Consider the following 144,179-nt stretch of genomic DNA (forward strand, 5'->3'; position numbering starts at 1 on the left):
GGTTCATCATGTTTCCGGCAGTTGTAAATATTTTCCCCTCTGGCTTCACTCCCTGACACTGCATTTTTGGGCCGTGACTCACCCTACGTTGTCCCACAGCTGGGGCTTGAATCCAGCCTTTTTTTTCCTTCAATCTAATATCCTTCTAACTGACCCCAGGTCCCCACCAAACCCAGGCCAGAAAACAGGAGACTATAAAATATGGTATCCAATGGAAAGGTCATGAGCAAATAGGGCAGCTGGCTGGAGCTCTCACCCACCCTCAGCTCAGCAGGTACTGGAGGTCTTGCTTCCAGGAGGAGAGATGCATGCCCTGGAACGGGCACATTTCTCCCTTCAGGCTTTCTGGTAACCCGGGCACTTCCAAAGACAGCTGACTGACAACACCATCGGGAGCAGGGGACAGGACAAAGCCTGCCCCCTCCCCCAAGAGGCAGACAGAGCCCTGAACTTAGCCCTGTGCCAAGCCCACACCCCAAACCACCTTCAAAGCCATCTGGCCCACAGACAACATGCGTTCATCCTCTGGGGTTTCATCTCCAGCCCCACACCAGAAGTTTCTAGAGAATTTCCCTCTTGCGCACACATATATGCATGCAATACACACTCTTTTTTTTTTTTTTTTTTTAAATAAAGAACTCAAAATGCTTCCAAGTCCCCAGAAAGAAATCTCCATTTTTGGAAAAGAAAAGAAAACAAAAAGGCAAGTTTTTTTGGCACACTTTGGGATAGCTATGTTGACCTTTGTTTTCTAAATAAAAATCTGGGTTTGACAATGATTTTAGTGCCTCTTTCAGGTGTGAGAGTCAGTCTCAGAAGCCAAATTTGTAATTTGGGGAACAACTCTATGACGACTAAGACGGAGTCTTCTCAGAACAAGGGATTCCATGATCCTCCCCATGGGGGCACTGCATAATATACCCCTTCATAAGGGCTCAGAAAAGTCCTGCAGTAGGAAAACATTTAACCATGAAAACCAAGTGCTTCAGCACTTATTCTTTTAAAAAAAGATTTACTTTTTACTGTTGTGAAACATAATATTTATCGTTTTGAGCATTTTTAAGTTCACAGTTCAGTGGCATGAAACATATTGCACAATGTTGTATAAGCATCACCACCATCTACACCCCCAACAAAAACCCTTTCCACCTCCCCCCGGCCCCTACTAGCCTCTATTCTCTATGACTTTGCCTATTCTAGGTACCTTGTGTAAGTGAAATGGTACAATATTTATCCTTCTCTATTGGGCTTATTTCACTAAGCATATTGTTTTCAAGATCTGTCCGTGTTGCAGCACATTTCAGAACTTTATTCCCTTTTATGGCTGAAGGATATTCTATTGTTTGTATATACTACATTTTGTTTATTCATTCTTCCAATGATGGCATGCTTAATCTTTACCTCATACCCCCCTCTCTCTCGTGGGACACTAAGGGGGTTCCTTGGAACACAGTTTGGAGACTGCCGGTGTAGGGATCCACTAGAAGGTTTGGATTTGGGCTGGGCCAGGATCTTCTTACCCATGTGGTTGCCCCAGGCACTGGAGGGCTCTGGTGAGCTCAGTCTCCAAACTCAAGGTAGAACCAAGGCCCTGAGAGAGGTGAGGCCATCTGGGAAGTATCTGGGAGGGGTGGTCAGTGGTCCATGCTTGGGGAAATGAGGGAGAGCCTGGCCCTCTACCCCATACAGGACACATGGCCCTGCTGTGCCGTGGGGACCCACTAGGATGACTGACAACTTAGTGTTGGTGACATCTGTCAGTGCTGCTTTCCCTGGCTTTGATGATAGGACTGGACAGGAGCCAAGCTTGAGGGGAGCAGTTGCCTGAGAGGCCCCGGCCCCCTCTTGGCAGCCTCACAGGTATGCCCTGTCCTGTTCCTGCAGGGAGCTGGACGAACTGTTCTGAGCCACCGCCCCTCCCTGCCCTTCCCTGCCAGCACTTCGGAGACCTCTTCCCAGCCGGCAGATATGCTGGGCTCCCTCCCCACTTCGCAGGGTCTCCCCAGGAACACGGCTGGGAAAGGCAAGTGAGGCAGTAGCCAGGGTGGAGCGTCTGTGCCTGCGGGGAGAACAGAGGCCTCTCCAGGAGCCTGGGGTCCTGGAGTCCAGCTTGGCGGGAGCTTCAACTCCAGGAGCCGGCTCTCTTGAGTCCAAGTAGCCAGTGGCTCTGTGGCATCCTGGGTCCCTCACGGAGATGTCCAGCCTGGCTCCCAAGCCTAATCGGTTCTGGCTGCATGCTGGAGATCAGGGCTCAGATTACAACTCCCCACACAGCATCAGCCACCACCGTGAGGAGCTGGGAGTCCTGCCTTGTCCGTGCTACAAACAGCTATATTTCTCCTCCTGAGGGATTATCTTTTAAACCAGAGATTTATTTGAAGGAGCAAAGACCTTCCAGAGCTGTGACACAGAACCAAAAAGCAACAGCATCCCTAGAGAAATTACAAATAAATGAGCGTTCATCCTCCTACTTGGGGCACTCCTCCACAGCCCCCAGACCAGCCTCCTCAAATGAAGGTCATTTACCCTTTATCCAAACTCCATATGACTTGGGCCTCCCAGGAAGCCTCTTCTCCCCTCACGACACTGTTACATGCCTCTCCCTCCGTCTTCCTGACTCGGTGGTGAGGTCCAGGAGGGCAGGGAGCAGGTCCAGCTGTCCCCTCGGTGCAGGATAGCCCTCAGGAACTGAGGCCTTGATGTAAAGCACTGCTGCTCTGAGATGGGTGGGCTCCTTGGGATTCTTTGCCCTGATGAGGGGCTGCAGGGTGAGCCCAAAGGGTCCTGCCCATCCCACTCCAGCCTGCTGATTGTCCTGCAGGGCCCTGTAGAGGTTCAGCAGAGGGAGAAAAGTATCAGGTAAAATGAGTGTTCCCAGGGGTGTGAGATGAATCAGAGGCCCGAGCCAGTGGGAGGCACAGTGAGGGGAATGGGTGACTGTTGAGCTTCTCTGGCCCAAAGCTCTTCAGAGGATTGGAGTGAACTGGCCTCACCTACAGGACCAGCCAGGGATGTATGCGCGTCCTTACCAGGGCCTGCGTACACCTGCCTCCCAGGTCCCGAGCCCACCTTGGGACCTGCCTTCTCACTGAGCTCGTCTCCCTCTCCCACTGGGTCAGTCTGTTCTCAGGGTGTCCTCTTCTCTGCTCACAGAGCCCAGCCCTGCCAGAAGAGGCCTGCCTCTCTCCCTTCTCTGTCCTCTCTGGGAGCCCATTCTGTCTCTCCTGGCTTCTGCTTGCCCCTCCCCAGCCTGCTTTCCCCTGGTATGGGTTCAGCGGCAGCTTCAACTCTCCGAGTTCCCTCTCTTGAGTACAAGTAGCCTCGGGCTCTGTGGCCTCCAAGGTCCCTTGTGGGCCCCCAGGTACCCCTTGGCATGCAGGTCGCCACAAGTGCCAGGAGCCCTGACTCTGGTGCTCAGCCCTGCTGCTCACGCCTGTGACCCAGGGCAAATTGTTCCCCTCTCTGAGCCTCAGTTTCTATCCATAAAATATGTGGTCGGAGAACATGATGACTAAAGCTTTTTCCAGGGACATCTGGGTGCCTCAACGGTTGAGCGTCTGCCTTTGGCTCAGGGCCTGATCCCAGATTCCCGGGATCAAGTCCCACATCGGGCTTCCTGCGAGGACCCTCTGCCTGTGTCTCTGCCTCTTTTTCTGTGTCTTGCATGAATAAATAAAGAAAATCTTTAAAAATAAATAAATAAATAAAGCTTCTTCCAGCTACACAAGTCTATGGCCCTAGAAGATATCAGACAACACCAGGTTGACTTAAAAATCTACTTAAATAAAAAAAGAAAAAAATCCACTTAGGTTCTATTCTAAATTCACCATTTTAAGCCTGCCTGCTGCACCAGGCATCACCCACCGAAGGAAGGAAGAGGCATTTCATTCCATCTGCTTTTCTCACTGAGGACAGGCCTTGGCTGGCCCGTCCTCTTCCCTGGCCCTCTGGGCCCCTCCCAGGGCTGTGGCCTTCCTCTGGCCCTGGGCCTCAGGCCTCAGTCAGGGCTTCCTCTCTTGGGCCTGAGCACTTTCCCAAGGAGTCCGTGCCTGTCCCTGCTGCCGGGGCGCTTCCTCAGAAACAGGGCGTGGATCAGCCTGGCAGGCACCGACCTGCTCTGGAGGAGGTTTCACTCCCCAGGGATCTGCTTTCTCCTGGCCCCAGGTGCTCCAGGACACAGCGCTGGGGGCCACTGCGTGTGGAGAAGCCCCGCTGCCACAGCCTTGTCCTCGGGGTGCTTTTTGCTTCCCTCCCTGAGGAGCTCAGACGAGGAAGTGCTCACCCTCCATGACCGAAATTTCTCTCCAGGCCCATACCTTCCAGCCATTCTCCCTCAGGATGTTCACAATGCCAAAGCCAGAGTGGATCCGTAGTCCGCACCAGAACCCTCCTGTCCACATGTTTGATGCCGCCTGTCCCCTGTTCCTGAAGTCATGTCAGGTCCCTCTTGACTGCCATCTACCTCTCCAGCTGCTCCTTTTCAGCCTCTTTTGCTTCTTGGCTGCCCTGTGGCTTGCAGCTCAGATCTGTCTTTTTCTCTTCTCCCTCCCTCAGGGAGCATGCCCTTTGCAGGCCACTGACTTCCAAACTCATAACTGTGTCCCGGAGACAGCTACATCCCACTTGGAGTGCAGCCGGGTTCTTACAGAGGCCCCCAAGGCCTGGACCACCTGCCCCGGTTACTTCCCTGACCTCATGGGCCACTCCTCTTCTCCCTGTGGTTCTTGGACAAATCAGACCAGCCTGCCTCCGGGCCTTTGCATCAGTGGTCCCCCAACCTGGAATGCTCTACTCCAGATATCCCCCCTGACTTGTATACTCACCCTCTTCAATTTTCTGATTGGATGCCACTTACTCAGTGAGGCCTTCCCTGATTACTCTATTTTATTTTTAAAAAGATTTTATTTATTTATTCATGAGAGACACACAGAGAAAGGTAGAGACACAGGCAGAGGGAGAAGCAGGCTCCCTGCAGGGAGCCCGATGTGGGACTCGATCCTGGAACTCTGGGATCACGCCCTGAGCGGAAGGCAAAGGACACTGAGCCACCCAGGCATCCCTGATTAGTCTATTTTAATTTTTTTTATTTATTTATGATAGTCACACACAGAGAGAGAGAGAGAGGCAGAGACATAGGCAGAGGGAGAAGCAGGCTCCATGCACCGGGAGCCCGACGTGGGATTCGATCCCGGGTCTCCAGGATCGCGCCCTGAGCCAAAGGCAGGCGCCAAACCGCTGCGCCACCCAGGGATCCCTGATTAGTCTATTTTAAATTGTAACCTACCCCCCACTGCACTTCCCTGGACATTCTCTGTCTTCTTTCCTCTTTTATTTTTCTACCCAGTACTCTTCACTGACTGACATGCTATGTCTTATGAATGTATCTGTTTGCTCATTGATTATTTTCTTCCCTCTGGAAGGTAAACTCCATGGGATCTGGGGTTTTTGTTTGTTTTACTCATTGTATTCCTAGTGTCTAGAACAATGCCTGGCACATAGTAGTAGAACAATAAATACTTGTTGAGCAAATCCCTGGGGGCTTTAGCAGATGTCCTTGTACATGTACCCTCATGTTCTGCAGAGTAAATCCTGGAAGTGAAGTTGTTATGTCAAATGCGCATAGTGTAGAGTACTTTTAACTTTAAAAAACAACTTTAGATCATATTCTCAAGGGGTTGTAGCGAGTCATGCCCATTTCCCTGCCTGTGAGCTGGGTGTTATATCACACTTGAGTTCTTGCCAATGTGCTAGCAGGGGGGAAGGCATCTCATTGTTTTAATTTTCATTTTCCTGACTAATTAGAGGAGTATGTGTTTCTCATTTATTGATTACTTGAATTTTTTTTCTTATTTCTGTTGTCTTGTTCATAGCCTTTGCCCATGTTTTGGTTTTGGTTTTGGTGAGGAAGGTGGTGGTGGGGGAAAGGCTTACTTTTTTTTTTTAAAGATTTTATTTATTTATTCATGAGAGACACAGAGAAATAGAAGCAGAGACACAGGCAGAGGGAGAAGCAGGCTCCCCTCAGGGAGTCCGATGTGGGACTTGATCCCTGAACTCCAAGATCACGCCCTCAGCTGAAAGCAGAGCTTAACCACTGAGCCATCCAGGTGTCTCAAGGCTTACCTTTTCTAATGAGTTTTTAGAGCGAATCTTCACTTCTAAAAAAACAAAATCCCAGATAATTCTGATACTTATGAAGCTTCTGGAGCTGTTGCTGTAGAGTGAGTATCCTCCTGGCTTGCCACAGGGGTCCCCTGGGGGTTTTAGAATTAAAGACGTTTTAAAGTTTTTTTCTCTTTTGTTCTCCATATTCTCTACAATGTACTGTTGTTAGTTCAAAAAAGATTAAAAACAATCATAGGAAAGTCCTTGTGCTGTCATGCCAAGTTGAAAAAGTATTTACAATTAGGATGTACTTTTTGATGACAGTTACATAAAAAGGTTCTCCATATATAGAAATTCTAGCAGTGAATCAGCTGAAATGAAAAGGATGGGGGATTGTGGGTAATTTTTCCCCTGATGGGAGGCAGGAGAGCAAGGCAGGGAAGAAGTGATGGTGAATCTTTAGTGGAAAAGGATGAGCTGCTGGAATGATGGCACTCAGCCTACAGCACGCTATGCTGTGCCTGGGCAGACATCACCAATCAATCACTTCAGTGGTTTTCACTGAAGTCCAGACTCAGCCTTAGAATCTTTCTCAATTGGATAGGCCAGGGAGCTACCAGTCACAGATCAGAGGTCTCAGGCAAGATTAAATCCATTCACACATTCTCGCCTGGGCAGGAGGCAGTGCAGCCAGAGGCCTCTTGCTGGGACAGCGGCATGCTCGCCAGTGGCCTCATAGTTGCACTGGGACTGTGGTCCAGTTGGCTGCTCCTTCCCAGAAGGGCCACCTACGGTTTTTCAACCTGCCCTGGTTCCCATCACTAATACCTAGTATCCCTTTTTGGAATCCCTTTTCCTCTGGACCCTCAGAATTGTTGGAACTGGGAACACTGTCCTCATGGTCATGCTTGGACCATGACTTGCCCAGACTGTGGCACATTCCCTTGGGCACCACACCTTGGTTGCTTCCATTGTTGGCCTGCCCCTTCAGTCTCTGACTTCTGTTCTCATGATTCCTGGCCTGGTCCCGACCCTACCCCATGGTCTCAGCTGTGATTTAACACCCTGTGTTCACTGGCACATCCTGACTATCTAACCAGGCTCTCGGCCCTGCCTGTCTCTCCTTCCTGCTCTGCACTTGACTTGCTTCAGAGCTGATAGGATTCACCAAGACTCACTGCAGGATGCCCAGAATCCTTCACTGACCTTCCTTCTCTAGACCTGGTAGGTTGATTAGAAAGGATAGGAAGAAATATGTTTTACGGCTTTTACTGTTTTGGGAAACAGTAAATGATCTAGAAAAATGACATAGAAATGTATGCAAAAAGTTGGCAGTCATTTAACTACCTGGACATAACCATGGCTATTGAGTTGGCAAACACCCTTCCCAGTCACCTCTCTACATCCACACCCGTTGAGATATGTGTATATAAATCATCTTAAATGGGATCATGCTGTTATTCAAACTGTGTTTTTCACATATCCACATGTCATGAACTTCATAAAGGATACCATTGATGAAAAATATGGTTTCCTTCTCCTAGAATGTAAATTATATTCCACTGTATTTTTTTTTTTACTTGGCATACTTGCGTATTTGCTCCTTTTGAGGCAGAAACTTCATTTATGCCCCGTTTCTTTCTCGTAGTAATAGAGCACCAATTTTTAGTTGAGTGTACAGCCACTACAATAAAGACAATACATCCCAGCTCCCCCTGACTATGTGTGGTCATGTGACTGAGTTCTAGCCAGTGGGGTATGAGCAGAAGTATACACAAACTTCCCAGATGTGTCCTGTGGGACACATATGCCCACAAATTCTCTGATGCTCCTTCTTCACCTTAAGGTGAAGACTAATTCTCCTTCCCTTATGTGTATGCTTTACCTTGTGACTTGCTTCTAATGAAGAGCATATGACAGAAGACATTGCGTGTGACCTGCAAGATGAGGAAAGAAGACACAGCTTCTTCCTTGCTCTATCTTGTAATAATTATGCAGGAGAAGCCAACTGCTGGTCAGGAGGACAATCAAGAAGCCCTATGGAGGGGCCCATGTGACAAGGAACTGAGGCTTCCTGCCAACAACCACATGAGTGAGACATTTTGGAAATATATCCTGAAGCTTCAGTTGAGCTCTCAGATGCCTGCTGTCCTGGTTGACATCTTAACTGCAACATCTGAATTACTGACTCATGGACACTGAGATGATAACTATTGTTTTAAGCAACTAAGTTTGGGAGGAATTTGCTATGCAGCAGTAAACTCCCAATATATACCCTTAAGAGGATGAATAGGTCTTCTCTTCCTCTTTATCCTCTCTCTGGATGGAGGGTGGATGTGTGGAGTGCCATCTTTGATCTTGCAAATGAGGGCAACATGCTGGGGATGGAAGAGCAACAACAGGGATGGGGTCTGGGTCCTTGATGATTTCATAGAGCAGAATCAGCATAACAACTCACTTGTCTGAGAGGTAGATCAGTAGCTATAGGTCTTCTCTTCCTCTTTACCCTCTCTCTGGATGGAGGGTGGATGTGTGGAGTGCCATCTTGGATCTTGCAAACGAGGGCAACATGCTGGGGACGGGAGAGCAACATGGATGGGGTCTGGGACCTTGATGGTTTTGTAGAGCAGAATCAGCATAACAACTCACTTGTCTGAGAGGTAGATCAGTAGCTATAGTAATAAAGCCACAGCTTCCCAGTGTTGGGCTTCCTGGTGTGTGCAAATGGGTTCCAAGCATGTGACACCTCTGTCCTTCCACCAGTGGCCTCTGCACACAAGCAACCTTGTACTTTTATGCCACTGAGCTATAGAATTATTATTGTTTTCTCTGTGTGCCATAATGGAAATAAAATTTGGGAAGCTTTGGATCTCTGTCACAACAGCCCAATTTTATCCTAACAGAGACATTCTGCAAAGTGAGATGTCACTTAGTATGTTTAACATGCATTCTCCTTAATAAGGCCCCTGGGAAGTCATGCCCTGAAGGAATCTGTCACATGTTGGCAGGTGAGGCTGGTGAGTGTTGCGGGTGGTCAGGCTTTTCCCAGGTCCAAGAGGCCCACTGCATTGGCAGTTGCTCACCCTGTCTGGGCAGAGGGCCAACTCTGCAAACAAAGGAATGAGCTCTCTTTGACAACCTCAGAGAATCACCTTCAAGCTGCCTTTGATTCTAGCTCTCCTCCCTCTGACCACATCCTTTCCCCAAGATCCCCTTTCTTCTTGGGCTCTGCCCACCTCAGGAACAGGGGTGGTGACAGATCTGAGGTGGACACACTCCTTCTTCTCATAAACTGTTTAATGTCATTTCTCTCTGATGATGGTCATGGGTCATGTGTCCAGACAGAATCAGCCTCATTTGGACATAATTCTTTTTTAAGATTTTGTTTATTTGTTTTAGAGAGTGAGGGGGTTGGGAGGGACAGAGGGAGAGGGAGAGGGAGAGAATTCCAAGCAGACTCTGCACTGAGTGTGGAGCCTGACATGGAGCTCCATCCCAGGACTCTGAGATCATGACCTGAGCTGAAATCAAGAGTCAGATGCTTAACCAACTGAGCCACCCAGGTGCCTCAATTCAGTCAGAATTCTATTAAGAAGGAGGGGACTTGGGCTTTCCTGATTTCACCTACTCAGAACAGCAGAATCTCAATTTTAGTAACTAGGTAAGTTTCACCTGAGCCAGGTAACCAGCTGAAGGGCCCTCCCCTATGTTTAAACTAAGGACTATATGAAGTCAACAAAAGGATCTGTTTTAGTGTGAATGACCTCATGTTGTGACACAAAAACCATATACTCGTTATGGTATTGCTTATGTAAACATAAACTGAAACCTACGTGACTATGAACATTCTCCAGTGGCATTCTGGGGTCACTGCCCAGCGGGTCCTCACTAATAACTGGTGGGAATTCTGAGCAGTGTGGCCAGGAAATGGTGCTGGTTTGGCCCTTGTGAGCTCCTCCTTGGCCAAGCCCTGCTGTTCCCTGGGCCATTTACACCCGCTATCTCTACTACTGCTCTTGGGACCGGGTCTTTTCTTGTTTCAGGGCCCCTATTTTCTAATTAGTTTCAGGATCTGCTAAGGTGATTGCATAGTTTGCTTCAGGCAATAAAGTGAATTTTTTCCCCCTTATCTTTTGGGGAGCTTTTTTTATTGTGGTAAAATACATATAACATAAAATTCACATCAATCATTTTTAGTTGTACAGTCCAGGGTATTAAGTATCCTCATAGTGCTGTATAGCCATCACCACTGTCCGTCTCCAGAAATTTTTATCCCTTCAAATTGAAACTCAGAACCCGTTCAACACTAACTCCCCATCGCCCCTTCCCCACACCCCTGGTAACTCTATTTTACTTTCTGCTTCTATGAATTGCCTATTCTAGGTACCTCATATAAGAAGAATCATACAGTATTTGTCCTTTTGTGTCTGACTGATGTCGCTCAGTGTAATGACTTCCATGTTGTAGCACGTGTCAAAGATCCATTCCTTCTGATGGTTGAGGATTAAGTTTTTTAATAAACGGGTTTTCACCCAGGTTTGCTGAAGAATCCCAATACATTCTGCAAAATTCCCACAGACATTTATTAAACCTGGAATTGGCTTATCTCTTTCCTGCATCTTTGTTCACTTTATTCTCTACATGGTGTCTGACATCTGATAGTGTCTGGCCAAGGTGTTTCATTTGGTTCTCTTGGATGAGAAGAGGTGCTCCCGGGTTGTAAGTCTATGCTGGGAACAGATGCCCGGTGCACAAATGGTACACATGAAAAGCCTCTCTCTTTGGTGACAGCTCAGGAACACTGGCCGTCACATACCGCACCCATGTTCTGTAAGGCTGCAAACCATCAAGTTTTGGTGTGTTCCATGTGGCTAAAGAAATATAAATATTTCTTACTTGATGTAATCCAAATGCCATGATGTAGGCTGGGTGTCAGCAACCTCTTTTGACTCCAAGGAGACTAAGGCCCAGGGAGGTGATGGTTCTTGCCTCCCCAGGAGGTCAGTGGCTTCCTTGAGACTGAATGAGGGCACTCAAGTTCAGGAATTCTATTACCTCACGGGGCATCTCGAAGGCAGCCAAGGCTTCAGCCTCCCTTTCTCTGGCATGATCCTTCCTCCTCCTGCCTTGAGGAGTTTGGATGGAGTGATAGGGTTTGGAAAGCATGGAAAAATAAGGAAGAATAAACACTGACCCTTTCCATTCATTCCTCAGCTTGTGGCAAACGCAGCTTTCTTTTGAGCTATTGTTAAGGCTGAGCCTCAGGAGGCAAGGGTGGGACGGTAGCACATGGGGGTGGGTCACCTCCTGGGGACTCAGGGCTAGAACCACAGGACTGGGAGTCCACTCCTGTGGACTTCCTACAGAAAGGGCCAGTAACTGCAGACGATGTGAGAATAAATGATTCATGCAGTGAATGTGACGAGAAGCAAAGGGAATTCTGTGAAAAATCTTTCCCCTGTCACCAGCACCCAGTTCCTTCCTTAGGGGCATCAGTGTTTTCTACTTTTCTATATCTTTCCTGAAAAATGTTATATATACATGTGAATACATGTATACACATATGCACACATATCAACATATGCATGGATATGTGTGTGCATATGTATATATACATATTCTCGTTTGCTTCCTTTTTCCCCCCCAATGAATAGTAGCATATCGTACATACGGCTCTGTGCCTTGCTCCTCCCTCATTTAATATATAATAGTGAAAGCAATAAACATATATTAAGTGCTTACCAACCACTGAGGACTGTTCTGAGAATTTGATATGTACTAATTGTCTTAATTCATTTAATTCTCACAGCAACCCCATGATGTAACATTATTTTTTCAACACTGCTCATAATAAAAACCATGCAAATTAAAACAACACTGAGATACTGCTTTTCATCTATCGTGCTGTTAAAGATCAAAAAGCTTGCTAACACACCATGTGGGAAAGTGGGGAAACTGACAGTCCAGATTGTTGGCAAACAATTTAGCAGTATCTATCAAAATTATAAAGGTACCTAATTTTGAGCCTTCAATTCCACTTCTAGAAATTTTCCCAGCAGGTACACCTCATGGATGCTGAATGACTTTGACACAAATTACTCATGCAACATTGTAATAGCAAAAGTTTGGGAAAAACTTAAATGCAGATCAGTAGAGACTGGCTAAATAATTATGGTATATTAACATCTGTTCGTTGGAATATTAGGCAGTTATTTTTTAAAACGATCCAACTTTTTATGCACGGAAGTGGGATACTCTCCAAGATGGAGACTGTCTTAGTCCATTTGGGTTGTTATAACAAGATACCATAAACTGGCTAGCTTATAAACAACAGAAATCTATTTCTCACAGTTCTAGAGGCTGGAAGTTCAAGATAAAGATGCTGGAAGATACACTGTCGAGTGAGAGACTGCTTACTGGTTTATAGATGGCCATCCTTTCCCTAAGTTCTCACATGGCAGAGGGGTGAGACATCTCTCTGAGATCTCTTTCAGAAGGTCAGTGATTCCATTCCCTAGGGCTCCACCCTCATGATTTAATCACCTCACAAAGGCCCCCACCTCTGGATACCATTACATTGGCCATTAGGTTTCAACATACGAAGTTTGAGGGAACACAGACATGCAGTGTATAGCAGAAAGGTATAATGGTTAAGAATCCAGACTGAAGCCAAGCCCCCTTGCTTTTTATTCTGGCTCTGCTCCTTGTCAACTGTGCAAACTTGGAGTATTGCTTTACCTCTCTATACCCCTGATTTCCTCATCTGAAAGATGGGTCTTCTAATAACATCTGTAATACTCTCCACCAACCCAAAGACAAGTGAGAAATAAACGCTCATGTGTATACACCATTGGGGGTTTGTGGATATTTGTTACACAGCATATAGTTAACTGATACAAGCACATAGTAGGTACTCAATAAATATTTCTTAAAAGGAAACTGAACAAGCCCTTTCTTTATAATAAGGAACTTCACAAGTTGCCTGAACAGTGGCTTCAAATAGAGTCCAAAGAGGAAGCTCAAGGTTAGTACTCAAAGTATAACCAAAGCACTGGGGTTTTATTTATCAAACAGGCTGTTTTTGGAGTCCTAAGTATGCTTGAAGCTGGGTCTTGTCCTCAGAGCTCACCATCTTGGGAAGGAAAGATTTGTAAACAAGCAATTACAAGGCAAAGCACCACTTGCTGTAACTAAGGTGTACAGAAAGAATGCAGAGGAGGGAGCCGCCGTACCAGCCCATGGTGGATGTGGTGTGACAGAGCCAGGCTAGAAGGTGGGGATGGTGCCTGGTGAGAAAGACGGGGATTTAAAGCTACAAAGGTAAGCTGGGCCCAAGGTAGGGAGGGCCTTGAGGGCCTGGGAAAGGATCTGAATGCCATTGTTAGGGTCTGAGGGAAGTGAATAGAAATTTGAGCAGAAGACTGCCATGTTCCGGTTTGTCCAGATAACTCTGGAGTTGATGTAGAAGATACAAAAGGTTCCTGCTGCAGAGCCCACATATGGGGCTGCTCAAGTTGTCCCTCCTGCTGCAGGTCAGAATTGATCTAAGGACAGCTTCTGGGGACAGAATTGATCCGGGGGCCCCACAATCCCAGGTGAGGAAAGAGGACAAGTACAGAGGTTGATAACCAGAAAAAGTCATCTGCCCCAGCTCCCTGCTAGAAATTATACCAGTTAGGAAGGCATTGGGCTACAAGTAGCTGGAAACCTGGTTATAGAGGTTTAAACACACAGAGGTATCTTTTTCTCATGACAAGGAATCAGGAAGTGGTGGCTGTAACATTGCTATTTTAACTCAACAGCTCTGAGATTCTTTTGGCCTTTTTCTGGTGGTTGGCACAACTCAAGATATCATGCCCACATTCAAGAGAAAATAGACACACAGAGATGGACAAAGAGGGGACAGGCCAGTAGAATCTGTCTCTTTTTATTGGGAAAGCAGAAGCTTTACTTGATGTGTACACGCACACACACACACACACACACACACGTGCGCAGGCATGCAGACCACCACCTATATTTTCTGGTCCAATCCTGGTTGCAAGGGGACTGGGACCAGAGTAGCAGGCCTGTCATGCCTGCTTTACACCGGCCACAGATTCTGTGCTTGGGGCTAGGTGCCTTTCTTTCTTTCTTTCTTTCTTTCTTTCTTTCTTTCTTTCTTTCTTTCTTTCTTTCTTTCTTTCTTCTCTTTCTTTCTTCTTTCTTTCTTTCCTTCCTTCCTTCCTTTTAAGATTTTATTTATTTGAGAGATGTGGTGGGCGGTGCAAAGGGAGAGGGAGAAGCAGACTCCTCCCTGAGCAGGGAGCCTGATATGGAGCTGGATTCCACGTCCCCGAGATCATAACCTGAGTCGAAGGCAGATGTTTAACCGACTGAGTCTTCCAGGTGTCCCTAGGTCCATTTCTATTGCAAACAAATTTAATTTGTTAGCAAGGAAGAAGGAAACATGGATGTTGGTAAACAAAGGGAGAGTCTGCTACAGGGACTCAGGCATATCCTCGAGACATAGATTGAAATGATGTTTTCTTTGTTTTGTTCCTTTTTTTTTTTTTTTTTTTTCTAAAACAGACCTTTTAGCAGGTGACATGGCAAGGGTTCAGAACCCCTACCTCCTGGACTTGGTGCCATGAAGCCCTCTGTGTCCTCTGCTCCCATTCCAAGCCCTCACCTCACTGGGTCTCAGTTTGTCCTTATCACCCTTCGAAGCAGATCTAGCCCCTGTGTTGGGGGGAGTGACCAGTGCTAGGCAGGGTAGGGAGGGCTCCGTGGGTCACTGGAGGCACCATTGCTGAGATTCCTGAGGGCCTTTCCCAAGCTGAACTGGTACAGGTGCTGGAGTCTGATGTTTCAGTCGCAGAGAGGGCTCCTAGGGAGCCATGAGCTCTCTTGCTGGTTTTCCCTCATAACAAGCACATAGTACACTCAATCTGGAGTGAGGGGGACCTGGATTCTTCCAAAATCCAACTTGGTGGCTTCATCGGCCAGGAAAGGCTGAGTCGTGCTGTGGTAACCAACAGGCTTAATTAAAGTGTAATGGCTTAAACACAAAGTTTTTATCTTGTTAATTCTAAATATCCACATGAATCCATTGGGGGCTTTAGTCTATTTCTCTCCACTCTGGGATGCAGGCTGATGGAGTGGCCACCATTTTGAACTTAATGGTTGTTGGGACAGAGGGAAAGAATAGATCTGGAGGGTCTCAGCAGCATTTAATTCTCTCTCCCAACTTGGGAGAGACTCCTATAATTTCTATTGACATTTCACTGGTGAGGACCAGTCACATGGCCCCACCCAACCACAGAGGGGCCCAGAGGTGTGATGCTGTCATGTGCCTAGAAGAGGGACAGCAGGAAATGTTTAGTAAGCAGCATTCATGAGGACTACAGTAATTTTGGAAAAGTTGTCTAATTTCTTCAGGTCTCATTTATATCATCTAAAAGTAGTGTTTCTAAGGCGAAAACTAGGTATGGTCAAAATAGCTCTTACAACCCCTTTAGCCATTGGATATTTATAGGCAAAAACAAACAAACAGGGGATCCCTGGGTGGCTCAGCAGTTTAGCGCCACCTTCAGCCCAGGGTGTGATCCTGGAGACCCGAGATCGAGTGTCGCGTTGGGCTCCCGGCATGGAGCCTGCTTCTCCCTCTGCCTGTGTCTCTGCCTCTCTCTCTCTCTATGTCTATCATGAATAAAAAAGTAAAATCTTTTAAAACAAACAACAACAACCTCAACACATACCTCATAAAAAAATTAACTAAAAAATGGATCATAGACTTAACTGGGCTTGAACACAAACTAATAAAACTTGAAAAACAGAGGATCTAGGGCTAAGCATGATCCACAAAAGGAAAAATTGATAAACTGGATCTCATTAAAATGAAAAACTCTTGCTCTTCCGAAGACCTCATTGAGAATGTCGAAGACAATTTACACAAAGCTACACATGTGGTCAGGTCACAAAGAGCCACACACACAGATAAATACAGGCATATCTGGTAAAAATCTGAGTACATTCCAAAGATCGTACCACTCTAGGTTTCCTGGGTTTGGTATCATCCTATGGTAATGTCTGACCTTCACCATGGGGCAAGCTGGGCTAAGGGTGCATGGCACCTCCCCAACATCTCTTTCCACCTTCCTGAGGATCTGTAATAACTTCAAAATAAGACTTAAAAAAAACCTCTTCAGCCACCCACAAAGAAATGTGCTTCAGAAGTCATATTATCCATAAGAATCCATGTATTTAAACACCAAAGCCATTCTTTCATCTACAAGATGCTCCCAATATGATGGCTTCTGGGATGGGGATGTCATTACTTGGAACTCCTGGCAGAGCCACCTCAATCATTGCTACTACCATTTCTTTCTCACTGCCTCTTTGTTTTATGGCTTTCACTGGTCCATAGCTTTTTATGTGAAACCCTCAGGGCCAGGAAGTTTTTAAGGTTATTTTTGAGGGGGGTGAGAGAAGTAATATAACGCTATGGCCTTTACTATGTAGCTCCCTCCCTACCAGCAGGGCCGGGGGGCCTCCCTTTATCAAGTGCACTTATATTAATACTCATTAATGCAATATATGAACATTCCCAGAAAGTGGGATAAACACAGACTGTAATTGTGAAGTGTCAGTTCAAGGCACCAAACGAGTCTGTTCAGGTCCAAGTTAGCCCCAAGCATTACATACCCGAGAGGGCACACAGGTTTGGCCGGGACTTTTGGACTTGGGACTTAGAGCAGCAGTTGTGGAGGGCAGGAAGAGTGTGGCTGCCCTAACTTGCGTGGAGGGCAGCCACGTGGAGCCCTTCGTGACCTGGATTGTGTGGAGCCCTTCGTGACCTGGATTGTGTCCACAGAGGCCACTGTGCTAGTGGGAAGTCCATGACCTTCTCTGGAAGGTCATGACCAGTCATCAAGGGTCCCATGGCGGGGGGGGGGGGGGGGTGCCCTCAGGAGTCTCTTCCTGGCCCTCAGACACAGCCTAGTCCTTACAGACTGGTGGTGCAAGTCACAGCCACGGGAGAGAGGGCACCTTGCCTGCTGCCCAGGCTGCTCACCGTCTCCTCAAGCCGCTGGAGTTGGAGCTGGAGCTGGCAGGGGTCTGAGAGGGAGCCCCACCAGTGCCTTTTTACAGATGAGGGAATGGAGGCCCAGAGAGGGTGTCTGAGTTGTGGACACCCACACAGCTAGCCAGGGGACAGAGACGGGGGCATTTCAGACAGGGCCAGAGGTGCTGGAGGCAGGTTTAAAAGCTGGGACCAGACAAGCCTCCCACTCCGGCTACAGACCTCAGGGAAAAGGCCCAGACCAGCCCACCAGCAAGGGGAGCGCACCCACCCCAATGACGTTTGAGGGGTGCCCCCAACCCTTTCTCCTTCCAGGCGCGGAGCAGGGGAGGGGAGCACAGAAGGTCACACCCTGGCGCCCCCCCTTAGTGACCCAGTCCCCAGGGGTGCGGGCTGGTGCTGGCAGCCCGGGCAGGGCGGCCTGGCCATGGGTGGGCCCCCGCGGCCCCGTCCCCAAGTCCCTGTGTGGGCCGCCTTGACTCCTTGCCGGAGCCGAGCCGAGGCAAACCACGCCGCACTGGACGCCGTTCAAGCTTTTACAGGCCCTCAAATTGGGGCTGGAGCCGGAGAGGAAATACTAAAATCCTGTGTACACAACTTCTGTCTGTGCGCCCGGCTCCGGGAGGATCAGGCGCACGGGGGACACATCTGCACTGTTTAAGGGCTCCGCCGCCTTCCCGCTCCGCTGCGAAGGGCCCGCCGGCTGCCCATGGTACCCCCTACCCCCCCCCCCCGCCCCCCCGTGAGCACAGGATCCCGTGACCCTTCAGCCCAGGCCCTGGCCCCTCGTGCCCAGCAGAGAGCTGCTGCTTAGACGGCCTTGGAGCCTGGCCTTTGGAATCCGGCAGGCCTGGCGGGAGGCTGGCTCACCACTTTGCAACCCCCCGGCAGACTGGCAAGGGCCTCCCTTTCTGCATCCGGAGAATGGGCGCATTAGTGGCAAGCTACCCCGGGGTTCCCGTGAAGATTAAAGAGATGATGGTGATAGGGAAATAGTCCAGAGTCTGGTACATCATAGGTGCTCACTAAATGGTAACCACTGGGGCAGCCCAGGTGGCTTAGCGGTTTCCCGCCGCCTTCAGCCCAGGGCATGATCCTGGAGACCAGGGCATGATCCTGGGGACCTGGGATCGAGTCCCACGTCAGGCTCCCTGCAAGGAGCCTGCTTCTCCCTCTGCCTCTGTGTGTGTGTGTGTGTGTGTTTCTCATGAATAAATGAATAAAATATTATAAATAAATAAATAAATGGTAACCATTGTTATCATTTGTGTGAAGTAATAGTAATAGCACCATTATGATCCAGGCGCAAGCTAGTGCTACGTACAGTTTACATTGGACGGGGGAGAACTGAATGATTAGAACCCCAAGGAATTGAATGACTTACCTAAGGTTACACAGTCAGTGATGGGCTGGGTCAGGATGTGAACCCAGGCAGTCTCAGAGTCTTAGGTGCTTTGCTGCCACTCCGCACTGCTGGTCAGCTATATGTACCTACCGTGTCCTCTGCCTGGCATGGAGCTCCCCGCACTTGGGCCTGGGCCCACCCTCCCAGTTTCATCCCTACCAAGTGCTCTCAAGCACCCCTCATGCAGCTGGCCAGTCCTCCCCGGGGTTCTGAACCAGTGCTCCCCCTCCCAGCCCTCAGCCCAGGCTCAGCCCTTTCTAAGGCAAAGCTCTGTCTGCCGTCTGTGCCCTGTGTGTCCTAGGTCCTCCCTGGCCACCCCCTCCAGAGAAATCTACTCCCTCTCCGAGCTGCCCCAACACTATCCTCATAGGGGTCTGAGCTCCTTCTGGCTGGGCTCCCCGCCAACAAGCAGCCCACAAAGGGCATCTGTTCTGCGGCCTGCCCTCAGCTTGAGCTGAGCTGGCCTGCACCTGCACAGTGGGTCTTCTGGACCTCTGCTCGTGCCCCCAACCTTCTTCCCCCAAACAGCCTGGACCCTCAGGGTCCAAACTCAGGAGGTTTGCTGATGTTGTGGAAATCACATGGCTTTGGCATCTGGAGCCTGGGTTTCAGTTCCAGCACTGTGGTTCCACGAAGTCTTGGGCAAGTCATTTAATCTCTCCTGAGTCCCAGTTTCCCCGTGGGAGTGATAGCGTCTGTCTCAGTTCCTTGATATTAAGTGGCATGAGAGGTATGAGAGGGCCTGGCACAGTGTAGGAGCAGAAGTGTGGCTTGTTTAAGTAGGAGTCATGCCAGGGTGACCTGGCCCCTCCAGGTGGTCTGGGAACCGAGCCTGATAGGATGACCTGTGACCTGGCCCCCCACTGTGAGAAGGCAGGAGTTGGTCATGGGGAGACCAGTGGCCCCTGCGGGACTCATAGCTGAGTCCTCCACAGAGGGGGGGCGGTGTTTCTGCCCTGAGTACCTCTCAGCTTTGACCTCTAGGGATGATGCCCACGTACAGGTGGAAGCTGCTGCAAGTCTGTGGTGCCATGGGTGCCATGTGGGACACCACCCCACCCACAGAGGGCTAGCAGCAGAGCTGCAGTGGTGCCCTGTGGGCGCAGACTGGTGTGTGACCACACATGAGCCACCCCAAGGGCTTCCAGATGGGGTACAGTGCTGACGGGCTGAGGATCTGTGGGATCTGTCACCTTCTGCCTACACGCTGGTGAGACCTGAGGGTCCAGGCATCTGGACCACTCGCCTGGAAGTGGGTTGGATACTGGATGCCTCATGCGTCTCCCTATAGCCCTGATTGCCTTGCCGGCCGCGGGCTCCCCAGGCCGGGCGCAGTCTGCGTGGCGCGGCGGTGCCCTCTGCTGGCTGTGCTGGGCTGCTGCGGGCCCCGCCAGGCCCACCGGGGCTGCTTTCTCCCGCTCCAGCCTGAATCTTCCTGCGTGAACATAACAGAACTCAGGCATGCTGGCAAGACCACTCTTTATTCATTAATGTTTCTTTAAAATCAAAGTATTTATTATTATTATTATTTGTTTCATTAAAATCAAATTAGATCTGACTCCACCCCTGCCAGGACTGCAGAAAAACGCATTTGTTTGTCCTTGCTTTGGAAAATAAAAGTGGGGCTCCCCCTCCCTAGGCCTGTACAAGAAGCCAGAGCATGACATGATGTGAGACATGGGAGGAGGGTGGGGAGGTTTAAACTCTCGGTGTGTCAGGCCCCTGTGGAAGCTTCATATCGAAGCCTCAGGGAGGCTCTGTCCCTTCCCTGCCAAGGTTGGCAGCCCTGGAGGTGGGGCCCATGCTCACTCCCTCCGGGGCCCCCCCAGGCAGCCAGCCCTGCCACCTAAGGTCCTCTCCTCTATATGGGGGGGGGGGGGCGGGGGGGGCGCACTGATACTTCTGGCCACTGAGTTTTCCCAAACCACCTCTTTCTCCTGTTCCCCAACTCCCACCCAATCCCCTTTAATTGCTCAAGATTCTGAAAATAAAAGCAGGAAAGGTAGGCTGGATAGAGGGAAGAAAATCTATCAAGGACAAATAGCAAATGATTATGTCAGGAAAAGTGCCTGCTTCTCTAAAATCAGCTGGGTAGCAAAGCATATGCCTGTAGGAAAATGCTCTGTCCTTGGAGTGATCTTCATGCTGCAGCTGAAGCCAACACAATATGACTTGGACAGTGAGTAGGTTGGTTGAATCTAGTCAAAGAATCCTGGGGAAGAGGATTGGTCATGGGGAATGGAGCATGCCGACTCCTCAACTAAACCAATAAAAGTTAAAAAAGAGTTTATGGAAAAGTGGGTGAACACATAAATGCCTAGGGAGCCTGGGTTGCAAAACTAACACTGTCTGAAAGAAATAAACATGGGGCCCCCTGTTGTCGTCTCATGTATACATTGGGCCTGGCAGGTCGGACTGTGGCCCTCTGGACTCTGTGGTGCCCAGATCCACAATCCTCAGTCTTGACTCTGACCCAGAAATATTCAACATCTTGGCCATAAACTGCCAGCCTGGTGTCACCGTTGCTCTCAGGGTGGCGTCCTCGGCCTTCTGGAGATGGTGCATCTGCTTCTTCCAGGGCCCTTTCCTAACCTGGGGAAGTTGAGGTTTAAATAAGATGAGGACATAAAATCTTTAGAAAATAATAATAAATAAAATAAATAGGATGAGGAAGCAAATGAAGTTTTTCGAATCAAACTGTCATGTTAAGCTTAGGAGTTAACTTGTGCCTAGTTGCTTCTTTAAAATACTGTAATAGTTACGAGAATCAAGCCTATTAAAGACTGACTTGTTAGCCTGATACTTCCAGTTTTAGATGTGTGATAAATATAGACTTGTGATTTTAAGTTGGAAGGGGAAAGAAAATTTGACTTTATTTTTTGTGAATACTAATGGGATCTGAAAGAAAATTGGTGTTTCCCTATGTTAATGCATTTTAATTTTTCTTTCTTTTCTTTCACTACGTTAATACATTCTCTTTGTTAGGCATATAAGAATTCATTACTTGTTAGAGTCGCTAGTTTGCTTTGTTAGGCAACTGCAGGACTTATAGAGGAAATGTAATATATTAAATTTATAAATGCAGTTCAGAATGTTTAGAGGAATTTAATTATGTTTACAGATGATTTCTAAAAGGAGCTTAGGATCTTCAAGTTGAGCTAATAGGTCATTAATCAAAGAAAATTGAAGGGCACTGTTCTTATCTTGCCATTTTTATAAACAGACTAACAAGATTTATAAAATGAACATAACAGCTTAAGGATAACTAGGTTATTTCTATTTTAATGAAAGGAACATTAATTTAAATCCTAAGTAACTCTAAGTAGCCCTTTCTGGACTGCCCTCCAACATAAAAAAAATAATTCACAGTGACAGCTTTTAATACTAATAGATAACATTTATGGAGTGCTTTACACTGATTGTCTCATCTAATCTTCCATTCCAGATGGGAGACACTGAGAGGGCAGGAATTTGCTCAAGGACACGCATCTAGGAAGTAGTACAAGATGATCGTGAGTTGGCCCCTTTGACTCCAGAGACTACACGATTAGCCACAGTGTCAGATGGTCTTTGGAGCCTGGGTTTCTAGGATTTGCACTGAGCTCCCTGGAGAATGGGCTCACTCTTCGTAACTTCTATCAGTGAATGCTATCTTGTCGGCACTCCCACCTGCCCAGCCACTTCAATGCTCAACAGAAATGGGGTGCCTGGATTTGAACCCCAAAGTACCATTTGTAGAACTGCCACATATTCGTGTCCTACAAACACAGAGATTCTGATACCAGCCAAGGCCTGGTGACCAGTTACAAGTATGGGAGCTTGCATATTTTCTTCCTCGTTGTGTACATTCAACGTTTTCCCTTGGTGCCTATAGAAGAACTGTGGTGATGTTTCACCCTACAGTACGGTTTCCAAGTAACAAAGTTCAGGTGGGATGAGTGAATGAATTAGAAGGGGAATTAACGCTGCCCAGAGACGGAGGCCCTGTCGAGTGGGACTTGGTGTCTAATTTCTTGTGGACAGAGTGAGCATGCCCTCATCTGTATGAGTGCGTAATGGTTGCATCCTTTATAGGTTTACCATAAAGATTAGGGATAATGTTTGCGAAGCACCCAGCACAGTACTCAGTAGAGATTTTTATGGCTGGTAGGCAGTTTCAATACTATTCTGTTTGTCTGATCTTAGAAACCACCGAAATGTCCTGGAAATTCTCACTCGTTGGTATTTCTTTTAGGTTCCTGGACCCAATTCCAACATTGTGGGGTGGGGGTGGGGGTCCCCCACACATAACATGAAGCAATTCCCAGACCCCAGGAATACAGCTCAATTCCAACATGACCTACCTGGGGACTGCATCTGATTCCACAGATTAAGGGCTCAGTTCTAGAAGACTGCCTTCCACCCCCGCACTTCAGAGACCAGTCACAAGCCCCCAGTTGTTACCAGTACTTCTGACCAAATTGCTACAGACAGGGGGTTCCAAAAACCTCCTCCTTAGGCTCTTTTAATTCACTACAGTGGCTCACAGAACTCAGGGAAACACATTTACCAGTTTACTAAAGGATATTTTAGAGGGCACAAATCAACAGCCAGATAAAGGGATGCATAGGGTGAGGTACACGCAGAGCCTCCCTGTCCTGCCGGGACAGCCAACAGCCCCATTCTCCACCTGTTCACCAACTCAGAAACTCCCCGAACCCTGTGTCTGGCATCTGAATTATCAGATATATATTTTCTATAAATCATTGTATTGCAGCATCCTACGTGCCCACTGGAAATAAGGGCCCCCAGAGCCCCCTCGTGCTATGCCCCAGGATCTGTCTGAGGTTGTAAACCCTCTTTAAAAAGGCCATGTGTGAACATCAAGGCTGTTGTCTGTCCCTGGTACTGGGGCCACAGACCCAGGATCCCCTCAGAAACTTCTTCTTCCTTTTCTGTCTCTATTTCTAGCCCATCGTTATTTTCCATACTCCAAGGGCAACCTTCCTGCTCTCCATCCTACATGGATGAAGACATTTTATCTACAAATGTTCCCAAGAACAGCCGGGAAGGAGCTATGTTTGCCCACTTATTTAACTCTTTCTGGCTCAGAAATGCAAATCCAGGGACCTCTGTTTCAGGTCCAACATGTAAAGAGCCTGGAAGTTGTCATTCCCATCCTGAGACAAGAAAAGCTGAACAAACCGACAGATTGAGGAGGCAGACAGTGAATACGTAGTTGAACTGAGCAGCACTATCAGTTGTCTGGCTCTTTGACACTTAGAGAATATTTCACCCAACATGAGCAGAATGCACATTCTACTCAGGCTCACACAGAACATTCACTGAGTGTTTGTGTCACCCCCTCCCTGAAATTCACATAGGGAAGCCCTAATCCCCAGTGTGGCAAATTTGGAGGTGGGGTCTCTGAGGGAGTAATTCAGGTTGATAAGATAATAATGGTGAGACCCTGATCTGATACAATTGGTGTTCTTAAGCCAGGAGACGTCATGCAAGCATGCAGCAAGAAGGCAGACATCCGCAGCCCGAGAGGAGAGCCCACACCAGGCGCCTACCCTCCTGGCACTTTGATCTTGGATTTCCAGTCTCCAGAGATGTGATAGAAGAGATTTCTGTTGTTGAGGCCACTCAGTCTATGGTATTTTGTTACAGCAGCCCAAGCCGACTAAGACACCGAGGTAGATCAAGGTCTGGGCAATAAATACACATTAAAAAATACTAAAAAATAGACAAAGTATGGCTTCAGACTACAGTGAAATTAGAAAGAACCAGTACAGGTGAGGGCCATAGACCCTAAGTTCTGCTGACTTAAGGTAAATCTCCTTCTGATGGTGACCCCATTGTAGGCCAGCCAGGTCAGCCTCCCTGTGCATGGCTGTCCTTTGCAAACCTCTCTCTCTCATTCTCAGTGTGTGTGTGTGTGTGTGTGTGTGTGTGTGTGTGTGTGTGCATGCGCGCACACATGTGACTATGCTCTGGGACATGTGAAGGACATTCTGTAGCTATGAGGATCTGATGAGGCAGCTGATTCAGGCATCAGAGTCCAGCCAGATCTGCTGTTCGATTTGGTGTCTGGGTAACAGAAAATTTCTGCAGCCAGGAAAAAAATGGAAGTGGAGATAGGCTCATGGGATAGTCTTGGAAAGATATTAGAGTCTTTCCTGAAGCCTCATGCAGACAGGTGTGTGGGGTCCTTCCTCGGGTAGAGGACACAATGCAACCTCCACTGAGGTGAGTGTCCACTTTTGCAGGTGAGCATCCACTCAGCCTCAGAATGAGCAAGATTCCCAACATCTTCTGGTGGCAGCTGCAGGATTAGCTATATGTAATCTTTGAGATTCCAGAATTCTTTTTGGAAGTGGTTTTTGTTTGTTTGTTTGTTTGTTTGTTTGTTTGTTTTTTATCAGGGAGACAAACCAGTTTGGACTACTTCTCTTCACCTCTGGAGAGTGGAGTCCATACAGAGGATTTGGGAACTGGAGTTACATAAAGACAGAGATGTTAAAAGGATCCATGGCAGTGGGGTTAACACTCTTGCCATTGAACCTGTTGAAGCAATATAGTAAGTTTAATACACATACAATCATTTTTTTCCAAAGTGATATGCAGTAAAAGCTTGCTCTCAGATTACGTATGTAAAGGTTCATCAATAGTAAAATTTCTAATTGTAGCATTTTAAAGCTAACATACTAATTCAAATAAGTGTAGAACATCAAACCTTTAAAAAAGAAAGTGGGGTCTGGTCCAGGCAGCAGAAGGGACAGCTGAACTCATCCTTGGGGGTGAGGTGGGGTGTGAGGCTGCAAAATTGGCTACATCTGGATGCAAAGGTAGCTGAGTATGTCTGATGCTTGACCTGCAGCCCCTGAATCAGCACAGAGGGATGTCCTGGGTTCTGAGGAGGCTACTGAGCCACCGGCCTTAGTGTCTTCAGAAGGATAAAGAAAATATGAACAATACTGTTTAAAGACCTTATTGAGGTATAATTCACAGGCCATATTATTCATCTATTTGAAGTGTACAATTCAGGGCTGTTTAGTATATTCATAGAATTGTGTATTCATTCATTACCATAATTAATAATAGAACATTTTCATCACTCAAAACATAAAACCTAACACCCTTTAGCTATCACTTCCCAATCCCCCTCTATTGTCCCAACTACAGGGAACCATTAGTCTAATTTTTGTCTCTATAGATTTGCCTTCTACACATTTTATATAAAATGTGTCATATAATACATGGTCCTTTTAGACAGGCTTCTCTTACTTAGCATAATGTTTTCAAGGTCCCCACATGTTGTATCACTACTTCATGCCTCCTCATTCCTTTTTGTGGTTAAATAATATTCCAACATATGGATATGCCACACGTTATTTATCTACTCATCTGTTGATAGAATCTGGGTTGTTTCCATGTTTTGGCTAATATGAATAATACTGCTATGAACATTCATGTACAAGTTTTTGTGTGGACCTGTGTTTTCACTTCTCTTGGGTATGCACTTGGAATGACATTGCTGGGTTATATGATAACTCTCTGTTTGACCATTTGAGGAACTGCCAGACTGTTTTCCAGAGTGGCTGCAACATTTTATCTTTACACCAGCCATGTAGGAAGGCTCCGATTTATCTGCATCCTTGCTAGTATTCCTTATTATCTTTGTAATAATAATAATAATAATTTTAAATTTAATAAAATAAGATAATTATTATTATTATTACAGTCATCCTAGTGGGTGTGAAGAGGCATCTCATTGTGGTTTTGCCTTGCATTTTTCTGAAGGGTAATGCTATTGATATGCTCTTTGACCATTTGGAGAAATGTCTATTCAGATCTTTGCCCATTTTTTAAATTGGGCAATTTGTCTTTGTTTTAAAGATTTTATTTATTCATTTACGAGAGACAGAGAGAGAGGCAGAGACATAGGCAGAGGGAGAAGCAGGTTCCCTGCAGGGAGCCTGATGCGGGACTCGATCCTAGGACCCCGGGATCACACCCTGAACTGAAGGAGAAGCTCAACCACTGAGCCACCTAAGCACCCCCAATTTGTCTTTTTATTAGTATATTCTTTACATATTCTAGATATGTCAATTACTGAATATATGATTTATAAAAAAATTGTCTCTCATCCTGTGGGTTGTCTTCTCACTTTCTTGATAGTGTCCTTTGAAACACAAGTTAATTATGATGATATCCAGTTTATCAATTTTTTTCTCTTTCATGCTTTTGATGTCTTATCTAAGAAGCCAATGCCAAATCCAGTGTCAAAAGATTTACCCTCACGTTTTCTTCTAAAAGTTTTATTGTTTTAGCTTTTATATTTAGGCCATTGATCCATTTTGAGTGAGCTCTGTATACAGTGTGAGGTAGGGCTCCAACATCATTTTTCTGCATATGGAAATCTGGTTGTCTATCTTCTGCCCAGCTGATCTATCCAAGGTAGAAAGTGGGGTCTGGAAGTCTATTATTGCTGAATTATCAATTTCTCCCCTCAATTCTGTCAGTCTACCATGAAAACTTATCATGGAATAGGTGAGGTGAGGTGAGGATGATTGAGGCTCCAGTCTCGGCCTGTCATGCCAAGGGCACAGCCTTCATCATATAGTTAGGGGCTGGGTAGAAAAAAGGAATCTTCAACCTCTTGGCCACACTCACCTCTTTAGAGTTGAAGGGGAAGAGATATCCTGATAGCCTGTCCCTACTAGTGAGATAAAATAGCTCCTAGTCAGCTGCTGAGGGGAGAAAAGCCTAACTTTTTGGCCACACCACCTGAGATGGAGCTTCCATCAAGCTGTGATGGTTGGGAGTGGGGAGAGAGAGAGGAAGGAAATGGTGGCTCAAATACTCTTGCTGTTCTTAATGAGTTTAAGTAGATTTTCTTGAAAAAAAAAATCTTTCTTCATTTGCTATATGTTCTTAGGATAATTTCCAGACACTTAAACTTTTTAAAAACAGTTTTAGCAGCTTTGCTTCTGTCATTGGGGAGATGACAGCTCTGTGTAGCTCCTCATGCTTTCAGCTTGGAAGTGGAACCGAACCTTTTTAAAACATATAGAGTTCTTGTGAAATTATTAGAAAAAAATGAACATTTCCCACAGAAATATGTGTGAAGAGCAATAGGAAATTGACTTTAGAAAAAAAATACAAGTGGCCAATTAACAGAAAAATAGTTAGCCTCTCTAGCAAAGATATTCAATTCGAAATAACACATTGTTTTTTTATCATATTGTCAAAAAAGAGAACTATACTCAGGATTATCAAGGCCATGTGTAAACAGACACTTCTGTGTCTGTTTCAACACGCACCAAGATTTTCTTTTAAACATGTGTCCTTTTGACTTAGTGATCCTATTCCTAGGAACTGTCCCTAGGAAATTACCTAACAAGAATTAAAATATATATTATTTATAATATTAAGGTTAAAACAACTTAATTGTCCTTTCTTGAGGGGTTAATAAATTATGGTGTATTCAAACATAGCCCCATAAAAAGGATGAGGTATATCTATATGAATTAACATTATGAAAAGTGGGAGAGATTCTTACAGAAAAGTATGGCTTATATGATTCCATCTATAAAATCTAATCTATCTATTATCACCTATGTGCATGCACATGCATAGAAAAAAATACCCTGGAGAATATATCTTAAACAGTATGTACCTCTGGATAGGAACATGGTTGATTTTAATTTTTGTGTTTCTGTGAGTATGTATGTTAAAATGGATCTCTAGTGGACATGTAATATTTGTACCATAAGGAAAAAACCCAGGTTGTGCTTTTTACTGGTGGCAGGTGGAGGAGTCAGGGGCTGTGGGTAGGCAGAGACCAGCAGATCAGGGAAGTGTCAAGGCAATGTGGGCTCTTCCAAAATCATCCATTTAACAAGCGGCAAACTTGGATGTAAGAGACGCCAGCAGTTGGACGGGACTGACTCATGGCTCCTGGGAGATCACACCTAGCAGAAAGCAAGTTGGTCAGTGAAAGAGCTTCAGTGTGAGGCACAGCATTTTCAGCCCAGTTTCCAGGCTAGCCCAGTAGCCAGGGAGGAGGTAATATCCTGAAGAAGGTGGACATACTGGCCTGGAATTCTGGAGCCTTGATAGTGAGGTCCCACTGCAGACCTGGGAATGAAATAAAAAGAGGTAGCATCAAATCCATGGGAGTGGATGATCTCACAGGAAGAGATCACAGTCAGAAGGGGAGAGAAGAGAGAGGATGAAGAGCAGAAGCATGGGAGGAGGAAGAGGAGCCTAAGAAGTGGTGAGAGAATGCAGGAAGAGGGGAAGGGCCACAGCAGCAGCTAACGGGGCAGAGGAGCCAGCAGGCCTCAGAATACTGGGCTCTACTCATTGCCCTTGGGGGCCACGCGGAAGCCCAGCGCCGAGAGCTTTGCACACACCTCATGGACAGTAGGTGGCGCTGTGGCCCACACTAATGGCCACACCTTTCAGGGTTGGCAGTTTAATTTTTATTAAAGAGAAATTAATGTGTGCTGGAGCCCTGCCAATGCCCTGTGTAACAGATGAGAAGCCCAGAGGGGGGCTATGACTTGCCTCAAGGCATTTGTTTCTGCAGGAAGTTATGACATCTGACAAGTAGAAACAAGGTGGTCTTTGTTTCTTGCTCCTGGCCAGAATTTTATTGATGGTCAGCTCAATTTTTGCTGTCTTCCTGAAAAGGAAGATTCTGGACCTTTGTTCTCTTTTCCATCTTGCAAGATGGCAGGCGAAAAAGCAGAGAAGCCAGATACTAAGGAGAAGAAACCTGAAGCCAAGAAGGCTGATGCTGGTGGCAAGGCAAAGATGGGTAACCTCAAGGCCCCCTCTGCAGCTGAAACCCTGTCCTAGTCAGAGGAATTGGTAGATATTCCTGATCAGCTATGTATTCCAGAAAAGCCACGTACAAGAGGAAGTATTCAGCAGCTAAATCTAGGGTTGAAAAGAAAAAGAAGGAGAAGGTTCTTGCTACTGTTACAAGACCAGTTGGTGGTGACAAGAATGGTGGTACCTGAGTGGTTAAACTTCGCAAAATGCCTAGGTATTATCCTACTGAAGATGTGCCTCGAAAGCTGTTGGGCCATGGCAAAAAACTTTCCAGTCAGCATGTGCAAGCTAGCATCACTCCTGGGCACCACATCCTCACTGGGCACCACAGAGGCAAGAGGTTAGTTTTCCTGAAGCAACTGAGCAGTGGCTTGCTACTTGTGACTGGACCTCTGGCTCTCAACCGAGTTCTTCTGAGTAGAACACACTAGAAATTTGTCATTGCCACTTCCACCAAAATTGGTATCAGCAGAGTGAAAATCCCCAAACATCTCACTGACGCTTATTTCAAGAGGAAGCAGCTGCGTAAACCCAGACACCGGGAAGGGGAGATCTTTGACACAGAGAAGGAGAAATACGAGATTACAGAGCAGCGCAAGGTTGATCAGAAAGCTGTGGACTCGCAAACTCTGCCAAAAATCAAAGCTGTTCTCAGCTTCAGGGCTACCTCCGCTCTGTGTTTTCTCTCACAAATGGAGTTTTCCCTCACAAATTGGTGTTCTAAATTTCTTACAAAGAACCTAATTAAACTGATCCATTAAAAAAAAAAAAGAAAGAAAAGGGAAGATTCTTTCTAGTTGGAGGAAGACTAAATCATTGTTCAATACAGGACATAAGCAGGGGGTAGGGATGGATAGAGAGAAGGGAGTGAAGAAGATCTGGACTAGCCTTTTATGGAGAGAAGACTGGGGAAAATTCTGGAGAGACTGATGTAGCTGCAGGCCGAGACAGAAGTGGTCAGAAGTCACCCCTTCTAAAAGTGACCCCAAACATCCCAAGATGTTAAATACTTTAAGAAACACAAAATAGTCTCTAGGAATAAGTATATAAAGCAGTAAGTTATGATGATTATATTGTCCAAAGTAAAAATCGGGACATTTGACCTGCTAATTGAACAGGATAGCTGGAAGTGAGACTTCCTACCCCCTACAGATGAGGGGTGCCGGGTCAATGTGCATGAACCCTAAAAGAGATGCCTGCCTATGAAGCCAGGGGTTGTACTAGATGTTTCTTCATTCCCTGTCAGTCTTCCGTGTGACGAGTGGTAGCTGTGTGGGGAGAGTAGGTGAGGTTAGCAAGAAGATGGAGGCCTGTCCCTTCTGACCTCTCTTCAGCTCCTCTCCCCCAGGGTTTGCAGTGCACTCATGTTCTTAAATTTACGTTAAGTTTGTAGAGAAAAGTGACATAGATGGGCCACAGGCAAAAGATGGAGAGGGAAAAAGCCACACCTGTGACATTCCACTCAATCTCCTTTTTTTTTTAAGATTATTTATTTATTCATAAGAGACACACAGAGAGAGGCAGAGACATAGGCAGAGGGAGAAGCAGGCTCCCCGCAGGGAGCCCAATGTGGGTCTTAATCCCAGGACCCTGAGATCACGACCTGAGCTGAAGGCAGACCCTCAACCACTGAGCCACCAGGTGCCCCTCCACTCAATCTTTCATTTTAGGAAAAGACTCTTAGTTTAGACTCGAATCTAATTTTGTGTGCTTGGGGTGTGTGTGTTTTGAATCTCACTCATTCCTCTTACTAAACATCACATTGGAAGAGCATGCCACTCCAGCACAAAGTCTCAGTCAGAAGGCCTTTTGTCCACTATTATTTTAAAGACAGGGCGCATAACTCAAAATGATCAGATCTTTAGTAATTATGTCTTTTAAAAGTAGTCCTTATCCAGTAAATGATATATAGCAAAAAAAGGGGGGGGGCAGACAAATATGTACATACACACAATAGAGGTATATCATCTTGGTTTCCAAATTCCATATAATAAACTCACTACGACTGGCTTGACTACAAAGCGTAGAACCTTTGACCAGGACCTTCCTTATTATAGTCTGAAACACCAACCCCTACGTATACACTTATACTTTGATACACTTTGGCAAGTCTTTGCTGTCCTGAGCACCCAAATTCAATGTGTGTTGAGGAAGGGGGTTCCCCACACCTCCAACAAGCAAAGCTTCAATACTGGCCGGGTGTGTGAGAATTCAAACCAAGTGTGACACTATCCACCCACATAGTCTCTGATCCCACAGGTTGCGGGTTTAGTCCTACAGGTGCCCTCCTAGACCCAAGCTCAGATTGTTAGCCAGGCTTCTGCCTAACTGGCTACAAACTGGAGGTTCCAGTGAACTCCTCCAACTCAGGATGCAAATCACCAAGCCCTGGTTGTTACTTGTACTTCTGACCAAGCAGCTAATAAATCAGATTCCCAAGGGCCCCTCCTCAGGTGGACTAGTTTGCTAGAGTGCTTCATAGAACTCAGATAAACATTTAACTTACTAGATGACTGGTTTGTTACAAAAGGATAGAATTCAGGAAGAGCCAGATGAAAGAGATGCATAGGGCAGGGCATGAAGACAGGGCTCGGGGCTTCCATGTCTTCCCTAGGTGTGTCACTCTCCCCAATCTCATGTGTTTGCCAGCTCAGAAGCTCTCTGAACCCCATCCTTTTGGAGTTTTGTGGAAGCTTCATTACATAGACATGGTTGATTAAATCTTTTGCCACTGGCAAATGATTTAACCTTCAGCCCCTCTCTCTTCCCCAGAGGTCAGGCAACGGGACCAAAATCATTCTCGCCGGTTCTTCTGAGGACTCCATCCCTCAGGTGTTTTCCAAGTCATTTCACTAACATAACACAGAACATCTTTATCATTCTCAACACTTAGGAAATTCCAAGGGTCTGGGGTGCTCTGTGCCAGAAATGGAGGGAAAGATCTCCATATGCTTATCAGAAGTCACAACAGCACAGCAGGTCTTTGAAAAGATAAGGTATACATCTATTTCAGAAGCTTCAGCAATAAGGGGGTTTCCCACAATGTATGGGTGTGTATATAGCCACTAAAGAGGGCTATTCACCTTCTGGCATATTCTTTTGAGATTCATTTAAGTCACTAAGACAATTACATATAGAAAAAGTGATTGTGTTCATTTACTGCTTTAGTTACCTGTATTCTATAATAGGCGAGGCCTTGTTACAGGGGCTGTCGATGGAATAAAGTACAAAATTCTGTCACTAGAGAGTTCATCCCTTAATTACAAAGGTCCTCTTGAATTCTCATTGCTTTAGGGCCGATGTCAGTTTCTTCCCACACCAAAGGAGCCAGCCTGATAGGAGATCTTGATATGTTATGGGGAACTGTCCATTCAAAACGACTTTTGCATCTGACTACTGTACTGTCCTTAATCACCCTCCCCTGGCCCCTGCTGCCCACGCTCTGTCCTCAGTCATGTCACATTTATGTTATTGCCTGGTAGTTTAGTGCAGTCTTTTCTGAAAGATTGATTGATTTATAAAGATTTTTTTTTAATATTTTATTTATTTATTCATGATAGTCACAGAGAGAGAGAGAGGGGCAGAGACACAGGCAGAGGGAGAAGCAGGCTCCATGCACCGGGAGCCCGACGTGGGATTCGATCCCGGGTCTCCAGGATCGCGCCCTGGGCCAAAGGCAGGCGCCAAACCGCTGCGCCACCCAGGGATCCCATTTATAAAGATTTTATTTATTTATGAGAGACACAGAGGCAGAGACACAGGCAGACGGAGAAGCAGGCTCCCTGCAGGGAACCTGATGTGGGACTTGATCCCAGGACTCGGGGATCATGACCTGAACCAAAGGTAGGTGCCTAACCAACTGAGCCACCCAGGCGCCTCTAGTGTGGTCTTTCCTATTAAGGACCTAACCGTTTTAAATGAACTCATCGTTTTAAATTAATTTTTCTTGGAACTGATTTTCTTCAGTAAGTCAAAAAATTAAGTCAGGTAACAGGAGAGTGAAAATACGTTGCTGTTAGTAGTTACAAATTTCTGGTATATAATCCATTATTAGCATTGCTTCTATGAGTTATCTAGTGAATATTACATTTCTTTAATAATGTTTGCATTTTCTGAAAATTCACTTCACTACATTTCTAGGCACACAAAAGCTGGAAAGGCTACACCTTGGATGGCAGCCTGACTCCAACTCAAAATCTGACATCTTGCTCCTTCCCATAGAGGAAATTTGTAAACTTGTCTCCCTTTCTATGTTTTGTTGACACAGCTCACTGGAGAAACCTGTTTTTAAAAAAGTTAGAGCCAAATTTCATAGCATGTTATTTACTTTCAGGTCTGCCATAGTCCTCTAAAGATGGATGCTTTTCTTCTCTGATCAACGGGTTGAAATTTAATATTGGGAATTGGGCAAATCTAAGCATTTCGATAATGAAAGTTGAACTACCAAGGCTGCAATTTCCTTTGTGGGGGGACATGAATTTCTAGCCAATAAAATGTGTGTCCATGTAACGATGAGTTCCCCTGCCCAATTTACTTTGGTCTTATACTGAGTGTTGGTTGTAGATAAATACAGATAAACACCATGTTTTGAGAACACAAATCCATGCTGCCTACAATGACCTTGGGAAGTGGGGAAGGACAGAATAAAGGTTGAGGCGGGGCCAGGGTGTCCTGACCCCCAGGGAAAGGGCAGGGACAGCTGTGTGTTCTGGTGTGCTCTGTGTACTGGGATCCACTTCCCCTTGTTCTTTGTGCTACAGTCTGAGAACCAAGTGTGTGGTCATCTGGGCGCACCCTCACAGAGGGTCAGTGCCTGGAGAGAGGGCATTGGTCCCTCAGCAGCAAACACAGGGTCCTTTGTTCAAGAGAAGCATTTTGTTACCATGTGTAAATGGAAGGAAGACCGGGTGTCACAGGGTTCCTGCTGGCTATGCAAGCTTACTAAAAGCTCACTGCATTCCAAGGGCAATTGTGCTAACCCACAGGAACTACTCATTTTCTTCCTTCTCAGTGGACTTTACTGAAGTGTCCTGAAGAAAAGATGAAAAGGATGCTGTAAACTTGCCAAGGAGGAGAGTAAGTCACCATTTCTTAATCTTCCTACAATGCTGTTCTAAAAGTTTCTCCTGAGACAGTAACAAGGCAAATCAACAATCCCTTTGATATCAAGTCCCAAAGTGCTGGGGTTGGACTACAGCTACAACAAAGTGGTCCTTGGTTCTAGAAATCTTTAATAACCTGAGGAGACATGACCACTTTTATTCTTTTACTACTAAGCCTCTGTCTGCCACGAAAACCACACTGAGTGTTGATGGCTAAAAGGTCATCACGTTCAGACACAAGCAGAGTCAAACCTGGTCTGACAACTTATTTTAACCAATGGACCCAACAAATGATGACAATCCCCAAAGCTGTGAAAACAGACATTGCCAATGCTTTATCGACATACTCTAGGGAAAGGAAAAACCCAGTGCAACACAAAAGGAGCCATGAAGGAAAGGGGACACCTAGAATACATGAAGTTGTGTAGATGATCCAGTTTAGCTTTGCCTGAAAACATGACACACACTCATCCAGTCCCCAAGCATTTTCCTAAGGTGGGCCTAGGTTCTGCTCTCTGTAGGAGACAAAACAAATAAATAAAAACAAACCATACAACTCACTGAAATTTTCTGTGGTCCAAAGTTCTGGTAAGATGTATGTTAAGATACAGAACATATATACATTGTCCTCAGTTACCTCAAAAGCAAGGACTCCTGCCCCATACGAGGGATGCGAGTGCACCTACAAAGCTCTACAAAGTCAGAGGGGTGGCGTGAAGCCTGTTACTGGCGATCCACCTGTGACATCCTGAAGCACCTAGAAGTCTGTTCCCCAAAGAGCGAGTATGTGTGGGGTGGGGTGAGGGAAGAATAAGTCCGAAGCCAAGAAGCCACTTCTAATAAATAGCTGCCAACCTGCTAAAAGTTCTTGATCAACTCCGACTGGCTGGTGGGCTCCATAAAAGGTCTTTGAAAAAATTATGTGTTTTACTCATTTATTTAAGGCCACGGAGCACTTACTCTCTGCAAGTGAGAGGTGAGAGGCCTGGGAAAAGCAATGGAAGGAGGCACAAACGGCCATACAGAGGAGAGGTGGTGAGGGGGCCAGGCCTGACATTGGCTGAAAGCTGCTAGGTGCTGGGCACGGAACTACACACCTCCCAGCGGCCCTGCAGGGCAGTGGCACATGAGGCCATGTAGCCCATGGGGGAGGTGCTCACAAACACCAGGAAAGTCGTCTAAGGAAGTTCCAAACCCTGGCTTTTGTCAAACTGTTTAAATTAAAAAAAAAAAAATCAGGTTTCAAGTTGCCCCTGAAGGGCAAGGGGCTGGAGGTGGATGGTGCAGGGCTGGCCTTACCGAGTCACAGGACAGCTGTGGACCACCTTCCTGAGTCTCAATTCTCAACATTAAGTCATTTAGCTGGCGAAAATTTCCAAGCATTTTCTCTTAAACAGTATTTAGTAAAAAAAAGAGCAAAATCTGCAGAAAATGTTAAGTCACTAATGCAGAGAAATCCTATTTTGCCAGGCTGGCGACTCTGAACTTGACCCTGGGGCCCTGGATATCAGGGCCCCCGTGTGAACACTGTGACTGGCTCCCCCGCCCTGCATGTGCTGAGGAGGGGACAGACATCGAGGCATGGGAGCAGGCTGGGAGTCAGAGCTACAGCGGGACTGGAAGGCAGAGGCAGAGAGCAGAGATGCGAACCTACCCTCGATGGGGCAGGGAGGGAGCAAAGTAGCTGCCAACCCTCTGATGACAAAGACTGGAGCAATTAAGAGTCAGAAGCTGGAACAAGCCTGTTCTCTGGGAGGAAGCCAGACACTTGAGCATCCAGAGCTACAGGGAGGCAGCCCTGGCAGGAGGAGGCACCCTCTGCTCTGTCACTCACTGCGGCATCCCCCACCGAGGTCTCCACCTAGCAGCAGCCAAGGACATTTCAGGGAGATTATGAACTTTTTTTTTAAGTGCTCAAATGAAGTAGACTGTGAGAGCTCCTCAAAAGCTTTTGTTCCTTTTTGGTTTGTTCATTTGACCAGCACATTGTCTGGTACACCACTGCCAGGTAGGCATTAAAAAAAAAAGTTTTTTTTTTTAAATAGGCAATTTATAACACCAGGAAGATTTTATTTCAGTGTTTCAGAAAATGTGACTATGCTTGGAAAGGGTTTACTTTGCTACAACTCTGGTAACAAAGATTGTGTCCTAATTTTTATAAGCCACCTCAGGCAGGCAGTGGAACACTTCAGATTAACATTTATGTGCTTTTGGAAGGGCAGTAAAAAAACACTCAAGAAATTCAAGAGTTGTCACAATTTCAGGGAAGACAGTGGCTTCTGCAGCCCAAGCTGGCTTTGTATACTCAGAGGACACAGAAAATGTCTTCTGTGCCCCTTCCCAAACAGGGACACCCGGGACAGCTCCCCCCTTGTTGATTGTTGCAAGTCTTCTGGCAGAAGACAGACCCACAGAGAGGGGCCGTGAACTTCTCCGATCAGCCCAGGCCTCGCGCAGCAGCACGGCTAAATCAGTACCCGTGGTTTAGCTCCTGAGCACGTCATCCTGGAAGTGCCCCCGGCATGTGTCCCACCAAACAGTCACAAGGAATCAGAATCAGGCATTCAGGGCTCTCATCAAAGGAGTGACCTCCATTCTCCTTCCACTTAATTACCTGATATTCTATGTGCAGTAGACGTGGACAGAGTTTTTACAAATTAAATAATCTTCTTAAAATACAATAAAACATCATTACATAGAAGTCTCTTGGAAAAGTCTTTCCAATTCAATTCTCAAAATTACCTTACAAAATTTTGTGCAAAAACACCAACCTCAAATAAATAGGGGGGGACAAAGTGGGAAGAGCGAAACTGTTGTTTTTTAAATTAAAAGTTAAAAACCCCAGCTGCACCTCTAAGTATTTTGCAGGATGCGCTGCATCGAGAAGGCTACGAAAAACAGCCTTCAGAGTCAGAGTTGCATTGTCACATGAGGTTTCCCTGTGTTCAAAATTCACAATGGATGCCTCCGCTGAGATCCTTCACCACGCCCTCTTTGACCAGCTTGAGGAGGAACCTGGTCTCCGTTGTCACATTATGCATGGTTTGAAAGTTCATGGCAGCCATGCAGAGATTGTCAAAGTAGTGCAAAGGTGTTTTGGGTTGATTGAGGTCATATCCAAAGCCTGCCAAGCTGACTTCATCACACAGATGTGTGGCTAAGACAACGGCAATGACACCAATGGTGGGCACGTTCTGAAAAAAGAAAAGACAAAACAAAGCTTAGCACAATTCACCGTTTTCCAAGTGGTATACATGCCTTGCAAAGTCACAGTGGCTTCACTATGGGCTTCGATTTATACAGCATGTGGTTTTATAGATCCTAGAATCCTAGAGTCTGACTTTCCACCCAAGTCAGCAATCTAGACTCTAAAACATGATCTGTGATGTAAATACCTCTGAACACACCACCAAGAGGCAGCCTGGAAGCTCTTCTTGTACCAGACTTAAAGTTCTTCGTAAAACTTCTACCTACTGGTCCTACAGGTGATGACCAGAACTGCAAAACAAGTCCATTTCCTTTCTTACATGATAAAGATCTACAAGGTCTGCTCTAGAATCGGTGGTCACAGGACCTCCCAAAATCCTTCTTGGGACCCATTTCTAGAGGTGGCCCTTCTTTGCTGGCCCCTGTGGACAATCTCTGCCTGAGACTGTCCACAGAGCAGCCTCCCTTCCTGCCAGTGAAGGCTATGTTCACTTCTTACCTGAAGCTATGTCCCACCTAAGGCCCTTGTTTGCTTTTCTGGCAAATAACACTTACAGGCCATTTTCACATGCACAGCTGCTAAGCCAGTTTCTGTTCACCCTTTATTTGGGCAATTTTTAGGCCCAAATTAGGGATTTCCACATTTGTTCCTTCTAAAATGTCTCCTACTGACTGTGGCCTAATGTACCAAATGTCTGAATCATTCTGGATTCTCATTATATCATCACTCCTGCACGTCTGCTATCTTGCCACTTGCAAATGTGGAATCATGCTTTCTGGATCTCTGTCTCTTGCCACTTGCAAATGTGGAATCATGCTTTCTGGATCCCTCTCTCAGCCTTGGGCAAAAACAGTACCCAGGGTAGAGAGAACAGAAAGTTCCACAGTGGTCCGAGTACTCCCCAAAAGGTGACAGCTGATCTACTAATGGAATTCTGTTGTACAGTTTTTCATGTGTAAATGTACCTACTTTGTTCATCCCGAGTCTGTGGCTTCCAGAAACAACTCTCCATTTCTATAACCTGGAACAACAGTGAGCCCTTCAGAGTTCATAGTTTAAGTGGGGTTAAGAACATCAACTGAGCTCATCATTTGTTAGGCCACCTCCTGCTCCTTCATGTGTTGCATCTGTGTCACTTGTTAAAAAGAAACTCAAGAGTCACTGAATACAAAAGAAGTTAACCCAAAGGAAGATTTCTTCCTTTGGTTCAGCCACAGGACCATAAAGTAGTGACCTGTCTTACCTGTGGCCAGCTCTGTACCTAGCGTATCGGGAATACTCAACCAGTATTTGCAGAAGGACTGTGTGAAACCAGCTGCTCATAGGGGCAATGTATGGAGAGAAACTCAGAAGCCATCGAAAACCACTCAGAGATGCTATCTCCAGAACATATCCCCTAAGATCCCATCTCATAACCCACCAGACTTCCCTCTCTTCTGGAAGGGCTTGCATACCAGAAGTTCCTGACAACACCATCCCAGTTTGGTGTTTATTTCTGGGCTTTTCCATATGCATCTCTATACATACATTTTTATTTTCATTTATTTTTTTAAAGATTTTATTTATTTATTCATGAGTGACAGAGGGGGAGAGAGAGGCAGAGACACAGGCCGAGGGAGAATCAGGCTCCATGCAGGGAGCCTGATGTGGGACTCGATCCCGGGTCTCTGGGATCACGCCCTGGGCTGAAGGCGGCGCTAAACCATTGAGACACCCGGGCTGAGCCCCATTTTTATTTTTAAACAAAAATAGGATGGTATAAATGTTCTGGAACTGGATTTTCTTGTTTAATACATTATGGAGGGGTCTTTACATCCCTTAATTTTCCTTCATCCTTAAGAGTCACACAATATTGCATTCATTACACATAATATGTTTAAACAATCGCTTAATGAGAAATGTTTAGATTGGTTTTAGTCCTTTGCTGTTAACATTATGGTGAACATCCTAGAATAGCCACCTTTGCAGATTTCTCTTCTTTTTTTTAAAGATTTTATTTTTAAGAAATCTCTATACTCACTCAATGTGGGGCTCAAACTCACAGCCCTGAGAGCAAGAGTCACATGCTCCACTGACTGAGCCAGCCAGATGCGCCTCTGATTTTCTTATAATAAAATTTTTAGAGTAAAATTGCTGGGAAAAGACTATTCACATTTAAAGCTGATATATTTTGCCAAACTACCCTCCAGAAAAGTACCAACTTATAATTCTACCTGTATTCCTGCCAAGCAAAGACATTATCAAGCATTTAAACCTTTGCTAAAAAAAAACAGGGGGAAATGTCATTGTGGCTCTAACTTACTTTTATTTCATTATTGGTGAACATTTTATCATGCATTCCTTGGCTGTATTAATTTCTTCTTTTGTGTAATGTTTGTTCATATCTTTTCCCCATTTTTTTATTGGCCCTCTTTTCTGTTTTATCTAATAAGATCTTATACTTTAGAAGTATTTACTATCATATATATGATAAAATTTCCCCTGCTTATTTTGTGTTGATATTTTTTGCTGTTCATTTCGTATTTTATGTAATTGTATCTGCTAATTTTTTAAAGATTACTTTTTTCTTTAAGATTTTATTTATTTATTTGAGAGAGAGACAGCATGAGTAGAAGGAGAGGCAGAGAGAGAGGGAGAAGCAGACTCCTCATTGAGCAGGGAGACTGACATGGACTCAATCCCAGGACCCTAGGATCATGACCTGAGCTGAAGGCAGATGCTTAACTGACTGAGCCACCCAGGTGCCCCTAAAGGTTACTTTTAAAGTAAAAATCTACCTACAAACCATAGATGAACATTTCCCTATGTTTAAAAAATACTATGGGATTTCATAAAGACACAGGGCAGTTGAGAAGATACAGAAACCCATGGATAGTGAAACTTCTTTATAACTTAATCTTGTCAAAGTTTGTTTTAAGTCTTTTTTTTTTAACTGTTTTGTTAAAATTGATGCTAAATTGATGCTAAAATTGATGCTAATTGATGTCAAAGTCTGTTTTAAGTCTTTTTTTTTTTTTTTAGTTGTTTTGTTAAAATTGATGCTTAAAAGTTTTAAGTCCATGTTCTGGAGGATCCTATGTGTTCTCACATGGGGAAGAGCAGCTAAAGCAACCTATAATATAACAAGTCCAATCAGAGACCCAACAGCTGCTGCTGAGGGGCAGAGGAGCCACTCTCCTCAGAGAGGGAAACAGGTACCACAGGCTGACCAGAAAAACTGGTCCCAGACATGCTCCTGCTGTGGGCACAAAATACATGGCCCTGGTGGCCTCCCCATGGATGGAGAGGCAGGAAAGCCTCTTGGGGAGGGCAGAGCACTGGAGAAAAACGGTGGCCTGCTAAGGGAAGAGCTTCAGCTGTGTTCACAGAAAGCTGGGTATTCAAACCTGAGGCTGGGGCCAGTGTTGGAGTTCGCTGTTACCGATCATAGTAAAGAACTAGGTTTTTGTTTTAAGGAGCCTATTTAAGGGGATCCCTGGGTGGCGCAGCGGTTTGGCGCCTGCCTTTGGCCCGGGGCGTGATCCTGGAGACCCGGGATCGAATCCCACGTCGGGCTCCCGGTGCATGGAGCCTGCTTCTCTCTCTGCCTATGTCTCTGCCTCTCTCTCTCTCTCTCTGTGACTATCATAAATAAATAAAAAAATTTTTAAAAAAAGGAGCCTATTTAAGTATTTGGTTTTCCTAGGAAACACAGAATTCTTCCTTTAAAATTTACACAGGAGTTTAAAGAACATTTTTAATTAGAATTTGACTCATAGGGGAGGGGTGACTGGGTAGCTCAATGGGTTAAGCATCTGCCTTCGGCTCAGGTCATGATCCCAGAATCCTGGGATCCAGCCCCTAATCAGGCTTCCTGCCCAGTGGGGAGCCTGCTTCTCCCTTTCCCTCTGCCCCTCTCTGCTCGTGCTCTCATTCTCTCTCTCTCTCAAATAAATAAAATTTGATTCATGGGGCAAATAGAAGAATCTGCTAATCTGCCTACTGGTTGACTACATCTAAGAGTCTAACTCATTGTTTGGAAACTGTAACCTTGAAGAGCCTCAGGTATCTGCTAGACAATATCTCAGGACTCCAGTGTGAGCAGTACCCCTGCCTTTTCCAAATTCCTTGCTTTCCTTTATATATGGAGATTTTGCTTAAAAGTTTGTTTAAGAATGGGGGCTCCTGGGTGGCTCAGTCTGTTTAGGTTTAGCATTGGACTCCTGATTTCAGCTCAGATCTGGATCTCAGGGTCATGAGTTCAGCCTCCTCATTAAAAAAAAAAAAGGATGATTTCCACCGCTTTTTTAAAATTTATTTAATCATGAGAGACACAGAGAAAGAAAGAGGCAGAGACAGAGGCAGAAGCAGGCTCCATGCAGGGAACCCGACACGGGACACGATCCTGGGACTCCGGGATCACGCCCTGGGCCAAAGGCAGACACCCAACCACTGTGCCACCCAGGCACCCCTCCACCGCTTTTTAAAAAGTTATTCTAAAGACACAGGCTTAGCTATTTGGGTCATAAGGAAACCGACAATAAAGGCAAGCCACCCTCCCAATGGCAGCACAGGCCAACCGAAGGTAAAGAATTTCTATTGCAGTGAGCAATCTATAGATAGCACAAAGGTTCTCAAATAAGGCTGCAAAATAAAATCACCCAGAGGACTTTGAAAATCCCAATGTATAGACCACAGCATAAAACAAATAGGAAGTTTGGGATGGGACCCAAGCATCAACTGAAAAGCACTCTCTAGGGGGTAAATTTTATTTACTATTACCTATAAAGTGATGATAAATGTCAATTCTTACCTAAGCAGCCCCCAGAGTTAAAAATGTAAAGAACTTTCAGACCACCAAAGTGCCTTTCAGTGACCTACCATTAGTGATCAGAGTCCCAGAGTTAGAATACCTTAAATAATATCTTAGTGACATAAATTTCAACATATGGACTATACAAAAGAGATGAGTCACCAGGGGAAAAACCAAGTAAACAATGAGGAGCCCTAAAGTCAGGATGCAGATCGGCAAACACACACAGAGCATCTCATCAGTGACTGCATTTCTACACTGGGAGACGCTTCTGGGTATACAACTGAGCGTAAGTGAAATCTGTACAGAGGTCTCCCTTCCAACACAGAGAAGAAGAGTTAACTTTCAATTGCAACAAAAAAATACCTTATCTCGGCCCCAGAACCTTGACTGGGGCTCTGAGTATTGAAGGATGTCAAAGGCGGTCTCTTTGATAATAACTGGATTCAAAATCCTGAAATGTTTTGGCTGTAGTGGGATTTTTTCCGCCACCTGCTTCCAAAAGAAGAGCCGCACCCAAAATGGCTACGGAAAGAAAGCAAGCAATCATTAGGGGTACTTAATCAAGTGATCCTACCATCAGAAGGTGAGAATGCATCCCTGTTAACCAGCACAAAGCTGTGGGTGTGACCCCAAGTGGGCTTGTGTGCTGCATTCTGCAGCACAGTCATGGAGATCTATGCCAATTCGATACCGCAGTCGGAGTAGCAACCCAAAGGACCTGTTCTACGACGGTGGCATTTGACAAGAAGAGAAAGTGTAGAACCAGCTCTGGTTTGTTTGGGGAAGAAATTCCCCAGGTTGTGATCTGAGATAGTAAGGCTTTTTAGGACCTAAAGGCATTTTTGTCCCAGGGAAGACCAGGTGAGCAGATCCAGATTAAGGGTATTAAGTGCTGTGAGTGCCCCACTCTGATCAGGCCCTCCCCCTGCATCCTCTCCACTGACTTGCCCTAAGTCATAGCCCTATGAAGTCTCCTGGTAACCGACTGTAAGGCATTTCCTCCTATGTGCTTCATCTTCCAACTAGACCAACTTCTATTCAATAGAAAAATCTAGAAGATCATGATAAACTCTACAGAATCTGGCTTTGCAGATAGAAATTCTCCATCAGATGGAGCTTATGTGAAAAGTCTACTATATCCTATTAATTTTGCAGAGAGCTAGTTTTTGGGTGTGTCTACAAATGTTAGATTTGACCTCTGAAATTTATTTCAGCACAATGGATGCGGCTATAAGGTAATATGATTAATTATTATAACAAACAAAAGGGGATATGACCAAGCTCATGTTGAGTCCATTCCCTCAACACCTGGCCCTCTGGAATTCTGAGAATTTCCTCCAACAAAAGGACTGCCTATCAGAGCATTTTTAGACAATCTCTTGGGGAATATTCCTCAGAGGTTTCATATATATACTCTTTTGAAAAAACCTCAATAATGGTTTATATTCATCCAAGCAAATCTAATTTCTAGATTATCCAAGATATATGTAAATTCAAGTCTGGTGAGTAAGGTAATAATAATTTTGGTCCAAAACTTGATATTTCCATTAAGTAATGATCACAATTTCCATGTGATCAGAATTTAATCTTAAATTCTGAAAGTAATTCCCAACAAGGACTGCTGATGGCTTTCTACAAAGGCAGTAGTTATCTGAAAGACAACAAAAAGTATAACTGACCCTTAAATGATGTGGTAGGGGAGGGGCACCACCATCCCCTCCTCAAGAAGTTGAAATCCACAGATAACTTCTGACTCTCCAAAAACTTAACTACTAATAGCCTACTGCTGACCAGGAGCCTTGCCAATAACATAAAGAGTTAATACGTATTTTCAATGTTATATGTATTATATATTGTATGTAATCTTAAAATAAAGCAAGCTAGAGAAAGGAAAATGTTATTCAGAAAATCATAAGGAAGAGAAAGTGCATTTATAATACTGCACTGTATTTATCGAAAACAACCTACATATAAGTGGACCCAGGCAATTCAAACCCATGTTGTTCTGCGGTCAACTGTATGCATTCCACTGTGTTTGTTTAAAAATAAAAGTCTGGAATTACAATAAGAGATCCCTCCACTTTTTACGAAGGAACACTGGATAGCTGAATTTCTAGTGCTTACCAGGGTTTCATTTTTTACCATTGCTTGAAGCCAGTTGAAGTCAACACTCTTGAATAAAACAGCAACAAACAAGTCATTGGAATAATATTCAAGGTCAGACAGTGGCGCGCCCTCTGGATAAGTCATCCTTATAGTAGTTTTATTACCAACATGCTCAGAATATCCCTCAACTGGTGCACTGTTTAACCTAAATTTAAAAAAAGGACAAAAGTAGATTGACAAAGCAAGCCATCAACTATCTTGTCATATCATGCAAGACATATGCAAGATCCCTGCGTTGTGTTCCCCACATGTTTTTAGAACTGAGAGTGAGCTGTGGGTCGGAAGTAAGGCCTCTTTCCCAGCAGCCTCAAGTCCCTGAGGGATGCCCACATCTCCTCTCTGAATGTCAAGCAATTCCATCCAATCCTGCCATTTTAAGCCAACCCAAACATTATACTTTGGGCTTTCTCTGGGCATCAGTAATGTTTCCTTGAAAGCTTCCCGTTGTGCTCAGATATTAGATGTTCTTGCCAGAATTTCAAAAAGGTAATCAGAAAGGAAACCTAGAAACCAGGGCCAGGCACAATTATATGGACAGAGTTGGGACCAAGGAGGGCACTGGGCCCAGGTACATCCTTTATTTACTTATTTTTTTAACATTTTATTTATTTATTCATGAGAGACACAGAGAGGAAGAGGCAGAGACACAGGCAGAGGGAGAAACAGGCTCCATGAAGGGAGCCTGACGTGGGACTCGATCCTGGGACCCCAGGATCACACCCTGGGCCAAAGGCAGATGCTCAATCACGGAGCCACCCAGGTGTCCCCCAGGTACATCCTTTAAAGCAAGGATGTGGGACACTTAACACCTGTTAGATCAACCAAGGCTCTTACCAGGCATTAGGTTTTGGGGCAAATTCTAAGAATTCTTCTGAAAGCACTAACACTCACCCAAAGAGTTTTGTAATCTCAAAGTCTACTGGGCTCTTCTCCTGCATCATACACCTCTATTGTCACACTTGTATCTCAGCATTCTTCTCTATTATATTGCCATTTCTTCTAGATTTGATACCTACCTCTGGATTATCAAAGGATATTATTACACATGAGGACCAAATGCAAGGCATGCCCCTGAGGCAGTTATTTTTCTCCCCTTTCTTTTCTTTTTTAGAATGAAGGACATTATCAGGGTTGCTGGTGAAATCTGGATAAGGATGTAGATAGGACTTGTATTTTCTCAGTGTTAATTTCCTAATTCTGAATGCTGTTCTGTGGTTCTGCAGTTCTATGATAGTCCTCGTTCTTGGGAAACCCTCACTGACTTATTTAGGGGTAAAGGGGCTTGATATTTGCAACTAACTATCAAAGAGTTCCAAAAAGAATAATAAAATATATGGGGAGAAAATCATGAAGTAACATGATGAAGTCGTTACCAGCTGGATAATCTGGGGGAGGAAGCATGAATGGGAAGTTCTTTGTACTATTTTTGCAACTCTTCTGTTAAATTTGAAATTATTTTACACCTAAAAGTTTCCCGCAAAAAAATTCCTTTTATTTTTTAAAAGATTTTATATATTTATTTGAGAGTGAGAGAGTGAGAGAGCGTATGCATGAGTGGGGGTGAAGGGCAGAGGCAGGGGAGAAGCAGACCCCTCCCTCCACTGAGCAAAGAACTCACTTGATGTGGAGCTTGATCCCAGAACCCTGGCATCATGACCTGAGCAGAAGGCAGATGCTTAACTGACTGAGCCCCTCAGATGCCCCATCCCCCAAAAGCTTCTTAACTGATATTCTCCCTCCTAATCAGGGTAAGCCACCCTTCCTCTGTCCCCAGCACTCAGTGGCCTCCCAGAGGCCATGCATGAAGTCCATGCTCCCCAATGTGGTGATCTGTGGGCCACCATTAGGCATCAGGCCACCTTCGAGCCCCTTTCCCAATATCCTGGTCCATCTTCCTTAAAGAGAATAAAATGGAGTCTCTCATTGTCAAGCAGGGGACTGTGTCAAGCAATGATGCAAGCAGGTAAAGGTCCTGCAGCTAGGATATACTGCTGGGACCAGCATCAGCTGACAGCCCAGAAATGATAATGAACAGACCAGAGGCGGTCTGCAGGGGCCCAAGACCCTTTAAAAAGGGGAGGATTCTAGCAGCAAACTGTCAGACTCCTCAGACATGACTCTTCTACGTCCGACCACTTAAAAAAGACAACTGCACTGAAGGATCTGCCTGATGGATCTCCAAGCAAAACCGAGATCCTTCACTGCTTGAATATAAGCAGCATGAAGTGCCAAGAGCTGACCCACACCACACTGAGGCCTTATCTCAACTGTGCACCCACAGACTGATTTCACATTCGGTTTGTTAACTTCATACACCCCCCGTTTTTTTTGTTTTTTTTATTTGAGAGAGAGACAGAGAGACTGAAATGGACAGATAGGAAGAGGCAAAGGGAGAGAGCAAGAGTGTAGGGAGGAGCAGAGGGAGAGGGACAGACACTGTGCTGAGCCTGGAGCCAGAGGTGGAGCTTGATCCCAGGACCCTGAGATCGTGACCGGAGCCGAAACCAAGAGTCAGATGTTCAACTGACTGAGCCACCCAGGGGCCCCCTTACCCTCTTCTGTCATCTCGTCTGTTGTGTGGCTTGTCTTATGGTCTGCTCTGTTAGGCTGTGTAAGAAGCCAGGTTGAAGCACATGGTGAAATGTCATGGAGTTTGGAATCCTGAACCTCCTTCCTAATCATGATTAACTTTGCTTTAAGACTGAATAAAGCTGACATTGTGGAAAGCCAACTCGTGTGTGTGCCTTCATAGTGTGCTCATGACATTCCTCCTGCCAGGGCGGGGCTCCACACCCTAGATCTCCCTGCCCGCCTCCTCCCTGAAGAGCCAAATGGCACTGTTCTGCCAAGGCCAGCTCAGGGCTACCCTTCCCTCCCACCATTCCTCTCCTCTGGCCCAGAGTGTGCAGTGCACTGTTGGCACCCCTGGCTTCTCTCCTCTTCTCTTCCTATATTAGTCATGCACCATTAAATGGGCACGAGGCCCTGTCTGCCTGCACACACATCTTTCAACTGTTTGCATGGGGCCAGGAATTAGCTTCTGAAAGCCTCATACCCTGCATTTGGACTGCTGGCATCTGGCCTAGACTCTGGCCCTCAAAGTCTTCATTGGTGACAGTAACAATGATGGCTTCATGGAGGAATGAGAACATCTAACGCACGTTACACAGTGTCTGGCACAAAGAAAACATCCAGTGAGGGGCACCTGGGTGGCTCAGTGGTTGAGCATCTGCCTTTGGCTCAGGTTGTGATCCTGGGGTCCTGGGATCAAGTCCTGAATCGGATTCCCCACAGGGGGCCTGCTTCTCCCTCTGACTATGTCTCTGCCTCTCTGTGTCTCTCATGAATAAATAAATAAAATCTTTAAAAAAAGAAAAGCAAGCAAGCAAGCATCCAGTGAAAGGCAGTGGTTATAGCCTCCTTCACCCCAACCATTACCATCCTCAAAGCCTAACGCCACTCCTACTCCCTCATCTCACACCATTCCTGCTCTCTGGCCATTGAGGACTACAGCACCCCTTTTGCCTTTAAACTAGGTTCTTATCTGTTTCTTTTCATTTATCTGTTTATTTCCATGTATCCCAAGCCCAATGTTAAATGCTTAGCACTAAGTTCTAAGTGCTGTACATTTGTGAACTTGTTTTGTCTTCACAGTAAGCCCATAACATGTGTACTGTTACTGCCTCCAGATGAGGAAACAGGAGCACAGGACAGTTAGGAATCTTGCTCAAGATCACAGCTATTGGGAACAAAGGTACTATATGAATACATCACTTTCACGCTCAAAATATCTGAAATGGATCTTGTCATCCTCTCTCACTAACCAGACATTTTCCCCAACTACTCCAATTTCTGACAGCAGTTCCACTAACATGTGAGACCCCAGACTGGAAAGCCTGATGTCCCCTGGCATTAACTGTCAAGCTGTTGGGAAGTCCTATAATGGACTTGGAAATGGACCTCTTGGAAATGGATCAGTCTCCATTTTCACTTTCTCTGCCTCACACCAGGCCCACACATTCATGCACTGACCACAACCTTGACACCCAATCCGCAGCCCGGGGCTCTCCTGCCTTGGGACAAACGCACACGCTCCTGCTGAACAGATCTGATGAGACCCAGAGTACATTGTACTTCTGGTTCTGCATATCCTTCAGGTAGGGAGAATTTATTCAAATGTATCCAAATGTATCAAAAGCCTTAAAAGCATTCCAATATCTTTAAGCCAACAATTCTAAGAATTCTTAGAATTATTTCCAGGGAAATAATCAGAGATAAGGACAATAAGTATGAGATATGCAGGGCATTTTCACAGTAACAAAGAATCTGAAAAATTCAAAATATCCAGCACTAGAAGAACAGCTGAATAACTTATGATACTCTCATTTAAAGGAATACTAAGCACTTGGAAGAGTTAATTTTCCAAGAAATATTTAATGACCTCAGAAACTGTTCATAATGTTGCTAAAAAAAAAAAAGCAAACCACTTTATAAGAATACAGATGCACTCATTAGTAGTGTATAGAACAAAAGTGGAACACAGCTGATGGATAGCGGTTGGTTATTTGGGCTACGAGGGGTTATTTTTCTTCCTTGCATTTTTCTATATTTTTTTAATTTTCAAGAATGAACCTATTTAGCTTTTATAAGGAAAACAATTTTTAGCCAGCTGAACCAAAAAGAATCTAGGATGAGTGGAGTTCAGATTGTGTGCTTCCTTTGTCCCCACCAGCACTGTCTCATGGGGTGCACCCACACCGAGCCCCATTCCCAGAAGCCAGGCATCCCCCATACTTACTCCCCAACACTGTGCCCTCTCTTGGTCCTGCATAGCTCAGGCTTCCTCCTGAATCTCTACCCAACCTTCCAAACCTCACCTCTTCTGACAAGATTCTGCCAAATCTGGGTCAGTATGGCACAGTTTGGGGCATCTAATCATTTCATATTTTTGTTTCATTATCTTAAGCAGTAAGTCCCTAGCAGGCAGGGATTTGGCAGTACTTTCTGCATCCCTGTTGCTGGTATGGCACTGACCAACAGCAGTAAAGTGAAGTCTAGAGGTGAACCCATGTACCTTATCACCACATCGAACTGGTTGAGGGCCTGGCCCAGTGCTAGTCCGTGGAGTATGCCACCGCTTCCGATGACCACACAACGCCTACAGCTCTTTGCTCTCAAGTGTTCGGGCATGTCATGCTCGGGCAGTATTTCCAACAGGGTCTGGACTTCACTGGAGAACTTTCGGAATCCAAAAGGAGGATCATACTTGTACTCGGCTTCATTCATTTTGGGGGTCTCCTTCACGAAAGGTGGCAAGTCCGTGCTGTACCTGTGCTCGAACAACTGCGCCATCGACTTCTTCGCAAACTTGGGTCGGCACTCCTTTTGCAAGACTTGCTGAGCATATTTCTGAGCTCTCTGGAATGAAATCACAGCGATCTGAGTTTGAATAACTCTTAGGCATTAGAAATATCATCTTACAGATGACACTGTGTCCTGCGATGTCTGATAGAGCTGCCTGTCGATTACTCTTTCAGCACAAAACAGTTGCTTTTTTTTTTTTTTTTTCAGTTGCTTTTTTTTTAAGAGTTAACTGATGCTCAGAAACTTAAAGAAATAAACTGGGAGAATCACAGGACAGGGAGATAAACACAGCAAGTATATTTACTTCATTGTATAAGGAAAGCATGTCCTTGTACCCCCACCTCCTGCCCCTGGCCTAACCTTGTTCCTCAAATAAATTTGGGGTGAAATACACACTTTGAAGTATTTCATGTCTTATAAGATCCTGTCACATGCTACAACATGGATGGACCCCGAGAACGTTATACTAAGTGAAATAAAGAAGTCACAAAAGGACTGTTACAGCACACTTATAAGGTCTCTCAAGTATTAAAACTGGTCAAAACAGAAAGTAGAATGGTGGTTATCAAGGACTGGGGGGCCGGGGCAAATGGAGAGATGCTGTTTAATGGGTCTGGAATTTCGGTTTTGCAAGATATAAAAGTGATAGAAATCTGTTTCACAGCAACATGAATATACTTAACAGGGCCGAACTGCACATTTAAAAATGGTTGAGATGGTAAGTTTTATGTGTTGGGTTTTTTTTTTTAACCACAATTTAATGCAATTTCATATTTTGGGTTCTTATCCTTCAAGATGAGAAAGATGCTTATTTATCAGTTGGGGCAAAGAGCTTCATACAGTCTGGAATGTAAGTTATTCTAAATGTAATCAGGGATCAGTGTCATGTCAACATAGAAGTAGTTTTGTATACGATCTTCCTGCACTGTGAATGCCTCGCCTCAACAAGGAAAGGCTGCCGAATGCCAAGTACAGTAGCCCAGCTGAAAGAAAAACTCACCAGAGGGATGTGGTACAAAGGCCCAAGCACCCCAGTCTTCCTCCTGGCTCAGTCTGGCCAAATGCTGCCTCAGAACTGCCTGGCGGAAGTTTCCCTCATCCTTGTGCTTCCTGTCCTCATCTCCACCTTCAGCAGCCTTGGCCCCGCCTTACCCCTCCTCCCACCAAGCTCTCCTCACACACACACACACACACACACACACACACACACACACACACATGTATGCATGTATGAAGTCCTAGATTTTCTGGGATATTTATTTTTAGGATTGAATATGTCTTTTTTTAAACTCTGTTCATCCTATTATGAGGATTATTATGGTTGCATATAGTTTTATTTTTTTAAAGATTTTATTTATTTACTCATGAGAAATACAGAGAAAGAGAGAGAGAGAGAGGCAGAGACACAGGCAGAGGGAGAAGCAGGCTCCATGCAGGAGCCTCGATCCCGGATCTCCAGGATCATGCCCTGGGCTAAAGGTGGCACTAAACCGCTGAGCCACCCGGGCTGCCCGGTTGCATATAGTTTTAAATGTCTGCCCCAAATATGGTTTTCCTCCAAGTTTTACAATTTTTATTGTCTGGTTTCTGTATAATACATTTAGTTGTAGGAAAACACCTATCTTATTATAGCAGAACCCCCCCCCCCCCACACACACACACACTCCTCCCATTTTAAGATACAGCTTCAAAAAGTTCTTAGTACCTGCACAGAACACACCTCTACATCTGGAGGATGTGGCCTCGCTTTTTAAAAGGGGAACTCATACTCTCTGAAGCAGAAATGATGCTACAGACACTATGCACAGACATGATCTTGGTCTACTGGCACCGACACTCCCACACATCACAAAATGATTGTTCGTATCTTCACTTTGTAGGCTCAAGGTGACATGACCAGTGGGGGAGGCCGAGCTGGTGTGCTCACCTGTTCTCATTACTTCCCAAATGCCTAAAACCACAGCCCCTGTCTACACAGAGCAGCATACAGACACCACCGTGGAGACCGAGAGTTTAAATATGAACTGGCATCTTCATGAGGAACCAATGGTAAAGCAAAGCAAGGGCCAACCATGAGCCCGAGTGGCACCAGAACGGAAGGCCTGCCAAGCCTATGGCACGTGGCACCCAGCAGAGACTTAACGCCCCATCAGCGGAGGGACCACACACTCCACACACAGTTTGTCTTTAGACCCAAGGCCTGAAGGTTAGGAACAGCAAGCTTTAGAGAAGAGATGGAATCCTTCACTAAGGAACAACATGTTAAGCATCTGGTGTTGCAGGTCTCCTAGGAGAAGTGCAACCTGAACGTCTGAGAAGTGCCTGGAGAAACCCAGAGCAGCTTAGTGATCCACGCGTGACTGGAAGAAGTAGGTGATTGAGCCAGAAACGTGGGCTCGGCTCTTCTGGGCTGCCAAATTTCCTCTTTAGAAGTTTCATTTGGAAGGAGGGAAATTTCACTCCATTTCCATTCTGGCAAAGAGTTCCATTTCAGGCTTCAAACTTAATTTTCTAGACTGGGAGCAGAGCACAAGGCTTAGTAATCACCCTCTGACCATGACTGTGCTGGTGCCTCGCTCACTGCAGGGTACAATAAATCAATCCCCAGGGAAATGTATGTTCTAGATGCCACTGGAAACATCTACCGCGACAGCAACTCCTTTTATCCCTCTGTTTCACCTCATTTAGAGATGTGTGTGTAATAAGCCCTGAAGCCCCTGGGATCGCTTCTTCTAGCCAGAAGCTGCTTTTTAGTACAGAGTCAGGTGGCAAATGGCCACCTCATGTGAGACCTCACTGAAGGGTATTTAAAAAAAAAAAAAAAAATCAAATAATTTTCCTTCGCCAAAGTCTCCACTTTCATTTCTGCTGCATAATTTTTAGGATAACACTTCTTAGAAACAGAAGTCAGTGGCATAATTCTTAGCAAAAGGCAATGTTCTCTTTCCTTTCTTTAACTCCAGGACAGGGCATGGCACTGAGGTGGAAGGTGAGTTTTGGGGTTGGGGCTGACCAAACTCAGGTAGGAGCCCAATTCAACAACAGACCACGCGAATGGAGGGCAGGAGTCACCTAGTGAGAACTTGCAGTTCCTGGCTGGAGAAGGCCAGCACTGCTCTATCCTCACAGGGCTGCTCTGAGGCTCACAGCTTCATGCACTGTGCCCGAGCCAGGTGGAACTTGAGCCCATCACAGAAGAACAGCGACCATAGGCCAAGCTATTGCCACTCTTACCGCACATTCAAGGTAGCTGTCTGTATGTCCACCTGGCTACAAGCAGTACAAGCGGGGCCAAATCTGAATAACTAAGTCACAGAAAGAACACCAGGGTAAAAACTCCAGCTGTCAGTGGCCGCCCAGGACTGGTGATGGACAGAATGTTCTAAGATTAGGACTGGGGTGCTGGTGGTGGTACTATGTGAATGCACACACACTATCACACTGCATGCTTCAGAGGAGAAACTGTGTCACGGCAGACTGTTAAGAAAAAGCAGTCAGAAGATCTGGACACTAGGTCCAGTCTAGATCTATTAGCCAGAGTGTGACTTTGCTAAAGCATCTAGCCCTAGGCCAAGGCTTCAGTTCCCTCATCTCTGATATCTGAGGATGGGTTGGGGGGGGATGGGCAGAACCGAAGAAAAGAATCAGTCTAGAGCTTCTGGCACCTTGACTGATAACTCAGCCCAGGTTACTCTGCATAACTTAGCTACATGAGTGTGTAGATCTGCAGAGTCAGGGAGAAGTAAATTTGGCCATAATTAACTACACAGCATGAAATGCAGTCCCCTGAGTGGGATGTGGTTTTTAGCTCTCTGAGAAGAGAGAGGGCCTAGTTCAAACTGTTGCTACCATGTGGCCCAAACCTACACTTACAGGACTGTGTCCTCATCTCTCCTCAAACATCTTTCATGTGCAATTTCACATCTGAAATGTACTTTCAAGGTGTCCATATTCTGGCAGAGACCACTGTTAGTCTTTTTAAAGAAATGGCACATTAAGGGGCATCTTTAAATAGAAAAGACAAAATCTACAACTACCATGGCCACATGTCTGCTGCTGTATTAACACAGGCCAGGTCCAGCATAACCAGACAATGCTCAGACTCCAGCAGGGTCAGCAGGGTCCCACTGAAACACTGCAAGCTGCTGAATATCCTCAACAGAGCTAACAAGGCCTCATGGCTTTGAGATCATCTTAGGCTAACATACAGCCACAATAATTCAAATTTGTTTAAATACTCTTGGTGGAAAGGACAACCTCCAACAACAGCCTGGAGACAGGGTTTTCTTTGTGGAGAGCTCATACTGAATACCACCTTGCAGCCAGCCATTCAGAACATCGGACCACACCAGCCAGCTTCCGTGGCCATTTCCTCTATTCTGGGGACTTGAGAGAGGGTTTCTGATTTTGCTTCAATGAAACATGACCAGCTATCAAATTTGGGATCTGCTCAGTGTGGCATTCAAGGCCTTTCCCTCTTTGGTTCTGGCTCATTTTCAGCCTTCTATCCTGCTATGCCTTACCCCAAATCCTCAGTGATAGCTAACTCTTGCTGTACGTCTAATTTGCAAAGCCCTCGGGGGCATATGCTTTTTGCATACACTGCTCCCTCTGCCTGGAATGCAGCAGGACAACCTGTCAGGACCACTGTGAAAAGTGGAGCATTCTGACAGCATCAACAATGTGAAAAAGCTATTAAAAAGTCTCAAGTAATAAAATAAATTAAAAACACCCCTAATTCCACAGTGGTTATAGCAAGCTTTCACTTTTCTATTTTATTAATTTCTGAACTGACGAATGCTTTCACAGACACATTTGACTATATAACTACCCCCTGATTCTTCCCAATTTCTCCACAAACTATAGGGGACTTTCTACTTTATTCATTTTGGTATTATTTGAATTTCTGGTGTTATGTTTATAATTGGAAAAAATAATGATCTTTTAGACACCTTTTAAAACTGGGTGGATGTGGTGGTCACTGTGGGCTGCCTACTGGGTATCTATTTCCCATTCCTTCTTAGGGAACCTTAATTTTGTGCAGGATGCTAACACTCCTTCTCCAGGCAGTCAGTGGGGCTTGGGAGGCTGACCTTGCCCATCAGATACTCCCATCCCCCTTGCTAGGGATTGGTCAAGAATGCTTACTGGAGCCCAATCAGGGCAGGGCACTAGCAGCAGTAAACGTTAAGTTTTAAAACTGGAATCATCAGCCTAAATGGAGGACTCAGATTCCATGGTTTGGGGGAAGGGGATGGTGAGATTTTTTTTTTTCCTGTCTACTATCCACTGGTGGATATGAGGAGTTGAACAGGAACTGTCTGACCTATTCCTTAAAGGGATATTAGACTTAATGTACATTACTGAAAATACTCAAAGAACTGCCTGTTATTTACCTGTGGATTTTCAATACAATCTGGAGTTCAGAGATAAGACACCACACCATAGTCTCAGTAATATCTCCCCTCCCTCTCTAGTTTAATATACCTATGTATATATTAATTAATACAAAATGTTAGCACACAATCCCCATCTTCCAAGGGCTTGCTTAAAGGACAAATGAGAAAGACATTAAAATAGTACAGTGTTAAGTGTTAGGATTAAGGTATCAAGGGGGTTTCTAGAAGACAGAGAAAGATAATCAGAGAAGGCTTCTTAGGAAAGGTAACTCCTGAGCTGAAACTTTATGTGAAAGATGATGAGCAAAGAGGCAAAGGGAAGGGCTCCAGACAGAGAAGTCAGAAAGAATGCAGCAAACATAGGGGAAAGTCTTTTCAACAAATGGTGCTGGGAAAACTGGATGTCCCCATGCAAAGGAAAAAAGGTTGGACCCCAACCTCACACCATTTACAGAAATTCACTCAAAATAAAATAAAGACCTACAATTAAGAGCTAAAAGTATAAAACTCTCAGAAGAAAACATAAGCTTAGGCAATTATTTCTTAGATATGAAATCAAAAGCATAAGGAACAAAAGGAAAAATAGATAAACTGGACTTCATCAAAATTAGAAACTTTTATGCTGAAAATGACACTATCAAGAAAGTGAAAAGATAATTTGCAAAATGGGAGAAAATACATGTAAGTCATATATCTGATTAAGGGACTGGTAGCCAGAATATACACAGAATTCTTACAACTCAATAATATAAAGACGAATAACCCAATGAAAAATTGGGACAAAGAACTTGAATAGACATTTCTCCTTAGAAGACATGCAGATGGACAATGAGCACACAAGAAAGATGCTCATCATTAGTTCACAGGGAAATGCAAATCAAAATCATAGTGGGGCATACCTGGATACAGAAAGGCGGGTAAGGAGACATGGAACTGGGGCAAAGGGTGAGAGCAGAGGATGCTAAAAGGCAACTGGAGCATTATTCCTGTCCCTGTAATCCCAGAAATGGTGTATTTTTAGAAACACCATCCTTGTTCTCAGGTAACTTATATTTTAGATGAGACAACAAAATGCTTAAGTAAATGACTGTATCAGATGGAGTCTGGTAAGTTTCAGAGGCGTTTCCAAGTACCCCTCAGGTTCAGTTGAAAGTCACTGAGTTGGGTACTGCTGGTGCTCAGTATTCAGATCAGGGAATAAACCAGCCTATACTTTCCAGCCAGGGTACTGATACAACTACAGAAAACCACGGAGTCATAGGGATCAGAAAAGTCCTTGATCAACTGTCTGATGCCTAAAGTCTACCCACAGGACCAAACAGTTACCCTGGCTTTGCTTTAAACAGCTCCAGAGATTCGCCACGAAGGTGGTCCATTAATCCCATCTTCAGATGCCTCAGACCATCAAATCCTTCTCCTTTCAGCTTGACTACCATCCCGATTTGTCCGTCTGCCGTTAAGGCTACCTGGGCACAGCTGACCCTCCCAGAGGCCAGGCCTCTGGCTTGTTGACAGTAGCTGCCACATGACCTGTACCAGGTCTTCTCTCCTTCAGGTTATGTTAAGGTTCCCATCCCTTCAAAGGTTCCTCAGGGACATGGTCTTGAGTCTCATCTCTGGTCATCATCAGAAGTCACTAGGACTCCTTGGGGAACCTTACAGAGTAATAGCCATAATGATCAGAGTACTTGTCTGAGCTCTGCAGGGACAAGCAGACCATCCCTGGTCTATGAATGTAGTTTAAGGGAAACAGCTGTAGGCAGCCACAGTACAGGCCTATGCAGATGGTGCAGGCCAGGCACTAAAATGCAAAGTGGATATTACCCCAGGTGTTACTAAAACACATCCTCCCCATCTTGTACTTATGAAATGGTATGTGGGACCCCTGCACGCAAGAGCTCCCATCTCTCTTCAATTAACACAGACTCGAGAGTGATTATCTTTGCAGGTGGTCAGATGGCCAATAGCATGATTAATTAAATGGACAGGAGAAAGAGGCCACAAAGAGAATGTGGACAAGCATAGCATAGAAGCAAAGAGAAGAGTTCACAGCTATCAGGACGTGTGCAAGGCCAGCTGGAGAGGGAAGCAGAAGGCCCAAGCAGAGACATCAGATGCATCCTGCTCCACCAAAACAGATGTACTGATGCTGGTGAAATGAACAGTCAGCAAACCTCTGGGGATGGAGCCAGCACAGAAGGAAGGCTCTGGGAGACACGACGGTTCTGCAGAGGCCACGCTGCACATTTATTAATTGTACTCTTTTCATTTCCTTGTTTACATCTGCCTGTCTCACAGAGCATGTGAGACACTTCCAAGAACATACAGATGGAAGTAAAAACAGGTTAGAACCCAGACTAGATGGGATCCCTGGGTGGCACAGCGGTTTGGTGCCTGCCTTTGGCCCAGGGCGCGATCCTGGAGACCCGGGATCGAATCCCACGTCGGGCTCCGGTGCATGGAGCCTGCTTCTCCCTCTGCCTATGTCTCTCTGCCTCCTCTCTCTCTCTCTCTGTGACTATCATAAATAAATAAAAAATAAATAAAAAATAAAGTTCTAAAAAAAAAAAGAACCCAGACTAGAAAAGGAGCTCCATGTACATTATCTTATTCAACTTTAAGGGCTGCCCTGTCACACAGTTGCTGTTGTCTACATTTCAGCGCTGAGAAAAGTGAACTCAAAACAGTTAAGTCACTTGCCTGAGGTCTCATCTTTGACTCAGTGGCATTTAGACTTGAACCTAGGTTAGAAATTTAAACTTCCTCCTCTCTGCATTACCCTGCCTAGAACTTCTGGCTCCTTCTGTGGGTACCCCCTAACCAGGCAGACAGCAGGCAGCAGGAGCTCGGACTCTGCAACCAGGCTGCTGAGTCCAAGTCCCAACCCCACCACTGATGAGTGAAGGTCATCTGAAACAGGCTACTTATTCTCCTGCCTGCCATCACCTCAGCTGTGAGGTAAGGACAGCTCCCATCATGAGGGTTAAATGAGTTGATATTGCTAACGTACTTTTAGAACAGCTACACAGTATACAGAAAACTAGATTAACCGAACTGGTTAACCAGATGTGAACTTGGGCAAGCGGCTTAACCTCCCAGCCATCATCTGTCAGAGGTACAAATACTAAAATATCTCCCCATTGAGACAATTATAAAGCGTCCACACATGTTGGTCACTGTTGCTATGCTACTGGACTTCAAATCATCTCTTCCTTCACCCAGGACTGAACATTATTGGATTGTTTAACCACTCAAATAATCCGTGAAATTAGCATTTAATAGGTCAATTGATTCAGATAAATATAAATTGAAGGAAAAAAGCTTGAAATACAGTTTAAAATCATTAAAATGAAAAATAACCCCCAGAAATGATGTGATGCTAAAAGAACTTGATCCTGTTCTAAGTACGTGTACGCTGCCAATATCACAGCATGGTGCCCCCATGCCAGGTGCCCTAGAATGGGTCACATGCAACTCACCTCCCTCAAAGACTTCAGTAAATGAAGAATACTGTGGGGTGGGTGGGTGGGTGAGTTGGTTATTTGGTTTTTTGCAGGGCAGTGGGGAAAGGCTGTCTCTGATTTTGGAGTACTAAGATAGTGTTTTCCCTGTTTAAAACTTTCACGAGTACTTATTTAGAACCCTTTAGAAATGACATTTCTGTTTAAGTATAAGCTTGGAAATGTTTTAATTTAAACCACACCAATGGCATATCTAACCTTTACACGGTCTGGGTCCACATAATGCATTTTTTTCATGTCACATTCTTCAGTAGTATAATTTAACTTGAGAATATAAAGGATCCACACTCCAAACACAAGCAATGTACACCTGGAAAAAAAATCAATTAGGTATAATGAGGCAGTTATGGGATAATCAAGAGAAATCATATGAAGTAAGTGAAAACCTACCCCCAGACTGAGTTTGCCTGCCATGTAACATCAAAGGACAATCTTTAAGGCATAATAAGCATAAGACATGAATCACAATGCAGACCACTGGACTTTATAAAACCAAGTAATAGCTTCTGAGTAACAGAATCTCAGCCTCCATTTTTTGCCACTCTAAAATACTGCCGGTCTATCAAATACTGTATGATTCCACTTATATGAAGCACATTGTCAAAAGTTGCAGAGACAAAAAGTAGAACAGTGGCTGCTAGGGGCCAAGGGGAGGGGAGGGATTTAGTGTTTAATGGGTAGAGAGTGTCGGTTTTATAAGATGCAAAGAGTTCTGGAGGTGGATAGTGTGATGGCTGCATAACAATGTGAATGCATTTACTATCACTGAACTGTATACTTAGAAATGGTTAAGATGGTAAATATTATGTTCTGGGTATTTTACCACAATAAAAAAAAAAACAGGGGAAAATACTGGGAGCCCTTAGAAAAATAAGAAGACAAACATTCTACTCATTATTTTTCTAAAGATTCTACCCAGAAATGAGGCTTAACTGACGTGAGAGAGAACCACCAGTCACCCTTAAGACCATCTACAAAAACTGCTTTTAGAGATCTGACAAATTCCTATCATTATATAGCTTAAAATAAACACACACACACACACACACACACACACACAGGATTAGGAGAAAAGAAATGAGCCTAGTCCTGGTTCTTGAAACCTCATTTTATTTTGTTTTGTTTAAAATTATTTATTATTTAGAAAGAACAAGCACAAGGGGGGGGGGGCGGGGCATGCAGGGGCAGAGAGAGAATCTCAAGCAGACTCTTCGCTGAGCACGAAGCCTGACTGGGGGCTTGACCCCACAACCCATCAGATTATGACCTGAGTTGTACCCAAGAACCTCTAAAAACCTCATTAAAAAAAAATTTAATTAATTCATTTGAGAAAGAGAGGGAGAAAGAAAGAGAGTAAACACGGGCCAAGGGAGAGGGGCAGAGGTAGAGGGAGAAGTAGGCTTCCCAATGAGCAGGGAGCCCAGTGGGACTCAATCCTAGGACCCTGGGATCATGACCTGAGCTAAAGGCAGATACTTAACTGACTAGGCCACCCAAGCACCCCTAGAAACCTCATTTTTTAAATAAGCTTCCCAAGTGATACTGACAAACTAAAAGTAAAAATAAATAAATGGAAGTTTAAGAACCATTTCTTTAAATAATGTCACAAAATAAAGTAAAGGAATAACCTGAATAAGAAAATGATCTCTTTTCTCTCTTTTTTATAAAGATTTTATTTATTTATTCATGAGAGATATATAGAGAGAGGCAGGGACATGGGCAGAGGGAGAAGCAGACTCCTCACTGAGCAGGGAGCCCTATGCGGGACTCGATCCCAGGACTCCGGGATCATGGCCTGAGCTGGAAGGAGATGCTCAACCACAGCTACCCACAGCCACAGGTGTCCAATGATCTCTTTTCTAAAGAAAGGGGTAGTTTTATTTTATTTTATTTTTTATTGGTGTTCAATTTACTAACATACAGAATAACCCCCAGTGCCCGTCACCCATTCACTCCCACCCCCCGCCCTCCTCCCCTTCTACCACCCCTAGTTCGTTTCCCAGAGTTAGCAGTCTTTACGTTCTGTCTCCTTTTCTGATATTTCCCACACATTTCTTCTCCCTTCTCTTATATTCAAGAAAGGGGTAGTTTTAAAAATACAGCATCTAGCACAATTTACTATATACAATAGATGCTAAATATTTCTTACTATTTGAGGAGGATGATGTAGGAAAGTATTGCTAGGAAGTGTTTTCCAGACTTCTTGATTCTTCTTTCAACAGGCTCTCCCATGAAAACCTGGACAAGCATCCTAATTTTTCCCTGGGATTGAGTACACCGCTAAATGAATAGGATGCTACCAGCTGTGTAAAAGTCAGGGGTGGGTAACATATACATGCACACGCGCACACACACACACACACACACACAATTTCTAATTACACAAGATTGGTAACATTGGTTATCTTTAAGTGGGAGGCAAGAATGAGGGTGTATTTTACTGAGTACTTTGAATACCTTTGAATTTTAAATCTTGTGAATGTAGTATCACTTGCTCCTCTCCCTAGCCCCCCAAAAAGGTATCACATTTGGTGCATATAATAATTCCCTTATCTTGATTACAAATGAACAAACAAACAAGGCAGGAAAGAAGGACAGCACTGAGGACACTGTACTAGAATGCCTGGTTGTGAGTCTTTCAACCCCACACTGTAGCTAACATGAACCCAGGTCGACCTCATTTGCTGCCATGGGCCAGCACCTAACACAGCGCCAAGCATGTCAGGCCTCATTAAATACTGAGTGATGATAAAAGGAGATGGAAAATATTAATGCACACTTCTTTTTCCTATCTTCCTTCTCCTACACCTACTACATAAGGGGTATTTTCAAAAGGGTGATTTTTTTTAAGATTTTATTTATTTGAAAAAGAGAGTGTGTGCACAAGTGAGGGGTAGGTACAGAGGGAGAGGGAGAGAGAGAAGTAGACTGCCTACTGAGTAGGGAGCTCGAGGTGGGGCTCAATCCCAGGACTCTGGGATCATGACCTGAGCTGAAAGCTTAACCAACTGAGCCACCCAGGTGCCCTAAAGGGGTGATTTTCAACCTGATTTGGCTGCTAATCAGCCAAATGTAACCACCAAGTCCCTCCCTTAACAATTATAACACTCATTAGGATATAAGGGTGACCTGGTTGAAACACCTGTCATCTTTCTGGGTTTAATATTTAAGGCTCTTCAAAAGCCTGTAAGGGGACTTTAATTAACCATATTTTTAGATTAACTTAAAATAGCTAAGGGGAGGGATCCCTGGGTGGCGCAGCGGTTTGGCGCCTGCCTTTGGCCCAGGGCGCGATCCTGGAGATTCAGGATCAAGTCCCACATCGGGCTCCCGGTGCATGGAGCCTGCTTCTCCCTCTGCCTCTCTCTCTCTCTCTCTCTCTCTCTCTCTCTGTGACTATCATAAATAAATAAAAAAAATTTAAAAAAAATAGCTAAGGGGAAAAGCCCTCATTTGTTATGTAAGGGCAGGAAGGGTACACGTAAGAGCCACTCTCTCTAAGGCAGTGAGGCCTGGGGACAGGGCCTGGGAGCTTCCTGGCTGGCGCTGCCCTCTCACAAAGTATAAACCCAGACATCTGTGTACCAAACCTTCACTTGAATGTCCCTTTATATGACGTTCTGACCAAGTATGAGAGCTATCCCCTTTGGGTCCCACTACAATCTTCTCCCAGTTTCCCACAGCTGACCCAGCCAGGGGGATCGGAAGACCCGAGGGCTCATACTTACTTAAGGATGTCTTTTAACAACAAGTTGGGTCTTCTCATCTTGTTTTGAGCTCGGGTGTACCATTGCAGAGAGGGTCTTGAGCGATCGCTTCTCAGTTTTACATAGTTATACTCACTGGGCATTGCTGTGAAGAGAAGGAAAGCCAAAGGGAAGGAAAGGAGGGAGGTGATGTTTATAAAAAGACTTTAGGGGGGCATATCCATGGCATAGAATACTACTCAGCAATAAAAAAAAATAAACTAGTGATATACCCAACAACCTGAATGAATGAATGAATGAATCTAAGGTAACTATGCTGAGCCATGTAAACTAACAGTTTACATACTGTATGATTCTATGTATATAACATTCTTGAAATGTCAAAATTACAGAAATGGAGAACAGATTAGTAGTTGTCAGGAGTTATAGAAGGGTAAGCTGAGGGTGGCAGGATCCTTGTGATGATGGAAATACTGTGTTTTGACTGTATCATCAATATTCTAGCTGTGATATTATACTATGGCTTTGCAAGATGCTGCCAGTGGGGGAAACTGAGCAAGGGGTACAAGGGATCTCTCTGTATTATTTTTTATAACTGCACATGAACCTAGTTATCACCAAATAAAAAGTCTAATGTTTTTCAAGAGCCTTTAGCTTTTAGAGGTGCATACAGAACTATTTACAGATAAACAGGAGAAATGAGGTCTGCTTCCAAAAAGTCAGGGAGGGAATAAGAGTGGACATGGGGGAAGAGATAAGACAACATTAGCTTTACACTGCTTAAGTGTAAAAGCTGGGCATGGGGTACATGGGGCTCATTATACAATATTCTCATGCTTTTGTACATTTGAAGTTCTCTATAATAAAAAAAAGTTTAAAGAGGAAGTGTTATATTAAAAACAGAAGTATTACACTAAGAAAAAAAATGGCAATTTTCAAAGACATTTTTCTCTTAAAAATTATATGTTGAGTATACCTGTCTACTTATTCTTTTGAATTAACTGTGTTTTCAAATTTTCAATTTCTAAATAATATTCGAACGGGTACTGTAATAGAAATCAGTATGTCTACCCCTGTATAAGTTTCCCCCTTCCTGACACCTGGGTGGCTCAGTGGTTGAGCGCCTGCCTTCAGCCCAGGGCATGATCCTGGAGTCCCAGAATCGAGTCTCACATGGGGCTCCAGGCATGGAGCCTGCTTCTCCCTCTGCCCATGTCTCTGCCTCTCTATCTCTCTATGTCTCTCATGAATAGATGAATAAAATCTTTAAAAGAAAAAAAAAGTTTTTTTCCCTTTCCCCTCAACTGGGTTAAACGCTGGATTTTTTAGCTGGGTGCGTGGCCTCCTAGCATAAAGACTACATTTCCTAGCCTCCCTTGGAAATAGGTGTGGCCTCACGACTAAGTTCTAGCCAATGGGATACGAGCAAAAGTGACTTGTACAACTTCTAAGGTGTCTTCCCTGGCATACACCTTTCCCCTTTTTCCTGCTGGCTGAAATACTGACCCAGGATGAGCCACTGTGGACCCTACCTAGAGCTCACCAGCAAGGGCTAGTGGGGTAGTGACAGAGAAGGGGCCTGGGTCCCTGTACAACCCTAAGGACAGAGATGCTATTCCACCTTGGATTGCCTGCCTCTGGGCTGTTATAAGATGGAGAAATAAACTTCTGTCTTGCTTCAGCAATTGTTAATTAAAAGTGAAACCATAGCTTACTAATATAGGCGTTTATCATATTATGCTATTATGATATAAACTTACATGTTAAGCAATAATATCTTTACTATAGATTTCCAGTCAAGAGGCAGTAATATGTTAGTAGACACTTTATTTCCATTAAAGTTGTGTCATTTCCTTTGAAAAAAATCTTTTATCAAATCAACCTTCAAGTATTGTTTTTGCTACTGGAAACAATCTCTCCCTCAACTCCAACTCTCACTGTTACCGCTACTCCAGATTAAGAATTTTTGTAGATATGTATCCTCCTGAATAGTTTCAAAAAACAGTGCCAAGGACCTCACTAGTAAACCCCTGCTGAAGAACAAGTGAGACCCGGAAGGTTTTTTCAGACACAACATCACGGTTACTTAAATGCATGGCCAGTCAAGTGATGGGAACCTGCAGGCTATCTGTAACCAGTACATACAGAAAACAGACATTTCTAAGCTGTCCGGGTTTTTACAACCAGAATGACCCACAATTCACAGTGAGGTGGACCTCCAGCCAACACAGTGACTGCGGTGTCAGAGAGAAATGGTTTCCACCTCTTCCTATTGCTGGTGCCCTGGACAGCGCTGTCCTGCAGGCCACACGCCCATGAACTTCCCTTCCCACACTGGCCAGCTGGCTTCCCGCTGAGTTGTGATTGTGGGACATGCAGGTAGAAAACTGGAAGACAGCACGAAGAGGCAACCTTCCCGGTCCCCTTATTCAGCACGGCCTCTGGCAGGGGCAGTGACAGTCACAGGCAAGAGAGGGTGACTCCACATGACTCTAGCAGCACTGGTGGCATCCAGTATCCTCAATTTCTCCTGGAGAAAAGCGATGGCACTTCCAGCAGCTTTATTATGAGTACAAGCCTCAGCCCAGAGTGACAGAAGACTCCTGACCTAACACTTCTACATCTCTCTCTCTCTCTCGATGTTATTTATTTATTTGAGAGAGGGAGAGCACGAGTAGGGTGAGGTGGAAAGGGAGAGAGAATCTCAAGCAGACTCCAAGCCAAGTGCAGAGCCCGAAACAGGGCTCAATCTTACAGTGCTGAGATCATGACATGTACCTGCTGGTTGTTGCTACTATTATCACACAGAAAGGGAACCTATAGACACCCAGTCTCATTTGACAGGATTTATCTGTTGGGGCTTTAAGGCTCTTGTGTCTTTTGATCACCCTTACTTCTAGCTGTAAGTTTGGCCCTAGCTCTATTATGGAGTTCTCTCTTCCATCCATTCCCTTTCCCTTTCTGGTGTTTCTGGAGAAGCAACACCCTCCTGGAGCTCCTCACACACTCCCCCAGGGTCAGGTCCTACCCAGCATCCTCTCTCCCCTCTCACCCCTTTCTCACCCTGCAGAACCTCTAAATGCTCAGTGTTCACTGGCCCCTGTCACTGTTCCCATCCTATCTATCTTCCTTCACTCCATCTGCACACGTCTGGGATATCTTGCAACCGTACTTCCTCTAAAACCTCTTGAACCTTCCCTTAAACCCCCCTATGCACATCTTCTAACTCCAAGGTCCCGGTCTCCACCCCCAGCACAGCCTTTTCCTTGTCCCACAAATACTTACTGCAAGGCTTCACCACCTGCCTTTCACTCACCTCCTCAAGAGAGAGATTCCCAGACCCTTGTCTCTGTGCAGACCTCTCACCTAAGCTCAGACTATACGTCCAATAACCTGCCTGCTATCTTCACCTCAGACAACATTACAGAGGAGAACCTGGTATTTTCCCCTATTCCTTATATCATTTGGAAGCTGTGCTATCCAAGCTAAAAATCTCCATGACAGACATTTTCAACTCAGGCTTCTAACTTTCATTCCCAGCCTCAACCAATCTCCAGGGCCTCTCGATCATACCTTCCTGAACTTCTCATGCCCATTGACATTCCCCAGCGTTCAAGTCCCTGGACTCTCTCTGTCTTGATTCTGTCCCCTCAAAGCCATCTCTCTAAAATATATATCTGTTTAATGGTTTCTAGCTCATCTCAGGTTTTATGACTCCAGGGACAAACCTGTCACAGTCTGGCCCCTGTTAGAAGCCCGGATGTGCCAGATTGCTACCGCAGTGCCTTTGTACATGATGTTACCTTCAGTCTGGAATTCCAGTGGGAACCCCCAACAATCTGCTTGGTGAATCACTTTTCATCCTTAAAACCTTCTCCTCTGTGAAGATCATTTTTCAACATCATGGCTGTCCCTGGACACTTCCCCATCTTTGCTTACTGCAATGAGCTGACACTGTCTGTGTATATTTAAGGTCTCCTCTACCACTTTGCAAGCACTTGGAGAATGAGCTGCAGGGCCAGAACTTTGTTCATCTTTGTATCCCCAACACTTAGGATAGAACTTGGCACACAGCAGATCCTTAGGGAACATTTCGCATTGAATGGAATGTGTGTTGCATGCCTGTGACCTGTCATCAAACAACATAAGCATCCCCCTAAAAACGTATTTTCCCCAAATGCCTACAATAAAAACTGAAACTGAACGCTAACAAATTATAATAGCAAAGAATGAAGCATAAGCTCTACTGAAACATCTAAAATGTTCAAAACCAGGAAATCTGTTGGTAAATTATCACTGCAAGTCATCACTGCAGAATCTGTGGAATCTATGACCACAGCCTCAGCATCACCTGGGGGCAAGTGTGAAATGCAGAGTCTCAGGCCCCCCAGATCTGCTAAATCAGGGAATTCATATGAATATTAAAGTTTGAGAAGCACTAGCTTGTAGTATCTGATATGTACACTTATTGACACAGATACTGTAAGAAAAAAAGGAATTTTATAAAAATGTATAGAAATATACATAGAAATCATGTTCCATTCATGGATGTTTCCATTCAAGGTAAGAGAATCTGACTGCCCACTGAGTTTCATCAAGTCATCCTACTTGATCTTGGAAGGTATTCTTCAGATTTACAAGAGACTATGCAGATTCCATGCTCTTCAACATCACAAAAGGTTGGGTCATCTTCACAAATATACAACTGTCATACAGCTAGCTAGGTGGCCTTGAGATGCTCCCTCAGAGAACCTGGGATTTACCAGTTTATAGTCTTTTTTAGTTCTGCAACATCCACAGTTCATTTATTTCTTTCAAATGTAATGTTCTATTTGGTGGAGGAGGGGTTGCTTAATGTTATACAAACATTAAGCCATGGGCATGTTTTGTTAATTATTGCATAACTGTACCATTAATCCCAAAAGTAATTATACTTTAAGCTAACAAAACGATCCAAATGCAGGAGAAGACTGTTTACATATTCCATAGGTGTATATAGGCATAAAGGTATTTAGAAGGAGACATACTTACAGGTTATCGACAATTATGGGTTAGTTCATTTTTAATTTTGCATTCTTTTTATATTACCTGAATTCTGTGCATTACTACTTTTATTTTTGAAAGCTTATAAAGATATTTTCATGGGAGGAGGCTCCTTACCCTATGATGAAAAGAAATTTGAAAACCACTCCAACAAAAAAATATTCCTAGGAACCCTAAAAGCATCTCTTTAGTGTGTTAGTGACAGTATCTCATAAAGTATTTAAAGGCAAAAAGTAGAAACTAAGTTACTATTTTGGGGGGAAGTCTGCTGAGCTAGAAAAAACATATATTTGAGAGAAGCAAAATGAAGAACATTGACACTCAGCAAGTCCAGTCTGTCTGAGGAGCAGAGACTGAGCTCCCCCTGCCATTCTATGGAAGTCTCATGCCCAACTCTATTTGAGCACCAGGGGGTTTCAAAACACTGGTGAGTGAAATTAGTGGATAAACGAAGGATGAGAGAGGCCCTCCTAGAGCTTCAGCGGGCTCCGGCTCACCTGCTCTAGCCCGGCACTGTGGCATCTGCTGGAGAAGCAGGGTGTGATAAACATTTCTGCACACTAAAGCCACCCCTGCCCAACTTGTGCATGCACACACACACACACACACACACACACACACACACACACATAGACTGTATTTGCTTTGGAGATCTGGACCCTCTCTGCTCCATTCATTTATCTAATGTGAAGAATGCTTAGTTTAGAATAATAAAACCACTACAGATACACCCTACTTACCCAAACTGCCTCTATGGAGATTCCTACATGCATGCTTCATTTTGTTTTTATAATACTATCAGCAGACATGTTATTTATAATTTTTTTCTTTTTAATACACATTTGTCCCTGTCTCCCCAGCAAGAATATAGATTGCATAGCAGCAGGGGTCTTCACCTCACTCACCACTGAATTCACAGTGCCTAGGATGTTAAGCGGCACATAATGGGCATCTAGTACATATTTATTGAATAAATATTCAGTTTCTTATGAGAGCTTCAGAGGTGATGGTGGTTTCAGGCATTCCTCCAAGGACTTTTGTTGGCAGGCCATCACCAACAGCTTGCCTATCTTCTTCTGTCCCATGGCACCCTCTTGTCCTTCTTCCCCATCTCCTTCATGGGTAGCTCTTCTCCTACCATCGAGAAGGGTCCCAGGGCTCATAAGTCCTAGGGTCCCAGGGCTCATAAGTTTAATCCTCTTCTCACTCAGGCTCCAGGGATGAGCCTTCACATAACAGCTTTGCTAACCATCTTTATGCAGAAAAGCCTTGGCTTTCAAAATTACGTATTTCTATTCACACACAAAAACATAACATATCCTTCTTAAACGCTTATACGCCTGATGAAGAAATAATTCTTATTAATGCCCTGATGGACAAGAGCACGGCCTACACTTTCCATTTGAGGAAATCAAACTAACATTTTCAAAATTAAGAACCGTTCAAGACAAGAGTAGAATAGATACCACAAAGCAGGACATGATAAACTGCCAAATTACCTATACAGACAATTATTGGTACAAGAGTGGACAGGGCATTAATATTTATTGGGAGTAAAGCCTACTATGTACTTAACCTGCCGAAGGTCATGCATGGAGAAGTAAAGGGCTGAGAATTCTAACCCACATCTATTCACCTCCAAGTGCATTGCATGCCCTTCTACCTGGAAGAGCTTCGGAAGGCTAGATATGCATATATGTGAAGGGTCTTTTGTTTCTAATAATGAAGGCTTGACAAGGCACAGATCACTATAAACAAAAATCTGAACTTGAGAAAGCAGGGAGTAAGCCAACACGGCTGGAGTGGGCTGCCTAGGAAGGTGAATAGGTATAGCTCAGATGTGAATATGGCAGCTGAAAGAACATGCCTTTTAAGGTGGGAGGACTTCACGGCAGGAGAGAAGGAACACCAGTCTGCTGCTTGCTAGGCTGCCCGCCCAGGGACAGCAAGGGAGGGTCCTGGATGCTCGCTGCTGCCCAGATGAAAGGGGAGCCTGAGGCCCATCTGGTGAGGAGCAGGAAGAAGGGACAGGACAGGGACCGGACGGGGAGCTACTGAAAAATGATGAAAGGAAGAGTATTAGCGACAAGAAGTGTACAAACGGAAAGCTGCATCCCAGTTACAGAAAGACAGGGATGGAAGTCCGTTTTTGTAGTTTTGTGATGATGTGATTAATATGAGATGATAAATAACCAGATAGAGATGCCCAGGAGACAGTTGGAAATATAGCTTGATGCAAGAGAACATCCAGCCCACCAGCCCTTCCCACCAGGTCCAAGAGAGCTAAGCCCTAAATAAGGCATCCATGGTATGGAACAAATTAACTTTTCCTTTAATCAGACTGGTATGAGTTATGTATCATCCACGGAAAGTTGAGAAAATGATCACTCAAATCATGTTTGGGGTTTTGTGTTTTAGATGAAGACTTCTACTTGATAAAGGAGAACAAGAGAAGGCAGGAAGCCTGTGCTTCAGGAGAAGACAGCTTTGGGGTGCGCAGAGACTCAGTATGTCATGGTGTCCAGGAGAATGCGCGCAGCATGAGCAGAGGGCATAGCAAAGAGCAGCTGGGTAGGGAGGGAAGAGGCATGCTGTGAGCAGAAGGAATGGAATGAGCAACATCCAGAGGCCTGGCTAATATAGGGAAGAGCAAATGACTGCATATAGCTGAGAAAGTGTGGCATGGGGGTGGCGGTGGGGGGTCGGGGTGCAGGCAGGAGTTAAGGCAATATTATGGTCCTGTTGGATGTGCCAAGGACCAGTGCCAAAAGCACATCTGCCCCACTCTGCAGATTTGCCCTACCGCTGACTAAGGAGGTACAAAAGACTAGCCCTCTGGCCTCTAGGTGGGATCACCTTGGGAGAACAATTCAAGCTCCAGTGCTCCCTGAGAGATCAGCTGGGACCACAGCTCTGCTCAGCTCCTTTCCCTGCCTCCCTCCCCCCAACCTCAACCTCTCCCTCTTTCTCCTGGAAGCCCCCTCAATGAACCAGGGGTCCCCAAAGTCTTGTTTCAGGCTCTGCTTTTATGGAACCCAACCTAAGACAGGCCATTAGGTCAACATATGGAAGACCACAGAAGGTCACAAGAAGCCCTTGAGGATTTTATTCAAAGGGAGGTCAAGAGAAATGGAAGAAAACCACTGGGGAAGCAGCAGGGCCCGTGAAGGAAGGGGTGGAGAGCCTAAGACAAGAGGGGTGTCTGGTGGGGAGCCAACATAGGGTTCTCAGCTACAGATCCTGGGTGCGTCAGCAAAGATGGCAGCAGCCTGGGGGCAGGGCGGGGGAGGAGAGGGCGGATACGCTTGGGCTGCAGCACCCACAGGCTTTGCATAGAGCAGACGTGCAGTTCATGTGGCAGGGAAGATGGGGGAGCGCTCTATAGAGAGAGGTCACAAGGCTGGTGGCTGTGGAATCACTGAGATCTGCTTGGCCTTGCTGAGTTCCAAATGCCTGTAGGCCATCAGGCTGCTAAATTCTGTGGACAGCTGAAAACCCAGGCCTGGGGCCCTTGAGAGGGATCTCACTTAGAGTATCAGTCAGGGGGTGCCCTGGGCTACATGAAGTAGGAACCTGGGTATCATGGCTTTTAGCCAAGTGTGGGTTTCTTTTTCTCACAGAACAGGAAGTCTAGCAAGCAGGCTAGTCTTGCAAGCAGTCTAGCAGGGCTAGTGCAGTGGCTCTGGTATGTCACAGATGTCCCCAGCTCCTGTCAGCCTCTGTTCTTCTAGCCTTGGTACATGGGCAACCTCCACCCCACAGTCCAGGTAGGAAGGAGAAGAGAGAGGAGATGGAAACAAGGAGAAACACTTGTATCAGGAGAGGGAAAACTTCCCCGGAAACGGACAGGCTTCCATTTATATCTCTTTGGGCAGAACTATATCACATGGCTGCCCCCAGCTGCAAAGTCAGCCAGGAACTTTTTACAAGCCGGGCTGGCTGCTTCCCCAAACAAAATTTGGGTTCAGTTGGTAAGGAAGGGAAGGGGGGATCTGTAATAGTCAATAGTAGGATGTGCCACACCTGAAATAAGGTCCTGGGGTATCTGGATAAAAGGTTAGTAGTTGAGACTGCTCTAAAGAGATAAGATCCCCAAGGGGAAGAACAAAATGCAGAGCTGTCTTAACCCCAGGCAGCCCATCTTCAAGGGGTTGGAGAGGAAAGGAAGAAACACACGAGATAGCTTTGGAAATCAGAAAAGGAAATATTAGGCAAAATCAGAACTGTGATGTGACAATTCCAAGTCTGGGTTCAAACAACCTGAAACTCCCAATTATTTAAGAGAGGGAGCACACTAGTTCCTTTTTTTTTTTTTTTAAGATTTTATTTATTTATTCATCAGAGTCACAGAGAGAGAGGCAGAGACATAGGCAGAGGAAGAAGCAGACTCCCTGCAGAAAGCCTGATGTGGGACTTGATCCCAGGACCCCGGGATCACGACCTGAGCCAAAGGAAAACGCTCAATCACTGAGCCACCCAGGCGTCCCGCAAAATGCATTTTAAATTGCTTTACCCTAAACAAGTAATATGGGTGCCCACACCAAAAAGGGCAATGTCTCAAAGTTCATTTCATCAATTCTGTGAGAATGCAGAGATGAGCTGATAGACTGAGTCTAGAATGAGCCCCTACTTTCCAGATACCCAAAGTCGAGGGAGGTGAGAACAGGAATATATTCACAGCAGTGGGGGTGGGAGGGAGCGTGGGAGCAAGAAGACTGTTCAGAAGTGCAGCACCTGCCACCCAGCATACACACAGACACAGTTTAGTCACAGAGTTGACCCCCGCCCCCTCCAGGCCAGCTTGCTAAAGCTCATCCATGGGCACAGGACAAGAGGAGGAGGGCTGGGGCCCAGGAGCTGTGGAACAGTGGGGATGAGTGAAGTCTACACTCAACTTCCTCCTGCCCTCGGCCCACAGGGAGAAGCAGTGGGGTAAGGTGGGGGAGGGGTGGGGGAGACAGCATTGTAGCCAGAAAAGCTCAAGAGGACACCAGGCCAGGGCCTCACCTGTGGCTTCCAGAGCTCTGGGTGACAGGTTACTCCTCTCCTACTGATCCCAGAAGCCAACCTGTCCTCCCCGTCCAACCAGGCAGACAATCTAGGTGGCTCATTCTAAACCAGTTTTAGCCATGGAACTTTGTATGAAAGCTCACTTAAAATCCCAAGACCTGGGGTACCTGGGTGGCTCAGTTGGTAAAGCGGCTGCCTTCAGCTCAGGTCATGTTCCTGGGGTCCTGGAATTGAGCCCCACGTCAAGCTCCCTACTCAGTGGGTAGTCTGCTTTTCCCTCTCCCTCTCCCTCTGCCCCTCCACCTCTCTCATGCTCTTTCTCTCTCTCCTCTCAAAACAAAACAAAACCATAATACAGATAAGAGGTATACAATTAGGTGAGTCTGGGTAGTCAGTCATTGAACATCTGACTCTTGGTTTCAGCTCAGGTCATGATCTTAAGGTTGTGGGATCGAGCCCTGCATCAGGCTCTGCACTCAGCAGAGAGTCAGCTTGAGATTATGTCTCTCCCACTTTCCTTCCCTCACATGCTCTCAATCTCCCTCTCTCTCAAACAAGTAAATAAATCTTTAAAAACCCTGCATGCAATTGATCTTTTGCAGGGTTTCTCCACTTTAGCACTACTGACACTGGGGCTGGGTAATTCTTTGTTGTAGGAAGCTGTCTCAGGTAGGGTGTTTAGTAGCATCCCTGGCCTCCACTCACTAGATGCCAATAGCATCTCCGGTCTCCTGCCTCTGCCAGCTGTGACAACCAATTTTAGTATATGTGCTACCGAAGTGAGCACCAGCTGTAACAACCAAAACTGTCTCCAGACACTATCAGATGTTCCCTGGGGGGACAAAACTGCCCCCAACTTTACCTACTGGAACAAAATCATTGTCTCTATTAAAATTCCAAACACTATCATATTTTTTAAGTACTGAGGGTTATCAAACTCATTACAAAAAATGAAAATCAGAGTAGACTAAAAATTGAAGACCCTTGGAGTTTCAGTATCTAATCTTGTTAATGTCTGGTTTGGGTTGCTTGATCTCAAGAAACTGGATTCATCAAGGTAAATGGTCGTGTTCTCACCTGTAAAATGTGTCAGCCAACAGACAGGCACAAGCCTGCATTCACACAGCAGCCAGGGCCGAGCACCAGACTGCAGAGGAGGGTTCTTAGATGTGCATGGGGATGGAAGGAGCACACTCCTTTCTGGATCTAAGTGTCTCATGCAAAGCACCTTTAACCACCCCATTCCATTTCCACCACCAAAGCGGGAAAAACTCTCTCTACACAATCCTTTCCTGTTTCTACTGCATGGGCAGGGTCTTCCTTCTCCTTTAGGAATATGAAATTTCACCCGTGATACCAAAATCCACAAAGGAAGTGCTGGTTTGAGCTCTGCTGCTGAGACCATACTCAATCATCTCCTGTCTTCTAGGATTTGTTCAATTGAACTTATCAGTGCCTGCCACCAGGTGAGGACACAGAGAGATGGTTCTCCTGGAACCAGGAAGAGGCTCTCGCCAGACACAGGATCTCTAATGTCTTGATCTTGGGCTTCCCAACCTCCAGAACTGTGAGAAATGAATGCCTATTATTTAAGTAAATAATAAATAAATAAATAATGCCTCCACCACTGCCCTGGCCAGTGGTTCTGCAACTTGACCAGGCACAAGAACCACTCAGAGGCTGTGAAGTATGCAGATTCCCAGACCTCATCCCCAGAACTTCCCACCCGGCAGGACCAAGTAAGGATGCAAATGTGTATTCTAAGCAAGTTCTACAGAGTTACGTGCGTATGGCACTTTGAGAAACCAAGGCTACATCTTTAGCCTAAAGATTTTCAGATCCTCCTACAAACTGTGCAGTTACAAGGACCTGTCTTCTGAAATGAAAAATGTGTTGCTCCATTAATGCAGTCCACACTCTATTAATTTTGATCACCAATCAAAATGTAAACATGGCAATGAATCTGAGGTCTGTCTGCCTATTAATCTGCTAGTCAACGGGTATTCCTCTAAGGTTGAGAATGCATCATTACTAGCATTCAATTGCTGGCTTTTCATATGTTTAAAAGTGCTGGGCAGCCCAGGTGGCTCAGCGGTTTAGCGCTGCCTTCAGCCCAGGGTGCAATCCTGGAGACCCTGGATCTATAGAGCCTGCTTCTCCCTCTGCCTGTGTCTCTGTCTCTGTCTGTCTCTCTCTCTCTGTCTCTCATGAATAAATAAATAAAATCTTTTAAAAAAAGTGCTAAAGCAGGGGCACCTGGGTGGCTCAGTCAGTTAAGCATCTGCCTTCAGCTCAGGTCATGATCCTGGGGTCCTGGGATTGAGCTCCACAGAATTGGGATCCCTGCTCACAGTGGGGAGTCTGCTTCTCCCTCTCCCTCTGCCTCTTCCTTCTGCTTGTGCTCTCTTTCTGTCAAATAAATAAATGAAATCTTTAGGAAAAAAAAGCGCTAAGGCAATTAATCCTGAATCCTTGGAATACATAAACATTCTCCAAAACTAGAACACGTCCAGGAGCTACACATGGTATTTCTCCAAGATTTCACTAAAGTGACAAAGTTGTTGACAGTGCAGCACCTCTTAAAAATCCAGAGCCTTAAAAAAAAAAAAAATCCAGAGCCTTCTCCCCATCCCCACTCTCTCTGACACTCCTCTCCCCCTCATTCCCCTTCATCCTAGGGCCTCCTGCTCCCACCCTCACCCCACCTCAGGGTCCTCTGCCTCTGCTGGTCCTCCAAGTGGCTCTCTCCTTCACCCTCTTTATTCTAGTCTTTGTTCCCAAGTCACCCTCCTGGTAAAACAGCATTCCCACCCCTGAGCCTTGTTATTCACTCCTGCTACTGCACAGCACTCATTACTACTCACACATATTTGCCTGTTGTCTGTTCTCTGCACTAAATACAAGCTTCCTAGAAAAAAGGCTCTGGCAATTCAGTTTATGGTTATAACCTCAGGACCTACAGCAAGGCTCTAAATACTTGCAAAGGATGGACTCATCCAAGTCTCTGCAGGATAGCCAACCCAAAGTTGACAAGAGGCAGACATGAAAACCAGATCCTTGCCCGTGTCCAGATACCACAATCACTGGGCATTTGTGAAGTGTCCAGAGCATGCCTGACACTCAGAGAACAGGGATGGGGATCCTTTATAAACAAAGTCAAATGACTGTCCCACCCACCATCATGGGAAATAAAAGGAGCAGCTGGATCTGTTTTGTTTTGTTTTTTTTAAAAGGAGAGGAAAGAGATAAAACAGTCAACAGTGCCGCTGTTTGATAATGGCCAAGTCAGCTCTTTCAGGATGTTTGCTAATATGTAAAAAGCAGGGTTGGATGAGAACATTTCTAACTGCCTCTTCTTCCACTAAAATTTATGAGTCTCACCTGCTTTTCAAAGTAAGAACAGGAAACATAAAACTTAGCTGATTCAATGGATGCTCATACATTACAGCTATTTAGGAGAGAGAAATAGGAAGCTGGAATAAGTGGAGGGAAATGGACTTAAAAATAATAATAAAAGGGGAAAGAGAGAGTAGGATGGAGAAGACAGAGTGGAGGAAATGGAGTGGGGGGGGGCTAGGGGACAGGAAATTATGGGAGAGAAGAGCTGGAAGGGAGAAACAGATAGGAAGGAGGAAGAGAAGCTTCAGTGTTCTCATATTCTGTTCCCTGGAGCTGGACAGTCTCCCAGGAACCCCTCTCTGCAAATTCTAATATGCAGCCCCAACCACACACCCACCTCAGGCCCTAACTCAGAGCTCCCCTTCTGAATCCAAGAACTGCCCCTGCCACGCCCGCCCCTCTAGAGACTCCCCTAGATGACATAAAATGCAGTGGTGGCTGGTAAAGGACCCCCTCCTCACACAGAACATAGTAAATGCAGGATTTCTACCAAAACATACAACCTGACAGTCTGTCAAGGCAGGAGAGAGGACTATCTTTAATGGGCTCATGCCCAGGCTCTGGGCAAAGTGCACTCTCCAAGAGCTCTGTGTCTTATTTGCTGGCAAGCGCTTGACCAAAGTGTCTTAGTGAAGTGCACTGATCTCACGCATCAACACTCTCCACTGTGTTTAAATATATTTTCGAAGTTACATTCTGCCGGGGAAGCCTCTTGTACAGGACAATTGGGGGTGGGAGCAGGAGTGAAGTCTAAACCAAGTCTACTACACCAAGTAAACATGTGAGTCAGAGCTGGTGGTTCAGCTGCCTGAGGACAGCCAGCAGGAGGGAAGTCTGAGGAACAGCAGCATTAGAAAGAAACCTTCCTGTTAGGTGAAGCTGCACTATTAATGCTCTTCCACTGTCTTTTGCCAATGCCAGGGGGAGCCAAGCCAATGATGAAGAGAGCTCAATGTTGTGGGAAATGACTTCATTAGTGACCACAGAAAGGGGAGACCCTGAAAAGCCCTATGTGCCTTCTGATGCTAGACTGTCCACAGCACCACGACTTGCAGGCTTCTGATTTTCAAACTTGATTTTCTGACATAATCTCAAACTTATGGAAGGATTACAAGAATAGTACAAAAAAATTCCCATATATCTTTCACCTGGACTCCTCAACTGTTAACAATATACCATATTTGCTCTCTGTCATTCTATATAACACAATATACCGTGCATATTACTTTTTTAAAAAAAGATTTTATTTATTTATTCATGAGAGATACAGAGAGAGAGACAGAGACATAGGCAGAGGGAGAGGCAGGCTTCCTATGGGGAGCCTGATGCGGGACTCGATCCCAGGAGCCCGGGATCACGACCTGAGCCAAAGGCAGATGCTCAACCACTGAGCCACCCAGGCATCCCAGCATTTACCTTTTTGACCATTTGAAAGTAGTTGAAAATATGACATTCCCACCTACCCTGGGAAAATATTTCAGTATTTCCTGAATACAAGGATATTCCCTTACACAACCACAATATAATGATAAAAATCAGGAAACTATCGTTGCTTCAATACCATCTAATCTAAAGACCAGACAAAAAGTTCTTTATTAGTTCCAATAATAGCCCTAGAGCAAAAAGGATCACATGTGGTGTTCAGTTACCACATATTTTGAACCTCCTTTAACCTGAAACAGTTGCTTTATCTTTCATGATCTTTGCGTTTTTGAAAAGTACAGGCCAGTTATTTTGTAGGATGTCCCTCAATTGAGATTTGTCTACTTCTTCATGATTGGATTTAAGTTATACATTTTTGCAGAAATATCACAGACTAATGCTGGGCTCTTCTCAATGCATTTTCTTAGGAGGTACCTGATGTTGGATTTGTCCCACTGCTGGTGATATTAAATTTGATCAACTGGTTAAAGTGGTGGAAGGCAGGTTTCTCCACTGTCAAATTACTATTTTTCCTTCATAATTAATAAGTAACTTCGTAATTTCCTTCGTAATTAATAAGTAACTTGATGGTCAATACTTAGAGACTAAGCAAATATCCTCTTCCTTATCAAATACTTATTTCGGCACCCATTGGTGGATTCTTGCTGGAATAAGGGTAAAATCCAGTGTGAGGACACACAAGGTCAAACTTCAAGGAAAAAAAATGTGGGCTTGTTGAAACAGTATTTCATGAACAAGAATTAGCATGTGAGACTTAATTCAAATAACCCTGGGTTATGTTCACTCTGAGTAATTAAGGAGAAGAAAAAAAAGAACACCTCTAGATTTACTTCTGAGAATATGCATTAGTTTCCTTAGCATGCTAATTTCTCTCATGGCAAGCCATGCTTGCTGGAAACTCAGCCCTGCAATTTGCAAGGTGTCCGGTGGCAGCAAAGAGAGACACCCACGTCCAGAGAGCTGACAGCTAGAGTCATCCTCGCCCAGAGGCTCGATTCTCCAGCGGCCAACGTTGAGGCACTCAGCTTGGTGATTCCTGGTGTGCTGTGGAGTGGCACAGGGAGGTATATTTGAAAACAAAACCCCCAACTATCTACTGCCTTAGATGAGCCACAGTCAGGTTTAGGAACTCTTGACTTGGCTCATTTGAGAAGTATTTTTTTAAAGCTCTATTATCACAAAGTTAGAAACTTCAGAAATTATTTAACAGCGGAAAGAACATTCTGAAATCACATACTGGTTGTCATACTACAACCTACTGATATCCACTGTTAACATTCTGGTCTGTCTTCAGTCCTTGCATACATATATTTTATCAGGATTGGAATCAAAGTGTCTATACCGGCCTTCTCCAAGCTGGGTTCTACTGGAGAATTAGGCCCAACAGAAAAGGATCTGAATACCTATTTTTCTCAATTCTCCCAATGATGGTCTATAACTAGAATCATTCCTGAAGCACAGAAGAGAAGTTAATTCGTTACATACCATGGTTGCCTTAGAGTAGTAGGGCTTAATTCTCCTGCAGGCCCCCACTGCAGAGGTCTGGCCCATATTGTTGGATAATTTGCTTCATTTCCCTAATAATCCATTTAATAAGCACCTTCCATACACCAGGCACTGGGAATATAAAGATAAATAAGACACAGCCCCTTTCTTCTTTAAATGAATAATCCAGCCAGTAAAGGTGAAAATATCTTAAAACCCCAAACACCAAATAATGCCCTGACAGAGGGACAGAAGTACACCTGGAGCAGCCAGGAACCATCACCTCCATCACAGGATAGCAGGGAGGCTTCCCTGAGAAGATGATGCAGAAATGAGTCCCTAAAGGATGGGCAAGACTTCAGAGAAAGACAGAAGAGAGAACAGGCATTCCAGATGGAAGGAAGGCCATGCCAAAATGCCCAGAGAGACAGGCTCAGGCCTGATCAGAGTACCTGGTGAAAGTGGCAGAAGATGTGGCTGAGCAGGAACCAGGCCCTCCAAACGCACCCCAAAGGAGGATGCACCAGGTGGCTGTAAGTGGTTCCAGAGCGAGGATGGCCAGCTCAGGCTGAAATGAAGAAGGCCAGGGGAGAGGAGATCAAGGGAGAGGTCACGGAGTTTGCTACAGCTGAGGGCGATAGGGGAGCCAAACCAGAGTGGGCGCAGTGATTAGGGAGCCGATCAGGGGACATGGAGGTAGATGCCACACAGAACTTGGTAACCGAGCTGGCAGTGCCTGTTCTAGGGGCCTGCCAGCTGAGATCTGGCCCACATAACTCAGGCCAGTAATGGGAAGAAGAAAAAAAAGAAGAAAAAAAAAAAAGCAAAGTCCATGTAAGAGGGCACTATACAGCTCCATCATTCCAATGTTCTCTGAGATGATGTAATGGCGAAGGTGGTGGTACCCATCAGAGAAGGAGGCCAGAGGGAATGACAGGTGACCCTGGAGTAAACTGAGGAGAAGTGCTCAGAGAACTGCCCCTCCTCTTTGAGTCCCTTCAAGCTCTAACAGCTCTCCAGTGGGGGTTCTCTGTGACAGCCACCATCCAGGTGGGTAGGGAAGGGAAGGAGAAGGATTCACTAGGCACTTTACGGTTTACGTAGTAACAGGATTGAATAAGCCTCGATGTCCTAGAAGAAGCAGACTAGTTATGTCAAACTCAAATCAGAAATCAGTAATGACCCTGGGAAAGGAAATGAAGGGACAACAACTGGAACCAGAAGTTCGACAGGCCCTCGCAGTTTTTGAGACTAAAGGGGTGGAAACGATCCTATAGAAGAAAAAAGCGAGTTTTGTTTGGGCCATTTCGAGCTCAGGACAAGTTAAATATGCCTGAACTCTTAAAACCAACAATATGTATTTAGGTCTGTCAAGAAACAGGGCTAAAATAGAGAATTTCCTTTTACGCCCCAATTACACATCCCTTTTACTCTTTTGCTCCAAATATTTCGGCAAGCCCCTAAAGAGGCACACTGCCACTCACATAACCAGTTTTTTGGGGTTTTTAAAATTTTATTTATTTATTCATGAGAGACGCAGAGAGAGAGGCAGAGACATAGGCAAAAGGAGAAGCAGGCTGTCTGTGGGGAGCCTGATGCAGGATTTGATCCCAGGATGCCGGGATCAAGACCTGAGCTGAATTCAAGCAGATGCTCAACCACTGAGCCACCCAGGTGCACCTCACATAACCAGTTTTAATCAAGCATGGAGGTGGAGTATGGGCCTGGGACTACAGCACTAGTAACTCAAGACAGGCTCTTCTTCCAGAGGCTCTCATTACCATACTTTAAAAGTCAAACAAGTAGATCTACCACCAGTGTAATAATATTCATAGTATTTCTTTCAAATTTATTCTATGTTGGACATGAGGGGTATGTTACAAGATGCTTTCGATTTGGGGGTGGGGGAAGGTAGGTGTCTGGGAAGGGGTTAGGAAAGGTCCTCCCAGGAAGGCAGGAATGGGAATTGGTGGATGTGGGCAGGCAGGTGCCACCTGAGCAGGCACAGAGGGAAAAACTTCACATGGAGTGTCTGAAGATCCAGCCTGGAAGGGAATAATGTGCCAAGAGAAGCTGGAAAAAGAAGCAGGTCATGCTGTGGCAGGCTGGAATTTTATCCTGAGGTAAAAGAAAAAGGGTGAGCATAGGGGACAGGGAGTTAACTGGAATTGGATTTTGGAGACCTCTCTTGAGGTCAGACTGGAGATGCGGAAGTCCTCTTGTACCCTGAGGCCAGTTAGGAAGCTGCTGTAGAGACTCAGAGGAGTGGTGATGGTGTGGCAGGGAACACACCAACCTGGAGAGGGAACAGAGCTGTCTCAGCCACCTCAGGTAACCTTCTCAAGAATTTCCACAGGAGCCATTCTGAGGCATGGGAGGGCTGTATTTGCCTCCAGGTCAGACTGCCTGAGTCAGAATGTCCCCTGGATGTTTCCCCTGGGTTCTCTCCCCTATGGTTCTTAGTTAGCCTCTCTGAGCCTCAAAATTCTCGTTTGTAAAAAGAGGATAATAATGACACCAAACTCATATGGCTTTTGTGAAAATTGAGTTGACATTATAAATAAACAAAATGACACATATATGAAAAAACATGACATACATATATTAAACATGAGGATAAACAGATGAGAATAAGGTGAGGCAGTACAGCATTTGTCTTTTTTCCTGTCCTATCTCTGTGTTGTAGCATGTAGGTTTGTTGGGAGGGGGGTGAATTTAATAAGAAGATTTTTCACAAAGAGCTCACTCCCTCTTCACCAACCAAAAAACACTGCTAGATTCCTATGATCCTAGATTTGCTTGGCAGGAACTGAACCCCACCACCAGAGTTAGCTCTGACTGTCCCTGCCCCCAGCTCAATGTTTACAGGCTAAGATGCAGAACTGCGTTGTCCAATACAGTTGCCACTAGCTACATGTGGCTGTTAAGTACGTCAAACATGGCCAAAACAAATTGAGATGTGCTGTATACAGTAAGTAAGAGATACACCAAGCTTTGAAGACTTAGTATGAACAGATCAATGTAAAATAGCTCTTTAACAATTATTATATTGATTTTGTAAAATATTGAACATATTGGGTTAACTGAAACATATTGTTAAAATTAACTTCACAGGGTGCCTGGGTGGCTCAGTTGGTTAAGGGTCTGACTCTTGATCTTTGGTCTAGTCTCAGGGTCATGAGTTCAAGCCTTGCACTGGGCTCCACACTAAGTGTGCAGCCTACTTTAAAAAAAATTGGGTTGCCTGGGTGGCTCAGTTAGTTAAGTGTCTGTCTTTGGCTCAAGTCATAATCCCAGGGTCCTGGGATCAAGCCCCACATCGGGCTCCCTGCTCAGTAGGGAGCCTGCTTCTCCCACTCCCCACTGCTCATGCTGTTTCTCACTCTCTTGCTCTCAAATAAATAAATAAATAAATAAATAAAATATTTTTAAAAATTAATTTCCCCTGTGTTTTTTAAAGTTTCCTTTCTTCTAATTCATTGGCTCTGTTTTAATTGCTATGTTCCCAACTTCTTAATTTAGCTAATTAAATCATTGCCATTTTTGTTAATAAGCAATTAAGACTGTACATTTCCCCCTTAAATACCAAGTTAGTTGCACCTCACAAGTTTTTTGAGTATACAACTCATCCTACAAGTTTTGACATATATGTTTACCATTATCAATTATCTTTCAAATTTAAATTTTCAAATATATTCTTTCAAAGTATCTTTTAATACGGATATAATTTAGTTGCACTGTGTTCAGAGAACTTAAATCTGTATGATACTGATTATTCTAAATATGTTAGGACTTCTTTCACAACCAGGTATACACTCAATTTTTATAGAAGTACAATCTTCACTTGCTGGGACCATGTTTTCTATATAATCAGTTTGATCAAGCTTATTGTTTGCTGGAATAATTCCTTATTCATTTTCACTCAGCTTGTCCTATCAGTTATTGAAAGATGTATGTTAAATCTCCCACTATGATGGCAAATTTGTCAACTTGCTTATCCTTCAGTTACTTTTTATATAGGTTGAAGCTGTGTTATTAGGTGCATAAGAGTTTAGAAGTTCTCATATTACTCAGAAATTGAAACTTTGATGCAGCTGTTTGGTTTTTGTTAAGATTTATTATTTATTTATTCACCAGAGACACACAGAGAGAGAGAGAGAGAGAGGCAGAGACACAGGCAGAGGGAGAAGCAGGCTTCATGCACCGGGAGCCCGATGTGGGATTCGATCCCGGGTCTCCAGGATCGCGCCCTGGGCCAAAGGCAGGCGCCAAACCGCTGCGCCACTATTCAGGATACTGATGAGAGAGGCCACAGTGAGGCACTTTCCAAAATATAATTCAAAAAAGTGCTGAATGAGAGACTCCTAACTCTGGGAAATGAACAAGGGGTGGTGGAAAGGGAGGTGGGCGGGGGGTGGGGGTGACTGGGTGACGGGCACTGAGGGCAGCACTTGATGGGATGAGCACTGGGTGTTATGCTATATGTTGGCAAATTGAACTCCAATTAAAAAAATGTAGCTACTAGAAAATTTTAAGTTATATGTGGCTTGGGTTATTTTTCCACGGACAGCACTGGTCTAGAGAGAGGATAAGCAAAGAGTCTGCACCAACCACCAAGCCCTGGAAGACTAAGGACTTGACTGCAAAAAATAACAAGCAAAGAGGGGAGAGTCTTGGCAGCTCTGTTAAATAAAGCACCATACTCTGTCTTCCTCTCTTGCTGCTAGAGTGTAGATAGGAAATGAGACCAAGATGTTTCTGAAAAGCAGAAAGGAAGTGAAGAACAAGACAGAAGCAGAGAAAAAAGCAGAAGCTGAGAAAACACAGTCAGGGAAGAAGGAACCCTACACATATAATAGAACAACTACTTCTCTTCTGAACTCAATACGTTTAAGCCTTTAATTATGAAAATGACACTTAATATTAAAAACAGCCTAACTGTTCAAAAGGCAGAACATTAAAATAGATCCATTAAAATAGACCTTTTTTGTTATTTTTATCATTTCTCTCTGAATTAATCATATCATATGATACTTAGCTATTATGATTCCAGATAATAAAAACTTGAAGGGAAAACGGAAAGAATTTATACATTATAGGAGTTGGTGAACCATCCGATAACCTAATCCTGGATATTTTTTCCATGCTGGAAGAAGAGAATAAAAATATCTTATATGGCCTCAAAAGACCAAGAAATGGGCTTTTCCTCTAGGACATGGGGGAATTCCTAGCAGAAGTCCAGAAATACAGAGAAGGCAGATCAGAGAAACAGAAACAAGTATAGAAAGTACAATATTAATGGAACCAGAGGGAGAAGAGGTTCCCAGAAGTGTCTGCAGCAAGAAGGCTGGGATCTGAGATAAGGTAAAGCAGTTTGGCCAGAGAAACTCTTTCCTGACAACATTGCTCTTGGGTTCCCCACAGCTCAGCCTGTCCTGCTGCCTGACTCTGGGGTGACTGGGTCATGGAGGTGACTCCACTTGCCAAGAGCATGTGGGACATAGGGCGATGCCAGGTAGAAACTGATCACAACTCCCGGCAGGACTCCTGACTGTCACCTTAGTGCATTCATCAGCTAGAAGAAGGATGTATTAACACTATACCAATAAAAATTAACCACTAATTACCATTTAATAACCATATTGATAATTATACTAATAACAAGGTTATTATTCAAAAACTGGAATAAAATAGCTTTGCCTGCATCTCCCAAAGCTGAGTATACACAGACCCATGACCGAGCAATCACACACCAACTATAACCCCCATCAGAAATGCATATGTATGTATACCAAAGACAGGTACGAGAATAGTCACAACAGCATTATATGAGATAGCCAAATGCTGGAAACTGCCCAAATGTCCATCAACGGTGCACAGATAAATATGTGATATATTATTCACCCAATGGCCAAAATCAGCAACAAGAGTGAGCACACTACAATGAGAGGCAGTGTCATGACTGAGTATCGGAAACCCAGCTCATAAGGAAAGATGGCAGAATCACAGACATTTATACAAACGTGGACAGTCAGGCGTAGGTTATCCTCGGGGATGTACGGTCTGGAAGGGAGCACATGAGGAGCTCCTGCTTCTTGATCTGAGTGCATGGGTGTGTTCAGTTTGGAAAACTGGTGAACAGTACACTTATAGTATGTCTACTTTTCTATTAAAAAGAAAGAAAAAAAGAAAAAGCTCTCCAGGTAAGATAAGCCTGGTAGTGTCCTTGTACCCCTCTAACCTCATTTGTCTCTTATTCCCTTACACAACTTCCTTACTCCCCCCTCTGCATGTGTGCTTAAGCTTGGGTCTCTCTCCCTGGGGAACCCACATGTCACCATCCATATTTATGGCTTCTTCCCACACGAGGCTGGTGATTTGAACCCCGCTCCCCCATTTTGGATGCCTTTGCTAACTTACACCATTCACAGGGATCCAGTCCTAGCTTCTCCTTTTTCAGCAGTTAGGAAGTTTGTACCATCATTATGTATCTTCCCAGCTGTTTTATTTCTGCTCAGCTAGACTAAAGACATGAAGCACGCCCTCTGGGAATGATCTCAACCCTCCGCAAGCCATTCAGATTAAATCGTTCCTCAGGAGCTAGAAGGGTATGGAAGGGGAGTCTTGATCCTTCTCCCAGGAATGGCTGGCTCCAAGACACACCCCTCTGCCCCCCAGCACCTGGATGGACTCCCACAGAGAACTCTGAGCCTCTTTTTATGGTCTGTTCACCTCCCAAGGGATAAATTCCCCTCACTGCTGCCAAACAGCATGGGGCTAACTTGGCAGCTTGTACCAAAATCATAAGCATTTTCAAAATAGGTAGTCAAAAACATGAGCTTTTAGAATTTACGCCTGTCAGCCCTTTCACTCTTCCATTAACCCCCTCACGCCTTCCCAGCTCACTCATTTCTTTTCTGGCCTAAAGAAAGAAATGGCTACTGATCATAACTAAGGTTTATTCCATCTTACAAAAACAGCAGCACTCGCATAATGAACAGCCACAAAAAAGGACTCAGGACATCCTGGTTATAGTGTCCTGGCAGTTCATAGCAGTCTCTCCCATCCAAGAAATTTAGGTGATCCTGGCTCTAACACTAGAAATGTAAGACATTCTTCCAAGCTGTCAAGCTTTCCAGATTACACAAGTGAAACCACAACCCATCATGTTTTTGAGTTGGTGCCCCTTCTCTCAACAGACATGGATTCCTCTTCCAGTTTCAAGATATGCATCTCACTATGGAAGAGCATTAGCAGTTATAAACCAAGAGGAGAGTGAGGCTAAACACCAGAGGGCAGGAGATGAGTCTCCTTCATCTTTGTACCAGGGCACCTAGCTCCCTGCTTGGCACAAGCAGGCAAGCCAAGGGCGCCAGATGAAACGCAGCACATAAAACTATTTTCTCTTTTAGAAGAACGATACCTAATTAAGCAAAGGCCACATATGCGAATTAAGACAAGAGGACGTAAAATTCATTTTTCGAGCCATCTATTGATTTGCAGGTCCCTCTTCACTGGTAAACACCTTCTTCGGTCAGAACCACTGAACCGGAGGCCCGGAAGGAAGCACAACCATCAGCAGCTCAAGCCTCCCACTAGAGACGAGGAGACAGAGAGCCCCACAGGGGGACCGGTGTCAGCCAAGGTCACCCAGCTGGTGTGGGGTGGGGACAAGACCCCGCCTCTCCCTCTTAGCCCAGATCCTCTGAGAGATGCTCTCCGAAAACCTTGCGTTACTTACTACCAGCGTATAACGAATGCATGCCCACGTCAAGGCACTGCTTACAATTCAAAGGGAAGCAAAAGGTCACCAAAATGTGTCTCTTCCGTTGGGCTGGCTGCAGAGAGGCGGCAAGGAAGGTCTATGGAGAATTTCTACCTGCAGACGCCACATACCGCGCCTTCCCGAAGGATGCAATGGGCAGCTGGGGAAGCTGCTAGTTACCCTACAAAGGGTTCCCCAATCCCGTCCCAGGGTAATGAGTGAACTCGGCTCCGATGGCTGGACGCTTCCACCAATGAATTAAACCCCGAGCCGCCGCGGAAAGCCCGGGGAGAAAGGGCGACTGGGGCTCGACCCGACACCCCGGCAGTTCCCCCCCTGCGCCTCCGCCGCGTCCACAGCGGCGCGGCGTCCCCCGCCTAGTCAGTCCACGCGGCGGGAGGCCACGACTCTCAGCCCGCGCCCCCGCGAGGCGCGTCTAGGGGCGCCGAGCCCGGGGCGCTCCCCGCGGGGCCCGGGTGGAGCCGCGGGGCCCAGCCAGGCAGGGGCAGGGGCTGATCGCTGCCGCCGCCCCCAGCCCGCGGGCCCCGCTACGCCGAGAAGGGGCCGCGCCACTTACCTCGGCCGGCAGGTGCCGCCGCCGCCGCCGCCGCCTCGGTTCGCAGCTGCAAGGGACGCCGCTCCGCGCCGCCCGCAGCCTTCGTCCGCATGCTAGGGAGGGGGCGCTGGCCGGCCTCCAGCCCCGGGCCCCGCGCCCCCGCCCGTCCCCGGCGCCGCGCTCGCGCCCATTCAGCACCGGACCGTCCGCTCCCCCGCGCGGATGCGGAGGAGGGACGCGGGGCGGGGACGGCAGTCACGTGGACAGGAGCGACCAATCGGAGCTCGCGAGGGCGTCCCGCGGAGGCCCCGCCCCCAGGACGCGCAACCCCTCCACCCGGAGCGGTAGGGAGAGCGGGGCGCCCCCAGCTGGACGTGGCGGGCTGGGCTGGTGGCCTGGGAGAAGCCGGGGCGTCGGGCGCTCGGCGTTCTCCAAGTCTGCGTGTGGTTAGCTGGTGGAGGGAAATAAGGGGGCATCTGGGCTGGTTATAGGCTTTTGCGCAGAGAATTGTTACATGTGGATCGCGTGGACGAAGGGGCTTTACATAGTCACGTGCTTCACTTCCCGGCTCAAGCCCCTGGGCCCATCATGGTTCAGGGACCCGACACCCTTGAGAACCGCACTAGGGCAGCCTGGCCGAGTGTCTGGGGACTTGCAGAACATCTCACGCCGTTCCACGTGTCTGAGAAAAGGGAAATAGTGCTGCTTACCCACTTGGTATCATAGATGGGTAATTGAGGCCCGGAAAGTAGAAGTCACTGGGGCATTTGGTGGCAGACCAAGGATCAGAACCTGCACTTAGAGTGCCCGTTTCCATTCCTCAGGAAACTTCCTTGGTTCTGGAAAGGAAATGTCATATATTTTTAGGCACAAGTATTAGTGAACCTCCAAATTCAAGAATTAAAAGGAGTTTAAAGCATTGATATGTTACTTCTTTAACGCAGCCGAATGTGTATAATGCGCCCGCAACATTTCTGTGCCTTAGGACTTGTTGACTCTTCGGTGAACTCAGTGAAATTGGTCTGCTTTCAGAATCTCCTTTCAGGTTAATGGATACAGAGCATCGCCGTCATGTGCCTGTGATACTGATTCCAGTTTAAAAAGGAGGATCCTAGACACGGAGCCAAATATATTTGCATGAACTGAGAGTTTTGTCGCTCCTTTAAAAAAAAATTTTTTTTTTTTTAATTTATTCACGGGAGACAACAGAGAGAATGGCAGAGACAGGCAGAGGGAGAAGCAGGCTCCCAATCGGGAGCCCAATGCGGGACTCGATCCCAACACCCCAGGATCAGGACCTGAGCCAAAGGCGTCTGGACACCCAACCGCTGAGCCACCCAGTTCCTTTTTTGCAACAGTTTGCTCAGGGTTCGTACAGCTCCATAGGGGGTTTGGAAATGTTTGTGTTCTTCCCTGGTGGGGGCAGGGGTGCAGAAAAAATGTGCTATCTGGGTAACAAAAATCAGGAGGGAAATCTTGGAAAGGAAGGAGAGGGGAGGACTCTGCCGTCATACTTTCCAAAGGGATGTTGCCATAAAAATGTTTCCAGGTTAATCTAAGGTGAGGACACAGGAGCATTTTGAAAATATCGGAGGAAAAGCTATCATTGGGAGATCTAAATCCAGTGGATCAGCCAAGGCTGGCCAGGCAGAGCAGCTGCGAGAGGTCAGTGACAGCTGCAGGGAGAATGCTGAGCACCTCACCACTTCTCTCTTGGAGACCAGCCCAAGCCCAGCCTGCTTGATCAGATACTCTACCTCTCTTTGCCTCAGCTGCTCTTCCCCTTTCTCCCAGATACTCCTTGTTGGTAAAATGCCACAAAAGCAATATGGCTGATATAAGAATCAGAATACTGTGCCTTGGAAAAGTGGGTGTAAGGTGGAGAAAGGGAGAAAGAAAGGGAAAAAAAAAAAGGGAGCTTGAAACTGCCTCCTGTCCCAGCCTGACAGGACAGATGTTACACTTACCCTGCACCCCCTACTACCTCATTCACCTCATTCACATTTGGTGGCAAGAGAAACTGACTTGTGCAACAAAACAAGCCCTACCTTAAAACAGCCCTTTTACTAGCTGCAGAGCCATCCTCAGCCACTGTTCTGAATTGAGACAGAGATCCTTAAATCATAAATTAGGATTAGCCACTAGATCTCAAATCTTTACCTGGAATCTCAGAAAAGCTCAGGATGGCTTTTCCTGTGGTGAAGGAAACTGTTAGCAAAGTGGCTAAAGTATTTGTAAATCCGGGACAGCCACCATGATTTTGTAATTCTTTTGTTCCTTATGTTCATGACTTAGGTCATTCTGATCACAGGCATTGTGGTTGCCCCCAACCTCCACCCAACTGTGAGGCAACATATGGTTTAGGTAAGTTTGCCCCACTTTTAACTCTATGAGTCAGCTCTGATTGTTCTAGGTCAGAGGTTCTCAAAGTATGGTCCATGGACCCCTAGGGGTCCCTGAAGACATTTCAGGGAATCTCTGAAGTCAAAATTCATGATTACCTAAGACATAATTTATCTTTCTCATTGACGGTGCAAGGGTAAAGGTGTGCAAAACTACTGGGGCCTTCACAAATCAAAGTGGTGGCACTGAACTGTACTAACATCTTTCACTACCACACTCATGGTTAAAAATTTTTTTTTAATTAAAAAAAATGCAGTCTCACTTAATATTCTTGATGGAGCAATAAATATTACTAAATTAAAATCTCAACCGTCGAGCACATAATTTTTTTAATATTTTATATGACAAAATGGAAAATGCACATAAAACCCTTCTGCCACAAACTAAAGCATGGTAGTTGTCTGAGGGAAAACACTTGCACAGCCGTAAGCTGAACTAGCTGTTTTGAGGTTTTTTCATGAAACGCCATTTTTGCTTGAGGAAGCAACTGACAAATCATGGTTATTTGGTAGATATTTCTACCAAAATCAATCAATTAAGTGAGCCTGTCTCTTCAGGGAAAACAATGGACTATTTGTTGCCAATGATGAAAAATCCCAGCTTTCAAAAGAAATTTAGAATTTTGGAAGAGTTATATCACAATGAGACAGCTTCTCAATATTTAAGGACTTTTCTGATGGGACTGACGGTGATGTTAATAAATATGATTTGGGGATAATGGATCATGTATGATATGCCAACTGCAGGAAGACCTGCATTTACTCCATGAATCAAGGTTTTCCAGATGGCTAATGCATGATGTTACAAAATCACACATGAGTTAAAGGTGAATTTTAAATGTGAGGCAGACAATGGATTTTAATTTAACAGTATGAAAAATTTATAGATAAGGTTTCAGATTCTACTGTGCAACAAGCCTTTAAGAAATGACCTCTTGTAGAGTTTTGGTATAGTACCAAAAAAGAATATCCACAATTATCTTTAAAAGCTGTTACACTACTCCTCCCTTTTCCAATTACATATGGATGTAAAGCATATTTTTTCCTGTACTTTAACCAAAACGATTTGCAGCAGATTGAATACAGAAGCAGATATGAAAATCCAGCTGTCTTCTATTAAACCAGATTTAAAGAGACTTGCAAATTAAAAAAATAAAGGGAAAAAAAGCCATTCTTCTCACCATCTTTTTGTTCTGGAAAACATAGTTATACTGGGGGGGGGCGTGTTAATACCTTTTAAAACATAGTTATTTTTCAATTACTTGTTATAACATGTAATTTTATTATTTTTATAAATTATTTTATTAATCTTAATAAATTTAACTTTTAATTTGGCAAAAAGCAATAGATGAAACCTCCATTAAAAAGATACTTTGGAAAAAAAACATACTTTGGGATCTTCAGTAATTTTTAAGAGTGTAAAGGGCCCTAAGACCAGAGCTTGAGACCTGCTGGTCTAAGACACCCAGAGTCATCCCATCTTCCTTGCCACTAGGATTGATTCATGAGCAGCCGTAGGAACCAGACTGATCTGGTCAGAGGAAATCTCAGATTTATGGAATGGTGAGAGAGAGATGCTCTCATCTCCAGCTACACGGGAGTCAGGCAGTAAGTAGCCTCAGAAGTTGCTGAAGAGGCAGTCACTTTAGACTACAAGAACTTACTTTAGAAGAGAATAAGGCTGAGTGAAGCAGAGAGAAAAGTTAGAAAGAAACCATTCCCTTTATGACATTTTTGAGCCACTAGATCACACCAGCCCTGCAGCTCATCCTACCTCTATAAACTCCAGTTTTCTGAGCCAATGAGGTCTACTGTGGGTTAAACTAGCCAACTTCAGGTGCTCCCTTGACATTCTGTGTATATTTTTTTGTTTGTGAATATTTTTACATACATAGGGGCTGAAGGCCTCAGGATAGTATACTTTCTAGGGTTTATTCATTTAGTTTTTTTCATCGTATCATGGACACAAGTTAGCCTCTGAAGTGAAGCTGGAAGGCATAGCAAGAACTGGGAGGAAGGGGACCTGGCACAGACAAGTGAGATCAAAAGCGCCAATATTATTTTTGAGAACAGTAAGGAGCAGTGGCATATGATCTGGAATAACAAAGTTATAGCAGATTTTTATTTTCTTTGCTTTTAGGTATTTCTCATATTGGACAACATTAGCATGCACTGCTGTCTTAAGGAAAAAAGAGAACTATATTATTATTTTTTTAATAGCCCTTCAAAAGAGCACAGGCTGAGAGGGCAGACTGGCATCAAGAATAGCAAGAAACGTCTTGGGCTAAAATTGCTAGCAGGGAAAAAAGATCTGTAAGAGATGCAGATAGGCCTAGAAAACAAACTTCCTTTCATTTACAGCTTTGCCAAGAGCCAACCTCAAAGATTCAAGAGGATGAGCAAGAATCCCCAAGGGTTAAGGAATCATTAATTATGTCTCCATCAAAGTGGCTGGAATATTTGCAATTGAGAGAGAGAGAGAGAGACCAATGTGATGATTAGATCAACACTAGAAAAAGCTTGAGATATCACATTAAGTGAAATCAAAAAAGGGGATACAGATGAGATGCAAACTTCTACTATGTGACCAAAATGAGAAAAGAGCTTGGAAAAAGAAAACAGTTGTGGTATTAGGGTGGTAGGATCATGAGTAATCTTTTTTTTTTTTCCTTTGTGAGAGATGTCCTTTCATGTTGTTATAATGTTGTTTTTTTACAATAAATAAAACTGAAGGGAGTCATTGGTTCCAATTACTGAGGTCTCAGAGGCTTTTCCAGATGGCCTGTTTCCTTTCGCCTGCCAAATGGCTCTCATCTGACACCAAGACAGAAGCTGTGCCTTCCCTAGGGCCTGGCATCTCCGAAGCTGTTAGGGGTGATGCTGTGTGACTATTTTGTAGGTGGCCAGAAGGAAAGGACGGTAGAGCAGTGGTATCGGCCAAGAGGAGCCTGTGTGGAAGGCGGGTGGCGGGGGGCAGTGGGGGGCAACCATCCCTCACCCTCTACCGTCGTCTTGCTGTCGGGTTTCCCACCCAGGTATCATCTGTGTATTTTTCTCCTGGCGAGCTTCACCTTCTGCTGGACTCCCACCCTCATCCTCCCGAGATGCCTTCCCTCCCTCCCTTCCTCAGTCCCCAGGGGCTGGAGCACAGCTGCAGCCGACAGAACACAGAAGGACTGCTGCCCTAAAGCACAAAGGAAATCAATCAATCCCCAGTTTTTCTAGGAATGCTTCCTGTGAACAATCGCGGGAAAAGCAGGAGTAAAATGAAGGAAACATCAGAGGAAGGCGGTCTGTTGACAGAGGGCCGGCTGGGTTGAGGAAACAGTTTGGCACAGACTCAATTCTTTTAGCCCTTGTGCGCCACCTTTCCAGGCGCATCTGCAGCCTCTTGTTCCACCCTTCCTTCATGCATCTATTTATTCATCACACGAACATTTGCCAAGAGCCTATCCTGTGCCAGGTATGACACTAAATGCTTTACAAAAACGATTTCATCTTATCTTCATAACATCCCTTTGTGGTGGGGTCTTCTCATGCTCATATCTTACCTAAGGGAAGGTCTGGAGGCTTTGGAGAAACTCAGGGATATGAGATAAACTGCCAAAGGTCACATGGCTGGGAAGTAGCAAAGTCAGGATTGGAACCCAGGGCTGTCAGACGCCAGAGTTCACCTAAGGCACAGTCCTTTTTCGAAAGGTTAGATAGTCTAACTGAAGAGAAAGACACCTTTAAAAAAAAAGATTTTATTTATTTATTCATGAGAGACACAGAGAGAGAGAGAGAGAGAGGCAGAGACACAGGCAGAGGGAGAAGCAGGCTCCATGCAGGGAGCCCGATGCCAGACTTGATCCCAAGACCCTGGGACCACGCCCTGAGCCGAAGGCAGATGCTCAACCGCTCGCTCAACCGCTGAGACACCCAGGCATCCCAAGAGAAAGACACTTTAAGACAAATGAACAAGCAAAACCAGTAGCACAGTGAGCTACAACAGAGGGACTATTCACAAGAAGTCAGGAGAGCATGGCGTGGAGGTGGGGGTGGGAGTAGAGGCAAGGCTGGAACTGCCTTAGGGCTGCTCAAGGACAATTGAATCTGGCTGTGAAGGGTAGGTAAGGTGGGTATATTGGTAGGTATATGAGTTTGGGGCTGAATTAGTTTGCTATTGCTGCGTAAAAAATCACCACACATTTAGCAGATTAAAACAGTACACATTTACTGTTTCACAGTTTAAGTCCAGGTCCAGTGTAACCGAATTCTCTGCCCAGGGTCTCACGTGATGGAAATCAAAGTATTAGCCAGGACTGCAGTTCTCAAGTGAGATCAGGGTGCTCACTCAAGCTCACCAGGTTTCGGCAGAATTTATTTCCTTGCAGGGCTGAAGTCCTGGGGGGAATTTTTTTGCAAACTGTTGGCCAAGGACCACCCTCTGCTCCTAGAGGCTGCCCAAGGGTTCTTGCCATGTGGCCCCATATAAAGTTCACAACATAGGTGTTTGCTTTCTTCCAGGCCAGCTAGAGCCCACAGCTATATGGCTTTTTCTTCTACTACCAATTGGACAAAACTTTCTGCTTCTAAGACTTTTTTTTTTAATCTATTCATTTGAGAGAGAGAGAGAGAGAGAGAGAGAGAGCGCTAGAGCACAAAAGGGGAGAAGGGCAGAGGGAGAGGGAGTGGACTCCTTGCTGAGCAGGGAAGCCAGAAGTCCACTCAGGCAACTCAGGGCTTGACCCCAGGACTCTAAGATCATGACCTAAGCCAAAGGCCGCTTAACCACAGAGCCATCCAGGCACCCCCAAAACTTTCTGCTTTTAAAAATCTTGTGTGTGGGACGCCTGGGTGGCTCAGGGTTTGAGCATCTGCCTTTGGCTCAGGGCGTGACCCCGGGGTCCTGGGATCGAGTCCCACATCAGGATCTCTGCATGGAGCCTGCTTCTCCCTCTGCCTGTCTCTGCCTCTTTCTGTGTCTCTCATGAATAAATAAAATATTTAAATAAATAAATAAATAAATAAATAAAAATCTTGTGTGATTAAGTCAGACTCACACCCAGATAATATCCTTATTTTAAGATCAGCTGATTTAGGACATAGTTGTATCTGCAAAATCTCTTCACAGCAGCCTTAGATCAGCATTCAGCCGAATAACTAGGAGAAAGTGTGCATCTACCAGAGCCTAGAGATTTGGGGAACCATCTTAGAATTCTGCCTACCACAGTAAGATTTAGCAAATGATGAAGATGAAGATCAATCTAGGAAGAGGATATACAGGGTGAGCAAGAATTCTGAGAGACTGCTGGGAAAGAATAGAAAAGTGAGTGCCATGTTTCCAACAACGTGGAAGAAGAGATTCTGGAGAAATCTGCCAAGTCAAAAATCCCTAAGATGCTGGGGAAACTATTAAAAGCCTGTTTTTACAGCAAGGCTGAGCTGGCAGGATGGAAGGAAATCCCTCAGAGGCAGAAACAATGAGGAAATGCAAACCCAGAGAAGTGAGCAAGAGCCAGACTTTGCCTTGGAGCCCCTGTTAATTCTGGCCAAATGGGCTACGCGACAAAGTTAGACTGAAGCGGGATGTGAGAGGAGATTGGTGAATGCCCAGAACCTTCAAAAGATAGAAATCTTAGCAAATGTTGTCAGATCTTGCTCCCCAAGGGAAACAGTGGCATACATGCCATAGATCATCACTTGCCTTAAGATACCCAATTTTAGTTCAGAATGGAACCAAAAGAAAAACAAAAGTTTCCCCTTAGAATTTCTAATAAAAAAGTCTATCCTTATGCAAGTTTGGAGCTGAAATTCATACTACCTTAATGATCAAAAACCTTTTAAAATGATAATAGGCTGATAGTTCTCTTTGGCACCTCTAAGCAGCAAAACACCTCTATCTTAGACCTGAGCCTAAGCCTAAGCCTAAGACAATTCCCACCAAGTTCCAAGGAATTTGAGTTTGTATTTTGTATATGGTTTCTAATGCATTCTTTCTTTGTCTCTTTCATTGAGTTCTTCAGTTCCAGAAATTCTGTTTGATTCTTTTTTCATAATTTCAATCTGTTTGGTAAAGAACTCCTTCTGTTCATTAATTTTATTCCTGAGTTTGTTGAATTACCTCTCTGAGTTTTCTTATAGTTCATTGAATTTCTTCAAATTAGCTATTTTGAATTCTTTAGCAGTTAGATTGCAATATTCCAAGACTTTGAGTTCAGTTGCTGGAGAATTATCAGTTTCTTTTTGTGATACCATATTATGGTGATTTTTCAGTATTTGATGAATGAAATGAATTTACAATTTAAAATACCACAATACATGTAGAAACAAGCCACTATCCATAAGTCAGCAGAAAAAATAAAATGAGGACTCAGACCCACAAAACTTATAGAGAGTAGAATTTGAAGACTTAAAATACCAAATAAGTTTGTTCAATGTTTACAGAAATAAAAGAAGGTTTGAAAGTATGACTAAGAAATAGAAGAAGCAGGAAATGATTGATAGTAACTCAGTAAACAGGTTACAAAATAGAAGAGAGGTAAAGATATAATGAGTGAATTGATAGATAAAAAGAAATTATGCAAAATGCAGCACCAAGAGAAAAAAGTTATAGAAAAAAAATAAATAAGATTAAGAGACTAGAGGATAGAATGATAAGTCAAAGTTCTAACAGGGACCTAATCAGATTTCCAGAAAGAAAAAAAAAAAATAGGAGGTAGTATAGACACAACCACTGAAGAAATAATGACTTCTAAAAATTCCTGAATTGAGGATCCCTGGGTGGCGCAGCGGTTTGGCGCCTGCCTTTGGCCCAGGGCACGATCCTGGAGACCCAGGATCGAATCCCATGTCGGGCTCCTGGTGCATGGAGCCTGCTTCTCCCTCTGCCTGTGTCTCTGCCTCTCTCTCTCTCACTGTGCGCCTATCACAAGTAAATAAAAAAAAAATAAATAAATAAAAATAAAAATAAAAATTCCTGAATTGGTGAAAAACACAGTGCTCAAGTTCAGGAACCCCAAAAAATCATAAGCAGGAAAATTCACAGGAATCTGAGACACATTACAGTGAAATTGCAGAACACTGGAGACAAAAAGAAAATCTTAAGTAATCAGAGAGAAAAGATAGACTCTTTACAGAGAAATAGCAATTATGCTGAAAGTTGCCAAAAGAGGGGAATAACATTTGCAAATTCTGGGAGAGAGTAACTTCACTTAGAAATATATAAATAAGGAAGTTGGGGTGCCTGGATGGCTCGGTTGAGCATTCAATTCTTGATTTTGGCTCAGCTCATGATCTCAGTGTTCTGGAATTGAGCCCTGCACCCCCGGTCTGCCTCTGCACCCAGCCAGGAGTCTGCTTGGGATTCTCTCTCCGTCTTCCTCCCTATCACCTCATGCTCACTTGTGCCCATGTGTGCTCTCTCTCTCTCTCTAAAATAAATACATCTTTATAAATAAATAAATAAATAAACAAACAAACAAATAAATAAGCAAGCAAGCCATCTTGCAAGATCAAGGGCAAAATAAAAGCATTTTCTGACAACAAAAATTGATGGATGGACATACCCTAAGTAATGGAACTTCTAAGAAATATACGTTAGAGAGAAGGAAAATGATCTTGGAAGGTATGAGATGCCAGAAGTAGACTATACATCAAAGGCACAAGTGAAAGAGTTAACAAGTGAAACTTGGTTCTGAGAAAACAACCAGCTGAATGCCTAACACCATGAAAATCATTCATGAGCACCTGAAGATTGGGAAGAAAAACACATGTAGGGGAGCAATGGGAAATTAGATTGGGACCAGAATTTGAAAGGTTTACCAGCCAAAGGCGTTTGGGCTTTATCCTCCTGGCAGAAGGAAGATAATTGAGTTTTTTTTAATTAAAAAAGGATAACATGGGATGTCTGGAGTAGGATCAAGCAGGTGGCACCAGTGAGGTAAGGAGGCTGGGTTTGAGATAATAGTGGTGGCCTTATCTTCTCTGAACATGCCACAAGATACAGCACATTGCCTGGCTTTCAGAGGGTGGGGCAGACAACCTGGCGAGAAATTAGCTCCCTTCTTCTCCCTCCTCCAAGTCTCTCATTCTTGAAGAACTGGAGAAATTGTTTTCTCCTTTCACCCTCTCAAGATTGCAGTATCCTAGGGATTTGGGTTTCCCTTGCCCAGCCTCTAGTAGATGGCCTCCTAAAGAAGCTGACACCTATGCCCAATTCCCCTAAAATGCCCTAGAAGGTGAAGAACCTTCTATAGCAATGCCTGAAGATGGCCAGGTACTGACCACTAAATGCCACAGCCGGGCAGGAAGTTGGAGGTCCTGTGGTCAAGACCAATGCTGGCCTGTGTGTGATGAGGGCATCTCTGTGGGCTCTGGAGCAGTGGATGTCCAGAACCAGACATAGAGGTAAATGGTAACAATGAGGGAGGAGGCCCCCGACCTATTTTCCTGGTACTGTATAAGGTCTAGAGTTTTTCTACCATCATCTGGGGGGAGGAGGGAAACTCCAAAGGTGAGTAATGTCAGTCCTCTGGTCAACCAGGCATAGCAAGATTTAGGAAACAATTGGAACTATTGTGCCAATCCCATGGGCATCTGTGAAATGTTTGTAGATGGAAGGAGCTCTACCAAGAATGGAAATTGAAGGGAGGTAGGAGAGGAGTGTTGGTAGAAATGGGAGAAGTGACCAAGCCTTGGATCACCAGAAACATGTCACCATCTCTGCTAATCCCAGAGGAGCACTCATCCTTTGTGACTATTTTCCTAGAGTCAACGAGGAAAAATCATAGCTCTTCCATTTTATATACATTTAAAATAATATTTTTAATGAAGTGCAAGATACCTACCAAAAAGTTCCAGAACCCTAAATGCATAGCTCAATAAATTATCTCTAAATGAACATACCATGTTGAAAACACATCAAGAAACAAAACATTGACCATCTTCCCAAAGCCTGCCTTGTGGCTCCATCTGGTCACCACCCTCACCTTCCTCCTATGATGGTAGCTACTCTTCTAACTACCACTCCTTAGTTTTATTTAGCCTGTTTTCAAACTTTACATAAAAGAAATCCTACGATGTGGACTCTTTGTGTCTGGTTCCTTTTGCTCACATTGCATTTGGGAGTTTCATATGTTGCTGCATGTAGCTTCAATTTGTACATTTTCATTATTGCATAATATGGGCATACCACAATTTTAAAAATCCCCTTGATGGACATTTGGGTTGTTTTTCAAGTTGGAGACTCTAACAAACAGGACTGCCGTGAATGTTCTTGCTCATGTCTGTTGGTGGCTTTGGCTTTCTGTGGTTTTTTTTTTTAAGCTCCAAGAAGGGGAAGAGCAATCTTAAGAAAGTAGTGGAATGATGGGGAGTCTTGTAGTTTTCTCACCGTAATTACTCATGATTATAACATTTTACTGAACTAAAATGATTTGAAAATGCCCCATGACCGTTCCCAGCATTTTCCCTGCACTCAGTATAGCTACATGTAGACACTTAAAACCTCAAAAAAAAAAAAAAAAAGTCAGAAGTAGAAACGATCCTCTCTATCACCCAGCCCAGAATTTCCCAGACTTCAGTTTTACAAAGGCCATCTTTGTGATTTTTGCCATATTCTGTACCACCCAGACTATCATTTAATATTTTTCTTTCAGCTGTTGAACTTTTAACATTTGAAGACCCAATCCAGGTCAAGATCTCAGAGTTCTCTCCTCATTTGGGAGTCTGCTTGTCCTTCTCCCTCTGCCTCTGCCCCTCCCCCTACTTGTGTTCTCTCTGTCTCTTTCAAATAACTAAATTTAATTAAAACTAAAAAAATAAAAATCCACCTTGCCTTTGTCTGTGTCTAGCTGAGAGGCACAGAGGGGTAGCTAGAGGTCAGAGTATGTCTCCCTACCCCAGATGGCAGTTGGTTCCATTCTCTATCAAAGGCTGTGAGGCTGGTCAGGAAGCCCCCTCTCACAGTGACTAGTTTTATTGCCTTGCCTCTCCAGATGTTGTAAGTCCCTGGCATTTTATCCTTTCTTGGTTCCCTTTTATGCCCATCTCTTTATAAACAATCCCTTACTAAGCCTTCTTCAACTTCCCCTTTCATGGGGCCATCTGTTTCCTGCTAGGAGAGATGTGATACTAAACACTGCCAATGGTATGCATGCATGCCTTGTTCTGTGTAGGTGCTAGCTGAGACCCAAGAGGAATTCACTTATCCAAGGTCCACCTACTGTGAGTGCCAGAGCTAGGAATGGTCTCCCTGGTGCATTTCTCAAGATGGATGCTATTCCTCAGGGGAGAACCTGGCCAGTTCTGATAATAGTGTCCGAGAGTTCAATATTGCAAGTCCTCTTTCTAATCCTCTCTCTTACCCTCTCTTAACCTCTCTTCCATGTCCTAATCTTTTTTTTTAACTGGGCCCCAGATCTACCTGGATCTCAGCTTGCTTATTTCTGCCCTCCCCCAAACCTAATACTGACATATTGCATGCATCAGCCCCTGTAGAGCCCGTACCTTTATTCAGACACCCTTGCACTTCCTTTGACCATGAATCCTTCCCAGGAAAGGCCCAAAGTCCTGGCCAAACATCTCTTCCTCTATGAGCCTGCTCTGTAAACTTCTCTCCTTTGTCCAGAAATAATCATTGCCTTCTCTGTTCTCCCATAGCCCTACCTTAGCATTGGCCCAAGTGGTAACAAGTTGTGTGTGTTTCCCCAACTACACTGTGATCCCTTCTCTGAATGATCATGCTGAACCTCTTTGTATGATCAGCACCCACCCTTAAGCCTGACTCAAACCCTTCACAATGCTATGTTGAATTAAATTGCATTAATTAGACCAATAAGAACATTAAAACACAAAAGATGTTCTAAGGGGTCACAGATGAATTCCTAGCCTACTAATTTTTAACAATTATTTATTTTAAGGTAGTATGTTAGAGACATGGTCTGAGTTGAGGGTGGGGTCAGGGCTGCTTCTTCCCAACCTTCTTCTTCCCCTGCTAGAAAAGAGTGAAGGAGTGATCATCTAGTTTCATTATGGTTCATGATTCCTCCAGCTGAGATCCTTAGATGAGCCACATTGGAGCTCTACACTGCTGAGTGAGTGTGCATGCCCTGTATTCATGAAAAGGAATGGAAGGGAGGACTTCAGAGTGCTTTTTGAATTTCTGAAGAAGCCCAGCTCCAAAGAGCACTTTGGCTTTGAATATAAAGGAGGTCTTGATGATATCCATGTCTGAGGTTGGGTTAAACCCCCTGTGAATTATAAATTATCAGTTCTCCTGAATTTTTCCTCTGTGAATAGATCTCCCATGGGGGCTTTGGGGAAGGCTAACTTTGGCCTCAAGGGGCAGCTTATCTGGGATCTAGGCATTCGAATGCAGAGTGATGACCATGTCCTTTTTCTTTCAGACATAGTTCCTGTGAGCATCTGTCTGGCGCCTGGGCTTGGGAGTTAAGTCTGTTGTAGAGAACATCTAGCCACTATACCAAGAAGGGCCTCCATGTTTACTGCTGACCATGAGCTCACCCACAGGTAAGTCAATTCCCAGCTCTGAGCACCTCAGAGACCTTGGACTGTGACCTAGGGTGGCTACATGCTGTCAGAACAAGGTGCTCCAAAAATGCCGAGCTCTTAACCCAGCGATCATACCTCTTGGGAAATCTGGAGGTTTTACTAATAGTAGGGCTGGCTCTCCAGGGCAGGCTCCCCCGGGGAAGCAAAGAATTAGGATGGGGCACTTTGTTTGGGATTGATGGGTGGCCTGGGGCTTATTGTCCAGTATTCTCTCCTCCTCTTTGCTCTGTCTCACCCAGAGCTGTGGGAAGAGGCTTTGACAATGGGTAGAATTAAGGGGACCCTGACTGTGGCCTCAACCCTAGCCAGTGGTGGTATACACAAAGGAGCTCCCCGACTCCTGTTCTCTCTCAAGTCCTCTGGATACCCTCCCCACTGCACATTATCTTGTAATACCGCCCCACACCTGGCCCATCACAGCCCCCTCCCCACCATGTACACCGAGGAAAGGCACCAAACTGGATTTTAGGAGCCCTGGGTGCAAGTGTCACTTCTGCCAACAACTGCCTGTGTATTCTTGGGCAAGTCCCTTACCCTCTCTGGGTCTTGATTCCCTCAGCTGTAAGAGGGGGATCATCATCCTGTAAGGCCCTAAGTGTTACTTTGAGCATCAAGACAATGAGTGTAAAACTCTTTAATTTACTCAGAAGTGTGATTCGCGTTTATTATTATTTATCCTGGAAACTCTTCTTTCCTTGGGGCCCTGTGAAGTGAACCAAAGTGTGAATGGTTAGTAATGAACTTTCAGTTTCTCTTCCCAGACAATTATTTGCACTTGTAACCAAGATATTCCATGCCTGCATTCAGAGAAAAGAGTAAGGAATGAAACCTAGGTACGCAGGCATGCTGAGGGAGGGCGTCTTCTGAGCAGAAGGTCCTGCTTCCTTCACTGGAGACTCTGCCCACATCACCAACTCTCCTTGTGAAAGGATGGACATTGTTATCTACGTCAGTGCAGTGTTATGTACGAAGTCTGTGCAGAAGGCTGAGGGAAGAATGCCCGGGAAACCCAACTTCACAAACTTCCTTCATTTGTCACTGGATCGGTACCTGGCTGGTGGGTCCATGAGACTGTTCTCAGCTGAGCCCACTGCAGCATTGGGAAAGGGAAAGAACTCTTCCCTGCATTCCCACATCACACTGGTTAAGGGAGAGAAGACCGCCAGAAAGTTTCGGAACATTTGAAGGCCCCTGCCCCCGTACAGGTGTTTGTCTTCATTCGGATTTCTCTCTTGCTCCACACTTCCTCCTGCATTCCATCGGAGTTCTTGTATCCCATCCAAAGGGCTCCACTTCCCTGCCAGCGATTTCTGTCCTCAGGGCTCCCATCTCCTCCTCCTCCTCCTCTTGTGAACACGTCTCAGTTTCATCTGAGACTTTCTGGGGTTGACTTTGGCACAGCCCCCCATCGTCTCTCACAAATTTGAATTTGGCTCACAAATTCATTCTTCCTTCAGTCTGACTCGATTCTAGACATCACCCTATTTCCCAACTCTCATCCAGGCTCCTCATTATCTACTGAAGTCACTTCCATCCTTTAAGACTGGCCCTGGTGGCTGTCCTCTACCCAGTCCCCAGGGCAGCTGCCAGCACAGACCCAGAGCCAAGTGCACCCTCTCTCCACCCTGCCCTGGGCTGGCACAGCCTGTTCAGGGTACAGAGCTCTGAAAGAGGCCTTTGACCTTGGATATTAGCCCATTGTTCCTGCGCTCACCTTGGTGCCTTTCTCTGGCACCTGCTAGGCCCAGCCACCTTTTGAATCTCATCTACTTTTTCCTCACCCCTGCCTGCCCTACTCCCAGCCCAGTGTCCTATTCATACCTCTCTTAAAAACCTCTCCATAGCCTGTCTTTGTACAGTTGTTATACCATTCCTTCCACCTAAAGTTTTTAATTTACTCCCTCACAGTACCACCCCTCCCCCCATCTTAATGGCACTTTCTTATCAGCCCAGCATGCATGGAAGGAGTACGCTCATATGGAAGGGGATCCGGGCTGGCTCTTTATACCAAGGGACCCAAGTTGCTGGCCACATCTTTAGATATTTCCCCTTGGGCTGCTCAGACTCCCCAGAGAGAAGTCTTCCAGGCTCTTGCCTGGAGGGTGGGGTCAGCCTCCTTATGTGTTTAAGCCCCAAGCGGCAAGAAGGGCTGGGAGTCCTTAAGATGAAAAATCAATGGATCAGTCCTTGATCCTTTCCTTTTCCATTCTGCACCCGCACTCCACTGTTGCTGAGCCCCCTATCCAGATCCACTTGGTTACCCTCTCATGAGAGTGAAGCTGCAGACTTCTGCTGGAGCAAGAGGGGGGCAGGCACCCAGCAGAATGGAGGCATAGTGGGCCTCAAGGGAGCTGGAAAGTACAGCCACTGCAGACACCCATAGATTGCTTCCCAAGTACAAACGCTGCTCGGTGTGCACACAAAGTTAGATCACAGGTATCAGACTCGGTGATTCTCGAACTGCTCTGGGCCTCTAGCTATCCTTTGCCCAGAACAGCTCGTTTGATCTATTTTTAGAATATGGGCTTTTGTGAACATTTCCTTTAAAGTATGATTCCACCACTTTAAAACTCTTTGAAAACAGCTGGACTAGAAGATTCTAAGGTCCCTTCCAGTCTCAGTGTTTTTGAACATAAAATCACCCTTGTCTTCCTCAGCATTGTGCCAGGGAGGATCTGATTCCAAAAATTAATGGGAAACTAATGATTAAATCTCCTGCCAGGCTCTCTGCCGTGGCAAATCCACCATGACTGGGTAAATGGTTTCACTCCCTCCCCATCTATCCTCAGCACCTTCTGTCTTATTTCTCATTTACTTCTGCCACTATTCGCAGGCAAGAAAAAGAAAGGGAAATTTTAAATCAGTTGCATAAAATGCTAACCAGCCCGGCAAACAAAAATGTGAAAAAAGATGGGAGCCTGAACAAATTGACCTCGGTTAACTTTGCAAAGGCTTGCCCCATGGCAGTGGTAGCTGGCAGCCCCTCAGTAGTTTGTCCCAGACATTTGGTGATAGAATCACAGAGCAGTGATTAAGAGTTTGGGCTCTGGGGTCAAAAGGATGTGGGTCAAATCCCAGTGCCACCATTAACTGATTGATTGGTCTTGACCAAGTTATTTAGCCATGCTGAACCTTTTCTCATAATCTGTACAATCAGAGTAATAATATCTACTTTATAGAGTTGTCATGAGGATTCAGTGTGAGATAATACATGTGTGATGTTTGGCACAGTGCCTGATACATAGAAAGAACCCAGTAAATCAGCTATTTATGGTTCCTGTCATTAGAACTATTTCTCTTGGCTTCCAGGAAGTTCAGAGATCAAAGCTCAATCAAATGTTTAGCTGAGACCCCTCGTGTCATTCTCTCCCGCTCCGCTCCCATTTCATAGCTTCTTAACATAGTTGTCACTTATTGAATTCTTAGTATGTGCCAGAACTTAGAGACATTACCCAACACCTAGCATAGTGCTAGGAATACTATTGGTAACTTGATATATGATGGTAGAATAATTGAATGATCTTTTTCAATGTTCCCAGCAACCCTGAGAAGTAGGTATCATGGTCTTGATGAGAGTAGACATATTTTTGTCATAATTGTGCAGCATCATCCTTTAAAAAAATAATTATGCAGCACCTGAATCTGCTTCCTGGTTGTGAGGCCTCTGCTTTTGCAAGAGGATCTCACTCTGGAGGCTGAAAAGGTGGAAAATTCCCCTTGACCTCTGGCAGCAGGAGTATGGACACATGAACTAAAGACAGCCAATCAGATTCTCACCCAAGACTTTTAAATCTAGACTGAACAATGTACTTGGAATCCCTTCTGGTGGGGCTGATAGCTAAGGCACCCAGTGGCCAGTGGCATCGGTGGTGCTGGGGTGCCCAGTGCCCAGTTACCTACAATTCATTTTGAAAGGTGGGGAGAGTGCTCGCTTCGGCAGCACGTATACTAAAATTGAAAGGTGGGGAGAAGTATTGTAAATGAAATTATATGATGTTAGCTTTGCAATAAAGTTTCTACATCTTGCTGGCCTTTCCACAATTCCCTTTCCTTCTGTAGTTTGTGAGTTTCCTTACTGTTCAATCCCTTTCAACAACTCCCAAGGGATCCTCTCTCGGGATGCTCACCCTCCATCTCCTTGGCAGGTGTTTGGGTAGCTTCTGTTGCCTCTAAGAAGATGAAGCAACATTTCATCAGCTTTTCTAACTACCCCTCAACACCCATCCATCCCTCTTCTGCCTATTCTATGCTCAAGCTGTGCCAATTCAGGGCAACTGGTACTCTTCTCCTCTTGCAAATGAAAATCCCAGGACGAGTCTTTCTGTCACACACAGATGTGCTAGAGTTGAGGGCTGACTCATACATTTTTCTTAAGGAAAAAAGGCTTTTGGGCAATCTGGCATAGGTTGGCTTTCATTGATTTCTTTTTCATTACCTTCTGGGACTCCTTCTTTGCTCCAGGCTTGTGGTAGACTCCGTGGGGTGACCCTGGGAGAAAAAAATACACGTCCCTAAATAAGAAAAAGAATATTGAACTTGGAATTAGGAGACCTGTAATGGAAGCCTGGTGGGGCCCTCACTCTCTGCCAGATCTTGGGTAGGTTCCCTAACTTTTCTAAGCTTCAGTCTCCTTATCTGAAAAACATGCTCATCCATGCACACAGTCTATGGGTTGCCGGGAAGTTTGAGTGCAGGTGCATTTAAGCCAGCATGAATTGCCAGTTCATGGGAGACATCCCAGAGATGTGTATTTCTGTCAAATGAAAAATCTCCCTCCCTGACAATGGAGCCCAAAAGGAAGATGCCCCACATCTCCAGCCACCCTAAGTAGGGGTGGGGGAGGCAGGAGCATCAGAGACTCAGGGCATCTGGCAACATGGGAAAGACTACCTGTGATCATGTTAAATGTTGGTTTACACTAGTCAAATATCTTTTGATATTCTTAGCAAGAGTGCTTATAAAAGAGAGCAAGGAGGGACTCTGAACAACCAGTGTCGTCAGCAGATGAGGGAAGGTGAGTGCAGGGAGGAGGGTGCCAGGAGAGGAGGTGCTAGAAAAAGAGCTAAAAACAGCCCTTATACATAACCGAGTGTTGTCTAAATAGTCCTCAAATCTAGTTTCCCCTTGGCCTTAAGATGGGATAGCAAACACACTGGAAGGACCCCCCCCCCCGGGTGCCGTGTCAAGACCCCAATCCCTGTCTCAGCTCAAAAACTTAGGAGGTAGGGGATCCCTGGGTAGCTCAGCGGTTTGGCGCCTGCCCTTGGCCCAAAGTGCAATCCTGGAGTCCGGGGATCGAGTCCCACGTCGGGCTCCCAGCATGGAGCCTGCTTCTCCCTCCTCCTGTGTCTCTGCCTCTCTCTCTCTCTCTGTCTATCATAAATAAATAAATAAATAAATAAATAAATAAATAAATAAATAAATAAATCTATCTTAAAAAAAAAAAAACTTAGGAGGTGAACAAACTGGGAGGGCTACCTAAGCTCCCTGGGCCTTAGTTTCATGTACCGTGATAAAGGGAAAAATACTAGTGCTTGCCTCACTATGGTAGACACAACGAGCAGACGATTGAGTTTTATTAAAAGTTTATTGAGATACAATTCACATACTATACAATTCTGTATTTTCTTTGGAGCAGCACTACTAGGGCATATTCTTTACCTATCAAATGGTACCTATCAGCCGAGGAAGCTGAGCAGAGACACATGACACCTCTTGGGGCCTCCCAAGTCACTCCTGCCTACACTCCACTGACCAAAGCAAGTCACAAGGCTGTGTTGACATCAGTGGTGAGAAGTAGGAGGCTCGGGCAGTGGGCAGAGCTGCCAAGTCACGTGGCAAAGGTGGGAGTGTAAGATTGTACTACAAGAAGGATCTGAAGATGGGAGGAATGATGTATTCTATGATAGAGGACAACAAATGCCCAGAAATGCAGTGTGGATCGTTTGGCTCCAGGACTTTACAGGAGCCCACCAGTGGTGTTTTTCTTAGGATGGTCAACTTCTACTCTAGCCTCCTGTTTCTGAGAAGGGACTTTCCAGGTGAGGGACTGTGCTACTCCAGCCTCTTGCATAAACTTTCTAGGCCACAATTCCTAGTTCCTGGCTCACCAGCTTCCCCACATCCACGTCCTCTGAAGTCCTGCCAAAAGAAACAGGGCTTCCAAGGGTTTCAGGTCTCCTTCAGCCTGGCCAGACCCCTTTGTTCCTGTTCCTAGGGTCCAGCAGAGTTCAGACCCCTTTCTCCTGTTCAGTCTCCCAAATACGACTTTCTTATGCTGCTTTCCTATACAATATGGCCTGATGATACATCTGACAGAGAGCAAAGACCCAGATAGCCAAGCCCTCAATTCACAGAAAAGCCTGTTTAACATTCCTAGGTTAAGATGGAGACTCCAGCAGTGAAAATTCAGAAGTCAGATTAGGTTTCCAAAGGGTGATCATTCCATAGTTTACATTCTCAATAAATTACCTGCTAAGTTGCAGTTGATTGAGCTTAAAGCAAAATTCTGAAAGCTTTGGTCAACATTTTGCTATAAATACCCTTCTGGGCCCTTCAATATTGTGTCTGCAATAAGCATTTCCTTGGGTACAGCCCAAAATTAGCATGAATTATGAAAACGATGCAGAAGCTGGTTAATTGAGGAACTGGTTAAACGGCTTTTCTCCCTAAGAGCTATTACCTGTCTGTTACCACCTTCTCCTTATGGAGGTTGTTTTAGTGTGGACTTTGCAGGCTGATTTCTAAACATCTTTTCAGGAAGGTGACATAGAAAACAAGCCACAAGTTCATTATAAAGTTAAACATACACCTATTTTATAACCCAGGAATTCTGCTCCTGGGTGCTTTTACTCCAGACAAATGAAACTTCTGTCCACCCCCCCACAAAGATTTGTATATCGATGTTCATTGTAGCTTTATTTTCTTTTTAAAGATTTATTTATTTATTGAGGAGGGGAGAGGCAGGAGAGAATCTCAAACAGACTCCCTGCTGAGCACAGAACCCGACGTGGGGCTCTATCTAATGACCCTGACATCATGCCCTGAGCTGAAACCAAGAGTCAGATTCTTAACCGACTGAGCACCCAGGTACTCCAGAAGATTTTTTCTTAATAGCCAAAAACTAGGAGAACCCAAACATCCATCAACAGCTGAATGGATAAAAAAAAAAAAAACTGTGGAATATACGTATAATGGAAAACTCTTCTTCTGCAATAAAAATAAAGGATAGCCAACATACGTGACAACACAGATGAATCTCATGGATATTACGCTGTGTGAAGGAAACCACACATGAAAGACTATCTACTCTATGATTCCAGTATTATAACACTGTTTTAGTCAGTCCAGGTTGCTATAGCAGAATACTATAGACTGGGTGACTTACAATGACAGAAATTTATTTCCCATAGTTCTGGAGGCTAGGAAGCTGAAGATCAAAGAGCCAACCGATTGTCTGTGTGGTCAGAGCCTTTATCCTGGTTCAGAAATGGCCATCTTACTCCTGTGTCCTCACAGGACACAGGGGTATGGATCTCTCTGGGATTCATCTTATAAGAGCACTAATCGCACTCATGAGGGCTTCATTTCTCAAAGTCCCCACCTCCACCTGCTAATACTCTGACATCATGGGTTAAAGTTTTAACATGAATTTTGGAGGGACACAAACATTGAATCCTCAGAGACACTCTGGAAAAGAGAAAAACAGTCAATGATGATAGAGGTCAGAACAGGTGGAATTGGTTGGAACAGGGGAAGAAGGAACTTTTTAGGTGATAGATATGTTGTATAAGAGAAAACTTAAGAGGTTCATGTACTAAATGTTAATGGGGACATTGGTGACCTTAGAGGTAAAAAGGTGGCTGGTAACATGTGGTCAACAGCCAACTGATAACATTTTCACTTTGTACAATTACCTAATCATTTATGAAAAACAACTTCTGAAAAAGGAGTATGAGACTCATCCAATGAGGTTCTTGAAATCATTTTGCAAGTGGGTCTTAGGTTCCACTTAGTAAAGTCCAAACATCGCGATGGGTGACTTTTACATCAAGGTCCATGATGCTTCCTTGCTGAAGAGCAAGGCTTGTCCAAGCCCTGAGACCTTGAGTCTGAAAAGTCTGTGACAGATGGGTGAGACAGCACCTTTCCAGCCTAAGATGAAACATGATTGTCTAAAGATGCCTCAGAGTTGGAGAATCCTGTTAGCTGGGGTGGTGGGAGGAGCTCTGGACTGGGACCCAATATGCCTGGAGTGAGACTGACCTTCCAATAACCTGCCCTGGCCAGTACATCCATGTAGGAACCTGCCAGCATTCAGCCAGAGACAAACAGTGCTGTGACCCTGGACAAGGCAGTTGCTGCTTTTCCTCTGATCTATCCAGGGCCTCAGGACTCCTAGAACAGGACGTTCATCATGATTCTGCCTTGACCAAAATCCTTTAGAATCCCCACGCTGCTGTCCTTGCCAGGAAAGGCAAAAATCTCCCTTGTGCTGAAGGTCTGGCTTTGTTTGATGTGGCCTAGGACTGAACCGGGCTGTGAGTTTTCCTCCTGCTTGCTTGATTAGACAAGTTTTTATTTTAGTTTTTTTTTAATTTTTTTATTTATTTATTCATGGCAGATACAGAGAGAGAAGCAGAGACATAGGCAGAGGGAGAAGCAAGCTCCTTCCTTGTGGGAAGTCTGATGTGGGACTTGATCCCAGGACCCCAGGATCTAGACACAAGCCAAAGGCAGATGCTTAACCACTGAGACACCCAGCTCCCCTTAGACAAGCTTTTTAAACACAGAGCTTTACTGGAAAGTACACACACACACACACACACACACACACCCCAATGCAAAGGAAACCTAGAGCCCTTTCTCCTTTTTTTGTCAAATTGTCTCTAGAATATGCCTCCTTTCCCACCCCTCAGAGGCAGAGACCCTCTCCAGTGGGGGAATCTCTGGGTTCTGTTAGTTGCCGGGTGGCACCAGCTGATCTGTTCACTCAGCCTCCTGGGACAGTCTCGTATAATGTACTTCAAGGGATGGGCTGAGGGAGGGTTGCCTCCATCTCTTTCTCCCAGTCACTGTCTTCTGGGTCTCGTGAAGAATGCTTCATACCACATGCACTCAGAAAGGCACATACACACAACCACTCAGTACCAAGCAGCTGTTCATTAATTCATTCTCCAGCAAGGATATATGGAGGCCCTTCTGTGCCAGGCACTGTGCTAACCATCAGTCTATGGCCGTAAGAAAGATTAACCCCAGGGGGAAATGTGTGCAGTGCTCACTGCTGATACAGTGCTCAAGGGGAAACAGAGAAGTCAAAAGGCAGTTCTAACAGAGTGATACATCCCACCAGGGAGGAAGTGCTACACAAGTGTAGAGTGGGGACACTACTTCATACTCAGAGGACTCAGGAGGTGCTTTCCCAGGGGACATGTGTGCTAAGCTGAGACTCTAACCATAAGTTGTTCAACTAAAGAAGGATGGGGAGGAAGGTATTTTAGAAAAAGGAACAGCATGTGCCAAGACCCAGAGGCAAGAGACAATGGGTTTGTTCAAAGAGTGAAAAGGAATTTCTCATATCTGGGTGCTTAGAGCAGAAGAGAGAAGGGGAGGGTAGCTCCTCAGCTGGAAGGTTTCCAAAGGCAGCAGAGTGAGTAAATCAAGAGCAAGGGCTCTGGGATAAGGCTTCCTGGGATGAACCTTGGCTCTACCGCTCCTAGTTGTGTGACCTTGGGCATGTTATTGGCCTTCTCTACTTCAGCAGAATCATTGTAGTGCTTACCTCTGAAGAAGGATGGAGACAGATACCACACATAGCTGAGAACTACCTACCATGTGATGTGTTCATTCACATCAGCCATTACTGAGCTCCTAAACCCCTCTAGCAAATCAGAAGTGGTTCCAAAATAGAAAGCAGAGTGTAATTACAGGGGTCAATCCTTTAAAAATAATGCTCTATATCAAATAAAACTACCTTTGGCATTATAACCACTAGGATAACCACAGTTCTCTTTCAAATAGCATTTTATTTATTTATTTATTTTCAAATAGCATTTTAAAAGTTGCAATGTATGGGGTGGTTAGCTGGCTCTGTCGGTGAAGTGTGTGACTCTTGATCTCAGGATTGTGAGTGGGAGCCCCGTGTTGGATGTTGAGATTACTTTAAGACATTTTTTAAAAATCTTTAAAAACTGAAAACCCAATAAAAATTGCAGTGTGATTTCCACACATTTGCTTTGTTGAAGTCTTAAAACTTATCTGCTTATGATGAAAGCAGAATATCCTCCTTTTTATAGAAAATTAAATGGAGGCTTTTTGCCTGGAGTGGGCCAGCCCCTCTGACACCTCCATCCTACATAGCCTATGAAGCTTGACTCCTTCCCTCTGCACCCATACCCTTGTGTTAAGCCCAGTAGGTCAGCGTTCCCCACTTCCCAGGCATGCACTCCCCACCATGCACACACACACCGGCCCTTAGGGCTCATCAACCACCTGGGAAATTCCCAAGTTGCTGAGACATGGCTGCATGGGGCTCGATGTGTGACAACTACAACCAACATGTTCTCTTTAAGGGTGTCCCAGACACAGCAGCGTTCCAGCACTCACCCCGCCTATGTCTGGGACATGTCATAGACTCTGGGACATGTCATCTGGGACTGTATGATCTCAGCAGTCTTCTCAAGGAACAATAGTGTTGGCCCAGCTCTTACCATGCTGGACTGATCAGGGTGTGTGATTCTTTCATATGTTCATTTTATCTCCCACCTTAAGTCCCTTGGGGTGATGAATTATGTCTTCTATTTTTTGGGTATATACAAGGTTCCCCCCTAGTGCTAGGTGCTTAGTTGTTACTCAGTAACTACTTGCTAGCCATACATTTGTGGGTGTTTTTGTTTTGTTTTGTTTTTGCTAGCCATACATTTGTAATGGTAAATACACACTATGGGTAGTGTCCCTGTATTGTGGTATCAAGGGAATTTGGTTAATCATCAGAAAGTTGCTTGGGAACAGTGAAAAATAAGCAAAATGAGTTGGGCTTGAACCATTATTTCATAGTCTTGGTCAAGGATGGGTTAATAAAAGCAGAATTTATCCTAAGGATATAAGGTAACCTCTGGGAACACACCAGTGAAAGCCAGGGCTCACAGGACCTGGTAGAGGAAGGCAGGCCTTCCTCCTCTCCTTCTTCTGCTCCTTCCCTCCCAGGTTTCTTCATCTTTGTTTCTCCCACTGGCTACTGTTATCTTCTGCTAGGAAATAACTCACTGCTCTGGGTTACCATGCTACAAAAAACAACTCCAACTCTCCAGAATCTTATGACTCCACTGGCCCACAATACTACAGTGGTTTCTATGTCTCTTACTTCAAATATCTGAGAAAGAATCTAATTGGCTCAGCTTGGATTAGTTCTTCCCTCTGATCCCATACTTCTATCCAACAAGCATTTTTGGGGGGCTGTCCTGTACCTTTTCAGAATATGTTAAGCCCTGGAAAGAGAAAGGAAGAATTGAAATATGAGGATTCTGACCTCCGTGTGTTCCATGCTCTGTTTCTAGTGGTAGGGGCTTAACCATTGGGCCCAAGGGCTACGTTGAAGTTAGAATATGGAGTAGGTACAATAATTTTAGGGGAAGAAACGTGGTAACACAAGCTTGAAATATAGGCCAACAAGAGAGGATCAAATCAGCCATTATCTTCAACTACAAATGGGCAAATATTGAAAAGAATGAGAACACCCGATGTTGGGGCAGGATATGAGGAATCAGGCCCTATCATCCACTGCTGATGGTAGCAAAGAAATGGACCAATACTGCTGTAGGGTATCTAACAACCTCTGCTGAGATAGTAAATGTGTATCTCTTGCAATCACCAATTTTAGGTTTAGGAATCTATCTTATGTAAATAATTGAACAAGAGTTCAAGAATGTTTGTGTGTGAATGTGGTATTATTCACAGGAGAAAAAGGAGAAAAAAGAACTCAAGCTTACATGGTGCACAAGCTTGCTTAGGTAAATTATAGCATAACAGAACATCATAAAACAAAAGAATGATCTAGCTCTATATTGGAATAGAAAATATCTTAGATGTATTGTGTAGAAAAAAAGCACATGGTAAAAATGGCCATTCACATAGGAGCTGATTTACATGAAATTGTTCCCATTTGACTCTGTGGACATGAGGCACAGTCTAGAAGGAATTACTAATATGTCAGGGGAAGGCTGAGAGTTTAGGTGATTGCTACTTTGGTCTATATTTCCTGCATTGCCTGAATCTACATTATTATCTGTTTTCATAATCAGAAATTCAATAAAGCTGGGCTGTTTGTTTGGTCTTTTTTTTAAAATAAACTTTCAATTTTCAAATAGTTTTACAGAAACTTGAAAAGACGTATAGTGTTCCCATACACTCCACCCCAGTTTCCTGTGGTACTAACGTTTTACATTAACATGGTACATTCGTCACAACTCATGAACCAATACTGATACGTTATATAAACTAAAATCCATACTTTATCCAGATTTCCTTAGTTCTTTACTGAATGCTCCACCTCCTTGAGGATAAATTGTCTTCATAAATGTAGAACTCTTCTGCATGGGGGGTTTGTTTCTTGTCCTCCATTTATTTTTTTCAATCATTTAGTTTTACCAGTATGGACTCATAGATATTCATTGCGTACTTCAAGTTATAACCCCATATTACTTTAATTCTTTTGTTGCTCAAAATATTTGTTCCACTTCTGGACATTGGGAGCTCTTTGAGTTGGCTCCGGAGCCTTTTTGACATATTCCCATCAATGTGGTCTTGTATTATGCATGTGTGTGTGTGTGTGTGTGTGTGTATGTGTGTTTAAAGCACTTCTTTACTTTCTGGCACAAGGGCTCCAGGTTCACCTTGTGTATTCCCTGCTCCAACCCTAAAATCAATCTCTCCTCCCAGGAATCCTGCTTCCTTTCCCTGGAGGATGGTATTAGAGACCAAGATCTATGCACTAAGTGCATAGGTAAAGTGTGCACCTAGTAAAGTGAAGTCAAGTCTGCAGTCATGTAGGCAGTCAGTGAAGCCCAGTGGCAGAATGAGGGTACCAATGAGAAGGGTGGGTAGGCTTAGGGACTGTCCTTGGGAGAAGGGCTCACTGGTGCTCAGCCAAACAGGAGACTAGCAGAATAAGAATAGTCAGCCTGGCCCTGCCCTGACCCCATCTCAGGGTTCCTTCTGAGTGGCCAGTGGGCTAGGGGAGGAGGAAGCATCCCTCTCCTTCCCTCTAGAATCTAGGGCCACTGTGGGTGATCATGTTCAGGCTTTAATAACCCCCAGGTCATGCTCATTCTGATGTCCTAGGTCAGATCTTGTTTGGCAACACCTTTGGGGGTAATGTCCAGCCCTGTGTATGTGGTGATTTTCATCACTCTCTGGCTGCCAGACAGCACTTTCAGACCTGTCCTGACTTGAGGAAATTCTGCCCCAGGAGCCTTGAAAAAGCTTCCAAACCAGAGGCCTGGGAGGTAGTGCTCCTTTTCCCAGCATCCTTGGCATTGGGGTTGCAGCACAAAACCTGGTGGCTCACTTGCATGCACATCCTAGCCAGGTGGGGAGCTGATCTGGGGAGGGGGGAGTTGCAGAGGAGAGGTGCAAGCTGACACCTGCTGAGCCCCACCTACCTGAGAGTTGCTCACAGATCTGGCTTGGGGACACAGTGTTGGCTGCACTCAGAAATAGGATCTATTTATATGGGACGTTACTGTTCTTTTAAAAAATTATTCCTAGTTTATCTGAAATTAAACCTTAACTAGGCATCTTGTATTTTATCTGAGACCCTGAAGAAGGAAATGAGCCTAAGGACTGTCTCAAGCCACAACAAGTTCCAGGGCAGAGGGGAATGATTTTGCCCCCCCAGAGTGTCCTATCATATCATCTCTTATCCAGATTTTTTTTGCCTGAAATCTTGAAAACATACAACATAAAATTCTCCAGCTGATAAAAGACGATTGGAAGTGCCAGCATTTGATTTGTCCCGAGGTAGGATTAGGGACACTGATGTGTCATGTACTCTCAGTCCCAAACAGTACTGGGAGCTCACTGCCAGGGTGACATCCAAAGGGGCAATGTCCAAGGCACTGAGGCATGAACACCAAAGAGGGCACTTGAAGAGAGATCAGGAGCTGATCTACCATACTGACCAGATGGGAGAACCAGGAAAGATCAGAAAGTAGCACAGGGCTATAGGACAACAGGAAAGCATGGATGACTTGGACCAACACTCAGCTGGATTTGTACCCTTCCTATAGTACATGCTGCTGAGCAGTAGGATGGCCCCTCTCCTAGGCCCATATAAATGACACTATTGAGACAGCTGATAACTTCTTCTGATTAATCATGCCTGTCTCAAATGAAAGCAAGGCAATGGAGCAGACATACCAAACACAGTAAGTAGCAATTATCACTAGCTTATAACTATACCCTTTCCCATTGGCTTCAAACACTACCAGAAGCATGGTTGGCATTCTAGTAAGTCTGTACTGACTAATCTAGAAAAAAACCCTATTCCATTCCTGCCTTACAGCTGCTTGTCCCATTCCTATCTCCTGCCCTGATCCCTGAATAGTGTTGTGTGACTCCTCAAGCCCAATGGCCCTAGATTTGTGAGGATTTTTATTATCTTATCTTTTATTTTCTAACTAGTAAAGGGGGCTCAATGCTGCCGAGCAAATTGTTTTATCCTATTCTCTACAGGAAAGACATCTCAGGCTGAGACAGGTATTGGAGGCCCCACGAGTTTATCCTAGGAGTGCTTCTTATATGCAGCCTGAGTCACACAATGTTGGAAGGTGAATGACACCTTGCACCTGTGTTTGCGTGTCCAGCTTTTCTGAATGTCAAAGGAAACATGATTGTGATCATATCAATCACACTGTGATATGTTGATCTGACTAAAATCCAGCTTTGAAATGTTATGTATTGTCATGCCTAGATTCTCTATCTAGTTTCTGCTTTGTAGTGAATAATTTATTTGAAGCTTACCTATCATTTGCCTTGGAAGCGTCACATCTACTTTTGATCCAAAACGCTAGAGTTCTGGAGAAAATGAGGAAATGAATGTTACTGTCTTCATTAATCTGTTTAGCACTAAAATAATAATAATAATAATAATAATAATAATAATAATAATAATAATCTGTTTAGCACTGGGCCAGACACAGAAAAGGTGTTGTTAGAAGGTAGCAATGTTCATTCCCTTGCATTAATTTTTGACCAATAAATATTTTAAAATTTTGTACCTAAACCAAAAGTATTAGAAGAAACAAGTAACAGTCACACCCGCTACACACACTTGAGACTCCTGAAGGAAGATTTTCAAAACAAATAATAATTACTGGGGCTCCTGGGTGGCCCAGTCAGTTAAGCAGACAATTCTTGACTTCAGCTCATGGTCTCAATGAGATTATACCCCCACTGGGCTCTGTGCTCAACAGGGTATCTGCTTGAAATTCTCTCTCTCTCTCTCTCTCTGCCCCTCCCACCTCTCTCTCTCTCTCTCTCTCTCTCTCAAATAAGTAAATAATTTTTTAAAGAAAGAAATAGTAATTATTGTCCAAGGTTTTTTCCACAATGGCGTTTTTGACATTTTGGGCTGGATAATTCTTTGTTTTGGGGGGTGTCCTTTGCATCATAGGATGTTTACTAGCATCCTTGGCTTCTATCTACCATATGCCATTTATACCCCCTTCTCAATTATGACAACCAAATAACATCTTCAGATATTGCCAAATATCCCCTGGGAGGCAGGAAGGTGGGAAATCACCTGCAGTTGAGAGCAACTGATCATTGTCAAATCCTCTGTATGAATTTTAACAGAGGGAAACAAATTTTATGGTCAACAAAACTGTCTTATAAAGGAAAAAATCTGTTATGAAACAGGCCTGTTTGTTCAGCTCTGGTCATTTGATGGATTTGGATATTTCAGGTCAGCTTGGAGCTGAATTTGTCAGCAGGCAAGCATCCAACAGTGATTATTCCCAGCAGAGATGCTGGAGAAGCCCTGCCAATGCAGAATACTCAGAATGCTGGATAAAATGCTTTTTAAAATATCTTTTTAAATGTAGGGTTATAGTAGTGGCCAAGTAAGAAATCTTCAGAGGCCCATGGTGAGAAAAACCCAAATACAGAGAGGCAAATGCTGAAGTCAGGATTTACCCTGAAGATATCTGCCAACCCCTGGGGGCCTGGAGCTGGATTTTGAGAAGTCTTGTGTACTAGGAATATGAGCCAAACTCTGGGCCTTAATGTGGGATGGGATGTAGGATTAGAGACACTTTCATTTAGCTCAGAAAAGTAACATTCTCAGTGGGTGAACTAGAAAAAAAGCTCAACCCTCAAAGTTCTAAGACTTGGCACTAAATTGAATAGAAAAAAAGATCTGCTTTGCTAATTCTTTTTAAAAATATTTATTTATTTATTTATTTATTTATTTATTTATTTTTTATTTTTTTATTTATGAGAGAGAATGACTGGGAGGGACACAGGGAAAGGGAAAGAGAATAGACTCAAGTAGACTCCATGTTGAATGTGAAGCCTCATGTGGGGCTTGATCTCACAACTCTGAGATCATGACCTGAGCTGAAACCAAGAGTTGGACACTTAACCGACTGTGCTGCCCAGGTGCCTCTCCTTTGCTAATTCTTAATCATAAGCCTGCATACACATATTTTAGGGGTTGAAATTTATACTTCTTTTTTTTAAGATTTTTTTTTTTTTATTCATGAGAGACACAGACTGAGAGAGAGAGGCAGAGACATAGGCAGTGGGAGAAGCAGGCTTCATGCAGGGAGTCCAATGTGGAACTCGATCCCAGGACCCCAGGATCACACCCTGAGCTGAAGGCAGACACTCAAACCCTGAGCCACCCAGGCATCCCTGAAATATATACTTCTTATGTAATTCCAAATTCAAAGCTAAAAATTCAGTGTAAACTTTGTACCAGTTTAGTTGTATCCTGTAGGCACCTGATAGAAGAAATGGAAACCCTCCTGAGAAGGACAAAAACTAACCCCACACCTCAAAACATCCCCAAAGATAAAGCTTTGAGAAATATGAAACAACAATAAATAAATCATAACATTTTAAATATAAAGTCACCATCAGTTAGAACTGAGAGAAACAACAAACTGCAGAATTAGACCCCCAAAGACAGTAATGATTGAATGCATAATATAAAACAAATATGTTTACTATGTTTAAAGAAGTAAAAAAGAGAAACTAGGAAGTACTATAGAGAAGCTAGAATCTATCTAGCTGACCAAGTATAAAGAAAAAAATAAAGGTGCTATTATTTGTAGGTAGCATATTTATGTACATAGAAAATCCAAAGGAATCTCCAAACAATCAGAATTAAATTAACTTATCAAGGAGGGAGGATACAAAGATAATATACCAAAATCAACTGTAACTGGAATAGCCAAAATAACCTTGAAAAAGAAGAACAATGTTGGGGTGCCTGGTGGCTCAGTTAGTTAAGTGTCTGCCTTTGTTTCAGGTCATGATCTCAGAATCCTGGGATCAAGTCCTGCATTGGGCTCCCTGTTCCACAGGGACCCTGCTTCTCCCTCTGCCTCTGCCTCTTTGTCTTTCTCTAATAAATAAATAAATAAATAAAATCTTTTTTAAAAGATTTGTTTAAAAAAAAGAAGAAAAAAATGTTGGAGGGCTCAATTTTAAAACTCACTACAAAGATACAGGAGTCAAGACAGTGTGATATTGGCACAAGGACAGATATATAGATCAATGGAATAGAACTAAAAGTCCAGAAATAAATATTCACATTTAGTGTCAGTTGATTGTCAATAAGGGTGCCAAACCAATTCAATGGAGAAATAATCTTTTCAGATAATTGTGTCGGGACAACTGGATATCCACATGGAAAAGAATCAAATTTGACCATATACACCATATACAAAAGGTAACTCAAAATGGACCAAAGACCTAAATACCAGAGCTAAAACTATAAGTCTCTTAGAAGAAAACATAGGTGTAAATCTTTGTGACCTTGAATTAGTATGACATTAAAAACACAAGCAACAAAAGAAAAAAATATACAAATCATACTTCATCAAAATGTCAAAATTTTGTGCCTCAAAGAACATAATCAAGAAAGTAAAAAGACAATGATAGAATGAGAGAAAATTTTTGTAACTATTATATTTGATAAAAGGTTGTATCTAGGATATATAAAGAGCTCTACAACTCAATAATAATATGAAAAATAACTCAATTTTTTAAAATGAGCAAATCTGAATATACGTTTCTCCAAAGAAAATATACAATTGCCAATAAGCACACAAAAAGATAATCAACGTGATTAGGTATCAGGGAAATGTAAATCAATGCATGTATGTTCATCTAATGGATGACAAAGGTGACACTTGGAAACAGTGGGGAAAGGAAAAGATATTCTTTTCTAGGGCAATTGAATAGCGAAGGGGACAAATAAATTTTGACCCCTACCTCACATCATTCACAAATCAATTCTAGGTGGACTGTAGGTCTAAATGGAAATAATTTTTAAAAATCTGTTATTTAGGGGTACCTAGATGGCTCAGTCAGTTAGGCGTCCGCCTTCAGCTCAGGTCATGTTCCTATGGTCCTGGGATTGAGCCTGACATCAGGGTCCCTGCTCAGCAGGGAGTCTGCTTCTCCCTCTCTTTCTCCCCCTGTGTGCTCTCTCTCCCTCTCTCTTAAATAAATACATACATACATACATACATACATAAATAAATAAATAAATAAATCTTTTTTTTGGAACAATCATTTATTTATTATTTTTTAGGGAGAGAGAATCTTAAGTAGTCTCTATGCCCAGTGTGGAGTCCAATGTAAGGCTTGATCTCACAATCTTGAGATCATGACCTGAACTGAAATTAAGAGACAGAAGTTTAACTGAAGCAACCAGGCACCCTAAAAATCTTTTAGAATAGAACTTAGGGTAGGCAAATATTTCTTAGCATGACCCAAAAATAACTAATCATAAAGGGGAAAATGATAAACTGGACTACATTGAGATTAAAAAAAAAAAACAAACAAACTTCTGTTCATGGGATGCCTGTATGGCTCAGCAGTTGAGCGTCTGCCTTCAGCTCAGAGCGTGATCCTGGTCCAGCGATTGAGTCCCACATTGGGCTCCCTGTGAGGACCTTGCTTCTCCCTCTTCCTATGTCTCTAATGAATATGAGATATGTCTATGTCTCTGTGTCTCTCATGAATAAATAAATAAAATCTTTTAAAAAAAACCCTTCTGTTCATAAAAAGGCACCATTAAGATTGTGAAAGACAAACATGAACTGGAAGAACATAGTTACAATATAGGACTCACATGGCCAATACACTATTCAAAGCCTCCTTCAAGAAAGGACTGCTCATTGCTGAGTGAGGAGTGTGATTAACTCATAATCTCCTACTGTTAACTCCTTTGGGTCCACACCATCTTTCAAGCCAAGGACCAGGCCAGTGGTCCTTGACCAATGATTAAGAAAGGCAATAATGACCAAGCATGTTTTCTGTGGAGTGTTCCCCAGCCGATGATAAACAAAATAGTGGTACAAGAACCTAATGATTTCCACCCCCATTCCCCATGGGACTCCTCTAATGGGTAGCCTTTGCTCCAGACCTCCCTGTTGGGCTGTCAGAGACCTTCAGGTCTGCACTATAGTCTAATCCTGCTTCCTTTCCTTTTCTTTCTTTTCTTTCTTTTTCCTCTTCTTTCATGGGTATTACTCCACAATAAGCCTTTCACTTCCTAACTCTACCTCAGTCTCTACTTCTTAGAGAACTCAAATAATTTTAACTTATAACTGGAATATATAAAAAGAATCATTACAAAATAATAAACAAAATAAAATGGCAGACAACACAACAGAAAAATAGGCAATAGGGACACCTGGGTGGCTCAGTGGTTGAGTGTCTGCCTTTGGCTCAGATCGTAATCCTGGGGTCCTGAGATCAAGTCCCACATCGTATTTCCTACAGAGAACCTGCTTCTCCCTCTGCCTATGTCTCTGCCTCTCTCTGTCTTTCATGAATAAATAAATAAAATCTTTAAAAAAAGAAAAGCAGGCAGTGTACTTGAATAAGCATTTCATAAAAGAGAATATCCAAATAGCCAATAAATGAAAATGTTCTTATGTTAGTCCTCTGGGGCTGCTACAACAAATTCCCACAACCTCCATGGCTTAAAATAGCAAAATTTATTTTCTTACAGTTCTGGAGGCTAGAAGTCTGAAATTAAGGTATTGGTAAGGTCATCTTCCCTCTTGAGGCTCTGCAGGGAAGGATATCCATTCCTCATGTTTTCTGGTTTCTGGCAGCTGCTGGCATTCCTTGGCTGGTGGCTGCATCATTCTCTGCTTCTATCTTCCTCTTAACTACTCTTCTATTGTGTCTAATCTTTCTCTGCTTCTGTCTTACAAGGACATTTATAGGACCCACCTGACAATCCAAATAATCTTCTCGTCTCAAAACACTTAACTTAATCACACTTGCAAAAACTTTATCATGTAAGGTAATATTCACAGCTTCCAGGAATTAGGACCTGCTCTCTTTGTGGGGCTCATTGAAATACTGAGCTCACTGAAATACTGAAATAATTAGAGGACTACAGAATGCTTCTCCTTCCCTTATACTTACCAGTACATCACTGAAGGCCTATTTACAATAGATCCTTTCAAGCACTACATTATATCCAGCTATCAAGAAGAAATTATAAGGTACACTAAAAAGAAAATAAACAGCTTGAAGAGACAGAGAAAGCATTAGAATTAGACATTGGATGTTGGAATTATAGACAGAGAATTTGAAATAACTGTGATTAATATGCTAAGGTCTCTACTGGATAAACAGACAGCATGCAAGAACAGATGAACAGTGTTTAAGAAGAGAGATGGAAATCCTAAGAAAGAACCAAAAAGAGATGCTAGAGATTAGAAATATTATAACATAGGGACATCTGAGTGGCTTGGTGGTAGAGCATCTGCCTTCTGCTCAGGTTGTGATCTTGATCCTGAGATCAAGTCCCACACCAAGCTCCTCACAGGGATCCTGCTTCTCCCTCTGCCTATCTCTCTGCCTTGTCTCTCTGTGTCTCTCATGAATAAATAAATAAAATCCTTTTTTAAAAAATAAGCATTGTAACATAAATGAAGAATGTCTTTGATGAGCTTATTAGTTGATTGGATATGGCTGTGGGAAGAATCTCTGAGACTGAGAATCTATCAATAGATAACTCTAAAAATGAAAATCAAAGAGAACAACAAAAACAACAACAACAAAACAGAAAAAATATCCAAGAATTATAGGGTAACTACAAAAAGAGTAACACATAATCATAATACCCAAGGGAAAATAAAGAGAGAAAGGAACAGAAGAAATACTTTGAAACATTAATGACTAAGAGTTTCCTCAAATTAATGTCAGACACCAAACCACAAATCCAGGAAATTCAGAGAACACTAAGAAGGAAAATGCCCCCAAAAAACCCCCCTACATCTAGGCATATCATTTTCCAAACAAAAGAGAATCAAAAATAAAGAAAATATCCTTAACTTAAAGAAGCCAGAAGAAAAAACACCTTACCTATAGAGGAGCAAAGATAAGAATTATACCTGACTTCTCCTCAGAAACAATGCAAGTAAGAAGAAAACGGAGTGAAGTATAGCTGACCCTTGAACAACAAAGGGGTTAGGGCTGGACGTCCTGTACAGCCAAAAATCTGAGTATCACTTTTACTCCCTCAAAACTTAAGTACTGATAGTCAACTGTTGACCAGAATTATTACCAATAACATAAATATTCGAGTAACACATATTTTGTATATGTATTATGTACTGTGTTCTTACAATAAAGTAAATAGAAAAAAAGAAAATGTTATTAAGAAAATCATAAGGAAGAAAAAATACATTTACTATACTGTATTTATTTTTTTTAAATGGGCAACCTGGGTAGCTCAGCGGTTTAGGGCCACCTTCAGCCCAGGGTGTGATCCTGGAGACCCAGGATTGAGTCCCATGTTGGGCTCCCTGCATGGAGACTGCTTCTCCCTCTGCCCCTCTCTCTCTCTCTCTCTCTCTTTCTCTGTTTCTCATGAATAAATAAATAAAATCTTTTTTTTTTAAGCCACATATAGGGGCGCCCAGGTGGCTCAGTTGGTTACGTGTCCAACAATTTATTTCAATTCAGGTCTTGATCTCAGGGTCATGAGTTCAAGCCCTGCGTTAGACTCTACCACTTTTTAAAAAAGCCTCATATAAGTGGACTCACACAATTCAAACCCATGTTGTTCAAGAGTCAATGATATTTAAAATGTAGAGAGACAAAAAAACCACCACCCTAGAATTCTGTAAAATTATCCTTCAAAAATGAAGGAAATAGACTTTCTCAAACAAACAAAATTGAGGGATTTTTTTTTTTTTTTTTTTTGCCAATAGATTTATCTTGGAAGAAATTTTAAAAGAATTTCTTTAGAGAGAAGAAAATAATATAAGTCAGAAACTTGGATCTACAAAAAGAATACTGAAAAAAGGAATAAGTGAAGGTAAAATAAAAACTTTCATTTTTACTCTTAATTGATCTAACAGATAACTGCTCAAAATAATAATAGCAACCATACATTTGATTATATATGTATATAGTGAAATGAATGACAGCAATGATACAAGGGATGGGAAGGAAGAATTAGTATTATTTATTACTATAAGGTACTTAAATTGTGTGTGAAGTACAGTGTTATTTGAAAGTGGGTTTGGATTAGTTATAAATGTGTATTGCAATCTCTAGGGCAACCACTAAAAAGTGTTTTAAAAAAGTGTAACTGATATTTTAAGAAAGAAGAGAAAATAGAATCATATAAAATGTGTAATTAGAACCACAAAAAGCAGGGAAAAAGTGGAGGATAAAAATAGGAACAAAGAACAAAAGCAACAAACAGAAAACAGTAACAAATATGGTAAATATTGATCTGACTATATTAATAATCACTCTGGATGTCAATGGTCTAAATGCACCATTTAAAAGACAGAGAACATCACAGTGTATCAAAAAAGGACCCAAGAAATGTTATGCACAAGAAACCCACTATAACCACAAAGACACACAAATTACAAGTGAATGGATAAAAAAAATATACCATGCTATCATTAACCAAAAGCAAGCAGGAGTAGCTATCTTTTTTTAAAAAAAAGATTTTATTTATTTATTCATGAGAGACACACACACACACACACACAGAGGCAGAGACACAGGCAGAGGGAGAAGCAGGCTCCATGCAGGGAGCCTGACGTGGGACTCGATCCCGGGACTCCAGGATCATGCCCTGGGCCGAAGGCAGGCGCCAAACCGCTGAGCCACCCAGGCGTCCCAGGAGTAGCTATCTTAATTTCAGTGTGCATTTCAAAGCAAGGAGAGTTATCAGAGCTATATGGACATTACATAATAACAAAGTAGTCAAGTCCCTGAGAAGACATAATAATCTTTAATGGTCATCCATCTAACAACAGAGTGTCAAAATATGTGAAGCAGTGAATGGTGGGACTGCAGGGAGAGATAGATGAATCCACTATCATAGTTGGAGACTTCAACACCCACCCAGCAGAAATGGGCCAGTAGGTTTCCCACTAGAATCAGGAAACCCTTTTCATTACTCTTTTTTAACACTGTACTGGAAATCCTAATTAGTACAATAAGATAAGAAAAAGAAATAAAGGGTATACTGATTGAGAAGGAAGAACTAAAACTGCCTTTGTTCACAGATAACATGATTGCCCATGTAGAAAATCTGAAAGAGTAAAATTTAGCTGTGAACTTAAAACTGCTCTAAAGAAATTGTTGTTTTTAAAACATAGAGAGCAAAAATTAGAATGACAAGGAGAATTTGACTTATCCACCATCATAATTGGAGATTTTAATTCATCTTTTTTTGTAATTTACAGACCAAGTAGATAAAACAAAACAAAACAAAAATCAGTAAGACTATTGATGACTTGAGCAATGCTTAACTTACACAGAACTCTGCACAAATCAAATTAGGAAAACATTCTTTTTAAGAATCCATGGTATGTTTTACAAAAATTGGCCACATACTTGTATGAATGAAAAGCAAGTCTAAACAAAGTTCAAAGAGTTGGACATACAGATCACATATAGATTCATAGAGATCACATTCTTAAACAAGGAAGTCATTGGTAACAAAAAATTATAATAGATTTGGAAATTAAAACATATAATCTAAACAAATCATGCCAGGGGTCAAAGGAAAACGGTCTGAGGCTCCAAACTTCCATGAGGTGAAACAGCTAATGAGAAATCTCTGAGGGTAGAATGACTGAAGACCCTTTAAGAAAAGAGAGTCCATGGGACACCTGGGTGGCTCAGTGGTTGGGTGCTTGTCTTTGGCTCAGGTCATGATCCTGGGATCTGGGATCGAGTCCCACATCGGGCTCCCTGCATGGAGCCTGCTTCTCCTTCTGCCTATGTTGCTGCCTCTCTTTTTGTGTCTCTCATGAGTGAATGAATGAATGAATGAATGAATGAATAAAAATAAAAATAAAGAAAAGAGGGTCCAATGCTGAATTTGAAGCTGCTTTTACTTCTACACCATTGTCTGCGTTAATAGATCTCTCTTAGCTAATGATCATATGTCAATCATGATTGGACTTGCTTATGACAGGTCCATAATTGAACCAGTCACTATGACTGGAATCTTCAGATTGGTCAGCCTGGGCTAGGTTCCACCTCTGTGAAGCTGGAAATAGGAGTGGGAGTGTTTTGATGCCTATACTCTCCAAGACCACATAGGGCCTTCCTTCCTGGGAAGGAAGCTTGACAAACAAAATCACCCTTCTTCCCATAAATACAATTCTATAAACACTCCTAAGGAACAGAATACAATGACTCTACAAACAAATACTGAAAACCAAAATCATGTCTAGTTGCCACACTCAGTCCAAAATTCAGGATTTCCAGGTGATGCATTTTCCTCTTTTGTGAGGTTCTGAAACATTCTTTCATGGATTTGGCACCCTATAGCCAAAAGATAAATTTAACCACCATCTCCACCATCCCCAGCATACCCAAAACCCAATGACAAAGGGACATCAGAAATGCCACAATAAGTCTCCCATTCGGCAATGAGGAGAAGGAATAATCATGCAAAGTGGCTTCTAGTACACTCCATGTTCTGCAGGGTAGGAACAAAGACAGCCCCAGGCAGTCTTCTGGGTCAGACAGCCCAACTGCCCCCTTTCTACTAATTGCAAAGACACTCCTGGTCTTGAGATTTCCAAGACCACTTCTAAGTAAGGTGTAGGGGAAGACTCCTCATTGAGGGGCTACTTTAGTGGCCTCTCCCTTTCAGCGTAATTGTTGGGCCTGGGGTTGCCCTGGAGTTTAAGCAATCACATACCACTGTTGGCCAAGCTTGAAATTTTCTGGATGAATAATATCCCTACAATCCTAGTGAGGAGCTGTTACATTTGAGTTTACAAACTCTGTTAGTTAAAAACAACAGTAGAAGTCTATTACTGGTCATGGTCCTTGAACTAGACTTGCCTTGAGGTTTCTGACTCCGAGATAATCACTGCCCTTTGGCCTTGTGTTCAAATTGAGAGCTCCCTTCTAGACTTGAAGTGGGAAACAGAACTAATCTGATGCCTACCTCCAGTCTGTAGCTCAGTGCCCAATGGGAAAAGAGAATTTATTAACTCTGATGTTAAGTAGATCCAGGGGTGGATCCAGCTCTAGGTGTAGTTTGATCTTAAGGCTCAAATAGACCCTCAAGGCTTTGTCTCTTCTCCTTTTTCAGCTCTGCTTGCCTCATGTGGCCTTTGCCTGAATGAGGTTGTATCCATATGATAGGAAAGATAGCCTTTGGAAGCCTCAGATTCATATCCCTTCAACTTTGCAAATAGCTAAGAAGACATCTGTCTCCCCATATCAATCTGAGGCAATTCTGTGACTCATCTTGAGTTACATAGCCAGGCCTGTGGTCATTCAGTTGGGATATTCCAGCCAGCTTGAGCCAGGTGCCCACATTGCCCTGATGAGGGTGAAAGATGGGGCTGGGTATGATGATTGGCAGTTCTGTAGGAACTATATGGAGTGGGGTAAAATGCTTCAAAGGAATAGACGACAAAGACAGAGAAGTCCACAATGGAGAGTCAAGAGAAAATGAGGGCTAAATAGTGGGATACAGCATGGGAAGTAACTCTGCATGAATTCCTGAGCATTTATTGTAAGGAACCTCCAATTTGCCTCTGAGTTTCCTAATGATCAAAGAAAGCCAAGAGGAAAACATGATCAGTGATGCAAACCAGATGCCAGCTGAGATCTCCAGGCCCAGGGGAGGTCCCAAGCATGACCCAAGTTTTCTTGCCGGTTCCCAGGAGGCTTACTTTCTCAGGGTTCTTGATCCCACAAGGGGGAATCTGTTCCACACCATATGGCTTCCAGACCGGAGGCTTACCTTTTTTTGGCGTCTACAAAAGATTTCACCCACACAAAATAATTAGAAGACTTTTACAGGAAAACAGGGTTGGACGGAGGGTGGTCTTCAAATGTCCTTTGCCTCCTGTGATGAGTTGAACTGTGTTCCCTGCAAAACGTATATGTTGAAGTCCTAGCCCCCCAGTACCTCAGAATATGACTGTATTTGGAAATAGGGTCTTTAAAGATGAAGTTAAAATAGGTGATTGGAGTGGCCCTATTCCAACATGACTGGTTGGTGTCTTTGGGACACAGACATGCATAGAAGGAAGACCATGTGAAGACACAAGGAGAAGGCGGCCATCTGCAAGCCAATGAGAGAGGCTTTAGAAGAGACAAATGCTGCCCACACCTTGATTTCGAACTTCTAGCACCCACAACTGCAGGAAGATAAATGTATGTTGTGTAAGCCACCCAGTCCATGGTGCTCTGTTACAGCAGCCCCAGCAAACAACAAGCCCCTGTGCCACTGGCCTTCACCTCCCCCATCATCTCACAGATACCTCTTCCTATTCCTCCCCTGGCTCCTCTCCTTCTCAGAGGTCAAATTCCCCTCTTTGTCTCAATCTGTGCCTTACCCCGAGTTGCTTGTCCTATAAAAGCACCCAGTTCTTGTGTTTCTACCCCCATGCCTCCAGCTTATCAAAATATTTTCCCAAACAAGGACTGTTTGCTTCCTAAGAATTATTCTGCTACCAGCCATTAGGATCAAACTATGTCCCCTTGTTTTAGCACTGTGCTTCTGATGAAGAAAATCCCTGTGTGAGACAAGTGTCCCTACAATCCTCACATAAGGGAAATGGAGTCGGGTTCAAGGCATCTGCTACAACATGCCCACAATAAGCCCACTGATCTCAAATACATGGCAGAAGGCCTAGTGCCCAAGAGCAGGGATAATGAAAGCAAGTGTGATACTTTGAGGGAAAGTCAGTCTTCAGAAAAAGTTGTCTCGGAGAAGAGCCTTTTTTAGTCTGGCTCAGTCAGGTCTAAAGGGGGAGATATCCTGCGTATTCTCCAGATAATCCTCTGTGAACATTATTTCTCAAGGGTTGATATTAGGGCTGGCAGCAGTAGTTCTAAAAACGTCACCGGGCCACAGCACGCTGGCATTACTGTTGTAGACTATACCAGATTTATGGAATTTTAAAATCAACCAAACTATTGATAAGGCGAAATACTATTATTATGCCCATTTTACATTCGGGGAGACTGATACTCCGCTTGGTTGAGTAAGGTCAAGGTCAGAACCAAAGTTTATACTCTGGCCTATTTGATGCTGAAGCTTCAAGCCTTCTAAAATTTAGTTCTTGGGGATCCCTGGGTGGCTCCGCGGTTTGGCGCCTGCCTTCGGCCCAGGGCATGATCCTGCAGTCCCGGGATCGAGTCCCACATCAGGTTCCGTGCACGGAAACTGCTTCTCCCTCTGCCTGTGTCTCTGCCTCTCTCTCTCTCTGTGTCTCTCGTGAATAAATAAATAAAATCTTTAAAAATAAATAAATAAAAGCAATGGTGCCTATAAACATAGGCATAAAAAATAAGAAATAAAATTTAGTTCTTGATCTCATTCCCACTTGGTTTGAAAAGCATATATATTGTGGTTAAGAGCAGAGATTGGTTTCGAATCCTGGCTGTATTATTTAGTAGATTTTGTGTTGCTACTTAACCATTCTCTGCTTTCGTTTCCTTAACTGTAAATTGAAGCTTGTGATAATATGTGTCTCATAGAGTTGCTGCGATATTAACTGAGCTTAGAACAATATCTGTCATACAGTCGGTAATCAATGCACTATTCTTCTTCTCTAGCCAGAGCTTCTTACCTCTGTCTTATCTTCAGCAACGGATGTGTAGTAAGCACCTGCTTTGATGCTAAGGTCAGCCCCTGCCCTCAAGCTGCCTTAGTGGGTGGCAGGGGGATAACTGAGTCAACAGCTGGAGTACTGGAACCCTAGTGTGGGTGGTGAGTAATATTAGGGAGGCTAGGGCAGCAGGCTTCGGAGACCAGAATGGCCAGTTGCCTGGGGGAGGAGAAGGTGCACAGAGTAACCATGTTTGCTCCGGATCTAGGAGAATGAGTAATGATTTTCCAGGAAAGGCATCATCAGGATGCTGCTGGTGGGTAGTGGCAGGGGAGGTAAAGCCTTTTTTTTTTTAAGGTTTTATTTATTTATTCATGAGAGACACAGAGAGCAGAGGCACAGACACAGGCATAGGGAGAAGCAGGCTCCATGCAGGGAGCCCGACGTGGGACTCGATCCCCGGTCTCCAGGATCCCGCCCTAGGCTGAAGGCGGGGCTAAACCGCTGAGCCACCCGGGGTTCCCAGGTAGAGCCATTATGAGCAGTTTATTGGAACAAAGGGCGTTTGGGGCTGGGGATGTAATGGCAGAGATCAGAGATGCTTTTCAACTGGAGGAATGCCTCAGACTGGTGTTTTAAATAGTACTTAGGCCAGCCGCGAGGGAGAATGGGAGAGAGGTCAGTAGAATAAGGGAGGCTGGCTAGGCATCTATTGTCTAGAAAGATTCCAACATACCTGGGCACTAGTTCTTTGGGAACCCATGGGCTAAGCCTGCCAGGCTGTGGTGAGGAGCGGGAAGGTTCCATCCTGTGTGGCTAGGCACAGTCTCCTGGGCTTGTTCCATCTGCCTCAGTTTACCCTGTGAGGGACGTAATGCTCAAGAAGAGCCTTGAGGCTGGCCTAAGGAAGAGGAGGATCAGGTCATCTGACCCTGAGCTTTGGAGCCCAACTCAAGAAAGCTGAATAAAATATGTAACTCTTCAGCGCAAACAGTCCACCTGAGAGACAGCTGCTGTGTTACTGATAAGAGCAGGGAGTTCCCTACGTGGCAGCCAGTGCCTGGCCTCACAAAGTTTCACTGGCCCCTCTGGTGGAATTAATATAAGATCAACAAGAGCCTGGGCATGCACCTGCTCCTTTCATTCAGCAGAACTGCTTTGTGACACTGAAGAGTGAGCGAGAACTGTCAGGATAGCTTTGACTCACAGTACTCAATAAAATAGTAAAGTTTCCAAGAAATCCTGCTGTTTGGGAAACGGTCTAGTAAAAAGTTGCTAAATCAAAGAAAAGTAGGAAAAGGAGGGAAAGAAGGAGGCTTCATGGTCAGGGGCCGGAAGTGAGTAGCCAGCACCAGCCCCCATCATCCTAAGCACGCCCCCAGCCTGGCACCTGGCCTTGGAGCCTTCCTGTCCACTGGGCCCAACGTCTTATGTCCCTGAAGGAGCCTTTGCCACTTCTTGTTGGCTAGCCTGTGTTCCTGACACAGCCTTCCTTCTGCTGGATCTGCCCTGCTCTCATCTGGTATCTTCTCTCTGGCCAAGTAAGCTGAGGCAGCTTCCAGAATGCCCCTGACACAGGGCATCAGTGAAGGCAAGACTCGTGACACCTATGTTACTTGGTGGCTTAGACCTGGGGAAGTCCCTCTCCAAGGCTGGCTGTGCAAATACAGCTGTTTATCACCAGCAGCTGGTAGCAGTGGGTCTTTTCCCTCATGCCTTTCGTTTCTTTCCAAAGCGCCAAGCATACAGCCAAACACAGAGGAATGGTCTCACGAAAGGCATTCAGAATGGAAATGTTTGCCTTGGAACACTAGCATCTTTGTGGGAGAGCCTCTTCTTTGCTTCTGGGGGAGCCCTCTGCTGGCAGTGGGGGCCCTGTGGTGGTGGCTGGGCTCCAAGGTGAAGGTTGAACCCCAGGACGTGTGATGAGGAGCCAAGGGAGGGAAGGAAAGCTCCTTCTGCTTCTGGATTTCCATGTTCTACACCCCCATGGGCACATGCTTCTGAGGTGCTTCCTTTCTGTTCCACAGACACCTGTGAGATTTCCTGGCCAACATCAGTTCTCCCTCCGGACACAGGCAGGGAAGTCCTGGTGGCCTTGGCAACAGCATCACTTTGGAGCCCAGACGGAAAATGGCAAGAGGAACTCTAAGAAATGACTGCTGCTTCTTGGCTTCGCTTTTGTGCCTAGCATCCTGAGCCAGTTAGACCATCTACTTCCTACCCCAGGACGCAGAGCACTGCTCTGACACTCTGGAAAGCCCTGTGGGATGTAGAAGGGTAATAACGACACACACCTACACAGTGCATGGAGGCTGTGGAGGACCTGTCATTGCAAGGTTTCTCTCATTCCCCACTGCTCCCTGAGGTATCGTCGCCTCCGTTTTAAGAGTGAGGAAAGGGGCCTGGAGAGGCCAGTGGCTTGCCCAATTCCATATCAACAGAGCAGCCTTTGTGCTTCTGGTTCAATGCTCTTTCTTTACAGGCTGTACCACGTGGGGGTCTGGAGGGGCGGGACTGTCTCATGCTCTCTGGACACACAGGTCTTCGCAGTGGTGTCCCTCTCTCCTTACCTCCCAGACAGAGCAACCCAGGCTTGCTGCCCTGTTGGCATAAGGCTCCCTGGGCTTGAGTTTGAGGTGAGGAGATTCAAGGCAGCCAACTTTTTTGGAAAAGATTTTATTTATTTATCCATGAGAGACACAAAGAAAGAGGCAAAGACATAGGCAGAGGGAGAAGCAGGCTCCCTGCAGGGAGCCCAGTACAAGTCTTGATCCCAGGACACCAGGATCACACCCTGAGCCCAAGGCAGATGCTCAACCACTGAGCCACCCAGGTGCCCCAAGGCAGCCATTATAAATGTTGTCGTTGGTCTTGAGGAAGGGTACACAAAGCCTGTGGTATTCTAGGCACAGGACTAGATGGAGTATGGGGCAGGAGAAATGGAGAGGCGTGGTGGGGGGCTATCCTTGCCTTGGGGAGTTTAAGTAGCTCCTGTTCTGAAGGGTGCCTGGGAAAGTGTGCATGAAAAATAAAAAACTAAAAGTAAACAGTTGTTCCATTTGTACAGTTAAGAACTTGGAGAGGGGCAAGTTCTGGTTTTTCAACATAGTTTTAGGTCAAGTACAATTATAACTCTCATTACTGCCCCCAGGTTACATTCCATGGCTCCCTTTGCCCTAGAACAAAGCTCTGGCTTTCAGACTTCCTAAGGCCACCATAATTAATGTCTTCTGTTTGCATTTTGCCCCTTCTGTTTAAATTTGGGGGCTCCTTCTGGCAGGCCCTTCTCTTGGCTTAGATTCAACTCATGTTCACTGGCACGGTGTTGGCAGTTTTCACCTACACGACCACATGAAATTCTCCCAGTCAGCCCGTAAGACTGGTTTCCTCTCTCAGTTTCAGAGATGAGAAAATTAAGTTTTCAAGTGGTTAAGTCATTTGTCCCACGTCACCAGGCAGCAAGTGGTGCCTGCTGTGCAAGCCACACGCTGAACATGTGTAGACACAACATAGGCCCATCTAGGGTAAGAAACTTTCCTAACTTACTCAAAGCATTCTCAATTGTCTTATGTTTCTGTCACAGCCACCCCACAGCCTCAGCCATACCTTTAAAGTTATTCAATTATTCATATGGCTGGATTTTACCAATCTAGGTCTTTTTTTTAAGGGCTAACCTTCCTCCATGTCCCTCCTCATCCTCTCAGGACAGGGAGTTTCATCACAGACTATGATGGCTCTCTGAGGCGCTGTGAAGAATAGTCTATTCCCTCTGCCTGAAACATGCACCACCTATTCCTACTCTAGTGGATGGAAGTAAGTATAGATTTTGTTTATTCAACACGTTTTCTTATCCCCAGTTTTATGGTAACAGTGTTCTTCCTTTTTTTCCTCTTTGGGGAACATCCTCCCCCAGATTAATCTTCAACTGTCCAGCATGATTCTCCTCCATACCCTGGCAACAGAGGAGAGATGTGTGACTAAGATTTGGCCAATCAGGGGACCCAATTCCTGTGATCATCAGGATTGGTCCAAGGCTGAATGTGTTACTGATCCAAGGATTACAATTGTTTCCTCTTCAAGCAATGATGCAATGAATATTCTGTGCTGGTACTGATATGTGCTTTCATTTGTTCAATTATTCCCATGGGATAGTTGCTGAGTCATACGTAGGTATGTTTTAAACGTTGGCATGTTTTGTGAGGTTGCTCTCCAGAAAGGTTGGCCCAAATTTACACCATCCCAGCAATATGGGAGAGTTGATTCTACACACCCCAGCAACACCTGGTGGTGTCAATCTTTAATGATTTGCCGTTCTGAAAAGTGAGGACAGCTGTTGAAAAGGGTTCCCAATCCTGGGCCTCCTTTTGGGTCATGTTCCCACATGCCTGTCCCTAAAGTTACCTACCCCTGGCCTTGCTCCTAAATCTCTTGCCTGGTCCTTCTTCCAACTTTGTTGGTCTCCTTGTATCCTGTTCTCACTCTACTAGACTGGAAAAAAAGAGTCTTTACCTTATACACCTCCCTTTTTCCCTTAGCTCCTTGCAGGTGCTAAGAACAGTTTGAAACCCAATAATTGTTTTTTGAATGAATGAATGAACAAAAGATGAGTGAATGAAAACTCTTCTAATCCACCTGTTTCCTGTGCAGTTCTGAGTGGTGCCAGGTAGTTGGGTCAGTGTTCCCCTGAATAGATAAATGCCCAAGAACCTCAGGCTTTGAGAAGCCAAACGCACACATTGATTCTATCTCTGAACTATGATGACTTATTTTCCCATGAGCTCTTATGTCCAGTCAGATCCCTCCATTCCAAAGTGGCACATTTAGTTCAAGGAAGTGTCAAACTCCCTTCAGAGCATTTCTACCACCCCAGTCATCTATGTATACTGCAGGATCAAGGGCAATTTTCCATTTCTGTGCCCCTGAGTGCTGATTGTATGTGGAGTCTGGAAAAATAATTAGCATTTGTTGAGTGCTCACTATTCGCCAGACTTTGTGCTAGGCATTTTAAATACTTCATTAGTAACATTCTTCATGGTCCTGTGATATCCACAGGCTCTTTCTTCTAAAGGAAATTTCCACTGCAGTCATTCCCAAAGGGGAGGTGGGGTGTAGGAATTGTTTGGCTGCCATGCTTTATACCTCAACTTTTGTTCATTGGTCAAGTATTGTCTTTAAAATTTAAGTCTTCCACATTTCTAATTAGATCCATCTTTGGCTGTTTAATCTTTCTGCATGGAGTATATGGGATTCTCTTTCTGTGATGTTGTGAAATTGGCTATTGTTTATTTATTAGAACATGGTTTTTGTATGTTGATTTTGTATTTGGCCACTTTTCTAAACCCTCTCACTTTTATTCGTTTTTAAGTGTATTTTCTTTGATTTTCTAGGTAGACAATATTTTCTAAGTAGTAAGTCTTATAATGGACAGGATAATGATATTTTAACAGTGTTTGGAGATGTAATTCACATACAATACAATTTACCCATTTAAAGGGCACAAGTTGATGTTTTGGGGGCATATTCACAGTTGTTCAACCATCATCACGATTAATTTTAAAACAATAAACTGCAATATTTAAGTTCTTTTTTTTTCTTCCTATTTGGTTAGGACGCCAGTAAACTGGTTAGCAGTAATAGTGATGGTCGGTAACTTAGTCTCATTCCAGATGTTTCTAGAATGTCTGATTTTTCACCATTAAATAGGATGTTTGCTAACAGTTTTTGGCAGCTAGACTTTATCAAGGTAAGAAAGTTTCTTTCTACCTCAAGCTTGCCAAAATTTTATGTTCTTATTTAGAAACAGGCACAAATTTTATTAAATCCATTTATCAAGGCATTTATTGTGATGGGAATAATCTTTTCTGTTTTTTAATCTGTTAATGTAGCCAATTAATAGATTCTTTGCTTCATTCATTTAGAGTGTTGGGCCTTTAATTTTTTAGTGTAATTAGCTCATAGTTTTCCTTCCTTCTTCGTTGATTTCTTTCCCTTTCTAATGCACTGTGGTGAGCCAAGGTCACACTTTTCTCGAGTTGTTTTCAAGGACTGAGTAGCAAGGTTGAGGAGGGTACATGCCTAGCTATTTCTACTAGTGTGGGACTCCTCTAATAGGCAGTCCCTGCTCAAGAGCTTCTCATTGGCTCGGCAAAGACTTGGTCAGATCTGCATCCTGATCTGACGACTACCCCACCCAACCTGGATGCCTCCTTTTTTCTAGCACAGGTGTTTTCACCAAAAAAAAAAAACTGTGCTCCTAACTCTAGTTGGCTTCCCAGAACCCCCCCTCCCCGCCCCCGCACTAGACACACAGGCTCTTTCCAGCTTGGCGTCTAGACTTACGTTTCCTACACTCTGGAAGAATTTATGTACCATAGAGATAATCAGGTCCTTGAAAATCAGATGTAATTCACCAATAAGAACCATCTAAGCCTGGTTTGGGCTCATGGAAAGAACTTTGACAACAGTTCTAATTTCTTCTGTGTTTATTGGACTATTCAGGTTTTCCATCTCCTCTTAGACACATTTTAGTGATTTGCATCTTTCTAGAAAATTCTGCATTTTGACCTAGGTTTAAAAATTTTTTATTAACATTAATTTCTTTTTAGTAATTTTTAGAGTGCTTTAAAATCTTAGTAGTTGTGTTTCCTTTTTCGTTTCAAATATGAATATTCTTTAAATTTTTATTTATATATTTTATTTATGTGATTTAGTTAGATTTGTCTGTGGTGGGCAGCCTGGGTGGCTTAGCGGTTTGGTGCCACCTTCAGCCCCAGGCCTGATCCTAGAGACCCGGGATCGAGTCCCACATCAGGCTCCCTGCATGTAGCCTACTTCTCTCTCTGCCTCTCTCTCTGTGTGTCTCATGAATAAATAAATAAATAAAAATCTAAAAAAAAAAAAAAAAAGATTTGTCTATGGTAATATGTTTTTCAAGAACAAGATTTTGTTTATTAATTAAATGTATTTTTGATATGAATATTCCACCTCGTTAAATTCTGCTAATTTTTATATTCCATCCACCTAGTTTTTTGGGGGTTTATTTTGTGGATCTTTCATTCCAGCCTCTTGAATTTAATGATTCCTTCATTTATTCTGAATTCTTCTCATTTTTAATAAATTTCCCCTGAGTCCACTTGGATCAGGTCTCATAAGCCCCTGAAAACAAAGGCTCATTTAGGTTTATTTCTAGTTTATAATCTCTCTCTCTCTCTCTCTTTTTTTTTTTTTAACACAAGAGCTACTTTAAAAGAGGCTTTAAAATTTCCAGTGAAAAGATTTTTTATTTTGCTACTTCTTGTGCTTTGTTTTGCTTTTTAATTTCTAATTTTATTGCAGAGTGACCAAGTAATAAGATTTGTGTGCTCTTTGGAATTTATTGGCATTCTTTTTGTGGTCAAATACATGGTTAGTTTGTAAAAGGGCCATGGGTGTCTGGAAAAAATGAGTACTCTCTTTATTGGATACGTTTTATTTATATATATTAGATATATTTCAGAACTCTATGGCAAATTGCATTGAAGCATATGACTATCTTTTTAGTGGACTGTAGCTTTTATCAAAATGAACAAATCCATGTTTGCTGGGATGCTTTTTATTTTATTTTTTCTTTAATTGTAGTAAAAGACACATAACATAAATTTTCCATTTTCACCATTTCCAAGTGTGCAGTGCAGTGGCATTAAGTACATCACATTGGTTGTACAACCATCATCACCATGACCCACAGAACTCTTTTCATCTTGCAAAACTGAAACTCTGTACACATTATGTAACAATTCCCCACTCCTCTCCCCTCACACCGCCAGGCAATCACCATTCTACTTTGTGTCTCCGAATCTGACTATTCTAGGATCCTCTTGTAAGTGGAATCATACAGTATTCATCCCTTTGGACTGGTTTATTTCACTTACATAATGTCCTCAAGTTTCATCTATGTTATTGCATGTGACTGAATTTCCTTCCCTTTCGAGGCGGAATCCTATTCCGCTGTATGTACAGACCACCTTTTGTTGTTTATCGAATCATCAGCTGATGGACACTTGAGCTGCTTTCCCATTAGCTACTGTGAATAATGCTGTTATGAACATGGGTGTACAAATATCTCTTTGAGTCCCTGCTTTCAATTCTTTGGGGTGGAAGTGAAATTGCTGGATCTTGTGGTAATCCTATTTTTCTTTTTTTTTTTTATTTTTATTTACTTATGATAGTTACAGAGAGAGAGGCAGAGGGAGAAGCAGGCTCCATGCACCGGGAGCCCGATGCGGGATTTGATCCTGGGTCTCCAGGATCGCGCCCTGGGCCAAAGGCAGGCGCCAAACCGCTGCGCCACCCAGGGATCCCTGGTAATCCTATTTTTAATTTTCTGAGAAACCATCATCCTTCTCTCTATAGTGGCTGCACTGTTTTACATTCCCACTAACATGTACAAGGGTTCCAATTTCTTCACATCTTTGCCAACAGTTGTTTTCTATTTTTCTGTGTTTTGTTTATAGTAGCCATCCTAATAGGTGTGATGTTTTTTAAATGATTGTTTTTGTTTTCTTAGTTATTATGTAACATAAGATACCTGTTTGGGTAGTATCCCTTTCCCTCTGCCTTTATTTATATTTTTTCTTCAAGTTTTCATTTAAATTCCAGTCAGTTAAAATACTACAATATTGGTTTCAGGAGTAGAATTCAGTGATTCATCGTTTACATATAGCGCCCAGTGCTCATCACAAGTGCCCTCCTTAATCTCCATCACTCATCTCACCCATCCTCCTGCCCACCTCACCCTCCCAACCTTTAATTTGTTGTCAAGAGTTAAGAGTCTATTTTATGGTTTGCCTCTCTCTCTCTTTTCCCCCTGTTCATTTGTTTTGTTTTTTTTTCTACCTTTTTTGCAAACTTTCTGCATAGTTTTCTTCTATATATACCTTTTGGACATAGGATATAGCTTTATTTTTTTCTTTTTATTAACCTAAACTGAAAATCTAGGTCTTATAATTGGCTAATTTAGCCTTTCCATGGGCACACTGATTACTTATACAATCAGATTTATCCTTATCATGTTGTTTGTATGTTCTCCATCATACTTTCTTCCTTTTTTTCTATTTTTTCTTCAGCTGATCAGTTTTTCTTTATTTCATTGCTTTTCTTATTGTGCGCTGGAAATTATACATCCTATGTCTATTCTTTTAGTGGTTATCATTAAAATTTTAAAACATACTGAAACATAATTTTCTAAAGCATTTTGAATTCATCTAGATCAAAAGTTAGCAAACTATGGCCTGTGTGCCACATCCAATCCATCATCCACCTTTGTACATCCTGCAGGTAAGAATTTTTATGTTTTTAAGTAGTTGAAAAAAATCAAAAGAAGAATAATATTCTGTGACACACAAAATTTCCATAATTCAAATCTCAGCATCCATAAGTGAAGTTTTATTGGAATACAGCCACTTTTTTGGCCTATATACTGTTTATAGTTACAATGGCAAAGTCTAAAATGTCTGCAATTGGCCTGTTACTGAATAAATTCGCTGATTTCTAGTCCAGATAAATCTCTTCCCATAAACAAGATAAGGATTAATTCAGAGATTAGTGCTTCCTTTGAATCTCCAAATCTTACTCCATGCCACCCCTATGTTGCATGTTCAGCAGAGCCAGTACTACATCCCAAGTCTCCTTGCTTCCACCTTATTCAGGCTGCAGCCAACCTGATAGTTTCCTGAGAGGCCCTGTTGGGAGAAGTCTCACAATTTATGAAGTAGTAGCAGCCTTATGGTGAGGGGACCTGGGTTCCACTTCCCACTCTGCAACCTTGGACAAGTTACTTCATTTCTCAGTTCAGCTTTCCTCAAGGATAATAATAATATCTTTCTCCTGGAATGCTGTGAGGTTTTTTTTTTTTTTTTTTAAGATTCTATTTATTTATTCACAAGAGACAGAGAGAGAGAGAGAGAGAGAGAGAGAGAGAGGCAGAGACGCAGGCAGAGAGAGAAGTAGGCTCCATGCAGGGAACCTGATGTGGCACTTGATCCTGGGTCTCCAGGATCACACCCTGAGCTGAAGGCAGACACTCAACTGCTGAGCCACACAGGGATCCCCTGTTGTGAGGTTTAAATGGAACATTATCTATGGAGCAGTTAGCACAATGCCTGGACCCTGGAAGAGCTCATTCCGCTGGAACCAGGGTCAGGTCCTCACTATTAAGGGTACCATTCTGCACTCTCCAAGTCTGAGAAGCCAGATTTTGGCTCCAGTGCTGCACTTACTAGCTGTGACTATAATCCTCACAATGATCCCCAAGGGAGGAGTCTTTCCAATATTTTACAAATATGGAGCCTAATATGCATGTCCAACCACAAGTCTTCAGATCTGGATCAAACACAAATATTGTTTTCTGATAATCCTCTTGGCATGTGTGTTCTCAGCAAAATGACCATTCAGCCATCCATATGTTGTTTTCTCAAACTCCTTCTGCTTAAGATGTTCAGTATATCAAGGGGCCATGTTTTGGGGTAATGTGTCCTGAGCCTCATCATATGCATCGTCTGGGGGGGGCTTGTCAGAAGTGATGATTTTGTCCCCCGCCCAGAGCTCCTGCAACAGAATCTCTGGAGTGTGGGGAGGGGGCAAGGATCTGTTCTAGCAAGCTCTACAAAGTAGAGAAGTGCTATGCTAAGAAATGGATAAGAAGGTGGTGGAGAGTTCCTTTGGATTTGATTAGACCTGTTATGATCAGGTTCAGGGTGGAGCATCTGTAAGCATGGAAGAGTAAACTTCCTGCTGGCATTTTTACTATATCTTTTTTATGCTAACATTATGCTTGTCCCTTCCCTAGCCTTGAGTGCATTGCAAGTTCTCAATAGTTTCCAGGCTCCAGGAAAGGGAATGCAAAGGCCAAGGAATACTTGCTCACCATGCTGTCACTGACTGATGTCTCATCTAGGACTTCTTCAAAGGTGCTTGCAGAGTTTCACTCTGAGAGTGTTTCTTTTCCATCGTGCTGGAGCTCATAAGGATGGAGTCATTTAATGAGGATTCGAAGATACACTCAACAGCCAGGGGGATGGTTTGTGAGGGCGGATTCTCAACCTCGGTGCCATAGGCCACCATGGCTGAGACCATGCTTGGAGGAGCCAATAAAGCTTCCTGACCACACAGGAAGCTGCAAAATGAACTATACCTTTCCTAAAGAACAGCCACCTCGATATTCTGTGGTCTAAAAACTCATCACACATTATGAGAATGGACACTGGTAGAACTCACAAAGCCAAGTCTAGTCCACACAATGGCTTGCTGGAGGTGGCTGGAGTTAGGGGTATAAAAAAAGCTCATAGAGGCCTTCTGACAACACAGGAAATTATCTCAACCTCCTGGCCAGACCCAGCTCCCCTCACCACCCTCATCCCTTTTATTTATACTTTCCTATTGCAACTCCTGCTTCTTATCATTCCCAGTTCAGATGACCTCCGACCTCTGCCACCAGAGGCAGAAACTACACAGAGGCCTACATGCAGCTGGAAAATTATTCTGGAGTTTGTGCATCTGGCAGTGAATATCTCACCTCTTAACCAAACTTAATCTCTGGCAGGGAGAACTTTGCTTCAAATCTGGCCCCCTGCCCAGCAGGATCCTGTGCCAGGGGGTGGCTGGCACAAGATTAAGTTATATAATATATTAGCAGTAGAGTTGGATTTAATAAAAGCCAAAGTGTTTCTGAACACACATGTTGCAGGAGAAAAGAAGCACGCTGGAGCTCTGTCAGGGAGCAGAGGCAGGGTATGGGCTGGGTGTGGGGGCTCATGTTTCTCCTAGGACCAGAGCCCCAAGGTCCTAAGAGCCATGGAGGAAATCTTTACTAGGGCTCCGAAACAACAGCCATTCAGTCTACAAATGTTTATTGGCACTGTTCCAGACACTGAGGCTCTAGAGATGAGGCAAGTGGGGGGGAGGGGTCCTGAAAATTATCCCTTATTAAACATTAGTTCTAAGTATTCTTACATTGGAGTTCTTAGCCTTTTTGTTTGCATGCTTGTTTGTGTCCTTTCTTCATCCCCACCTCTTCTTTTATTCCCCCTTTTCTTTCTCTCTTTTTCTTTCTCCCTCCCTCCCCCTTCCTTCCCTCCTTCCTCCCTCTTCCCCCCTTCCTTCCTTAAAAAGAGGAAGGAAGGAAGAAAGATGCCTTAGCCTGAATTGACCTCAATCAGTGCTCAATTGTATGTTTATAAAGGTCACCTGATGACACTGGTGGAAAAAATAGGCAAAGAAATTTAAACACAGATTTAGTAAGTCTCCCTAGGGATATGACCTCACAAGGAAAAGAATTGCATGTTTTTGTAAACAAGGACTTTAAAGGTCATCTTAAAATACAAGCTCTGGAGATGACAAATATATACCTCCTGGGTATACGGAGGAGAAAAATTGTCCCAGTATTATGTGGGGATGGATAATTGTGGTTTGGGGTAAAATTTCTAAGGTCAGCATCGCACGTGGGTTCAGAAAGCACTGTATCTCAAACCTCTTAGGTGCAGTGGCAATGATGTGAGAAACTGAATTAGAGGGATTATTCCCCCTGCAGCCTCTGAAGTGGGGCTGTCCTCTTTCTAGGTCAGACTCAGGCCTTGAGGAGGGTCAGTATCACATCTGCTCTTCATTGCTGCTTCCAAATCTTATTCTCCCTCTTCCCTCTTAGAAAACCAGTGGGCTGGCTAACACGCGCTTGGAATCTCATCAAGGTATTCCACTGGCGCCCTCCTTGCTGCAGGCACCTGCTGAACCCAGGGCACTTCCTTTCTTTCCTTAAGGACTTTGATTCACTCTCAACCACTCACTTCCACAGACATACCCTGGAACCCATCACTACCACTGACTAGAGAGCCCTCCGTTGTGCCAGTGTCTAGTGTCCCATGCTCCAGCCACTACACCCTATTTCTCCAACTCACTCCTTTTCTTGCACAGACTTTAATAATTCTTCCAATTGAGATATGCAGTCTCTGATCCAATCATGTCTTTACTAATATTTAGCCCCTTCATTGCCTCATTTCCATCCTTACCCACTTTATTAAACCCATCAGCAGCATCTTTGGTGGAGTAGATCACTCCCTCTTCCTGACACACTCCTGGTTTAGATATGCATTCTCCTGGGTTCTCCTCCCACCTCACTAGCTACTCCTTCTCACATCCCTGTGACCCAGATCGTTGGGCGTTCCCCAAGGTTCAGGCTTTAAACCTATCGCCTGTCACTCTTTATGGACCTTACCCAGTCTCAAGGACTGAATGACTTCCAAAGTTAGCTCTTCTGCCCAGATCTTGACCTGAAACTCCAAATTTCTTTCTCTAATTTACAGCCTGACTTCTCTACTTGAACGGGCATTCTAAACTTTACATTTGTTGTCCCTCCATGGTGTTCCTCTTGATCTTCATCTCAGAAAAGGACAACTTCAGTTGCTCAGGCACAACAACCTGTGAGTCACCCTTGATTACTTTCTTCCTCTCATGTCCTGCATGCAATCAGTTGGTAGATCATGTTGACCTACATTTAAAATGCATCCAGAGGGATGCCTGGGTGGCTCCATGGTTGAGCATCTGCCTTCAGGTCAGGGTGTGATCTGGGGGCCCTGGGATCGAGTCCTGCATTGGGCTCCCCTTGGGAGGCTTTTCCCTCTGCCTATGTCTCTGCCTCTCTCTGTGTGTCTCTCATCAATCAATCAATCAATCTTAAAAAAAAAAAAAATCCATCCAGAATCCTATGCTTCTTATCATTGCTGCTAATATGATCCAAGCCAGTGTCATCTCTCATTTAGATTATTCCAGTAGCCTCCTAACTGGTCTCTCTGCCTCTGCCCTCATCCTTGCCATCTGTTCTCCATAAAGCAACCTGAGTAAACTTTCTAGAATTCAAGTCAAATAGATTTCAACTCACTTGTCAACACTAACTGATTGTTAACAGTTGCCCGAGGTGCCCTGTGGGGGAACTCTTGGCTTATAGAAAAGAATGTCATGTTTGTTTGGCAACGTGTACCAAGAGTTAGTCAGGGGGAGTGGGATAAGTGAGCCACAGAGTTACATGGCCTGAGACAAGGCTTTTCTCCCCAGTGGGCCTGATTGGACCGGGTTCCCCAGAGATGAGGATCCATGGGCAGGTAGTTTAGTCAAGAGGCAGGAAGTGAGACACAGAGGATAGAAGGGAAGGGAAGAAAGCCAAAGCAGAGTATCTTAATACTCTTAGGTCACCTCTAAGAGCACCCAAGGCTCGGGTGGGGCACCTCTGGGAGAGGGTGGGGAACACATCTCAGAGTTGTCAGATCTGAAGGGAGAGAGGTAGAATCTGTTCTCCAATGCCCCTCAACTTCTAGTGCACCCAAGGATGAAGCCCTGAGGTGGAGGTCACAGCCTGCAAGTGGACACCCTTGGCCTTGTGAACAGGATGCTGTCGTGTCTGCTCCAGTGCCCCATCTGGGATGACCAGCCCTGCTCTGACAGTGGAGCTCAACCCCAACAACCTGTCCCTCCAGAAAAACGGGCCGGACCCAATGTCAACTAGGGGAGGC

The 144,179-nt window shown here is 44.2% G+C and overlaps 1 protein-coding gene, 1 long non-coding RNA gene and 1 pseudogene across 6 annotated transcripts; 2 read left to right on the forward strand and 1 right to left on the reverse strand.

The window, feature by feature from the left end:
- Positions 1-29,119: 29,119 nt before the first annotated feature.
- Positions 29,120-30,208, forward strand: LOC144280780 (large ribosomal subunit protein eL6 pseudogene; annotated as a pseudogene).
- Positions 30,209-36,553: 6,345 nt separating this feature from the next.
- ST3GAL5 (ST3 beta-galactoside alpha-2,3-sialyltransferase 5) lies at positions 36,554-87,562 on the reverse strand. Of its 3 annotated transcripts, none has more exons than XM_077843149.1 (7): positions 87,387-87,562; positions 62,686-62,809; positions 59,156-59,267; positions 49,748-50,091; positions 44,632-44,818; positions 42,871-43,029; positions 36,554-37,698 (listed from the first exon to the last, which is right to left on the reverse strand). In XM_077843149.1, the coding sequence occupies exons 1-7, from the start codon at positions 87,475-87,477 to the stop codon at positions 37,450-37,452; spliced, it is 1,266 nt and encodes a 421-aa protein (XP_077699275.1). In that variant the 5' UTR covers positions 87,478-87,562; the 3' UTR covers positions 36,554-37,449. The 3 variants fall into 3 exon arrangements, with proteins under 3 accessions (XP_077699275.1, XP_077699277.1, XP_077699276.1); XM_077843151.1 differs by lacking the exon at positions 87,387-87,562 and adding an exon at positions 79,497-79,515; XM_077843150.1 differs by lacking the exons at positions 59,156-59,267; positions 62,686-62,809 and having other exon boundaries at positions 87,387-87,511.
- Positions 87,563-100,749: 13,187 nt separating this feature from the next.
- On the forward strand, positions 100,750-135,808 carry LOC144280781 (uncharacterized). 3 transcript variants are annotated; one of them, XR_013349194.1, is made up of 6 exons: positions 100,750-100,845; positions 101,158-101,281; positions 123,793-123,899; positions 131,670-132,007; positions 133,347-133,455; positions 133,556-135,808. It is a non-coding gene; the product is annotated as an uncharacterized LOC144280781 (long non-coding RNA). The 3 variants fall into 3 exon arrangements; XR_013349195.1 differs by lacking the exon at positions 123,793-123,899 and having other exon boundaries at positions 131,670-131,978; positions 133,556-135,807; XR_013349193.1 differs by lacking the exon at positions 123,793-123,899 and having other exon boundaries at positions 133,556-135,805.
- The last annotated feature ends 8,371 nt before the right edge of the window (positions 135,809-144,179 follow it).

This window comes from Canis aureus, chromosome 12 (assembly GCF_053574225.1).
Source record: "Canis aureus isolate CA01 chromosome 12, VMU_Caureus_v.1.0, whole genome shotgun sequence".
NCBI lineage: Eukaryota > Metazoa > Chordata > Mammalia > Carnivora > Canidae > Canis > Canis aureus.

Bases quoted from the DNA above. Each gene is read 5' to 3' on its own strand.
- ST3GAL5 (XM_077843149.1), bottom strand. From the start codon at position 87,477: ATGCGGACGAAGGCTGCGGGCGGCGCGGAGCGGCGTCCCTTGCAGCTG. The intron at 44,819-49,747 runs GTACATGGGTTC...TTTTAAATTTAG, and splicing joins CAGTTCGATGTGGTGATAAG to GTTAAACAGTGCACCAGTTG. The intron at 43,030-44,631 runs GTAAGCACTAGA...TTCTTTCCGTAG, and splicing joins TGGTAAAAAATGAAACCCTG to CCATTTTGGGTGCGGCTCTT.